This window comes from Dromiciops gliroides, chromosome 1 (assembly GCF_019393635.1).
Source record: "Dromiciops gliroides isolate mDroGli1 chromosome 1, mDroGli1.pri, whole genome shotgun sequence".
Lineage (NCBI taxonomy): Eukaryota > Metazoa > Chordata > Mammalia > Microbiotheria > Microbiotheriidae > Dromiciops > Dromiciops gliroides.
The window spans coordinates 547678797-547822975 of record NC_057861.1 but is presented as its reverse complement, the minus strand read 5'-3'; the positions used below and the strand labels follow the sequence as shown (position 1 = coordinate 547822975).

The window sequence follows — 144179 nt, the reverse complement described above, 5'->3', positions numbered from 1 at the left end:
TGTACAGAAACTATTTATCCATTACTATCAGGAAAACCTGGAAAGACCTACATGAACTGAAGCAGAGTGAAATGTACTGTATACAAAATAACAGCAATAGTGGGTGATGATCTGCTGGGAAGCATGTGGTTATTTTCAGCAAGGCAATGATCCAATAAAACCCTGAAAGACTTATGAAGATTGCAGCCCATCTGCAGAGAAAGAACTGATAGTATCTGAAAACAGATGGAAACACATTTAAAATTTTTTTTCATTTCTCTATATTTTAACCAATACCAAATGGTTTTGATGACTGCTGCTTTATAATATAGATTGAAATATGAAGTGCTATTTATTTCCCTTTCATCCCTACTTCATTTCATTATTTACCTTGATGTTCTAATTCTTTTGTTTTTCCAAATGAATTTTGTTATTATACCAAGTTCTATAAAGAGCCCCCTTGGTATCAATTGGTGTTGCATTAAAAGTATAAATTAACTTTGGAAGTATTGTCATTTTTATTATATTGGCATGGCCTAGCCATGAACACTAAATAATCCTTAAACTATTTAAGTTATTCTTTATATTTTTATTCTTTTTATTTTATTACTTTATTTTTTTTTTAGTGAGGCAATTGGGTCACACAGCTAGTAAGTGTTAAGTATCTGAGGCCGGATTTGAACTCAGGTACTCCTGACTCCAAGGCCGGTGCTCTATCCACTGCACCACCTAGCTGCCCCCATTACTTTATTTTTAAAGGAGCACTTTGTAATCTATACAAGTCTTTTGTGTGCTTTAGTAAGTAAATCCCCAGATATTTCATGCATTTTTTTTAGTTATTTGGAATGGAATTTTTCTTTCCATTTTTGCCTCTGGTTTTGTTATTATTTAGAAATGTTGTTGATTTTTGAGGGTTTATTTTATAGCTTGAAACACTGCTAAAGATATTAATTGCCTCAACTAGTAATTGGTAAATTTTTAGGATTCTCCAAGTTCATCATCAACAAATATAGTTCTAACTCCTCTTTACTTGTCTTTATAACTTTAATTTCTTTCATCTTTTTTTGCTAGCATTTCCAAAACTATATCAAAAAATAGTAAAGAGACTGGGCATCCTTGCTTCCTTCCTATATTTATTTAAAAGGGTTCTAATATATCACTGTTGTATTTGATTCTTGCTTTTGGTCTTAGATAGATGCTTTTTTATGATATTAAAAAGGTCCCTCTATACCTATATTTTATAGGGATTTTAGCAAGAAGGAGTACTATACTTTGTCAGAGGTTTTTTCTGAGTCTACTAAGATGATCATGTGGTTTGGGATGTTTGGGGTTTTAATATGATTAATTACATTAGTTGTTTTCCTAATATTGAACCATCCTTGCATGCCTGGTATAAAGACCACTTGATCATAATGAATGATTTCTTGGATAAATTCTGGTATTCTGCTTGATAAGATTGTCAGGGTGGGGAATATATGTATGTGTATGTGTGTATACACAATCTGGTGCCTACCAGGATCCATTTACTTAACCTCTCTAAGGATATATGTTGTTTATAGTAGGGATTCTTAACTTGGGTCCCATGCATTTGTTGTGTGTGTGTATGTGTATATATATGTATATAGATACAGTGTAAGTTGTTGGTCGTGTGTGTATATATGCATATATATGTAGAATAAATATATATGTGTGTGTGTGTGTATACCAAATATTCACTTTATTTGTATAATTCCAAATTGCATTCCAAAATGGTTATACCATTTCACAGCTCCACCAACATCGTATGAGTTTGCCCATTTTTCCACATCCTTCTGTGTGTGTATCATGATTACTGTATTTCAATATCATTTACTCCCTTTGTAATTCTATCTATTTATTTGTAATTATGTAATTGTAAAGCTTAAGAGCCCCTGTCAAGCAAATGCAGACCTTATACTAACTGCTTGTTTGGGCTTTATTTCCCAAGGGGGCTAGATTGTGAGTCTTTCTCATCTTCAAGAAAGAGGCTTAGCGGGAGGTAGGAAGATAAGCCTTAGATCAACTCTCTGGCCTCCCTGTGGATTCACATATCACCCCTTTGGCCAAGATGCCAAGTCTCTGTGTTTGTTTCTTGCCAAAGAACATTAGTCAATTAACAAACATTTATTTAACTACTACCTGTGGTTGGTCACATTAAAAGTGTCAGATGAGAAACTGCCTTTTTCTTTTCCTTTCCCTGGTTAGTTCTGTATATTGATACTGCTTTGGATATGTAATTCCTGCCAGCTCCAGAGTCATGGGCTCAGTAGTCTCTCAACCTATCAGGAGTCATGTCTCCCTCTGATTATGAAGCATGTAGAATCACTAGGCTGCACTTCAGGGAATCACCTGAACTGCACAGGAACAGGAGGAAGGGGGCAGTTAGTGATCCAGAGATGTGTATGTGAGTGTCTGTGTGCATGTGTGTGTATCAAACCATCCTATGGTAACATTTCAGCACCAAATATTCAAGCACCTAGCCAAGACATTGTGCCAAGCCTATTTTAGGATTTTGGAGATATAAGATCTTCGGGAACAAAGGTTTCATTTGCTTCCTAAAGCTCTCAATGTGGTACCATATGTGATGCCCAACGACACACTATACAAAAACTTGTAACTTACATGCTATATAATATATGATGGTTGTTGCTATCTCTCTAACATCTTTCACTTCCATCCCTTTCTCTACTCACATGGTTGTAGCCCTAATTCAAGCCCTCATCATCTCTCATCTAAGCTATTATAATGGCTCCTAACTGATCTCCCTGCCTAAGTCTCTCACCTCTTCAATTCATCCTCCAGATAGTGCCTAAAGTAACCTTCATAAAGCACAAGTCTCACTGTCATTCTCCTTTCAATAAACTAGCTTCCAATTACTTCTAGAATCAAAAATACGCTCATCTGTTTGTTATTTAAAGCTCCTCACAACCAAGCTCCAGCCTACCTTTCCAAACTTATTATGCATCATTTCCCCTTCCCACACTGCACAGCACAGTAAAACTGACCTTCTTGCCAATCCTAACATAGGACATTCCATTTCCCATCACTCTACCTTTTCAAAGCTTTTCCTCCAGTCCTGGAATACATTGGGTCCTCCCCTTTCCTACTGAGATTCCTTAGTTTCCAACTCTGACACTGAGGAACAAATCACTCCAGGAAACAAGGGACAAATTTACTTCTAGTTTAGTTTATGGCTTATATCTGGGTTTTAAAAGGAGAAATAGAAAGGTACTCATCATGAAATATGAACCAGGTATGGAACAAGTATTTTATTCTTACATGGAAAAGAAATGCCAAACATATGGCTCACAGTGCACATTAACAGAAAGACTTAAAACAGGGGTCAATAACAACTTATAACTACTTTGCAATCTTCAGGGAGGATGATATTTAACTTCACCAGAACATAAAAAAAATTTACAGACTGCTGCTGCAGCATTTTACATTTCACCTTAGTTCTGAAGCACTGTCCAAACAACTCCGCAGAATATGCCTGTGCTAGCTGCCATACAGCTGGGGTCACCATGATGTTGAAAAGGTAAGTCCTTCCACCCTGTCTTTTTTTCTTTTTAAGGAGGCAATCAGGGTTAAGTGACTTGCCCAGGGTCACACAGTAAGTGTCCGAAGCTAGGTTTGAACTCAAGTCCTCCTGACTCCAGGGCCTGTGCTCTTATCTAGCTATCTATGTGCCTGAAAGCTATTTCTTCTTTTTACTAACAAAGCACTTCATCCTCTTGCCTCTACAGGGCAGGGGAGGACCATTCAGAGTTTACTATATCATAATAAAATGCCAAATCCTTTGAGGGCTGGATCACCATGTGGCCGAAGGTAGGCCCCAAATCTTCTACATGATCAACTAGGACAAGGAAAGGCAAATGTGAGCATAATCTATGAGATGATCCCAGTTAATCTTCAAATGGTCTTCTCTACAGAAAGCCTTTCCTAATCCCCCTCCAAACTACTAATGCCTCCTTCCTCACACACAAATACCTTATATTAATTACATATATATATGTTTGTGTTATCTCTTCCAATAGACTGTATGCTCCTTGAAAGCAAGGATTATTTCAATTCCGTCTTTATATTCCCAGTATCTAATACAATGCCTGGGACATAGCAAGCTTGTTGATAAATCCTAATTGTTTGATTAATTATACATATGAAGTAAAGAAGGAAATTCAGGAAATCATCCATATAATTCAATCCTTTTGTCACCACAAACACCATGCATCAAAAAAATGACAACCCCTTTGCCTCAATTTCCTTTTTATTTTGGGTGAAAGTAAAAGTTCTTTTAGGCTTGAGTCATCTGCACAAGTGAATGTGAATATACAGACTCAATATTTGCATGGTTGAAGTCAAATATAGCACTTCCAAAATTGCTTAAAGTAGGAAATGAAAAGGAAGAAATTTAAAAGCAGTAACAGAAGACAGAGTTTTTAAAAAACACAATTAGGATCAGTTTTGTAGCTGAAATCTAGAATTCCCTAAGACAACTATATCTTCAAAATAGGTAAGTTAATTCTCACAAAATTCTAGTCAGAGAATTTTAGCCTTCAAAGGCAACTCTAAGGTCATCTAATTCAATCCATACCTGAATAGCATCCCCTCTAAAAGTTTCCTGACAAATTATTACCTAGCCTCAATTTGAAGAGGAGGTAAAGAAGAACTCACCTTTTCCCTCAGCAATTCATACCATGGTTGAATGGTTTTCATAGTTTAAAAGTGCTTCCTTATATTGTCTCTGCCTTTGGGACATTCATGTCTTCTCATGATTAGTTCTGCCTACTGGATCCAAACAGAACAAGGCTTCCATATGTTGCCTTCTAATTTTGGGGGATGGTTATTATATCCTACCACCCAAGTAGTCCTCGTTGACTTGTTTTGACCCATATCTAAAGATTTAGGCTAAAGACCACCAGTTTCTTCAATAAATCCTCTTAAAACAAAATTTCTGGTCCCCTCATTGCTCTGATTGGTCTCTTGGAAGGAATTCCAGCTTGTCAAAGACCTTCCTAAAATGTGTCACCCATTACTGATCACAGAATTCTTGGCATGATCTCACCAGGGCAGAGTATGTTAGGACTGTCACCTTCGTAGCCTCAGACATTACTCCTATTAAGGGCATTAATTGCCATTTTACATTGTAAACTCATATCAAGTTTGCAGTTCACTAAGATCCCTCCAGCTCTATTCCCACATAAACTACTCTCCTATACTTAAACAGCTTTGTTAATCCAAATGCAGATGATTCCATCTATCCCTGTTAAATTGTATCATATTCCTTTTAGCCTGTGTCCTAGACTGGCAAGATCTTTTTAGGTCTCAATTCTGTCATCCAGTGAATTATCTATCTCTCCTAGCTCCATGTCATTTTCAGGCTTAATAAACAGGCCCAATTTTTCCAAATCATTCAAAAAATATGGAACAGAACTGAGCCAAGGAGAGATCCCAGGAACACCCTCCCCCCCCATTAGACACCTCCCTCTAGGATGATATCAATCAATACTTTGGTCACTACCCTTTCACATCAGTTATTTAACCAGCTCCAAATTCACTTAGCTGTATCATCCATATCTCTTTATCTTCTCTTCATCAGACCACATCTCTTCATATTATATACAATTGTGAGATATTATGTCAAAAATTTTATTGAAATAAGGATATACCATGAGAAGGCACTTGGTATAGTACAGAGAACTGAATAGACACCCTGGGTTTGAATCCTGCTTCTTAATACAGGTACAACTTTAGGCAATTAACCTAACTTCCCTGAACCTCAGTTTCCTCATTTATAAAATAAGATTAGACCAGATAATCTCTAAAATTTTTGTCATCTCTAACCTCTAGTATAGTATATTCACAGTACTTCCCTCCTCCCTGCCAAAAAGGAATATTTGTCACGAACTCATGATGGTTCATAGTGATTACAATCCTCCTTTCTAAGAGCCAACAAGCTACTTCTTAAACCACACATTCTAGACTTGCCAAGAATCAAAATATATCATTTGAAGAATCTGTTTAAAAATCAGAATCTTGATCCATCTCTGGTTATGTGATACCACTCCTCTAAGATTTTTCAAAGATCACCAACAGTGGCTTAGCACAGTGCCTAGCACATAGATACTTAATAAATATTTATTAATTGATTGGTTGATTAATTAACTGATGTCTTAATTCTCTTAATACTTTGTGTTTACTTCATCAAGAGCTCAACAAGGGCAGCTAGGTGATCCTTTACCCCTTACTTGTATTTCAATTTCCTTTTTACCATTTTTGTTCTGTCCTTCCTGGTATGATCATCAAACATTGTAGAGAAACTAGAAATTTAAAAAGAATTGAGTAATTCTACTGTCTTTTCAGAGCCTTTTACCATTATCCAATCTACCCCATGAAGAGGCACTCTTTCTTCTTTTCTCACCCTACAACAAAGCTTTTTTAAAATGCCTTTATTGTCATTAAAATGCATAATAAGCCCAAGTTCACTTTGGGCTTTAGCTTTCCTGAAAAAATTCTTCCAGGACCTAGCCATTTTTAAAAATTCATCCTTAGTTACTTGCCCTTTTTCAAATCCAGTTTGGACCTTGTGTTTGCATGGCATCCACATTGATCTTTTCTGCAATTTTCCCATTTCTTCCTAATCAAAATGATTTGTATAGCTAGAATTTTAAGAAAGAGATAAAAGATGGATACATACATTAGATAGATGGATGGATGGATGGATGGATAGATGGATGATAGATGATAGTACATTTTTTTTTTGCAGGGCGATGAGGGTTAAGTAACTTGCCCAGGGTCACACAGCTAGTAAGTGTCAAGTGTCTGGAGCTGGATTTGAACTCAGGTCCTCCTGAATCCAGGGCCGGTGCTTTAACCACTGCACCACCTAGCTGCCCCCTGATAGAACATTTATTAAGTACTTACTATGTACCAATCATTCTACTAAGTACCAGTCATAAAAACCAAAGCAAACTCTCAAGGAGCTTACATTCTAATAGGGAAAGATAATGCATTAACAGAGCTGGAAGGGTAAGTGACATAGCTGAAGATATTTGAGAAGTGTTGTGTAGATATGGCACCAAGCAAGAAAAGGCCAAAGCTGGCCAATGAAAGCCCAGGGTGGGTTCAAGTGTAAAGTATAATTTTCCAGGAGGGAGGGAGTGGAGGCACTGCTCTGAATGAAGATGGCATAGCTGGAGGTGTCCAGAAAGTAAGAATATCCTATCCCTCTTCAGTGTACTTACCCTGGAGAACAGGGGATGTTCAATCTCCATTGCCTGTTATCCAAGTCCCTTCAAAATCTGGATCCATCGTTTTGCTCCTCTTCATCTCTTGTCACCGATCAACAAATATTCTATGCTCCAACCATACTGGACTATTCTTGGTCTTGTGATGGGCTCTGTGCAATCACTTTCCCCTTTCCTTTCTTCCATGAAATTCTACAAGCTTGGAATGTCCACCATCTCCTTTTCATTGATTTTCTGCCTATTCTTTAAAGTAGAATTCAATTAACTTCTCCAAAATAACCTCATTTATCCTGTTATGTGGCAATAACCTGCACTGTATGTGTCCCTCTCCAATGCCCTATGAACCTCAAATGGAAATATGTTTTGCCCCTTCCCTATGTATTCTATTTTATGTATAACAGTTATCAGTTTGTGTCTTTTCTTGTTTGTTTGGGGGTTTTTTTGTTTTGTTTTGTTTTTTAGTGAGGCAATTGGGGTTAAGTGACTTGCCCAGGGTCACACAACTGGTAAGTGTTAAGTGTCTGAGGTTCAAATTTGAACTCAGGTCCTCCTGAATCCAGGGCCGGTGTTCTATCCACTGCACCACCGAGCTGCCCCAGTTTGTGTCTTTTCTTAATCCCTACAAGATGATAAGCTCCATGAGGACTGAGATATAGCTGATCTCTGCTTTATACCTTCTTTAGAATCTAACAGCAGTGTTTCTTTCAACTGAAAGAATGAACTAATATATAGATGCTTGGTGTTTGTTGAATTGAAGCAGATTGAATTTACAGGAACATTTGGATACAATATATCAGAATGAATAATTATATGTTGTATTTAAGCACCTTGGAAGTTTTTTTTTTTTTAGTTATATGAGAAACAAGATCATTATTAGCAAAAAAAAAAAAACACAGTCGGGGTATGATCAAAGAGGTAGAAAAATAAAACCATAAAAATAGAGAATTGTCTTTCTGGTCTAGTCAGATGACAAATAAACAGCAAAATGAGGACATTGAACAACAAAGACTCAATATACAATTGTGTCCAACCCTTTGGGGGAGGAGGGGAGGGATTCTTTGATTTTAAAGATTTCCCTCTGAAATTTTCAGGGCCAATTATAATAGGGCAGAACTGAACAGGCCAGTCTGGTAGCTAATGAGACACTTGTAGCCCAAAGATTTAGGTTTCCCTAGTCATATCAGGGGAAAGGTATTTACAGCAGGGAAAGGATATTCATCAGGAATAAAGCATTGGTAACAGTTGTGCTTCCTGGTTGTGTCCACTGTTTTAATTAAATGATTGGGGGGGGCTAACTATTTCTAGCTAAATTATTGGGGGCCAGACTGGGTTTTTAGCTAAATTATTGTTACTTATAAATTAATGGCCATTGTACCAGTTAAGGCAGTAGGCATTTATTATTAAAGTATATTAAGAGGCAACTAGGTGGTGCAGTGGATAAAGCACCAGCCCTGGATTCAGGAGGACCTGAGTTCAAATTCAGCCTCAGACACCTGACACTTACTAGCTGTGTGACCCTGAGCAAGTCACTTAACCCTCATTGCCCCACCCCCCCAAAAAAGTCTATTAAATGTTAGTAAAGAATTGACTGTGTGGTATTTAACACAAGCAGAAAACCCTCCAGAGCCATATTGTCTCTGAGAAAGCACATGGCTTCAAGCAGAGTTCAGAAGCCCTACATTATCTACTCTGGCCTAAGAGGAGAGCGCTCACCAACTGACTGCGAGTTTAGACCAAAAGTGAATTCCAAGATGGTACTGGCTTGGAGCCACCTGTGTTCCTGACTTTTATCCTCTTTTGATAAAAGCATGTTGCTACACACTGATCAAAGCTAATTGGTCAGTGTCATTCAATTCCATTGACTGATGTGACTTGAGGGTGGTCCATATTAAAATGAGCTCCACTGAGATGACATGGAGATCTAATGGGAGAGACCCAGAGGAGTAAGGGCATTCAGATAGGTGTGGTTTTAATCCCCTGGCTTCACTGACCTAGACACAAAGAATCTTATCTCCATTCCTTGGACTCGCCTTGACCTCCCTCCTAACATTTACCTCTGAAGTGGGGAGAGTTAGAGAAACCCAACTAGAACTGGGTCCCTGGGTCCCCCCAAAAGATCCATTTTTTTTTTTTTGCAGGCAACGGGGGTTAAGTGACTTGCCCAGGATCACACAGCTAGTAAGTGTCAAGTGTCTGAGGCCGGATTTGAACTCAGGTACTCCTGAATCCAGGGCCGGTACTTAACCACTGTGCCATCTAGCTGCCCCTAAAAGATCCATTATTAATAATTATTTTCTCACACCATGGTGCTGGTCTGTGCTCAGAAGCCTGAGACAGGAGCTCCCGCTCCTTGTGTCTTAGCTATTTATGTATTCAGATGAACAGGAAGCTATATCAATAGCCTGAGCCATAGTCCCTTGAGCCAATTAAGCCTCAAGGGCAGTTTCAATAACTTTCAAGGGAAAATTAACCTAACTTCTATGTGACAAGTCTTATAATATTACTATCACACCAAATAGACACCCAATTGTATAGGGTTTTCTCTCACTCTATTATACAATGTATGTATATAGAGGACAGAGGGATTGAAAAATAAAAGTGATTTTTTATTTTTATTCATAGTTTTTGTTTCGTCATCTTTGTTTTTAAATAACAATAATAACTAACTTTATTGTATTCTTTATATAGCATTTACTACATGCTAGGCATTGTGCTACATACTTTATAATTATCTCATTTGATCCTCAAAGCAACTCTGGGAGGTAGGTGCTATTGTTATTCCCATTTTTACTGATGAGGAGACTGATTCAGACAAAGTTAAGTGATTTGTCCAGAGTCATTCAGTTAGTTATTGTATGAGGCAGGATTTGAACTCAGGTCTTCCTAACTCCAGGACTGGCACTCTATCCATTGAACCATCCAGCTGCTTTTCCCTCTCTCCTCCTAGAAAAGCATTCTTTATGGCAGAAAATAAAAAGAAAGCAAAAAGAAGCAATCTGGCAAAACCAAGCAACAAACTGACACTATATGCAATGTTCCACACTCATGGCCCCCTACCAGTGGAAAGGAGGAGGTGAAGTCCTTTTTAAAAAATCATCTCTTTGGAGCCAAGGTCAGTCTCTTTACTCACATAGCATTCATTTCTTTTTGTTTTCGGTTTGGTTTTGGTTTTGGTTTTTTGCAGGGCAATAGGAATAAAGTGACTTGCCAAGGGCCACACAGCTAGTAAGTGTCAAGTGTCTGAGGCCGGATTTGAACTCAGGTCCTCCTGAATCCAGGGCCGGTGCTTAATCCACTGTGCCACCTAGCTGCCCCTCATTCATTTCTTTTTGTTTTGTTTTGTCCTTTCCATTTGCATCATTGTAATCAGTGTGTATATTTGTTTTGTTGTTCAGTTGTTTTTCAGTCATGTCTAACTCTTCATGACCTCATTTGGAATTTTCTTGGCAAAAATGCTGGAATAGTTTAACATCTCCTTCTCCAGCTCATTATACAGATGAGAAAACTGAGGCAAACAGGGTTTAAATGATTTGCCCAGTATCACATGGCTAGTAAGTGTTTGAAGCCAGATGTGAACTCACAAAGATGAGCCTTCCTGCCTCCAAGCCCAGCATTCTATCCACTGTGTCATCTAGCTGCCCCAGTGTGTATAAACTTTCTCCTTTATCAATTCATATGTCTTCCATGTAAAAGTGAAAAAAATAGGATTGGGAAATGACCAACAGTTCTCTGTCTGGAGCACAGAATATATGAATAGGAGAAACACACAGGTCTGAAAAAGTAAGGAGTCAGATTGTGAAGAGCTGTAAAGACAACAAATGGGGAGCCACAGAAGATTTTTCACAATGGGGGTGATATGGTCAGACCAGTGCTTGAGAAAGATTGTTTTGTTAGCTGTATGAATAATGGATCAAAGGAGCACATATCTAGAGTTGGAAAGAACCTTAGCAGTCATCTAGTCTAATTCTCTCGTTTTATAGTGGAGGACATTTCTTTCCCAAGATCAGAGGGATGGCAAGTAACATAGTCAGGAATCAGAGCCTCTAACTCCAAATCCAGTATTCTTTCCACTTGACCATACTGCTAGATGGGATAGAGGAAATGCTGGAGACAGGAACACCAATTAAGGAGCTATTACAATAGTCTAGGTAAGTGATAATAATAACTACAATTAGACATGGTACTACTGGAATTACAAAGGTAAAAATTGATGAATGAATTACTATTATGCAGCCATGTAGGGGGCAGCTAGGTGGCGCAGTGGATAAAGCACTGGCCCTCAATTCAGGAGGACCCGAGTTCACATCCAGCCTCAGACACTTGACACGAGCTGTGTGACCCTGGGCAAGTCACTTAACCCTCATTGCCCCAACAAAAACAAACAAACAAAAAAAAACCCCTGTAGCTGTGTATGGGGTGTCCAGGAGGACTAGCACTTCTGGTGTGAGGGCTTGCCAAGTCCTCTTCAGGGCTGCTCATCCACCTTTGCTGTCCACCTGGCACTCACCTCTGACCTGTAGCTCTAAGAAGCAGATGCATCCTGCTAAACCATCTCAGCAGACAGGCCTTGAACTTTCCAGTGAGTTAGGGGAGCATCTACCTACGCCAAGCATGTGAAGACTTTTCCTGGCAGAATGGGTGGATAAGGACAATTTGAAGGCGGTTGAAGCAGGCACTGTGGAGAACTTAGAGCTTGGTCAGACATCGGAGATGCCAAAGTCATCCACTTCATCCCTGGTCACTTCTAGTCATCTTGACTTTCATCTTGTCTCTGGACTTTGTTGACTCTGGAAGAGAGTGAGGCTGGGGGCTTTGCACAGCTCATGTCTCACTTAAATCCAATTCACTTACAAGTCAAAACATCACCCCATGATGTCATTGGTCCTCTTTGAAAGCAAAGAACAAACAGCAACAATGTAGAACTGATAGGAAATGGCAATTGATTGGAGGTGAGAGATGACAAAGAAGAAAGAGGTAAAGAAGACCATGAATTTTTTTCACTTTTGTGAGTGGGGGAAGTAGGGAAATTCTATCACTAGAAATAGAGAATTTAAGAGGATTTGAAATGGTTTAAATTTAGAGAGAATATAATAGTGGTATTAGTGATAGCTAGCATTTCTATAGTGCTTTGAAGTATGAAAAACCCTTAATAAATATTATCTCATTTGACCCTCACAACAATCCTGTGAGGTATATGCTATTATTATCCCATTTTACACATGAGGAAACTAAGGGTAAGAAAGGGCAAGTTAGCTAGTAAATGTCTGAAGACATATCTGAACATAGGTCTTCCTGATTTCAGATCCAGCACTCTATCCTTTGTACCACCTAACCACCCATCTAAGTTTTGTATATGTTGGCTTAGAGTTGTTAGAAGGACATTCCCTTTGGAGATATGACAGAAACCTAGGGGAGAGATCAGGGAAGAAGAAAAAGATTTGAAAGTTATCTACATAGAGGTAGTAACTAAAGCTACAGAAGGAGATAATATCAGCCAAGTTGAGAGTCCAGAAAAGTAAGAATGTGTTCAAGACAGAGTCTGGGGATATATGTATGTGTGTATGTATGTATTTGCAATATGTATGTATGTATGTATATATGTGTGCACATATATAGAGAATTTTGTATACATGTATGTATGTGTGTATATGTGTATATACACAGATATATGTGTATATGTATATACAGATATTTGTATATATGTATTTGTGTACACACATATATGTTTGTGTGTTATTTCATTTATTTTACATTCTTTTCTCTTAAATTTTTAGTTCCAAATTCTCTCCCTCCCTCCCACCCCTCCCCCACCCACTGAGAAGGCAAGCAAAATGATATCAATTATACATGTGAAATCATGCAAAGCATATTGCCATATTAGTCATATCACAAAAATAAATAAATAAATAAATAAATAAATAAATAAATAAATAAATAAATAAATAAATAAAGCAAGAATATTATACTTCAATGTACACTCAAAGGTCATCAGTTCTCTCTCTGGAGGTAGATAGCATTTTTTTCATCATGAGCCCTTTGCAATTGTCTTGGATCATTGTATTGATCAGAGTAGCCAAGTCTTTCACAGCTGATCACCATTACAGCATTACCATTACAGTGTACTATGCTGCTATTTTCAAATCTAGTTCTGGGGAATCTACAAGTTTTCAGTGCTTCCAAGGTGGGGTGACCTAGGGAGAGGTATAGTCAACACTCTCCTGAGATATATTGTGGTCCTTACCCAGTAATGTTCCCTGTCCTCTCAGAGCCACAAGCACTAGCTATCCCCTTGGCCCTTGAACTGAGACCTGATCCCCTGTTCTCCAGTAGTCACAGGTGCCAGTGATCCTCTCTACCCTGGAACTGCAACCAGGGTCCATGCTCTCTTGTTACCAACAACAAGTTCTCTTCTCTGCCCTGGAACCATGACCTAGAACTGCTTATGAGCAATAGAGTTGCCAATCAGCACCAGCTGCATCTAGTGTCAGCAAAGTGTCCCCTGTAATCTCTTTCTGACCAGTTGTCTGACCCCCTTCCGGTCGCTGGGCTGAGAGCTCCTGAAGCTCCTTCTGCTGTTGCCACTGTCCAGTCACCTCCAAGGCAAACAGAAGTTAAGTGACTTGCCTAGGGTCACACAGCTAGTAAGTGTCTGAGTCCAGATTTGAACTCAGGTCTTCCAGACTCCAAGCCCAGTGTTCAATCAATTGAGCCACCTAGCTGCCTCCTTGAGGCAAAATAAAACAGATCTAGTCTCTTTTCTACATGCCAGTCTGTCAAGTATTTATAGATGATAGCTGTCATATCTCCCCACCCCCAGCTCATTTCTTTACCTGAGGTAAATATACCCCATCCCTTCAATCAGTCCTTATAATATAATGGATTTGTGGCCCTTTGCCACTCTAATTATTCTTCTCCACATGCTCTCCTGCTTATTAGCATCCTTTCTCCACCCCAGAGTCACAGACATCTCCTTCAGGCCCCCTAAGTTATCTTATCTGGAAAAATGTCTTACTCTGACCTTTTGTTGACTCTGCCACTCCAAAATTTGGTTTAAAGAGTTATTTTTTTTTACATTTTTATTTAAAGTTTTGAGTTCCAAATTCTATCTCTCCCTCCCTTCCCTCTTGTTCCTCCCTCCCTGAAAGGGTAAGCAATCAGATATATGTTATATATGTGCAATTATAAAAAAAAACATTTCCATATTAGTCATTTTGTACAAGAAGACTCAAATAAATGAAAGAAAGGAAGTGAAAATAGCACTCTTCAGTCTGTATTCAATCAATATCAGTTCTTTCTCTGGAGGTGGATGGTATGTTTCATCATTGGCACTTTGGGATTGCCTTGGATCGTTATATTGCTAAGAATAGCTAAGGCATTCACAGTTCTTCAAACAATATTGTTGTTACTGTGCACAGTGGTCTTCTGGTTCTGTTCACTTCACTGTGCATCAGTTCATGTAAGAATTTCCACGTTTTTCTGAAATCATCCTGCTTGTCATTTCTTATAGCACAATAATATTCCATTACAATCATATACCACAGCTTATTTAGCCACTTCTGAATTGATGGGCATCTTGAGGAATTATTTCAAAGTTGTTTGGAAGGGAATGTTGGGAGAGCTAATTTGTTTCCTATACTCTGCCATCTTTGAGATTACCGCATATAAAGTGAGGGAAGAGAAATAGGAACTTGTAAAGAGATGGAAAAGAAGTGATCAAAGAAATTGGAGGGAATGAGAGGTGCAGCATTATAAAATTCAAGGGATAAGAGGATAAAATTTTAAAAGCAGTCAATATTATCAAATGCTAAAGAAAGGTTAAGGAAAACATGGATTGAGAAAAGGTCATTGAATTTGGTTAGGGAAGTTAAGGTCTAGTAGTGAAGGTAGAAGTCAGATTGCTAAGGGCTTTAGGAGTATGTGGGTGGTGATGAAATGATAACAGTAAGTATAGACTACTTTCTAGAACTTAGGCATAGAAGGCATAGAGGGAGATATGACAATAACTTGGAAATGTAGCAAGATGAAAGCATTATCTGTTCTGGTTTTTAGCATAAGGAAGACCTGAACATGTTTTTAAGCAAAAGGAAAGGCACCAGTAGAAGAAGGACTAAAGGCAAAAGAAATATAGAGGGGATAATTGACAGATCAAGGTTCCAAAGGAGATGAGAAAGTATGCAGAGCTCAGTTTCATCAAGGAAGAAGGCTACTTTGTCCTTTTTTGACAGGAGGGAACCAGGATAGCATAAAGACAGAATTTCTGAGGTATGGGAGAGGAGAATTGAAGTAGTTCACATTGATGTCCTAAATCTTTTCAGTAAACAAGGAGGTTGGATTCAGTGGTCTCCAAAGTACTTTCTAACTCTAATTATATGACCCTATGACTAGGAAAAAAGGTCAACATCAAGGAAGCAGATGTCATGATGAAAGTGAAGCACAAGTTTCTGAGGAGTAGGTGAATAGGAGAGATAGAAGGGCAGAAAGTTCTTATCCTAGAAGGGAATTTCTTAGTTCAAGATACTGACTTAGAGGGGCAGCTAGGTGGCGCAGTGGATAGAGCACCAGCCCTGGATTCAGGGGGACCTGAGTTCAGATGTAGCCTCAGACATTTGATACTTACTAGCTGTGTGACCCTGGGCAAGTCACTTAACCCTCACTGCCCCGCATAAATAAATAAATAAATAAATGAATGAATGAATGAATGAATGAATGAATGAATGAATGAATGAATGAATAAATGAATGAATGAATGAATAAATAAATAAATAAATGAATGAATGAATGAATGAATGAATGAATGAATAAATGAATAAATAAATAAATAAAAGATACTGACTTAGAGCATTTGTGAATGAAGAGAAGGTCCCAAAATGTGAACATAAAGGTAGGTGAGAGAAATAGCCTGGAAATGAAGGCCAAAGGCCTGAGGAGGTTAAGAAACTCTAATGGCCAACAAAATGCAAACACACAGTATTTAGCTGAACATGGTGCACTTGTGGATCCAATTAACAACACTGCCTGTAGTCTGCATAATGCTATGCTCGCTTTTCCATGTCCTTACTGCTAAAATACCTGATGAAATGACATACACATTTATCATCGGTGTGAAACCCCAAACACTTTGCATGCAAAATGGGTAACTTAAAGTGCCTGCACCATAGAAACATTATTCTTCCTCCTGGTGTTGCCTAATTTCTCACCATTCTAAAGCATTGACAGTAGAGTAGATTAACCTTCCCTAGTGGAATGTTCTCTAGAAATTAAACTTGAGTATATAATTTGGAATCCAGAGTATGTGCACTTTTAACTATTTATCCTACTGTAAATTGCTCCATAAACTGTGCAAACAATGCCCAAAATAAGAGAACAATTATAGATCTGTAAATGTGAAGCCATTATTTTGTCTGGGCAAATCCCTCATTCAGCTTGAATTTTAATTGTTGTTTTCTGATATTGAAGTCACTAATGCTTTCCTCCCTCCTAATGACTATTCTTAGCATACAAATTTTGCGCCTTACAATTAGCAATTTTCTTTAGTAATTATGTTGGAGTTGTTGGGTGTTGTGTTTTTTTTCCACATCAGATGACAAAATTTTGTTTTCCCCAAGAACTAGTATATTAGTTAATGACTTTTACTTCAGTGGCAGTCTTTTTAATGCCGCTTCAAAATAAAAGGGGCATCCAACCTCCATTGTGTGACTGTTCTTATAAGCAACATGATGGTAGGGAAAGAACGCTGGATTTGGAGATAGGAATCACCAGCTCCAGGCCTTCCCCTGCCATCTGCCTATTGCACTGACCTATGATAAAGTGCTGGAATTTTTTTGCACTCAGTTTTCTTGTTTGTAAGAGGGGGAAAAATAATGCCTCACTCCTCCCTAATGCACAGGGCTTTTTGTGAAAGCTCTATAGAAATTGAAAAGGGAAAGGTTTGCAGAGATTGAAAAGCACTAGGAAAATGTGCAACATCACATTTTCCCAGCGTGTTTCTGTCTCTGCAAACCTTTCACAATAAGCCTTGTGAGTCTAGGTATGGGGTAGACATGATGTTAGCACTAAAAACTTGGAAACACAACACAATGCAGACCACAAACAGTGTTGTTAGCTAGATCCACAAATGCACCGTGTCAGGCTAGATAGTTTGGGTTTGCAGGGCTGGAGGTGTATTTTGTCAGCCATTAGAGTTGTTTGTCCTCCCCAGCTTGTTTAACCTCCCTTTCCACTCCAATTAAGAGATAGAAAGAAAAAAAAAAGAGATAGAGAGAGATTTACATATACACTTATGCATGTATATGTGCATATATGTATAGGTATATATATGTGTACATGTGTATGCGTAGGGGTGTATGTGTGTATATATATATACCCATACATATGTAGCATTTATACATGTATATACCTTGTATGGTAACATATTTATATAATATACATATATTTCAGAATCGTATTTTATATACAAAAATTGAGATGACATATAGTATATACACATATACAAATAAGTATATGTGTAAATATACATGTGCACGTGTGTCATATATAAAATTATATATAAGTACATATATTTATATATAAGTACATAACTACATACACACATATCTAGCTCTAGCTCTAGCTCTAATCATAGCTGAGGCACTTACCCTACTTCAAATCACATCCTATTCTTTTGTCCTTCACAGAGCTACCATAGTGATTTTCCTGAAGCACAGATCTGACCACATCACTCTCCTATTCAATAAACTTCTGTGGCTCCCAATTACCTCTAAGACCAAATATAGAAATGGAAACTTCCAAAAGCCAGCCAGATTCCATTCATAATAGGTTAACTTCAGGTTAAATTAATTTCCCTTTCTAAATTAGCAGATGAGGGAATTGTTGTGGGTGTAGTTTGTCTAGATTTTAGCAAAGCTTTTGATAAAGTATCTCGTTATTCCTTTGGAGAAGATGGAAAGATATCATATTGATGCAGAACTGGTCGGGTGGCCAGACTTGAAGAGTACTTATTAAGGATTCAATATCAAGGAGGCAAGAGGTGTCCAGTGGAGGGCCCCAGGGATCTGAGCTTGGCTCTGTACTATTTAATACTTTTAAAGAATGACTTGAATAAAAGCATCAGTGGTTTGCACAACCTAACTTGAAAACAACATAAAGTTGGGAAGGAGAACTAAGTCAGTATATGGCAATAAGGATCCAAAATGATCTTGACAGCTAGAACATTGGGTTGAATCTAATAAAATGAGATTAAATGGAGATAAACGTAAAGCCTTCTACCTAGGTGTATATAAAAAAATCTACTTCATAAGTATAAGGTAGAGGAGGGGGAAATGGGGAGGGGGTAGATGGACTGCAGCTGTTCTGAAAAAGATCTGGCTTAGAGTGGACTGCAAGTTCAATATGAGTCAGTAGTGTGATGTGCAGGGAAAAAAACTAATGGGATTTAGGTTGCATAAGAGGAGCAATTCTAAACTGTACTCCCAATCCTGGGGCAGTTATGTGGCACAGTAGATAGAGCACTGGGTCTGGAGTCAGGAAGACCTTATATTTAGTGTGATTGTACATATATAAACTATATCAGATTGCTTTCTGTCTTGGGGAGGAGGAAGGGAAGGGAGAGTGGGAGGAAAATTTGGAACTAAAAATGCTCTGAAAACAAATGTTGAAAACTATCCTTACATGTAACTGGAAAATAATAAAATACTTTTTTTTTTTAATGGAGTCAGGAAGACCTGAGTTCATATTCAGCCTCGGACACATATTAGCTGTGTGACCCTAGGCAAGTCACTTAACCCTGTTTGCCTCGGTTTCCTTATCTGTAAAATGAGCTGGAGGAGGAAATTTTAAACCATTATAGTACCTTTCCCAAGAAAACCTCATATGGGGGGGTCACTAAGAGTTGAACTCGGTGGAAAAGCCCCAATAAATGTTTGTTCCCTTCCCTTTTGGAACAATTTCCTTTAAGAGTCAGATCAGGGGGCAGCTAGGTGGCGCAGTGGATAGAGCACCGGCTCTGGATTCAGGAGTACCTGAGTTCAAATCTGGCCTCAGACACTTGACACTTACTAGCTGTGTGACCCTGGGCAAGTCACTTAACCCCCATTGCCCCCCCACCCAAAAAAAACAAAAAACAAAAAAAAAAAGAGTCAGATCAGGTACCGCCTTCTACATGACATCTTTCCTGATCCCTCCAGCTGTTCTTTTCCTCCCTCCCCAAATCATTTTTTATCTGTTGCATAAATATTGTTGTTGTTCAGTCATTTTAGTCTTGGCCGGCTCTTTGTGACCCCATTTGAGATTTCCTTGGCAAAGATACTGGAGTGGCTTGCTATTGCCTTCTCCAATGGATGCTTGCATATGTATGCATGTATGTATGTATGTATGCATGTGCATGTCTGCATGTCTCCCCATATAGAATATAAGGTCCCCAAAGTCAAGATCTGACTTTTGTCTTTGCGACCTAAGCATCTAGCACGGTGCCTGGCAGGCATTAAATACTTCATAGATGTTTCTTAATTGATTGCTGATTGATTAATAGTTTTCATGTTGTGTTCTCTCGTTAGACTACGATATCCTTGAGAACATGGAGTCATCTTTTACTTTACTTTGTATACCCGGATCTTGGCACAGTGCCTGGCATGCAGTATGTAATTAATAATTTGGCTACCTGACAGATTGACTTCCGATTGACTGAAAAATCAGAATCTTACAATCTTTGAACTGAAAGGACCCTTTGAGTTCTTACCGATCACAACTGGTGGGATTTTTTTTTTTAATCTATAAATCTCTCTTCTTGAATTCTCTGGTCTGGGGTTTATTTAGTTTTGTTGCTTTTGGTCTGTGCCTTCTATGGCACTGACATCTATCAATGTGTTTGAGAGCAGGGGAAAAGAGAAGAAGGATTGGTCTCTGGGGTGTGGATTGGCCATCTCCAAAGCACATGCCAAAATGATCAACTCTCAGAATACCTCATTTTTCCCCTGGAGTTGGGCTATTAAATTTCATTCTCAAACTTTTTTTTTCCTACTGAAGCATTTGGTATGCAACAATGCTTTGGCTGTCAAGGAGACACTGACCTGGGACAAATCTCCTATCTGTACTTGGGGTTTTGAACCATAAACACAGCATGCAGGGAATGGAATCTAATATTGTCTTCTAAACAAGCATCTCTATTCTCCCTGGTAGATGCAGTCTGGTTCACTTGGCTGCCTTTGTTAATAATATGGAGGTAAGGTGTACTTTATCAAAGGATGTGACTCATTGTGCTCTTCCAGTAAAATCCATAAAGATTTAGTTGAGACCCAAACAATTTACATTTTAAATATTCATACCCTCATCCAAGCCCTGAAGTGACATTTAAATTGTGTCTGGGGAATTTGTCGTGAATTGCTGAAGTGGTTTGGAGGATTTTTATTGAAAAGGAATCTTTGGATCAGTTTCTATTCCAGAGATTTATGATGGAGCAAATGAAATTTGATTCTGTGTTTATGAGTCCCCCTGGAATAGGTTACTGTCCAGCCCAAGTAAATAAGGACTCCATGTCAGCAAAGGCTGTGTTGTATGAAATTAATACCCTTGGACAAGGGAAACCAGAGGTCTCAGGATATTTGTTTAAAGTCAAAGAAATCTTGTCCTTCATTGCAAACAGTCCAAGGCCTGCCATCACTGAGTGAAGACTTGCAAATGGGATCCATCCAATTTTAATAAGGGGTCAATTCACTGGACAAAAGTGCCAGTAACTAAAAGGTACTAAGCCATATTGATCCAGTCTGGACTTGGTCCTCAATAAAACTGTGAAATAGGTCATGTTGAATTTTTGAGTTCAGAGTTTTGAGTTTCTGATTCAGCCTCACTCCTCTCTTCTACATGGCCTTCCTAACCACCCCCCCACCCCCATCTTCCTTTCTTCCTTCCTTCCTTCCTTCCTTCCTGCAAAGGGTCTCTGCTCACATTTCATGCTCTACATCTTCCATGCCCCTTAAATTATGCGATAAAGGCAACTCCATACTGTGCTTGCCACGGGCCCTGCCCTGACCAAGGCATAGCTTCCTATAGCTTCTCTATTGGAAAGATAAGGCCATGGCTTAAGAGGAGACAGTCTCCTCTAGCTTCCCTTTGGGAAGTAACACATGCTTGCTTTAAGGAAAAAGAATAAAATCTGTACTGTGGAACTGTATCAAGTCACAGAATTGTTTTTGCTATTTTTTATTGTTGACAACTTTTTTTTATTGTGAACTTAAATCCAAATAAAAGGACCACTTTCACATATACACAATAGAACTGGGGAAACACAGAACTATATCTCGAGTAAGCATACCTGACTTTTCTTTTAAAGTATATAATAAATTCAATAAGAAATTTTCTTTTTTTGAATTTAATATTTCATTTTCCCCAATTACATGTAAAAATAAATTCTAACATTTGGGATTTTTTTAAATTTTGAGTTCCAAATATTCTCCATCTCCTCAATTGAGAAGGCAAACAATTAGCTGGAAATCTTCAAAGCTATCCTGTTTGTCTGTGATTCCTTCTAGCCATCCTTTTGTCCTCTTCTGGCCATTTTTCAAAATATTTAGATGACCTTTGGAATCCCTTTTCTTTTATTTTCTTTTTTTATCTGTAGTCCTCATCTCATCTCCCTTCCATTGAAAAACCAAAAAAGAAAGAAAAACAAAACTCTTGTAATAAATATAAATAGCCAAACAAAATAAATTCTGACATGGACCCTGTCCAAAAAATGTGTGTCTTATTCTGCTCTTTGGTTCCGTCACTTCTTAGTGCTATAATTTTAAATCTGGAAAGACTTTAGAGAGTATCTACACTAATGCCCTTATTTATTTTCCAGAAGACAAAACCAAGTCCCAAAGAAACAAAGATAATAACTGTAAAGTGCTTTCCAAACCTTAAAATGTAAATGCTTGCTATTGTTATTATTGTTGTTGTTACAATCATCTTATATGCTCCTCCTAATCATGTGAGATAGGTATTTTTACCACCCCATTATTTCCCCACAACCTGGGTTAGTCCTACCCTTCCTCCTTCCCTTCTTGGACAGGAATTAGTTTTCCCTAAAAGGAGGCTAAGCAGTCCAGTGGTTGTTGTTTCCCTGACACAGCTTCCTGGGCACCTGAGGGCATAAAAGTCCTGCCCATGTGCAGTCAAGTCCCTCCAACCTGATGGATTTCTAAAGACCATTCAAGTGATAAAGTTAAAATTCTAGCTAGTCTGTCTAAAAGACCTAATGAGTGGTTGCCAATATATTATAAGCTTTAGCAAGAGTTAGACTTTTAAGCATTTATTAAGGAGAATAAGAATTTGGTAAAGATAGAGAGAAAGGCCTAGATTCCTATCTATTAAAGGGAGAGCACATTTCTAGCTCCCTTCTCCACCAGCGTCCTCAGGAAGAGAAAGAGACAGAGCGCCTGGCTCCCCCTTCCTCCTCCCACCAGCAAACGTCACTTCCTGACGCCAAAGAAAAGCCGCATGGCCTTGCCCTCAAAGACCTTCCTTTCATGGCAGAGCTTTTCTACAGTAAGTCTCCAGCAGGTGGTGTCGTTCCAATCGTTACAGTCCCCCCTTTGTTTCCTCAAGAAACGGGGCATTTCCTTGATGAAACAGTCAAAAATAACAGAATATAATAACCTATGCTAACCAACAATATGTTAGTAACAATATAGAAAAGGAAGAGAGGAAAGTTTTGTCCAGAGGGGCAATTTTTTGTCCTCATGAACCGATGCTTTGACATTGGTCTTGAAAAGGGAGGGCCTCTGCAGAGAGTACATGTTAACAGATGGTGTATATTATAACAGAAAGAGAAAAAGAAAAAAAACCAACAACAACAAAACAAAACTGTTCATTTAAAGTCTCTGAAAGTCTTTTCTCAGATGTCCTCTAGGTGTAGTCGTGGAATGGAAGTCTTTTCAGAGGTTGATGTGTGGATGCTGGTAATCAGCCAGGAAAATTTCCTACAAAATTGAGCTTAACACAACTTTAAAATAGCTTTGTCAATAATCAAATCAAACAATGAAAGTTCTCAAAAACATGTCTAAGGGAATTCAGAATCTTAGTTGTTACACATGAAACATATAATAAAACAAAAATTGAAACATTCTTTAAAATTACTATTACTATAGTCCCCCCTTATGGAGGGTAATTGAGAAGACAATTGCTGAAATATTAATTTTTTAAAATAATTTTTATCTTTGTTTCATCACTTTTTTCATCATCTGCCTAATTATCCTCATGCCATTCTGAGAAATTTTAAAATCTAATATAATTGGTAACAGATGTCAAGGCCAAATCCAACATTGTATTTATCATGACACCTGAGATAATTATGGGGGTTACCATAAAAGAACAGAGAAATGACGGGATATGAGCATTCCCACACTTGAGCTATTTCTCAAGCCCTGCAGTATGCCAGGCTTAAAATAGGTGGATGGAATATATGTCCATGCCACCGAACATATTGGAGGAAATTGAGTCAGACTTAATCAGATGCATGGGATTGAGATGTCCATGGCATCAGGCATATAGGAGGGGGCATAGAAGCCAGGTGTAGAAGTGAGATGGGTGGGATCAAAACTTCCAGCCATCTATACAGTATTGTGGGGAAAAAGAAAATAAGATATTAAACCAAGAGAATCCAACCTCAACATTTGTCAAAAGCCGTTCCCTCGGCCATACCTTGACTTCATGCATGTCTCCCCTCATGTGACAGTTCAATGTCTGCTCTTGCATGTATTCCTCTTGTGTTTGGATGGCATCTTGGCCAACTGGCATTTGATAACTCAGAATAAAAGCAATTAATGTCTTAAATGATAAGTTCCCATAATCCAAGTCTCATATGGATTTAAAAATTGAGGATAATAAATGATCGCAAAAAATGTGAATACAACTTGGTTCAGAATATAATATATAATTATGCAACAATTTCAAATAATACCCCCTCTTTTTTTTTAATAGGATTATCAAAAATAATACTTCTAGAATCAATTTACACTTGCCATGACAAACAATTTGCCTGGGAAATGCTCTATAGAGTTTGATCAAATAATCACACGAGAAAAAATAGCAAAAACAAACAACTCAGAATATGGGAGCACAATACTCCCAGAATTAACATTGTATTATGAAATCAAAACCATCTTGCAATGTTTCTAAATTAGAAAGATGAATGAATAGAAGAAAATACACATGGAACAATAAAAGACAATGAAATTCAAACTAGGGAAATCTAAATGAATATGAACTTAATATTAATAAGAGTATTATAAAATATAAACTTGATCACATGACTATAAAAGCTTTTACCAATATTCTCTCTTTTTTTTAAACTAAGTATAAAACACAATCTCAAAAGCATGAAAATCTCTGAAAATAAACCCATACCATTAATTTCAAAATGTAGATGTAATAGCATAGAAATCCTATGTAACCTCTGAACTAACATTAATACTCAGAGTAAAGTTAGAACACTTTAGATTCTGATATCTAAAATCCCAATACTCATATCAATACCTTGCTGCTTACTTCTACACATCTGTAAAATATGTACCCTTCCATGGCAAAAGAAGCAGAGTCTTGAACTATTCAGCTTACATTTTTCTTCTTTAACCCCTCTATATTGTCTGTCGGTCCTTTCATAATACAAATGCTTTAGAAGGTTACTAATTAAAGACAAAAGCAGATTAGCAAAATTATGAACAAAACGAGCATATCTGGAATTTAAAGGTTTTTCTATGGTTGTCTCAGAAGCACAGCCAGGCTGGTGAAGGGCTGAGCCTGAAGCTGCAAATGTAGTTAGAGAAAGCTGTGCATGCGCATTACATCTCTGGACTTCCCTGGCAGGGGAATCCATGGGCTTGGCCATGGGAGTTGTGGAAGGTGGAGTCTGGAGAGGAGGGGAGGGACCAGGGCAATTTGAATCAGACTTGATTTTGAACTCAGACCCTACCCCCACTGCTAGGGGATTAAAAGCTTCTAGAGGTTGGGTCATTGCCCCCAGGCATGCAAAATTAGAGAATCTCTCAGCATTAGAATTTGAAAAAAATACAGGAGTGCAAGGCTTCTCTGAAAAAGCATGGCTGGGAGAGGGGGGGATATTTATATTCCCTTGTGTAAGCACCTTGCTGGCTCCTCCAACAAAAATAAAAAGAAAAATAGAAAATTCACAAAAACAAAGCATTAACATGATCTTATCTCCCATTTGTCTGGTTAAACAGACTAAAATCAAAAATAGGGTAATTAGGGAGTTTAAAAGGTCCATTTGAAAAAATTTAAAGGGAAAACACCCAGCAATTCAGCAGTACTTGGGATTTAAAGGGACAGGGTAGGGGAAATTTCTTACCCTACCAGAAGATCAGAAGAGTGGGGTTCAGCTTTCCTCTTCATGGTCAAGCCATCTGAAAAAGCTAAAATTCGAGCTAGTCTGTCTAAAAGACCTAATGAGTGGTCGCCAATAAATTATAAGCTTTATCAAGAGTTAGACTTTTAGGCATTTATTAAGGAGAATAAGAATTTGGTAAAGAGAGTGAGAAAGGCCTAGATTCCTATCTATTAAAGGGAGAGCACATTTCTAGCTCCCTTCTCCACCAGCGTCCTCAGGAAGAGAGAGAAAAAGAGCGCCCGGCTCCCCCTTCCTCCTCCCACCAGCAAACGTCACTTCCTGACACCAAAGAAAAGTCACATGGCCTTGTCCTCAAAGGCCTTCCTTTCATGGCAGAGCTTTTCTACAGTAAGTCTCCAGCAGGTGGTGTCACTCCAATTGTTATACAAGTCACCATGACCTTCACCATATCCTGACCCAATGACCAGGGATGTTTCCATATAAAGACTAGGGAAGAAGGGCACATCCAGAGAAATTAAGTGCCACTGTTGCCTTGTTATATATCCTTGCTGTTTTAAGGCCAAGTAAACCTCCTTTTGTTAATATTCAATGATTTGCGAGTCAATGATATATGAGTGCTTCCTTTAGTTCCAACATCTTACCAGAACTAAGAGAGCGTTGAAGGTTGAGAGACCTCCAATGCTCTTCCCTCTACACCATGTTGACTATTTTATGGTAGAGGGGATTACTAATGAGACACACACTGGACTAAATCATCTCTGAAGAACCTTTCAGCTCAGGGCTTCCATGCTTCTACGAAGTACCAAACAAACAGTATAGACAAGAAATATTCAAGGAATTCTGAAGAAGAAGAGCTCTCTATGAGTTGGAGTAGCCTGTAAAAGTCTTCGGGAAGGGGGAAGCTAGGTGGCTTGGTGGATAAAGCCCCGGCCTTGGATTCAGGAAGACCTGAGTTCAAATACAGCCTAAGACACTTGACACTTACTAGCTATGTGACCTTGGGCAAGTCACTTAACCCTCATTGCCCCACCAAAAAAAAAAAAAAAAAGAAAGAAAGAAAAAAAGAAAAGTCTTCAGAAAGAAGAAGGAAGTTGACCTGGACATTAAATGGTGAATAACATTTGGAAAAACAGAGAGCTTATTTGGCATTCTGGGCCAAAAGAATAGCATGAGCTATAAGGTGCAGAGATGGAAATGCATGTAGTATGTTTGGGTGAACAATCAGTTAATAAGCATTTGTTTAGCATAGTATATGCAAGATGATGGGCTAAGCACTGGAGCATACAAAGAAAAGCAAAAACATGGTCCCAGTTCTCAAGGAGTTCACATTCTAATGGGAAGAGACAACATGCAAACAACTATGTACCTACAAAATCTATACAGTGTAAGTAGGAGGGAATCTCAGAGGGAAGGCACCAGAATTAAGTAGAACCAAGAAAGACCTCTTGCAGAAGGTGAGATTTTAGCTGAGACTTGAAGGAAGTCAGGAGGTAAAGAGGAAGAGGGAAAGCACTCGAGGTGTGGGGTCAACTTTTGAAAAGGCACAGAGTTAAGAGATGGAGCATCATGTATGAGGAAGAGCAAGAAAGCCCGTGTTATTGGGTCATAAAGTATGCGCAGGGCATGTAAGAAAATTGAAAAGGTATTAAAAGGTCAGGTTCTGTTTGTTTGTTTGCTTTGGGGGGTTTTGGGGTTTTTTTAGTGAGGCAATGGGGGTTAAGTGACTTGCCCAGGGTCACACAGCTAGTAAGCGTTAAGTGTCTGAGGCCAGATTTGAACTCAGGTACTCCTGAATTCAGGGCCGGTGCTTTAACCACTGCGCCATCTAGCTGCCCCGGAACCTGACCTTTTGGGGCAGCTAGATGGCGCAGTGGATAGAGCACCGGCCCTGGAGTCAGGAATACCTGAGTTCAAATCCGACCTCAGACACTTAACGCTTACTAGCTGTGTGACCCTGGGCAAGTCACTTAACCCCCATTGCCTGCAAAAAACAAAACAAAACAAAAGGTCAGGTTCTGAAATACTTTAAAAGCGAAACAAATGATTTTTATATTTGATTCTAGAAGTGATAGGAAATTTATTGGCAGGCAGGAGGTGGGGTAGTGCTGCACTTTACGAAGGTCACTTTGACAGCTGAGAAGAGAATGGACTAGAGTAGAAAAAAGACTTGAATCATAAAAAAGTGAAAAGGACCCACATGTGCAAAAATATTTGTAGCTCTTCTTTTTGTGGTGGCAAAGAATTGGAAATTGAAGGGATGCCCATCAATTGGGGAATGGCTGAACAAGTTGTGGTATATGAATGTAACGGAATAGTATTGTGCTATAATAAATGATAAACAGGCAGATTTCAGGGGCAGCTAGGTGGCGCAGTGGATAGAGCACCAGCCCTGGATTCAAGAGGACCTGAGTTCAAATCCAGCCTCAGACACTTAACACTTACTAGCTGTGTGACCCTGGGCAAATCACTTAACTCCAATTGCCCCACACAAAAAAAAAATTTTTAAATAACAGGCAGATTTCAGAAAAACTTGGAAAAAGTTACATGAACTGATGCTGAGTGAAGTGAGCAAAACCAGGAGAACATTGTACACAGTATCAACAGCATTGTGTGATGATCAACTGTGATAGACTTGGCTCTTCTCAGCAATAGTCATCCAAGATCATTCCAAAGGTCTCAAGATGTAAAATGCTCTCCACATCCAGAAAAAAAAAGAACTATGGAATCTGGATGCAGATTGAACCATACTGTTTCTACTTTTTTTGGTTTTTGTTTTTCTTTTTTGAGGTTTTCTTTCCCCTTTTGTTCTGATTCTTCTTCTACAACATGACTAATGCTGAAAAATCTTTAATGTGATTATATATATATAAACTATATCAGATTGCTTTCTGTCTTGGGAAGGGGGGAGGGAAGGGAGGAAGGGAGAAAAATTTGGAACTAGAAATCTTATAAAAACAAATGTTTGGGGTCAGCTAGGTGGCATAGTGGATAAAGCACTGGCCCTGGATTCAGAAGGACCTCAGTTCAAATCTGGCCTCAGACACTTGACACTTACTAGCTGTGTGACCCTGGGCAAGTCACTTAACCCTCATTGCCCTGCAAAACAAACAAACAAACAAACAAAAACAAATGTTCAAAACTATTTCTACATGTAACTAGAAAATAATAAAATACTTTTATGGGAAAAAAGAGAGGAGACTTGAAGCAGGCAGATTATTGCAACCACAATAGTCCAGTGATAAAGTGATGAGGGCCTGCACCAGCATGGCAGTAATGTCAAAGGAGAGAAGGGGCCACCTACAAGAAGCAGGAATGACAAGACTTGGCAACAGATTGGATATGGGAGGAGTTGAAGATGACACTGAAGTTGCAAGCCCAAATGACTGGGAGGAGGACTTTCCCTCAACAGGGAATTCACTCATCTGACTCAAATTTATCATTTGATTCTTACTATCTGACAATACTGGACCACTACAGAAAAGCATTTTTTAAATTGTTATAGTCCTTAGGGGGCAGCTAGGTGGCGCAGTGGATAAAGCACTGGCCTTGGATTCAGGAGGACCTGAGTTCAAATCCAGCCTCAGACACTTGACACTTACTAGCTGTGTGACCCTGGGCAAGTCACTTAACCCTCATTGCCCTGCAAAAATAAATAAATAAATGAATGAATGAATGAATAAATAAACAAACTAATTAATTAATTAAATTGTTATAGTCCCTATCCTTATAGAATCAGTCCTATACCACCTTAATTCAACCAAATCAACTCTGAAAATTCAAAATAAAAGTTGCAACTTAAATTCTCTAAATTATCTTGACCACAACAGGGTACTAGGCTCTAGATAGTAGTCATCCACACACTGGAAGGCTATGATTATTTTGGCTGCTGCTTCTTCCTCTTTGGGATAAATAATACCAATACCTTTTTAAGTTTTCTTCACATCTCCTGTCTTCTGTCTCTGAATGTTAAATTCTTACCCTTCAAATTCATCTTCCATTATGCCTTTTATTACAATTGCATACAAACTAGTGTATTGATTTTCTTCTGGCAGAATGTCTAAACAGAGTGATTTGGTTTTTCCCACTGCACCACAATGACAAATCATCTTGTCTTTTTTTCAATTAATTGTCAACTCGGAAAATGCCAAGAACACACAATTCAAACACATACAATGTAAGTGTGAGTCCCCATGGCACCACGCATGTTTGGAATAGAATGACATTAGATACTCAGGTTATTTTTTGAACTTAGAAATTAACTCCACTCCCAGCCCAGCACAGGAACCCCCTCCCGCTGAATTTCTAAGCTGTCTTTGGCTGGAAAATAATCTCAGTCTGTCTTTTTGTGGGTTCTGCTGCTCCAGGAATGGTGTTATGACTATGTTTGGAGTTTTTTGGAGGGGTATAATTGTGTCAGGAGCTCTAAGCGCTTAATGCCTTTCCTCTGTTATCTTGGCTCCTGAACTTAGAAATTAACAAACTGAATGTGATATTTGTTGATGTCATATGCCCCCTTTCCACCCACTTCAGGTATTCTTAGTATACCTTTTCAAATGCCTTCTCTGAGCTCCTATGGATTTATTATCTTGCATTAAAAGCAGCTAGCAGGTGCAATGGATAGAGGATATAGGGAGAATAGAGTTTGCAGCCTGCCTATCTGACCCTGAGTGAGTCAATCATGACTGCCTCAGTTTCTCAGATAATGACAGCACCTATTTCCAGGGTTTTTATGAGGACAAAATGAAATGATATTTATAAAACATTTCGTAAACCTTCAAAAACACTATATAGGGGGCAGCTAGGTGGTGCAGTGGATAAAGCACTGGCCCTGGATTCAGGAGGACGTGAGTTCAAATCTGACCTCAGACACTTGACACTTACTAGCTGTGTGATCCTGGGCAAATCACTTAACCCTCATTGCCCCGAAAAAAACACTATATAAATATTATCCATTATAATATTATTATATGATTTTATTATCATTATATAAATACTTGCTTTATCTGTATCTTTGATGACACTTGACACTCGTCATATGTTGCCTTCAACAATTTGACAGACATTTACTAAACACCTACTCAGTGCAGAACACTATGCTAAGCCTTTAATATATAAAGAAAACATGAAATAATCCCTGCCCTCAAGTAGCTTACATTATCCTGGAGAGATCTGACATACACGAGTGAGTTAAAACAAAACATACGCCAAGTTCATACAAAGTAATTTCAAGAAGAAGGGAATACAAACAAATGGAGGAGATAGGGAAAGAGCTCATGTAGCAGGTAGGATCTAAACACTTCTTTGAAGGCAGCTAAAGATTTTTCAAATCAGAGGGGAGGAGAAAGTGCATTCTAGATATGTAGGGACCACCTGGGCAAGGGCACAGAATGAAGAGATGGAAAGCCATATACAGGCAACAGGCAACAGAAAAGTATGGCCATACTTGAAAACATGTCAAGAGGAAAAATAATAAATGGGACAAGAAAACTGGGTGAAGGGCTTCAAGTGCCAAACTAGGGGGCTCTGTTTTATGTTCTAGAGGCAATATAGAGCAAGTGAAGATCATTGATTTTTAAGATGCTGCTTCTCCCCAGTGCAACTATCAACTCCTTAAGGACAGAGGCTATGTCCTTACCATTTTGATATTCCAAGTGCTTAGCACAGTGGCTTGAATGCAGTAGGTACCCAAACAACATTTGTCAATGATGTATAGAACAGTAAAAAGAAAGGTAGATTTGGAGTCAGAGGATGTGGGTTCAATCCTTACTTTGCTGTGTCTTACCTTTATGGCCTGCTACATGACGCAGTGGATAGAATGCCAGGCCTGAAGTCTGAAGACTCATCTCCCTGAATTCAAATCTGACCTCAGACACTTCCTAGCTGTATAACCCTGGGCAAGTCACTTAACCCTGTCTGTCTCATTTTCTCATCTGTAAAATGGCAGAAGGAGAAGGAAATAGCAAACTACTCTAGTATCTTTGCCAAGAAAATCCCAAATAGGGTCACAAAGAGTCAGAAATGACTGAAACAACTGAACAATAACAACACCTTTGTGACCTTAGATAAGTCACCTAACCTCTGTAAAATGAGGCAAGTAGACTACATTGTCGCAAGGTTCCTTCCAACTCCAAATCTATGATCCTAAGAAATATTCAGAGCTCCCAAAACACAGTTGTTCCATGAAGTCTATTGTTGACTCATCTGATACGTTGTGGAAAATTTTTATGATTTGAGGAAGAAAAAAAAATAAACTTTAAATATATAATTCACATGGTGAACATGTATGATTCCTCCTTGGCACATCCTCCTAGCAAAGCTGGGTTGGGGGCTTATGTGGATGGTCCTGAATAGTTAATATTCATCAACTAAAGACTAATATCATGAAGAAAGGCAGGCAGAGTCACAGCTCCACTTTGTAAATGGTTGGTACTTGAGTTCTGATTACCCTATTCATTTGCTCTCTGGAACATTGGAGTATTTGAAACATTAAGCTGAAAACATTTAACTTCCTGAGTAAATGTTGTATCTGCAATGGATTTTCAAGCCTCTTGTATGTCTGTGATGACAGGACACACTAATTAAGCTTCTTTGGACTCTATCAATTGACTGAATTCCATAAAATAACTTTATTGGGAGTGGTTTAGGGTGTTTTGGGGTTGTTGTTGTTGTTGTTGTTGTTTCAAAAAAGGCCAGACAGCTTGATCTCAAAAAAAAAAAAACTCAAAGGGGTTTTTCCCTACCAAACTTCCCCCAAAATATATAATAGGTCTAGAAAAAAATAACAAAATTCATAAGGAGGAACAAAAGGTCAAGAACCTCAAGGGTAACAAGTAGGTACTCTATCTGTACTATATCTGCTACTACATTACAAAGCAGAAATCATTAAAAAATCATTTGGTACTGGTTTAAAAAAGGGAATGAGAGGTTGGTCGGGGAACAGATTAGGGACACAGCATATAGAAAAAAATATAAACAAACAGTAACATAGTTTTGAATAAACTTAAAGATCCCAGTTATAAGGGAAAGGACTACACTAGTTGACAAAACTACTGACAAAACTAGACAGCAGCCTGGAAGAAATTAGATTTAGACCAACATCTCATACCATACATTAAGATATTCTCCAAATAGATATATGACCTAGATATTTTAAAAATCACATTATACACAAATTAGAGAAGGAAAAAAATCCTTTCAGCTATATGGATAGAGGAAGAGTAAACAAGTTGTATGGAGGATCAAACAACATAAAAAGTTTTGTCCAAACAAATTTAATGTAGTAAAAATTAGAAGGAAAACAAATAACTTAAAAAAATCTTTGCAACAAATTTCTGATAAAGGTATTATATCCAAGATATATAAGGAACTGATTCAAATGGGTAAAGCTAACAGTCATTCCTGAATAGATATATGATTCCCATTTTACAGATAAGGAAACTGAGGTTAAGAGAAGTGAGGCGATTTACCCAGAGTTGAACAGCTAATGTCTAAGGCAATATTTGAATTCAGGCCTTCCTGATTCCAAGTCCAACATTTTATCCAATGGGTCTTGGGCCACAGCTTAGATACGTGCCCCAAGAACACAGCAGGCCTCTTTACAGTTATTATCAGTTCACTGAATAGCTGGCTCAGTAGTCCTTCATAAGGGCTCTGAGTTCCCTAACAATCAATAATCATCACAACCTATCTCTTCTCCCTCTGAGACATGCTCAGTGATTGCTCCCCAGGCAGTACCTGTGAGTCCATGGCCTCATTCCTTGAAGGACAAGCAACTGCTTCTTCATCAAAGTGCTCAGCTCCCTCCACTTTGGAAAGAGCCTTGTATTTGCTACTGAGTCTCATCTTGGGAGCCAGGATTAAACCTAATTTATTGCACTATGAATCTATTTGGAGGGAGAAGAGTGTTAGACCTGTGATTTAATTAGAATAGAAAACTCTTGGTATGAAAACTCCCTCTACCAATATAGGTCAGCAGCTGTTCTGCAATATATAGTCCCAAGAGAGTTGCTTGGGACCCTGAGAGGTTGTGACTTGCCCAAGATCCCACAGCTAGTTTATATCAAAGGCAGAATTTGAACCCTAAGCTTGATCTCCACCATACCCACCACAGTGCCTCTCCTGAAGTCTGAATGTGAAGACGAAAATAAGATTAAATATTTTTGCTGAAATGCCTTAGAAGAAGACCATGTCCCAACGTAGAAGAGCCCTAGCTTTTGCTGCAAACAACTGCAGAAAGGGTTACTGTTTTAGGATGTGTTCCATTCCCCTTTCTTCTCACCTGTGTTTGGTTTCCATGGCTACAATGCTTCCACCACCAGGGCATCACCTTACATCCCAAAACAGAGCTCTTATTCTAGTCAGGTTAGTCTCCTTGGTGTCCCATAAACAAGCCGTTCTCATTTCCATATCTGTACCATTAGTCATGTTGTTGTTCTCTTTGCTTAGAAATTCACTCCTTGGAGCAGCTAGGTGGCACAATAGATAAAGAGCTGGCCCTGGATTCAGGAGGACCTGAGTTCAAATCTGGCCTCAGACACTTGACACTTACTAGCTGTGTGACCCTGGACAAGTCACTTAACTCTCCGTGCCCCGCAAAAAATGAAAGGAATAAAGAAATTTACTCCTCTCCCCATCTGCATCCTAGGCACTTTTCAAGGCTTAGCCCAAGTCCTACCTTCCCCTGATGGCCACTCCAAAGCTCCTTCTATTTTCTGAATTCCTACAGAATGATTGCTCTGGCCTTATTCTCCCAGAGCCAAGGCCTCTGTATCTCTCCTCATGATTCTAGGGGCACTCCCAAAGAGTTGGGGTGTCTTCTTTTTTCTTTCTTTCTTTTTTTCTTTTTCTTTTTCTTTTTTTTTTTTTGAGGCAGTTGGGGTTAAGTGACATGCCCAGGGTCACACAGCTAGTAAGTGTCAAGTGTCTGAGGCCAGATTTGAACTCAGGTCCTCCTGAATCCAGGGCCAGTGCTTTATCCACTGTGCCACCTAGCTGTCCTGGGTGTCTTCTTCTAAAGCTATCAGTTTGAAGCCACATTCTGTCCTGGTTTTCCCACTGTTAGCCACCAGTGATTAACTCCCTAACTCCATGTAACCAATTAACATCAACTACTTTTTACAAATGTTAAGGCTAAAATTCTAGCTAGTCTGTCTAAAATATTTAATGAGTGGTCGCCAATAAATTATAAGCTTTAGCAAGAGTTAGACTTTTAAGCATTTATTAAGGAGAATAAGAATTTGGTAAAGAGAGAGAGAAAGGTCTAGATTCCTATCTATTAAAGGGAGAGCGCATTTCTAGCTCCCTTCTCCGCCAGAGTCCAGAGGAAAGAGAGTGAGACTGAGCGCCAGTCTCTTCCTTCCTCCTCCCACTAGTCCGCGTCACTTCCTGACTCCTGGTCTTGCCCTCAAAGACCTTCCCTTCATGGGCAGAACTCTTCTACAGTAAGTATCCAGCAGGTGGCGTTATTCCAATCGTTACAGTCCCCCCTGTTGTTCCTCAAGAAACAAAATGTTTCCTTGACGGAACAGTAAAAAGAATATAATAACTATTGCTAACTAATAATATGTGAACAACAATATAGAAAAGGAAGAGAGGAAAGTTTTGTCCAGAGGGGCGATTTTTTTTTTGTCCTCATGAACCGACGCTTTGACATTAGTCTTGCAAAGGGAGGGCCTCTGCAGAGAATACATGTTACAGATGGTGTATATTATAACAGAAAGAGAAAAAAAACAACAAAAACAACAAATCAAAACTGTTCATTTAAAGTCTCTGAAAGTCTTTTCTCAGATGTCCTCTAGGTGTAGTCGTGGAATGGAAGTCTTTTCAGGGGTTGATGTGTGGATGCTGGTAATCAGCCAGGAAAATTTCCTATAAAATTGAGCTTAACACAACTTTAAAATAGCTTTGTCAATAATCAAATCAAACAATGAAAGTTCTCAAAAACATGTCTAAGGGAATTCAGAATCTTAGTTGTTACACATGAAACATATAATAAAACAAAAATTGAAACATTCTTTAAAATTATAATCTTACTATAGTCCCCCCCTTATGGAGGGTAATTGAGAAGACAATTGCTGCGATATTAATTTTTAAAAATAATTTTTATCTTTGTTTCATCACTTTTTGCATCATCTGCCTAATTATCCTCATGCCATTATGAGAAATTAGAAAATCTAATATAATTGGTAACAGGTGTCAAGGCCAAATTCAACACTGTTATTTATCATGACACCTGAGATAATTATGGGGGTTACCATAAAAGAACAGAGAAATGATGGGATATGAGCATTCCCACACTTGAGCAATATGTACTGCCCATACAGTATGCCAGGCTTAAAATAGGTGGATGGAATATATGTCCATGCCACCGAACATATTGGAAGAAACTGAGTCAGACTTAATCAGATGCATGGGATTGAGATGTCCATGGCATCAGGCATATAGGAGGGAGCATAGAAGCCAGGTGTAGAAGTGAGATGGGTGGGATGAATACTTCCAGCCATCTGTACAATATTGTGGGGAAAAATAAAATAAAATATTAAACCAAGAGAATCCAACCTCAACATTTGTCAAAAGCCGTTCCCTCGGCCATACCTTAACTTCGTGCATGTCTCCCCTCATGTAACAGTTCAATGTCTGCTCTTTGCATGTATTCCTCTTGTGATTGGATGGCATCTTGGCCAACTGGCATCTGATAACTCAGAATAAAGGCAATTAATGTCTTAAATGATAAGTTCCCATAATCCAAGTCTCATATGGATTTAAAAATTGAGGATAATAAATGATTGCAAAAAATGTGAATACATCTTGACTCAGAACACAATATATAATTATGCAACAATTTCAAATAATACCCCTTTTTTGCACTTAGTATACAATTACTTTTGTGAAAAATCAGAACATATTTAAATACAAGTTAAAGCACAACAGAATATCAAAGAAAACTTTTTTCTGAAAAAAGAAAACTTTTACAAATGTTCCCCTCTTTTTTTTTTTTTTGGAATATGCTTATCAAAAATAATACTTCTAGAATCAATTTACACTTGCCATGGCAAACAATTTGCCAGGGAAATGCTTTAAAGAGTTTGATCAAATAATCAGTTGAGAAAAAATAACAAAAACAAATAACTCAGAATATGGGAGCACAATACTCCTAGAATTAACATTGTATTATGAAATCAAAACCATGTTTCAAAATTAGATAGATGAATGAATAGAAGAAGATACACGTGGAACAATAAAAGACAATGAAATTCAAACTAAGGAAATCTAAATGAATATGAACTTAATATCAATAAGAGTATTATAAAATATAAACTTGATCACATGACTATAAAAAGCTTTTACAAATATTCTCCTTGTTTTAAAAACTAAGTATAAAACACAATCTCAAAAGCATGAAAATCTCTATGAAAATAAACCCATACCATTAATTTCAAAATGTAGATGTAATAGCATAGAAATCCTATGTAACCTCTGAACTGACATTAATACTCTGAGTGAATTCAGAACACTTCTGATTTCGGTATCTAAAATCCCCAATACTCATATCAATACCTTGCTGCTTACTTCTACATTTCTGTACAATATATACCCTTCCATGGCAAAAGAAGCGGAGTCTTGAACTATGGTGATGATTGTCATTCTTATTCAGCTTAAGTTTTTCTTCTTTAACCCCTCTATATTGTCTGTCATTCTTTTCACCATACAAATGCTTTATAAGATTACTAATTAAAGACAAAAGCAGGTTAGCAAAATTATGAACAAAACGAGCATAACTGGAATTTAAAGAGTTTTCTAAGATTGTCTCAAAAGCACAGCCAGGCCAGGGAAGGGCTGAGCCTGAAGCTGCAAATGCAGGTAGAAAAAGTTGAGCATGCGCATCAGATCTCTGGACTTCCCAGGCAGGGGAAGCTATGGGCTTGGCCATAGGAGGAGTAGAGGGTGGGGTCTGGAGAGGAGGGGAGGGACCAGAGCAATTTGAATCAGACTTGATTTTGAACTCAGGCCTGGATTCCTCTTCCCCCACTTTGCCTCCAGGTGCTAGGGGATTAAAAGCTTCTAGAGGGTGGGTCATTGCCTCCAGGCATGCAAAATTAAAGCAACAATTAGTGTTAGAACTGGGAAAAACTGTAGGAATCTCTTCAGGTTTCTCTGAAAAAGCATGGTTGGGAGAGGGGGAGATATTTCCTTGTGTGAGTAAGTTGCTGGCTCTTTTAACAAAAATAAAAAGAAAAATAGAAAATCCACAAAAACAAAGCATTAACATGATCTTATCTCCCATTTGTCTGGTTAAACAGACTAAAATCAAAAATAGGATAATTAGGGAGTTTAAAAGGTCCATTCGAAAAAATTTAAAGGAAAACACAGCCAGTACGCCAGTACTTAGCAGTTAAAGGGAGAGGGAGGGGAAATTTCTTACCCAACCAGAAGATCAGAAGTAAGGTTCAGCTTTCCTCTTCGTGGTCAGCCATCTGTTAAGGGTTAAAATTCTAGCTAAACTGTCTAAAATATCTAATGAGTGGTCGCCAATAAATTATAAGCTTTAGCAAGAGTTAGACTTTTAAGCATTTATTAAGGAGAATAAGAATTTGGTAAAGAGAGAGAGAAAGGTCTAGATTCCTATCTATTAAAGGGAGAGCGCATTTCTAGCTCCCTTCTCCGCCAGAGTCCAGAGGAAAGAGAGCGAGACTGAGCTCCAGTCTCTTCCTTCCTCCTCCCACTAGTCCGCGTCACTTCCTGACTCCTGGTCTTGCCCTCAAAGACCTTCCCTTCATGGGCAGAACTCTTCTACAGTAAGTATCCAGCAGGTGGCGGTATTCCAATCGTTACACAAAGGAATATATACCATAAAGTTTCACACAATTATATGCTATCTTCCATGGTTATTATTCTGTGGGTCAATGAGGGTTAAGTGACTTGCCCAGGGTCACACAGCTAGTAAGTATCAAGTGTCTGAGGTTGGATTTGAATTCAGGTCCCCCTGAATTCAGGGCTGGTGCTTTATCCACTTCGCCATCTAGCTGCCCCCAGTTGTTATTCTAAAACAAAGGACAACAACCTTTGTTCCATAAGTAAAAGTTGTTTCTCTTTAATTAAATTATAAACCTGTATTGGGGGTAAGGAAGAGAGAGACTATCCCTTATATTCCTTTTTATGCCCAGGATCCCAGCACCATGACAGGCACAGAATAATTAATTATTAGGGAAATGTTTGTGAATTTATTAAATCTAGCATCTCTCTAAGCCTTGCTTCTTGCCTTTCCCCAACATGAAAAAGTCATTATTAGTTTTTTTAATCATTTAAAATTTTTCCCCAATTATATATAAAGACAATTGTTTTCATTCATATTTATAAAATTTTGAATTCCACATTTTTCTCCCTCCCCTTTCCTCTTCCTAAAATGGTAAGCAATCTGATATAGGTTATAAATGCACAATCATGTAAAACATATTTCCACATTAGTCATAGTTGTGAAAGAAAAACCAGAAAGTCATGATTAGTTTAAAGATCCTAAATCTAAAGTTTTCCTAAACTCAGAAGTCTCTCAACAGTCCCTTGATCAGACGGCATTCACCACCATTCTCTCCCCTCCTTCCAAAAGCAGTCATTCACATTTGCAGCCAAAATACTGCAAGAGGGAGTACGGATTTATATCCCCTGCACAGGTCCCACAGACAGTTACAAGGAAAAGCTTTTTTACAGTGGTAGGGGAGTAGGGACTCGGCATGTGTCTCTCCCTGCTGTGAAAAGCTAGGCTTTCAACTGCACAATTCAGGTCAGGAATAAATGTCTTAAAAGTAGAAGGAGGTCAAGTGGCCTTCATCAGGGAGAACAAAATATACTGTGAAGTGCAAATCTGTCCCTCAAAAGAAAAGAGGACAGAAAGAACAGTGTGGAGAAAAGGAAAGTCCAGGCTCCCGGGGGGAATGATCTCATCAGGAGACAGTGCAGTTCCGTGATTAACTGTGATAACTGGACCACCTGATGGACGGTTGACAAAGTAAGACTTCTGGGTCACATTGGACACCATTTTGCACTTAAGCCTTCTTGGTGTAAAACAGCGTGATGTATTTGGATGGAAAAAAAAATAAACACCAAAGTGCCTTTGATTGTAGTTATGGTGCCTTGACTCTGGGGAGTTTTTAAAGGTTTCTCTAGGGGGCTTACAGATGCAGCTCCTTGCCCTCTCAATTAGTTTTATAAGGTTTTTAGGGAAGTGAAGAGAATTTGGGTCAAGAGGTAACATATAGACTACCATAAAGAGTCCTTCCTTGGAGTCAGAAGACCTGGGTTCAAATCCCAACTGTGATGCTTTCTAGCTGTGTGATCCTAGGTGAGGCACTGAAACATGCTGTGCTTCAGTTTCCTCATCTATAAAATAGAGATGATAGTAACTGTCCTATGTATGTGCATTTGGAGTTGGGAAAATATGGTTATTGTTCCTATTAAAAATACACCAGGGGGAGGCTAGGTGGCACAGTGGATAAAGCACTGGTCCTGGATTCAGGAGTACTTGAGTTCAGATCCGGCCTCAGACACTTAACACTTACTAGCTGTGTGACCCTGGGCAAGTCACTTAACCCCAATTGCCTCACTAAAAAAAATTTTTTTTTTAAATACACCAGGGGGCAGCTAGGTGGCACAGTGGATAAAGCACCAGCCCTGGATTCAGGAGGACCTGGGTTCAAATTTGGCCCCAGACACTTGACACTTACTAGCTGGGTGACCCTGGGCAAGTCACTTAACTCTCACTGCTCCACCAAAAAAAAAAAAAGAAAGAAAGAAATACACCAAACATAGTTCTAGACTTTGTAAATTGTGAAGCATGATAGAAATGTGATCTCTTTTTGTCATCATTGGGTTGAAGGTCATGTTTCCCAATCCCCCAGTGTAATTGAAAATTCCAGTGACTCCCTTTCACTTACTCCTATAAAATAAAAATAGTAGTAATAATAAGAGTTAACATTTATCTAGCATTTACTCCATGCTAGGCATTGTGCTAAGCACTGTACAATTATTATCTGATTTGATCCTCACAACAACCCTGGGAGGTAAGTGCTATCACTATCCCTGTTTTACAAATGAGGAAACTAAAGCAACCAGAGGTTAAATGACTTGTCCAGTCATACAGCTAGTAAGTATCTGAGACTGGATTTGAATTCAAATCTTTCTGACTCCAGGTCTAGAACTCTATCAATTGCACCACCTTGCTGCCTCTATATATAAAGAAATAGCATGGTATATAGAAAGGGGGGGGGATATTGGGCTGAGAGTCAGAACACTTGGGTTCTAATCCCACCTCTACCACCTGTGACCTTGGAGAAGTCAGTTGCCTTCTATGAGTCTCAGTTTCCTTATCTGTAAAATAAGGGTGTTGAAGTAGATGACCTCTGATACTTTATGAGTCTCTTCTTACTCTCCATAGGGCACAAAAGAGGATACATGCTCACCAAAAGTATATGCCACACCCATGGAAGACAGGCAACAACAGAGTCTAAGTTGAAGAGGAACTCCCCCCACCACCACCATACACAGAGATGGTAAGGTCCTTTGTCTGTGAGCTCCTGTCTACAAATGATATTGTGCCAGTTGCCACGAGCACTATAATGCTGCAAAGTTTTTCGGATGACATCCGTACCACCCTAAAAGAGGACAACAACACAGGAAAAAAACAAAGAGATAAAGAATGCCTTTCTGTACAAATTATGGCATGCGATTCAGTAGATAAACTATAGAACTTTCTCATCAGAATAGATGAGAGGGGGCAGGTAGGTGGTGCAGTGGATAGAGCACTGGCCCTGGATTCAGGAGGACTTGAGTTCAAATCTGGCCTCAGAAACTTGACACCCACTAGCTGTGTGACTCTGGGCAAGTCACTTAACCCCAATTGCCTCACCAAAAATAAATAAATAAAGGAATAGATGAGAGATTGAGAGAAAAATGCTTCAGCATCAACAGAGAGAAATACAAAGAGGCAGAGACAGAAAGAGACAGAGAAAAAGGGATGAGATGAGAGACGTGGGACAGACACTACATATGGACAATTGATAGAACCCAGAAGGAGAAATGTGGGCTTCATTCCCTTTGGGAAAAGGCAAAGCTCATCTTATGACCTCAAACTTCTCCCTGAAACAGAAGCTCATTGTCTTTCTACCAATATTCTATCAGTTCCATACCACAGCAGAGAATTATAGAACACCAAAGCTAGGGTTCTTAACTTTTGTATGTGTCATGGACCCCTGTGGCAGTCTGATGAAGCCCATGGATCCCTTCTCAGAAAAATGTTTTTAAATGCATAAAATAAAACCCATAGCACAAACCAATTATATTGAAAATTAACCATCAAAATCTTTTTGAAAAGATTCACAGACCCCATCTAAAGAACTACTGTACTCAAGTCCCCAAAGAATGCAAAATAATACAAGTCTAAAGCTCCAAAAAGAGGATGGGGAAGAATGTAGAAGAGAGAAAGGGAAGAAGATAATGAAAGATGACTGAAGTAATTGAGGATACTAAGAAACAGCAAAAGAAAGAAGAAAAAAGCATGATGGAAATATAGGAAGCCAATCCAAACACGAGCTGAAAAAAACAGTCCTACATCACCTCTCCCTTTTGCCTCTAATCTCTAGGTATGGCAGTGACTGTACATCCCAGATTTTCTAGGAGAGTCTTAATTTCAAGAGAAATAATAATGACTGACTAGGTTCAGAGAGGAGGGTCTAGACCTGAAGTTTCATCAGTTTGGGGAATTCTTATATGGAAAATCTTTTCTCAAATGCAAATATCTGTAAGCAAATACTTTTAGATAGTTGCCTGGGGCACTGAGTCATGGTCACAAAACTAGACCATACTAGAAGGAAGGCTTAAGGTTAAGTGGCAGGAATACCCTTTGGGTCCTTTTGTGAGTGTTTTGTATGTGTCATCCAAGAAACTGCAGCATCGTGGCGCTCACTGCAACTGGCACAGTCTTGTTCATAGACAGGTGTTCATGGAGCCAGGGTCCTGATGTGGAGTCAGGAAAATATGACCATTATGCCTATTAGAAATACACTGGGGGCAGCTAGGTGGCGCAGTGGATAGAGCACTGGCCCTGGAGTCAGGAGTACCTGAGTTCAAATCTGGCTTCAGACACTTGACACTTACCAGCTGTATGACCCTGGGCAAGTCACTTAACCTCCATTGCCCCGCCAAAAAAAGAAAGAAAGAAAGAAAGAAAGAAAGAAAGAAAGAAAGAAAGAAAGAAAGAAAGAAAGAAAGAAAGAAAGAAAGAAAGAAAGAAAGAAAGAAAGAAAGAAAGAAAGAAAGAAAGAAAGAAAGAAAGAAAGAAAGAAAGAAAGAAAGAAAGAAAGAAAGAAAGAAATACACTGACAAATGGACCTAGTAATACCATGACTAGGCTGCTAGCCAAAAAGAGATAAAAAACAAAAAGTTAAAAAAAATATCTATGGCAGCCCTTTACTGGTGCAAAGAACTTGACATTGAAGAGATGCCCATCAATTGGGGAATGGCTGAACAAATTGTAGGCTGAGATTATGATGGAACACTATTGTGCTATAAGAAAGCAGGATGCTTCAGAAAAACCTGGAATGGTTTACATGAGCTGATGCAAAGTGAAATGTACTGTGTACAAAGCAACAGCAATGTTGTAAGATGATCATCTGTGAATGACTTAGCTATTCTCAGCAACACAATGACCCAGGACAACTCTGAAAGATTTATGAACAATATGATCCATCTCCAGAGAAAGAACTGATGGAATCTGAATACAGATTGAAGCATAACTTTTTTTAGTTTCTTTTTTCTTAAGTTTTTTTGTCTGTTTTCTTTCACAACCTAATTAATATGAAATGTTTGCATGACTATACATGTATAACTTGAATTGATTGAGTTCTTAAGGAGGGGTTGGGGAGGGAGGGAGGAAGAGAATTTGGAACACAAAGTTTTTAAATAGATGTTAAAATTGTTTTTACATATAATTGGGGGGATTTTTTTTTTTTTAGTGAGGCAATTGGGGTTAAGTGACTTGCCCAGGGTCACACAGCTAGTAAGTGTTAAGTGTCTGAGGCCGGATTTGAACTCAGGTACTCCTGACTCCAGGGCCGGTGCTCTATCCACTGCGCCACCTAGCTGCCCCAAAAATAAAATTCTTAATAAATGGGGGGAAGAAATATGCTGAACATAATTCTAGATTTATTAGGCACTGCTCCCCGTACGGCTCTCTACAATCCAACTAACTTGGACCTCTTCCTATTCATTACATACTACATTCCATCTCTCATTTCTGTGGCTTTGCCCAGGCTGACATGCATTTCCTCTTTACCTCCAACACCTTGGTTTTTTTGAGAGTTCATCTTAAATGAACCTTCTACATGTGGTCTTTCCTAATGCTTCCCAAAAGATGACCTCATATTCATTTAATTTTCATATATAATTTTAATAATTATAAATACATTGCCTATTCCAACAGAATATAGGGCAGGGAATATTTCATTTTGTCTCTGTATACTCAGCACCTGGCACATAGTAGGTGCTTAAGAAATGCCTCTTAATTGATTAATAAGTTAATAGTGAATTCATTTCAATTTACTAATCAATAAGCATTTATTAATCATCTACTATGTACCAGAAGGTGGTAGGGATAGAACTACAAAGAATGAAATGATTTTTGTTGTTATTGTTCAGTCATTTCATTCATGTCCAGCTCTTCATTGAGCCCATGTGGGATTTTCTTGGCAAAGAGTGGTTTGCCATTTCTTTCTCCTTCTGCCATTTTACAGATGAGGGACTGAGACAAACAGGGTTAAGTGGCTTGTCCAGGGTCACACAGCTAGAAAGTATCTGAGGCTAGATTTAACTGAGGAAGATGAGTCTTCCTGACTCCAGTTCTGGCACTCTTTCTACTACATCACCTAGGTGCCCAGATATCCCCATGTTACAACTAAGGAAAATAAAGCATATGGGGGTTAAGTGACTTGTCCAAGGTTACACAGCTAATACGTCTCTGGGGCTGGATTTTAACTCAGATCTTCCTGACTCTGGCTCCAGGGCTCTATCCACTGTACTACCTAGCTTAATGAAATGATACCTACTTACAATGAGCTTATATTCTAATGAGTAAGACAATAAGTACATATGTATATATATGCGTGTATAGCATAAATATAAGTAAATATAAATATATACAAAGTGTTTTTTTAAAAGGCAGTTTGGGTGGGAGGACATTATCAATGTGAGGAATCAGGAAAATCTTCATGCAAAACATGGTGCATCAGGTGTGTCTTAAAGAAAGAGGGAGATTCTTTGAGCCAGAAGAAAGGACAAAGTGCATTCCAGACATATGGGATACCCAGTGAAAATCACAGAGATGGGGGCAGCTAGGTGGCACAGTGGATAGAGCACCAGCCCTGGAGTCAGGAGTACCTGAGTTCAAATCCGGCCTCAGACACTTAACACTTACTAGCTGTGTGACCTTGGGCAAGTCACTTAACCCCAATTGCCTCACTTTAAAAAAAAAAAAGAATAGAAAATCACAGAGATGGGAGATAGAATTCTGTGTGGGAGGAACAGAGAGAAGGCCAGCTTGAATGGATTGCAGAATTCAGGAGGTGGGGTAATGTCCAGTGAGTTTAGAAAATAGGTTGGGACCAGGATGTGAAAGGTTTTTAAAAGGTTTTAACAGATGACTTTATATTTTATTCTAGAGGCAATAGGGAGCCAATGGAATTTATTGAGTAGGGGAGTGACATGGTCAGATCTAAACTTACCTTAGCAATATTATCTAGGATTGACTGGAATAGTGAGACACAAGGCAAACAGCTCAGTTAGAGCCCTGCTACAATAAGCAACAGATAATGAGAACCTGAACTAAGTTGATAGCTGAGTGCGTAGAGAGAAAAAATTGGATGTAAGACCTGTTATAGAACATATATATGTGTGTGTGTGATATTATATATACATATATTACATTGTGTGTATCTATTGCATATACATATATGTATACAAATATATGTCTTAATGTAGTATATGTGTATATATTACATCCTAGACATCTATATATATCCATGTATAGACATATAGACATATATAGACATCTACAGAGAGAGAGAGAGAACGAGAACAAACCCTGAACAGGTCATTTAGTTTCCCAGAATCCCCAGGTAACACTCTAAGACCATAAGTTGCAATCTGGACTGGTAGAGGGAGTTTCTTCCTCACTGGGAGTCCCTTATATGAGTAAAATCATAGATCCAGTGTATTATACTATAAAAATGTATCTATGTGTGTATACATATATACATGTATGTGTGAATGTGTATCAATGTACATCTTCACCAGTAAAAGCTTCATTTTCCTCCTCTAGGGGAAGAGAAGGGTTTGGGTTTTTTTTTTAATATTATGCAGTTGGTTTTGACAATGAAATCCTTTCCCCCCTTTATCATTTGAAATGATCAGACATTATTTTGCATAGTGCTTTTGATAAAAAGGCAAATGTAAACATGGAGTCTTTCAAGGGCTCAATTCACACAAATTACATAGTAGATGGTTCAGACCTGAGGAAAGCATTGTGTGTAGAAGCCCTGGGAATCTCTAAGAGTCAGGAAACAGCACACGCGCAGCCCAGAAAGCTTTAAATATAAACAGCAAGGGGAAAAAAATCCTCAGCCTGCAAAACCTTCTGCGTCTCTTCTGCAAGATTACCATCTCCTGGTTTAATTAGAATCAGATAGTGTGCAATCTCAGCTCTACCTGATAACATAATACCATCAAACAGGGAAGAGTAATATTCAAGTGACTGAAGCATGAATATAATTCACCTCAAGCTAGAGAGGGAACTGATATTAACAAAATGCTGCAGGATTCTCTAATTAATTTGCTAGATTATGCATGACAGGAAACAGCATTGTACAGGAGGAAAAGCATGATTTTCTGACTTGGGGATGGGGTGATAGACGAATTCTCAGTGACTCAATAATTTATCCCTGCAACAGGTCCATTATTTGATCAAGGATTGGTTTAAAGGAGTTTGTAGGAAGAAAAGCAGGAATATGCCATGCGCTGAGGGTATATGTGCAGTTAAGGGATGTCAGAATCATAATGCTTCACTCCTTACAATATTCATTTAAAGGATTCCTTTCTCCATCAAAGCATGCATCTGTACTCCGCTTCTGCCTGAACCCCAGAACTAGGAAATTAGCATACACATCCTTCAGCAAGTTCATCTGTATGGGTTGATAGAGTCTTCAATTCCATTTGATCTCTTCTAATGGTGTAAATTGTCATGTTTCTAATGAAGACAGACAAGGAACATTAAAGAGTCATGATACATCTTGGAAAGCCTTAAAGGGACAGACCCTAACAAGTAGAACTTAAAACTGAATACATGTTTATCCACATTACTGAGGATTACAGAAGAACAGGCTGGGATATCCTTTGAGACATCACATCTTTTTGACAAAGTTATTCTTCTGACTGTGGTATAGTACCATTCAGTAGTTTCAGCCATGTCCAACATTTTGTGGCCCCATTTGGGGTTTTCTTTGCAAAGATACTGGAATGGTTTGCCATTTCCTTCTCCAGCTCATTTTACAGATGAGGAAACTGAGGCAAACAGGGTTAAGTGAGTTGCCAAGGGTCTTTCTGAGGCCAGATTTGAACTCATCGAGATGAGTCTTTCTGACTCCAGGCCTGGCACTCTATCCACTGAGCCACCTAGTTACCTTTGTGGTATAGTACAGTAGTGGCAAAGTCAAATAGAAATAGATTCCTGCCATGACATACTGCCTTAGAAAAGCACAAATCAACATTATCTGTGTTGTATTATGTTTTATTTATTTTATTGTGCATTTTCCGATGGAATTTTAATCTGGTTCCCTGTCACACTTTTGAGCAACTGACCTCCCCCACCCCACCCCTTTCCACCTCAAGTTTGATATCTCTGGTTAGTGGATACAGAGATGGCCTAAGTCAGGATGACATGAATTCAAGTCCCATCTCTGACACATACTGTGTGACCCTGGACAAGTCATTTAACCTCTTAATGCCCCAGAAAATTCTATGAGACACAATTCCATCACATATCACTCTCCTAGACTGATTTCTTCCTGGCTAACTGCAGGGAAAGAGAAACATGCCATTCCATCACATGCTGACCTCTTCTTGCCTCTAAGTGATGAGAGAGGGGTGGGGGAGAGGAAGAAGGAGAGGAAGGGAGGAGAGGAGAAGAGGAAAGAGGAGGAAGAGAAGATGGGTAGTGAGAAGAGGGAAAGGGGAGGGAAGGAAAGAAAGAGAGAGCATTCCAATGAGTCTCAGTCTTCTAGGCTGGCCTCTCCCCCCTTGCAAGAGACCCTACCTGCCTGCAGGGGAGAGAGAGAGATGTCATTCTATCCTGCTCATTCTACCAGTCTCCTGGCCTAGCCTGGCCTATGGGCAGGGAAAGAAGGAAGAGAAGTGACATTCCACCAGCTTCCTACATTGGGCCCTCTGAGCTACTACCTAACATTCTGTCTGATAGGGCTCCACCCTCTAGCCAAACCCACTGGAATCATTGATCCATGATTAACAGAGTCCTACCTGGTCATATCCTCCCTGTCTCAGTGATCTTGAACCTCTGGTTGTTATTATTCAAACCCCATTCTCCACCCCTACTCACCTCAAGCACACACCCCAATATCCTGCTTTTTGTTGTTGTTGCTATTGTTTTTGTGGGGTAATGAGGGTCAAGTGACTTGCCCAGGGTCACACAGCTAGTAAGTGTCAAGTATCTGAGGCCAGATTTGACCTCAGGTACTCCTGAATCCAGGGCTGGTGCTTTATCCACTGCGCCACCTAGCTGCCCTCCCAATATCCTACTTTAAAGTCACCCACTCCTTCCACCGGACTCTCTTAAAACCTTCCTCCATAGGGAGCAACCTTGCTTTCATCTTAAGTCTTTTTCTTCCCCACTCTTCATCTTCTGCGTCTCCTGCTGACGTGGCTTCCTTAGACACCTTTTCTAGAATGGTTTGCCTTTTCCTTCAATCCCCCTGACTCACTGATTAAGAGGGAGGGAGGAGTTGGAAAACTTCTCGTTCCCCATTGCCACATTCAAACTCACCCTCCTTTACTATCATTCAGTAACTTCTCCTCCCTTGATGTTCACTCAATCTATATGTACCACCTAATCAAAATTCTAGTAACTGTTTTCTAAGACAGGATTTCTTAAACTTTTTCCATTCACAACTCCTTTTCACCTGAGAAATTTTTATGCATCCCTGGCAACCTTTTACTGTTGTCAAATTTTTATGATCCCTACATCCAGTTACTTGATCCCATATGGGGTCATGACCCACAGTTTAAGAAGCTAGGATCTAACAGCAAACAGCATGATTTAACAGGAAAACCGGTTCACCTAGAGTTGGGAGAGCCAACCTTGGTTTGAATGTTGCTTGTGACATCCATAAGTTGAGGCTAATAGAACCTACAGTGCTCATCTGAGTCCAGAGCTGTTGTGAGGAACAAATGAGATAATGTTCAAAAGGCACTTTGCAAACATTAAAGTACTAAATAAATGTTGGTTTGGAAAAATTTTTTAAAAAGAAGAAGAAACTAGGATCTAGGACACTCTCCTTCCTTCATCAATGAATTCAGTGCCTGGCTCTTAGTCTCTCTCTCTCATCCCTACCTCCTGTCCTCATAGTAGGGGACATTATCACAGATATTGATGCTCTATCAAACACTCTAACTGCCCATTTCCCCAATTTACTCATTTCCCATGGCCTCCCTCCATCACACTTCAGCTACACTCAGAGCTGGTCATACCCTTGATCTTATAATCACTGACACATGCACCACTCCTGTGTTTGTGAATTCTAAAGTTTCTTTATCCAATCACAATCAGTTGACATCCCGCTTTTCCCTCTGCCTTGCAACTCCAAACCCTGTTCTCATCCTCACTCGGACCTCCAAGCCCCTGACCCTCAGTTCTTTCCCAGGCCATCATCCCTGTGCTGGCTACACTCACCTCCTTTCTCCATCTCAACTCCTTGGTAGACTGGTTCAACTCTGCACTGTTCTCTTCTCTTGAGTCTGTAACCCCCTCATCTTGGTGCCCTGCCATGCCTCTTCTGCCTTGTATGACTCCAACCAACTTCTACCTTTTCTCCTACTCACGCGCTGTTGAATGAAGCGGGAGAAAACCATGAAATATGCTGATGGGTTTCACTACAAATTTATGTAATGTAATCTGAACCAAGCTCTCACACAAGCAAGGCAATCTTTTTATACCTCCCTAATTGATTCACCAGTCCATTCACCACTGCAATTTTCCAAGCTTTTTCATCCTTCTTCAGATTTCCCATAGTTCCCCCTTTCCCAACTCTCTCAGCTGAGAACCTTGCCTCATATTTCACTGAAAAAATTGAGACCCTTAAGTAAGAGCTCCTTCTCCCTGGTTCCTCATCTCATGCCACCAGATGCCTTCTGCCAATCTCTCTGTCTTCACCTGCCTCACACAAAGAGGCAAACCCCTCTCCATGCATGAGTGATCCCATCCCATCTTCTGCAACAGACTGTCGCCTCTAATCAACCCTACTCTCATTTCTCTTTAGTCTCTCCCTGAGTATCCGCTGCTTTCCTACTGCCTACAAACATGTCTATGTCTTCCCCATCCTCAAAAAAAAAAAAAAAACCTCTCACTTCATCCATCCAATTCCCACTAACACTCAATCAATTTCTGTCCCCCTTTTTGTGGCTACAATTGATGTCCTTCTCCACCTCCTTTTCTCTCGCTGTCTCCTTAACTCCACAGTCTGGTTTCTAACCTTATCATTGAACCAAAACTATTATTTACAAAGTTATCAATGATCTGATTGCCTATTCTAATGTCATTTTCTCAATCCTCAGCCTTTCTGACATCTCTGTAATCCTTGGCACTGTCAATCTTTGATCCTCTTCTCCTTAATACTCTCTTCTATCTAGACTTTAGTGACACAGTTCTATCCTGGCTCTTCTCCAACCCATCTAACAACTCCTTAGGTTGGTGGAACAATGGATAGAGCACTGGGCCTGGGGTTAGGAGGACCTAAGTTCAAATCTAGTTTTGAAAAGTTACCAGGAGGCAGCTAGGTGGCACAGTGGAAAGAGCACTGGCCCTGGATTCAGGAAGACCTGAGTTCAAATCCAGCCTCAGACACTTAACACTTTCTAGCTGTGTGAACCTGGGCAAGTCACTTGACTCTCATTGCCCTGCCAAAAATAAAAGTTACTAACTGTGTGATCCTAGATGAGTCACTTAACCAATTATTGCCTCAGTTTCCTCAACTGTAAAATGGGGATGATCATTTTAACCTACCTCCCAGGGTTGTTTAGAAGATTAAAAGAGACAATATTTGTTAAGTGCTTAGCAGAGTACCCGGCACATAATAACTGTTTGTTTCCTTCCTTCTAATTCATGTCTACTCACTGTAGGTGTCCTATAGGACTCTGTTTTCTTCTTCTATACTATTTTACTTGGGGATAAAGTTTCTATGGATTCAGTCATCCCCCCTATACTGATGATTCCCAAATCCAACCCTAATCTCTCTACTGAGCTCCATTGTCCCATCTCCAAATGCCTATTAGACATCTCCAAGTCACCCAGGCTCACAACAGAGGTATCATCCTTGACTCCTCACTTGTGATTTCACTTTGCAACATCTCTCCCATACGCCCCCTTCTCTTTTCTGACACTGCTTACCACCCTGAGGCAGGCCCTTATCACCTTGAACCTGGACTATTGCAATAGACTCCTAGTGAGTTTCCCTGCCACAAACCTCTCCTCACTCCAGTCCGTGTCCCTGTCAACTATTTAAGTGATATCCCTAAAGCACAAGTGTAACAGGTCATGACCCTGTTACACACCCCCTCCTGCTCAACAAACTCTAGTGGCTTCCTATCATCTCCAAGAACAAATAAATACTCTGATATCCATAGCCCTTTAAGACCTGCCCCACCCCAAACCTTCCTTTTACCTTACACTCCAACCACATACCCTGTGATCTAGGGGTATTAGCCTCCTTATCCCTCACACAAGGCATTCCATCTCCCAGTTCTGGCCATTCTCACTGGCTGTCCTCCATGGTTGGAATTCTCTCTGTCCTCATCCATTCTGCAAGAAGCCTTTCCCAATTCCCTTTGATCCTTGTGGCTTCCATCTGACACTACCTCCAATTCTTCACTTGTATTGTTTGTATATAGTTGTTTTCATGTTGTTTCCTTCACTAGGTTGTGAATACCCTGGGAGTATTTTGTCTTTCTTTGTATCCTCAGCACCTCATATAGTGCCCAGTACCACACAGTAGGCTTTTCATAAATGTTTATTGACTGAATGAGAAGCTGTCAGTCTGAATGGGAGAGAAAGTTTCTCCCCAGGGACCTTTGAACTTCTTTGTCTGCTCTGACAACACTTATTTTGGGTTTCTTTGATGTTTCCATCATGCCCCAGGTATAATCATCCTAGGGAAATCTCCTCATCTTGCAAGGTCCAGCCTGCCTTGTTACTCCCATCATCAGTACCCTCTGCTCTCTGAATGAAGGGTGCAGCCAAAAATTCCTCTGTTTAAGGAGAAGGGATGAAGCAGACGTCTCCTCATGCATCTCATTTCCCACAGGGCTGCATGCATTTTGAACTGCTCTGACTTCTCCACCATACCCTCATGCCAGGTACCATCCTCTTCCTTCTCTTTCAGCTTTCTTTTATGTATTATCTTCTCCTCACTAGATTGTAGGCCCCTGAAGGGCAGGGGCTCTCTTCCCTTTTCATAATCAAATCCCCAGCACTTAGCACAGTGCCCGGCACATAGTAGGTGTTTAATAAATGCTTATTGACTATTGATTTACCAAGAACTTCCTATGCTAATGAAATTACAGGTCGCATTAGTGATCCTTTCAATGATGATGTGTGGCTTCAAATAATGAAATGCCATAGTCTTCAAAGAACTGAGGTTGAATTTCACACAAAGGACAATGGAGAGGTACACATTAGGGCTGGATAGGACCCATGAAATGCATTACCAATGAACAGTGAATAAATTATCAGGAGAAAAGGGAGTGAAGTATGTTATCAAAGACTTAACTGGAAAAGATTGAGGGCTAGACATGTGGCAAAAGGAATGAACAATGGAAAGTGCTAGTATTCCATTTGTATCTGCACAATCCCAAAAGATCTAGAAGAGGGTTCTTAATTTGGGGCCCATGAATTTGATTATATATGTGTGTGTTTATATATGTGTGGGGGGATGAGGATGGGGGGTGTATATACACACACAAACATACATATACACACACACATATATAAATATATAACTATTTCAGTGTAGTTGGTTTGTTTCCTTTATATTTCTATGAATTTTATTTTATGAATTTAAAGCAATTATTTTGAGAAGGGGTCCGTAGGTTTTACCAGACTGCCAAAGGGATCTAAACACACACCAAAAAAAAATATTAAGACTCTCTGATCTAGAAAAAGACCACCATTATATTAAGTAGGTCTTCTACCACGACCACCCACCACCCCATAGGGGATTGTCAAGATGACAATATGGCTTATATGGGTTAATCAGCTATGCAAATCATATTCTAAATCCCTACCAGACACTCTATACATATGCACAAGTCAAAAAATCCAATAACAAAACATTTAAGACATTATTTTAATAATGAAAACAAGAGAGAAATAAGCAACAGTATCATTTTGGTTTCGTATACAAAAATAGGCACAATTGTCTATATATCCTATGCTGTAGATAAGGGAGAAAACCCCCAGGGGAATATCTTATGTGGTGGGGGAGAAACTATCCCACCTGTACACTGGTGAACAGAGGGAGGAAAAAAGTCATTTCCCAATATCCTCTTAACATGCTCTCCATGGTTGGCACAGACATCTATAGCAGCAACTGAGGGCTTGATTTGCAACCATTTTGACATCTCCCTTCTCATGGAGATAATCTTCTAGCTTTCTGTCCTCCATTCTCCAGATCCTAAATGCATTGAGTATAGGTTGCAGTGCCAATATATCCTACTCAGCATACCATATCCCACAACCACTTAGGAACAATCCAGGACTCCCCTTTCTATGTCACTTCCCATCTGCTTAATTCCACACTTTTTATGGAATCATGTCTTTTGACATCATTCTTAATTCCAGGTACAAATCTCATGGGATTCAGACATCCTAAAACTCCTTCCAATGAATAAGTCCTCTGCCTTTCCATTATAGATATTCAAAGTCATGCTGGAGTGCTCATATTATTGATGGATGAGATGGAATTCATTCCGTAAAAGACTTTTAGTTTAGGTGATAAATAGAAATACAAGGCTTTAAAAGATATTACAAAGAATTATGTGACTAAAGGCTAACTAAGAGATATAAACAATAAATGCCACAGGAGTAAAGAGGAGGAGTCAAGTTATATTATTTGGACATATCAGGAAAACTTCATGATGTTTAACTTGAACAGGACCAAATTGCAGAAACTTGAAAAATTATGATCTGATAAGATTATTGTAGCACCTAAGATATATGGCTTACATGCAAGGAGAAATTTATTCTCTCCTTTATTCCTTCCTTCCTATAGCTATTTATTTATTAAGTACCTACTATATGGGGTCTGTGAGGTGTTCAAGGAGGACTAGCACCTTTGATGTAGGCACTGCTGGTGTGGGCACTCAACTCTCACCTATGGCTCCCAGAAGCTATAGCATGTAGAGTATTCACATCCTGGTAAAACCACCTTGGCAGACAAGCTAAATCAGGTTGAGGGTAACTGATAGGCCTCAAATCCATCAGTGAGTTAAGGGAATGTCTACCCTAAGCATGCCTACCCCTGAAAGAATGGGCAGATGAAAATAATTTGTTCCAAAGGCCATGAAGGAGGTTGAAGCAGGTGCCATGGAGGGCTTAGAACTTGGTCAGACATTAAAGATGCCAAGATCATCCACTGCATCCTGAACCATCGCTGCTTATCCTGACTTTTGTCTTGTCATTGGATTTCAATGACTGGAAAAGAGTGAGGCTGATGACTTTGTGCAACTCTTCCTCACTTAAATCTATTTCACCCAAAATCAGGACATCACCCCATGATGTCCTTGGTCCTCTTCACAAACAAAGGACAAAAAACACCTACTATATGCAAAGGCGAGTCAGGATGGTGTAGGCTTAAAGGGTCAGAGACAGAGTTCATAAACATTTTATAAGGACCTTCTGTGTATCAGGCACTGAGAATTCAAAAAAAAGACATAAGATAGTCTCTGCCCTAAAGGAGCTCACAACATAATGGAGGCAAGGCGGGCCTGCCTGCCAAGGCACTTGCATGATGAAGTCCTTCATCTGACCTTGGGAAGTGACCTGAGGAGCTTTGAGTTAGAGTTGACTTCATCTTGCAGAATAATGAGTCTCTGAAGATTATGAAATCCAGGAAAGCAGCTGGTGGGAAACGATGAAATGAATGTCCTGGACTAGGGGTGGGGGACCAGCCACAAATGGAGAATCTGGGAGAAGCTCCCAGATGTCCACCTTCTCCAACCAGAGAGAGGGGATGCTAAGGAGGTGTGCATTTCAGAGTTGATTTCATCTTGAAGAATGATGGGTTTCTGGGGATCACAAAGCACAGGAGAGCAGCCAATTGGGAAATTGGTCTTCATTCAAGCCCTACTTCTCATATCCCAGCTTTGGGACCATGAGGAACTAAGTCATTTGACCTCTCAGGCACTTAGGCAATGACATCCATGGAAGGAATTTCAACACCGGAAGTTCCAAATGCCAATAAAGTCAGAGCTCTAGACTCCCACCCTTCCTCCCAAAATGAAAAGCACTGTACTGTGCCCTTTGCTAAGAGAGAAACAAAGGCAATTAAGCCAGTAGCCCATATCTCCATGGGAGTATATTCACTGAAAGAAGATAGCTAATCATTAAACGCTGTAATAAGCAGTTGAGAAAAAGAGATTTTGCAAATCATTCAAGGAGAAACCTGAACTTTGAGCCTGGCTTAAAGATTTCAGAGTTATCCCCAAACTTACCCTCCTTGTTCATTTACTCAATGCACATAAATGTGTTTGGGTTTGCCTGCATTGTTTACAGAATCACAACAACCTCTCTTTAAAACACACTCCTGTCTAAAAGTACAGGAGTTCCTTGTGAAAAAATAGAGACATCCCATGTTAACATCTTAATAGTGATGTTCATATCGGCCCACAATGGGAAACTGACATGAACAGGGCAGCACTAAGGTTTATTAAGCCACCAGTGTTGCATCCTTCTTGCCAATACCGGCAGCTATCAAAATACAAGAGGAGCCAAAAGAATATTGTACTGAGCCTCCGCGGCATAGTAACTGCTTCACATCTGGGTTTTAACACCTGAATCCAGCTCTTATATAACAGCAATAATAACAAATGTCACCAAGCCAGTGGGGACTCTTGCCATATTTTAATTTTATTTTTATAGAATGTCTGTCAGGACAAAGGCCCTCCCTTTGGGGGAACTGAAGGGAAGATAAAATTATTGCCCCGCCATTGAATTGATCCATCAGTGTGTCGCTGGCCCACTAGGAAGTACTCTGTCACTGCTCTCTCTCCTCATCCCCACAAAGGCAGGAACTGAAGAAGTGCCTAGTGAGGCCACTTGACCAGCAATACAGTCTTCTTTTGTTTTGTCTTGCTTCCTTTCTGAACCAATAACTTCCCAAGATTCTGGGTCATACAACTATGAGCTGTATTTAGAATGCAATATTTGAGAGAGAAGGAACTCAAGAACAATGGTGGCCTAGAATACTGGGCTTCAAATCCAATAAGTTCCTGAAAGATTATTTATTTACTGCCATTACCATGGGGTCAACACCAGAGAATGAGGGAGAAGTGATCAAATATCTCCAACTGAACAAGATTTCCTTTCAAGTATCCCTGAAAATTCTTCTGGAAGAAATCCAGGAGGCCTGTGGAGTATAGTTTTGTCCTGTAAAGGAAGGAGGGAGGGAAGGAAGGAATAGAGGGATGGAGAGAGAGAGGAAAAAAGGAAGGGAGGGAGGAAAGAAGGAAGGGAGGAAGGGAGGGAAGAATGGAGGAAGGGAGAGAGGAAGGAAGGAAGGGAAGAAGGAAGGAAGGGAGGGAGGAATCGAGGAAGGGAGGGAGGAAGGAAGGAAGGAAGGAAGGAAGGAAGGAAGGAAGGAAGGAAGGGAGGGAGGGAGGAATGGAGGAAGGGAGGGAGGAAGGAAGGAAGTGAGGGAGGGAGGGAGGAAAGGAGGAAGGAAGGAAGGAAGGAGGGGAAGAAGGAAGAAAGAAGGAAGGAAGAGAGGGAGGGAGAAAGAGAGGAAAGAAGGAAGGGAAGGAAGAAGGAAGGAAGGGAGGGAGGGAGAGGAAGTAGAGGAAGAGAGGAAAGGAGTAAGGAAGGGAGGGAAAGAGGAAGGGAGGGAGGAAGGAAGAAAAAGGGAAGGAAGAGAGGGAGGGAGGAAGAGAGAAAGGGAAGAAAGGAGGAAGGAAGGGAGGAAATATGCATTAATTAAGTGCCTCCTATGCTCTGGCTCTTTACAAATATCTTTTTTGATCTTCACAATAACTCTAACTGATAGGTACTATCATTATCCCCATTTTAAAGTTGAGGAAAATGAAACAGACAGAGGTTAAATGACTTGCCCAGGTTCACATAGCTACTAAATGTCTGAGGCTGAACTTGAACTCAGATCTCCCTGATTCCAGGCCCAACACTCTATCTGCTGCACCAAATCCAAGAAACACTACATTGCATGTAGAGACAGAAGGCCTGAGTTTGAATCCCAGCTCTGTAACTCCCTTCCCATGATGACCTCTCAAACCTCTCCAAAACTAAAATTATGAACCAGAGATAAAAACAACTTCAGCTGTCTCCACGATCAAGGACACCCAGAATCCAAAAGAAAGTTTAAAATAAACATCAAAATCCAATGAATTGTCACTTCCTGGCATAATGTTTTCTGAGCTGACCCTTACACTCCCACATATATTCATTCATAGGCTCAGCTGCCATGCCATTAAAATCAACAAAGGCCTCTGGATAACTACCAGAAGTCATCAGCTCCTGCTTCATGGGTTCAGTGCTGTGGAAGCAGCAGTATCCTAACCTCTCCCCCCATGCAAGTTAGTCTAGATGTTCCTTAAAAGGTATTGAGGGGCAGCTAGATGGCGCAGTGGATAGAGCACTGGCCCTGGAGTCAGGAGGACCTGAGTTCAAATCCAGCCTCAGACACTTAACACTTACTAGCTGTGTGACCCTGGGCAAGTCACTTAACCCCAATTGCCTCACTAAAAAAAAAAAAAAAGGTATTGAGCTCTTCCTCTAAATTTGGTTGGTTCAGGAGACCAAAGATAGAATATTGATGTCACTTCCTCATAACCCAAGTTCAAAGCAACTATGAGGAATGCTAGGGATGCTCTGATGTTCGCCTGATAAATCACAATGGGTATCTCAGGCAAGGCAACTTCCATCAGCTGAATCAACTTAAAGTGTCTTTAATGCCTGCCCTTGTGAATATTCTTCTCTTTCTATTGCTAAGTAAATCTTTTTTTTTATTTTTTTAACTGTTGAAAAGCTTGTGAGTGTCTCATTTTGTTCCAATATCAAGCCTACATAACCAAGGAACTGGTCTGAATTAGGCCCAGTCCAGAATAATGCCTTAACCCAAAAGACTAAATTTCAAATGCAGAAAATTCAAACAGCACCATGGAAAGATTTTTGTACCCAAGCTTAGATATAAGGCTATCCCATGTTCCAAAGACTCCAACACAAGTAAAAGCTGCCTGGGAGAGAAACAAATACTTATATTAACCCTCTACATGTGAGTATCTTAGAGCTATGCTTTTAACAAAGAGCTTTTATGGGGCAGCTAGGTGGCACAGTGGATAGAGCACCGGCCCTGGAGTCAGGAGTACCTGAGTTCAAATCCGGCCTCAGACACTTAACACTTACTAGCTGTGTGACCCTGGGCAAGTCACTTAATCCCAATTGCCTCACTAAAACAAAAACAAGAAAAAAACCAAAGAGCTTTTATAAGCATTATCTTATTTAATCTTCATAATAGTCCTATGAAGTGAGTGGCACTTATTTCTATCCCATTTTACAAATGGAACAACTGAGATTTAGAGAAGTTTCATTATTTGGATCATGGTAATATAGTGAATAAGTGATGGACCCTAGACTTAAATCCAGGTATTTGAGCAGAAATCAAGGGTTCTCTCCATTATACCATACTGTCCTACTTTATTAACAGATAGAATTTTGTTTCTGGAGATTGATAGAACACACAAACACACTTTCTATGTCTTGGTCATTAAAATGTATGCTGACCTCATAAACTACATCATAATTACTCACAAAAGAAAAGAGAAGATAGAAGTAGGAAAGAGGATTCTAAGGCTTTCCATTCTGATCCACAATTCAAAACTTTTTCTTTTTAAAAAAATTTATTTTGGGGGCAGCTAGGTGGCACAGTGGATAAAGCACTGGCCTTGGATTCGGGAGGACCTGAATTCAAATCCAGCTTCAGACACTTGACACTAGCTGTGTGACCCTAGGCAAGTCACTTAACCCTCACTGCCCTGCAAAACAAAAATAACTTTAAAAAAATTACTTTATTGTTACATTCTAAGTTACAAACTATCTCCCTCCTTCCCTCTCCACCCCAAACTAGAGGAGGGAAGGAGGGAGAAAGGAAAAGAGGAAGAGAGAGAGAGAGAAAGAGAGAGAGAGGAGTGTGTGTGTGTAAAAGCCATACCATCTATACTTCTATCAATTCTTCCTCTGGAAGTGAATAGCATCTTCCTTCATAGGTCTTTTCTAGTTGGTTTGAATATTTATAATACTCAGAATAGATTAGTCATTCAGAGTTATTCTTTGAACAATATTGTTGTTACCATAGCCAATGTTCTCTTGGTTCTTCTCATTTCACTCTTCATTATTTCATGAAGGTCTTTCCACGTTTTTTCTAAAATTAATCTACTCATTGTTTCTTACAACACAGTAGTATTCCACCACAACCACATACCACAACTTTTTTAGCCATTCCCCAATTGATGGGTGTGAGAAACAGGTGCAGACCACCTCAAAATAAGTTCTTTCAGAGGCAACTTTGATATAACAAAAAGCCTTTATTGCATTCTCATAAGAATGGGCACTCACAGAAAGAAATGCAGTTAGTGAGTACAAATGCTGAAAGCAAGCACCTTGTATATATCCTACATCCTGCCACAATCAATCCCTCCCCTGAGCCACCATAGGTTGCTAGGCACAGGTTCACAATCTTCCCAGAAGAGTTCTAGCTAAATCTTCTTTGATAGGTTACCCCTACCATACATGATTAAAAATGGGGTGGAGATTTTAGACAGGGGAGGAGAAAGTAATATTAAGAGGTCTATTAAGCAAGAGCAGTAGAGACTGCTCTTCTCTAAGACAGACACCAGCAAGAGCCAGCTCAAACTGGTTTTTATCTCTAGCCCTGAAAAACTTATTTTTTTCTTTCCTGGTTTGACGTATTTCACTAGATAATATTGTCTGTTGTTCTCTATACGGGCATGCTTTCTTTGAGAAGATTTCCTCATGTATCAAGTTATTCTGAGAAGATTTCATCATGTATCAAACCATCACTGTTTCTCACAATGGGCATCCCCTCAATTTCTGGTTCTTTGCTACCACAAAGAGAACTGCTATAAGCATTTTAGAACATATAGGCTCTTTTCCTTTTTCCCTCATCACTTTGGGAAACACATCTAATAATGGTATTTCTGGGTCAAAGGGTATACACACTTATGATATCTCCCTTTATATATAGATCATGTATCCATTTTGACCTTATCTTGGTAAATGGTATAAGGTAATAGTCTATATCTAGTTTCTGCCAGACTCCTTTCCAATTTTCCCTATGGTTTTTTTGGTTTTTTACCAAATAGTGCATTCTTCTTCTTTTTTTTTTTTCTTTTTTTTAGTGAGGCAATTGGGGTTAAGTGACTTGCCCAGGGTCATACAGCTAGTCAGTGTTAAGTGTCTGAGGCCACATTTGAACTCGGGTCCTCCTGACTCCAGGGCTGGTGCTCTATCCAGTGCGCCACCTAGCTGCCCCCAAATAGTGTATTCTTATCCTAAGAGCTTAAATCTTTTTCATTTGTCAAATACAAGGTTCATCTCATCATTTGCTACTGTGTATCATATGTCTACCCTGTTCCTCTGATCTCCCTTTCTATTTCTTTGTCAGTACCAGATAGATAGTTTTGATAATATGGTTTAAGGTCTGATACCACTAAACCTCCTTCCTTTACATTTTTTTTAATTAGAAGCTTTTTCATCCAAGTTTATAAAAGACCTAGAAGTACAGACATTGCAAATATGGTTGTAGACTCTGAAAGGGTTTGATACAACCTTAGGATTGAATAGGCTGTATGGTATTAGTGGAAAGAGCCCTGGACTTTGGGTCGGAGGTTACCTGGAATTCTATCCCACCTGAATAGTTATTCAATAAACATTTATTAAGTGCCTACTATGTATCATGTCTAGCACTTTAGAGTAGTATGACTTCAATTTCCTTACCTGCAAAATGGGGATCGTTGAGCCATAGATTGTAGAACTGGAAAGCATTAAAAGAGGTCATCTAATCCAGTCCTCTCGTTTTACAGGTCAAGAATTGAGTCCCAGAGACCTCATACTCAAGGTCACAAAGGTACCTACCTCTCAAGGTGACTCTGAAAACCAAATGATCATACATGTAAAATATTTTCATAAACATTAAAGCATTATAGGGACAGCTAGGTGGCTAAGTGGTTAAAGCACCGGCCCTGGATTCAGGAGGATCTGAGTTTAAATCCAGCCTCAGACACTTGCCACTGACTAGCTATGTGACCCTGAGCAAGTCACCTAACCCTCATTGACTCACAAAAACAAACAAAAAACATTAAAGAATTATAGAAACATCAAGTATTATTGTTATCCTTGAGATATGAGGTTAAAACTGCTTTCCTTCTGAGGATCTTCAAGATTTTTTTTGAAGATCTTTCACAAGATACAAACAACTGCTCATATTCTGGTGTATTATCACATCTAAGTGACTTCCAATTTAAAAAAAAACCACACAATTTAACTGCCTTGATGGTGTACTTTGTTAATTTCCAATATGACCAAACAGCCAGAGCTCCATGGCACTAAAAATTATGCTAACTAGTCAGATTATGCCGAATCTAATTTACATAATAATAGCTCTGATTTAAATAAAGAAACTTTTAAATTTGCAAAGTTCTTTAATAATAGCTAGCATTTACATAGTGTTTTTTTAAATAAACATTTTTATTTAAAGTTTTGAGTTCCAAATTCTATCCCTCCCTGCCTCCCTTCCCTCCTCCCTCTCTGAGGCAGTAAGCAATCAGATATAGATTATACATGTGCAATTATTTCCATATTAGTCACTTTGCATAAGAAGACTCAAATAAAAGAAAAAATGAAAGTGAAAAATAGCATGCTTCAGTCTGTGTTCAATCAATATCAGTTCTTTCTCTGGAGATGAATAGTATGCTTCATCATTAGTCCTTTGAGATTGTCTCAGATCATTGTATTGCTGAGAATAAGTCATTCACAGTTCATCTAACAATATTGCTGTTACTGTATACAACATCCTCCTGCTTCTATTCACTTCACTTATATAGTGCTTTTAATATTTGCAAAGCACTTTACGATTATTTTATTTGATCCTTACAACAACCCTACTGGGCCATTGCCAGTCATCTTGACTTTTGTCTTGCCCCTGGAATCTAATGACTGGAGCAGAAAGTGAGGCTGATGACTTTGCACAGCTCTGCCTCACTTAAATCCAATTCATGTGCAAGTCAAGACTTCACCCTTGTGATTTCATTGGTCCTCTTTGAGAATGAAGGATGAAAAACAACCAATATTGCTATTTCTCCTCCTCCTCCTCCTTCTTCCATCACATGTGGTCCCTCTGTCCAAAAGGAAAGTCATACCCTCACATGTGGGCGCTCTGTCTAAAGAAATTCAATTTTTGGTTGCTTATATTTTGTAAGATATCTTGGGGTTTGAGGGCTAGATTTTTTAAATTTTTTTTAATCTGGAACAATTATCTCTTTATCTTATGCAATTTTCATTTATAATTTCTTGAAATAAAGCTCAGAAAAAATTGGCTTTGAAAAAAACATTGTGATTCAAAAGGAGCTACTTTTTTATGCCCTTAAACCCAAATCACTCTGGCTTTCATTGTATGGAGAACAATAGGCCCCATCTCAAGCCTCTGTTGTTCATTGTTTAGGTTTTGATGCCTTAGAATGAGTGTAAATAGCAATTGTTTTCTATTCTGGCCAGAAACTCTGAGGGTCTTCACCTTCCAGATTGAGTCTTTAGAGTTGGTAAAGTAGGTCATCTTTGGTCTCAATTCTCATCTATCTCTTAATCACTGAATGGGCATTGCCTCAAATAAACTGAGCCCTGGGAAAGACCTTCAATTTTAAAAGGCCAAGGTCACCCACTGCATCCTGGGCCATCCCCAATCATTTTTACTTTTGTCTTGCCACTGGACTTTGATGACTGGAGGAAAGATTGAGGCTGATTACTTTGGATAGTTCCACCTCACTGAAATCCAATTTACTTGCAAGTCAAGTCATCACTCTCTTGACATCATGGGTCCTCTTTGAGAACAAAAGACCAGCAACAACAACCCTAGGAGATAGATGCTATTATTATTCCCATTTTATGGTTGAGGAAACTAAGTCAGACAAGAGTTAAGTGACTTGCTCAGGATAACACAGATAGTATGTATCTGAGGCTAAATTTGAATTCAGGTCTTCCTGACTCCTGATCCAGTGCCTTACCTCTTTATTTATCATATAAAATCTTCAACAAATTTGTGAAATATGTACTGTTATTATCCTGACATCTTATATGAGAAAACTAAGACTCAAAAAAGTTAAATGACTTGCCCACAGTCATATAGATATTATATATCTGAGGTTGGATTCAAACCCAGCTCTTGTTTGGTCCAAGTCAGCTGCATCTACATGTCAAATGCAAATTGCTTACAGATTAATTTGCCATACTACCTCTCAAATACTTCCTATAACTACTTTTGTTTAATTCTTTCCCTTGTATCTAGAAGAATCCAGTGCTAACTTTTTAGTCAGATGATACTGAATCTGATTCACTTATTAATAATAGCTCTAATTTCTATAGAGTAATTTTAAAATTTGCAAGGCTTTTTAATAATAAGTCACATTTATAGAACAGATCTGCCACCATACTGAAGTGGGTACTCCCTCCAAAGCTGTAACTCCTCCATGACTTCTCATGCTGGCAATTCTTATTCATGGTCTTCCATAAATCCTCCATAGTGGACACAGATCCTGGCTAGCAATATTCCTATGCTTTCTTCTGTGATATCTCCAACCTTATCTTGGTAAATGGCATAAGATATTAATCTATAACTAGTTTCTGCCAGACTTTTTCCCAGTTTTCCCAAACAATTTTTAACAAATAGTGAATTCTTATCCCAAAATCTTAAATCTTTACATTTGTCAAACACAAGGTTACTATAATCACGTTATTTAAAGAGTCTCAACAATTGCCATAGTCAACTGATGCTGAGTGAAGTGAGCAGAACCAGGAGAACACTGTCCACAGTAACAGCAACATTGTGTGATGATCAACTGTGATAGACTTGGCTCTTCTCAGAAGAGCAACGACTCAATACAATTCCAAAGAATTCATGATGGAAAATGTTCTCCAAATCCAGAAAAAAGCAGATTGAACCATACCGTTTCTACTTTTTTTGTTTTTCTTTTTCTTTTTTGAGGTTTTTCCCTTTTGTTCTGCTTCTCCTTTCACAACATGACTAATGCAGAAATGTGTTTAATGTGATTGTACATACATAACCTATATCAGATTGCTTTCTGTCTTGGGTGGGGGGAGAGAATGGAGGGTGGAAGAAAAGTTTGGAACTAAAAATCTTATGAAAGCAAATGTTGAAAACTATTTTTATATGTAACTAGAAAATAATAAAATGCTTTTATGATTAAAAAATAGTTGCCAGGGGCCAGCTAGGTGGCGCAGTGGATAAAGCACCGGCCCTGGATTCAGGAATAACTGAGTTCAAATCCGGCCTCAGACACTTGACACTTACTAGCTGTGTGACCCTGGGCAAGTCACTTAACCCCCATTGCCCTGCAAAAAGAACAAAACAAAAACAAAAAAAAAACAAAAAAATAGTTGCCATTGATTATTCTTCACACTTGCTACATGATGAGCCATCCTCCTTTTCTGCATTTCCCTGATATCTAGTATATGACTTTTTGCACACAGGTTATTGCTGAAAATATGCTACAGCATGGAATACTACTGTGCTATAAGAAATGATGAGCAGGGGCAGCTCAGTGGCACAGTGGATAGAGCACCGGCCCTGGAGTCAGGAGGACCTGAGTTCAAATCTGGCCTCAGATACTTACCAGCTGTGTGACCCTGGGCAAGTCACTTAACCCCAATTGCCTCACTTTAAAAAAAAAAAGAAAGAAAAGAAAGAAATGATGAGCAGGTAGATCTCAGAAAAACCTGGAAAGACTTAGGTGGACTGATGCTGAGTGAAGTGAGCAAAACCAGGAGAACATTGTATATAGTAACAGCAACATTGTGTGATGATCAGCTGTGATAGACTTAACTCTTCTCAGCCATACAATGATCCAAGACAATTCCAAAGAACTCAGGATGGAAAATGTTCTCCACATCCAGAAAAAAGAACTGTGGATACTGTTTTTGCTTTTGTTTTTGTTTTTTCCACATTAGTCATGCTGTGAAAGAAGAATCAGAACAAAAGGGGAAAAACTCAAAAAACATAATACTAAGTTTAAAAAAAAAAACAAGAAAGAAAATATGCTACAGCCTACTTACACCCACCATGCATCTTTCCATTGACCTTTGAGTCACCTGAAATTTCGATTCTTCTAAGGTCAAGGTGCCAAATGGCTTGCAGTCAAATAGTATCAATGGGAAAAATCTATTGTTGTTATTGTTTTCCATTGTGTCCTACTCTTCATGTCCCCATTTGGGGTTGGGTTTTTTTGGCAAAAGATATTTGAGTGAGGACAGTCACCAAGGTGTTCTGTTCCTCTGACATATATTACTCTCCTAATAAATCTCTTTTTATTTTACAAGATTCGGGGGCAGCTACGTGGTGCAGTGGATAAAGCACTCGCCTTGGATTCAGGAAGACCTGAGTTCAAATCTGGCCTCAGACACTTGACACTTAACTAGCTGTGTGACCCTGGGCAAGTCACTTAATCCCCATTGCCCTGAAAAAAAAAAATTAAAGTTATTTTACAAGATTCATTTTGAACCTCCAATTCTTTGGAACTCCCCTCTTCCCCATATGGAGAAGCCAGAACATGAAGACATCTGTGAAGACCATCCATACTCCTGTCCTTATCCTGGTGCCTCTTGTAAATGGCAGGGCTCACTGGAAGCCATTCCGTCCCACCTCATGCATACATCACTAAGGAGTGACATCGAAAGAGAAGGAGAAGACATCATGTTCTTTGCCACAGACATTAATTTGCCCCAGGGTTATCAATTGGTGATGATGCAGTACTGCTTTGGCCATTACTTCATGGTGGTGCTGAAGAAACAAGAGAAGTATGATGGCCACCAACAATTCTTTGCCATTCTTTGCTCATTGGGACCCAGAAGCAAGCAGAGAACTTTGCTTATAACCTGGAACTGAATGGCAACCAGCAGAGACTGACCTGTGAACCCAAGCCCTATTCCATCCATGATGGGGTGGCTGCTGCCATCCTGAGCAGCAACTGCCTTGTTTTTGATACAGCCACAGCACATCTCTTTGCTGATAATGGGAACCTCGGAATTCAGGGCCAGTGTTCTATCCACTGTGCCACCTAGCTGCCCCTTGAACACCTTTTTGACAAGTCTTTGATTCTCTTCTGCCTCTTGTCATGGGGTGCAGAGCACTCCAGAAGTTCTCTGGGGCACATCAAGGAATCTTCTCCTTGAGAAACTAAACCAGAGGACAGATGCACCTAGAGAGATAAACGGAACCAAATTGGACTGAGCTAGCTTTGGATTCCCACCCTTCATTCTGGTCTCCCTTGGGTGTGGCTGTGGCCTTTGTGTCCTGAAGAGAGAGCCACCCCTCACTGAATTCCTCTAGTCACTACCAGTGGGGGATGGTCCTCCACTCCTTACCCAATTCCCCCAGCTACCACCAGTGGGGAATGGTCCTCCCTCACTAAAGGAACTTTCCACAGTCAAATGGTCACCCCTCCCCCCATCAGTCCTCTATAAAAGTACCTGCCATTCTCCTGCTCAAGGAGATTGGTACCTCTGAGCCACGTGCTTTGTACCTATCTCCCCATGAGAAGTCTAAGGATTTCTTTCATGGTTTCCTTCCCCCGCCTTCCCTTCCCTTGCCCCTAAATAAACTACCATTTTATTCTAACTGCTTTTGTGTGCAAGAGGGTGCAATTCTTTTTTGTTTGTTTTTGTTTTTGTTTTGCAGGGCAATGGGGGTTAAGTGACTTGCCCAGGGTCACACAGCTAGTAAGTGTCAAGTGTCTGAGGCCGGATTTGAACTCAGGTACTCCTGAATTCAGGGCCGGTGCTTTATCCACTGTGCCACCTAGCTGCCCAAGAGGGTGTAATTCTTTAAAGAGGAATTCCTAAGAACCCCAAACCCGTACCCCATTGTCCCCCATTACACTCTGCTTATCCCTCTCTCTCTCTCTTCCCCTCCTTTCTTCTCTCCCTCTCTTTCCTCTCTTATCTCTTCTCCCTTGTTCTTCTCTCCTCTTTTTCTTCTCCCCTCTTTCCTCTCTCTTCCTTCCCTCTCTTCTTACCCTCTTTGTCCTCCTATTCCCTTTTTCCTCTCCTGTTCTTTCTTCCTTTTTCTTTTCTCCTCTTGCATCCTTTCTCTTTTTCCCCTTTCTCTTTCTTCTCCCTTCCTTCTTTCTCTTCTCCTTTCCTTTCCTCTTTTCTTTCTCTTCTCTCATCCTCTCTTTTCCCTTTCTCCTCCCTTTCTTTTCTCACTTTTCTTTCTTCTCCTCCTCTCCTCCCTCCCCCTCTCTCATCCTCTTCCCTTCTCCCTCCCCCTTCTCTATTCTCACTGGCTCCCTTTTCTCTTCCTCTTACTGTCCATCACCCTCTCCCCTAGGGACAGGAAAATCCCTTGCCTCTTTTCTTACTTAGAGTGTTTGTCAGTTTTAACAAGAGCCCAGTGCTATTCTCTGGAGATTCCCTCCAATTTGCTCTCCATTTGTCCTTTAAGTAAGGAGGGGAAATAATTTCAGGTTTTAATCATGGAAAGTGATCAGTTTTTTAACCTGCTTCAAATTGACCTTTGGCTGAGTTGTTTTAACCCTAGGTTTAAAAAAAAAGAAAAAAGAAAAAATGCACAATGAAGCCTTGAACCCCTTGTCGCTTTGAGAGAGGAATCCTAGGAAGCAGAAAGGCCTAGCACTAGTCTTCCTTGGCCCAGAATTGGCTGTTGATCACAACCTATTCTTCACAATTCCCATGTGGCTTCCTTCCCTTGGAGACATACTCGATTTGGTATTATAATCCTTTCTTGCTATTTAAGTTTCATTGCAATCTTCACTTTAAGTTTCCAATATATGTTTTGCAGGAAAAAAAAAAAAGATACTTGAGTGGTTTGCCATTTCCTTTTCCAGCTCAGTTTACAAATGAGGAAACTGGGGCAAACAGGGTTAAGTGACTTGTCCAGGGTCACATAGGTAGGTAGTAAGTGTCTGAGGCCAGATTCCAGCCTGGCAGTCTATTCACTGTGCCACCTAGTTGCTCAAGATCAATAACTAAAAGATAGACTTTGGTAACAACCAGCAATTTAGGGTTTTTGATCATTGAAAACACTGAACCATTTCCCAAATGAGATCCAGCCTATATTCCTCCTCCTCCTCCTCTTCAATTTTGAATCAAATTTATTGTCCATCTATAATATCCATTTAAGATACATACAATATCCTGATGAACTAACCCAATGAGCTGCCCATCCAATTGCTCATTTTAGTCTGAGAAAGGTGCACTTTCAACCACTTAATTTTTCCAACAATGGATAGTCAGGCCACTTTATTTTGAATGACTAGGTTTCATGAATAGGCTTTGTAATGCTTCAGAGATTAGAAGTGGTGTTTAGCACAATTAACAGTGTCACCTATGAAAAAGAGCATCCAGTGGACCTTGCCATCAGTAGGGAAATCTCCCTTCTGTTTGGCCTCTGCTCAGGACTACCTCTATGACACAAGCAAATATGAATGAACATGTCTCTCTGCTTTATGTTTCACTCAGTACTGATGCTTGCCAAATTACTGAACAAAAGTTACCTCCATGGTGACATCTTTACTAGAATCCTATATGATCTTAACACTAAGCATGAATGGCATCCATTTTTGACCTTTGTTCTAATCAGTGGAAGGTCTGATTACACATAGATAGCTGATTCTAAAATGATGGCTCCATTAGAAACCAGTCATTTCTGTTTATTAAAATATAGTTGGTTGGGGCAGCTAGGTGGACAGAGGATAGAACACTGGCCCTGGATTCAGGAGGACCTGAGTTCAAATTCGGCCTCAGACACTTAACACTAGCTGTGTGACCCTGGGCAAGTCACTTAACCCCAACTGCCTCACCAAAGCCCCCCCCCCAAAACCAAAAAACAAACAAACAAACAAATATATAGTCGGTTTCATCTTTGATAATGTTGTCCAGTGTTTCCTACATTTGGCACCTTCTAATCCTTTCCTTGAATAAAGTATTCATGATTTGCTCTATATGCATGAAGTATCCAAGAAAGCTAGAGGTATTAGGCCCCTTGCTTCTTTATCCAAATTTATGTTTTCAATCCTCCCTTATGTTCATATTTCTTTTGAACTCATTAAATATCAAAGTGGGTGTTGATTTAGTTTGCAGGATCTTCTTAAGTTTGGGGTTTTTTTTAATAAAATTTTTCTATTTCCTCATCCTCTGCAAGAGATATTGGGATATATACCTTAAGTATCTACAGGTTGGCTAATTTGTTTATGCTGATTATTAATTAAATAATGTATATTATTGCCATTGAATCATACAGTGATACTGAATCCACCAAAACCTTCCCTTACCTCTTAGAAGAGAACCTATGAGACATCTCTCCATTTGGTGGTAACTTCTTTACAGTTGTCTTCTGGATCATTAATCCATACAATATCAAGATGGATGCAATTTCCTTTCTTCTAGCAGTGTATCAATTTGTTGGTCATTGGAGCAGGGATCATTTATCAAGGGAATAAACAGTAAAAATTAATATTGTAGGTGGCCCACTTCCTCCTTTCCACTACCCTATGTGATTGATATGCCTGATGCACAGATTTGGCTACATTGCTGTCTACTAAGAGGGGTGTTGTAGTGTAGTAAATAGGGGCAGCTGGGTGGCGCTGCAGTGGATAGAGTGCTGGACTTGGAATTAGGAAGGAGTAATCTTTATGAGTTCAAATCCAGCCTCAGATACTGACTAGCTAGTGACCTTGGGCAAGTCACTTGGCCCTGTTTGCCTCAGTATCCTCACCTGTAAAATGAGCTGAAAAAGGAAATGGCAAACCACTCCAGTATCTCTGCCAAGAAAACCCCAAATGGGGGGCAGCTAAGTGGCATAGTGGATAAAGCACCAGCCTTGGATTCAGGAGGACCTGAATTCAAATCTGGCCTCAGACACTTGACACTTACCAGCTGTGTGACCCTGGGCAAGTCACTTAACCCTCATAGTCCTGCCAAAAAGAAAAAAAGAAAAGAAAACCCCAAATGGAGTCGTGAAGAGCCAGACATGACTGAAACAATTGAACAACAACAACAAATAGAGAGCCAACCCTGATACTAGGAAGATCTCAGTTCAAGCCCTGCCTCTCACCCATATTGACTATGTGACCCTAAGCAAGTCACTTAACTTTCAGTACTCTACACAAACTCTGAGTTATAGGGAACATTCCAACCCCCTTTGGGAGAAAGGGTTTCCTCACCTAGGAGTTCCCTATACCAATAAAATCACAGGTGCAATCCCTAGTAACAGTTCACATTTATATATTGCTGTATAATTTGACTCTTAGAAAGACCTTCTAAGGTTAGTATTGCAAGTACTATTATCCCCATTTTTTAGATAGAGAAACTGAGACTGAAAGGTAAAGTGATTCACAGTTAGTAAGTGGGTGAATGTGAATGGAGCCCAGGTCTTCCAATTCCAAGCCTAGGCCTCTTTCTATAATGTCATTCTTAATCTGGAAGAAAAAGCATAGAAAAATTTTACCCACTTTCATAAAAGGTCTCATCCTTCTTCTTTGTAAGATTCTTCTTAATAAAGACTTCTGCTTAAGTTAAAGCAGATAGGAAATAATTAATAAAGTCCAGTACATTCACATACATCATCTTGCCAACCCCCAAATTTCCCTAAGATTTAACGACTTTAGTAGTCCAGCCTTATTTATAGTTTCCTAGCAATACCTGACCCAGCCAAAAAGTAAAACTGATTTAAGCTCAATAGTTTCTCATAACTTCTAATGAAAAGGGAGGCACACAGCACTATTTGCTCCTTGTTGCCTCTCTTTTTTACATGAGGCAGCAACTTGTGCCATAGTCCATCTTTTCCCAGATATGTTGCGTGAGGTTTTCATTGCCAGCTGAGCAGCTATGGAAAGGTAACAATCTATATAAACTCAATGTAATACTGTGCTTTACCTCAACAAAAACCTCAACACTTGAATTAGCTACTAAATCATGATAGGCCAGAAAAAAATTGCAGTTTCTCTAGGGCAGAGGTTCTTAACTCTTTTTATGTCATGTACACTTTTGGCAGTGTTATGAAATCTATGCGCCTCTTCTCAGAATAATACTTTTAAATGCATAAAATAAAATACAGAGGATTATTCATTTTTTCCCATTCGATTTTGCAGACCCTCTGAAATCTATCCATGGACCTCTTGGGGTCTGTGGTGGTTGTTTGGTCATTTTTCAGTTGTGTCCAACTTTTTGTGACTCCATTTGTGGTTTTCTTGGCAAAGATACTAAAGTAGTTTGCCATTTCCTTCTCCAATTCCTTTTATAAATGAAGAATTAAGGCAAACAGGGTTAAGTGACTTGCCCAGGGTCACTCCAGTGTGAGGCTAAATTTCAACTCAGGAAGATGAGTCTCTATCTACTCTATCTGTACCACTGTACCACCATAGACCCAAGGTTAAGAACCTCTGCTTTAGTAGATCTCAGAGGTCTAAATTATGGGAGAACTTATGGTTGAGTTATAGTAACTCTCCATTTTCCATCAAAAGCTCTGTTTAGTTTAGACAGCATGGGACATTATGCCTCCCCCATGTAGAAATATTTTTGATGACTAGGGCTAATTTGGGGGGACTGATGCTATGGATGACTAATCTGGGGACTTTTGACTATTTGTCTATCTGATTTCGTTAATTTAATGTGGGCAGTTTATAAAGTTCCACCACACTGCTCCACTCCCAAATTGATAAGCACAGGATTAAGAAGCCTCTTAACTAAATAATCCAAGCAGAGTGTATTTATGAGATACTATTTCAAATTAGGAATACAGGGAAATAAAGTACAACCTGTCTGCTTTCCTGCGGTCTCTTTCCACTGCATCTCTTTCCCACCTGCTGAACTTCTTGAATACAATAAGGGCCTTAGCTGCCTCCTGCCTCAGGATATGATACACTTTCCCTGGTCAGCTATTTTCTTCTAACTCCTCTTAATCTTCACTTTCTCCAACTTGTACCCTGTGCTGACCTGCTTCTGTGCTCTCCGCTGCCTCCTGGTCAGTCTGTCTTCTGCTCCGTCCTTGTCCATGCTCCCCTCTAGTTACCCCTGGAGTCCGTCCTCGAGTCCGTCTCCAAGTCCGTCTCTGAGTCTGTCTCCCCCTCCTCTCTCACTCCCAGGTCTATATATACCTTTTCTTCTCTCCACTCAAATCTCGGGGCTTCCTTCGCCCCCACAGACCAAGCTAATCCACCAGCCAGAGCTGCAGCTGGGGGGTGGGGGGGGCACTGCCTCTTGCCTCAGCACAGGCTTTCAGATAGCTCCTCTCAGGTCAGAGGGAGCTGGGGGCTTCCCCCCTGCCCCCCAGCTGTCTGACCTGGTGTCTTATATAGCCCACGGGGCTTTTTCCACTCATTTGAAGCTGAGGAGGAGGGGGAGAGACCCTGAGGGCCTAAGGCTTTCTAATCTCAGCCTAAAGTAGGGTCCCCAAATCAAAATAAATTTCCACACCCAGGATAAGATCATCATCTGCAACTCAGAAGGGAATAGCATCTCCCTTCTGAATGGAAGGTAGAGCAATGAACTCCTCCCAAAGCCTTCCTGTAATGAGAACTTTCCAGGTAACTCTCCATTTTCCATAAGCAGCTCTGCTTGGTTTGGACTCCATGGAACATCATGCCTATGTAGGGGGGACCCCATGGAAACCCTCCCTACATGCAGTTTTCAGCTTCCTCTTGTGTCCTATCTTCCCCCATTTGACTGTAAGCTTCTTGAGGGCAGGAACTGGGTTGTTGTTTTTCTTATTTGTTCCCCCAGAGCTTAGTACATATATGTGCTAAATAAATGTTAATTGAATTGAATTGAATACAATTTCCTTTGGCTTAGTAGCTTCTCCTTTTCTTGTGAGAGAGTGACTTGAATACTACCTTATATAGGCCAGGAATATTTGAGAATGTCGTGAACCACAGAAATATCCATGAACAATTAAATTAGGATTTCCCCTAAATATTCAGATAAATTGTCAGCCTCACAAGGACTGGCAAAAATAAAACAAAATAAAGGCAAGTTCCCCAGAAAGTGAGCTCTTGTGTTACCTCACATAAAAAATAAAAACACCTAAAATTCCCAAGGGCCAAGAAGACTCTAGAAATTTCTATCAATCTTTACCTCTATCTGTTATCTAGCAATGATGTGGGAAGAAATGATGAGAAATGTCATCATTAGCTAAACAGAACGGCAACACTTTCAAGTAGGAAAGGCAACTGCAGTCCTTAGTCCTAAGCTCCATATTCATGACCTGATAAATGGCTTCCCTGGATTCACCCTTTTGGCTGAACTTAGTCCGGCTGATGAGATTTCAGACTCCTCTGGCATCCTTTCTTCTCTCCATTCTTGTCATTGCCTTACTTTCTCTTCTATGTGGACTTAGACCATCCATGGGCAGAATCATCAGAATCCTGAACTCTACTTGCCCATAATACAGACAGAGACTCCAGATCGGGAACTATAATTTTAAAGGTACAACTCAGGCTTCTAAAACAATGATTTCAATAGAGATTATTTCTCTCCGTCCCCTCCCCCCCCAAAAAAACCTCTGATTACTCCTAAATTTAACTGCACTAGATGGGGACATCCTAAAAGTCTTAGTTCAATTTAAAGCCTTAGTAATTTAAAATAGCAATAAGACTTTTGAGACACCCGGTATTTTGGTGCAGATAAAACTTTCATGAAAAATAAAAGCAAGAAAGGTCCACACTGGTTTCTTCATGGCTACCTAGATTAATTTGGCCTGGACTAGAGTCAGAAAGACCTGAGTTCAAATATGGCCTCAGACACTAGCTATATGAGTTCAAGTCATTTAACCCCCAGTTTGCCTCAGTTTCCTCTTCTGTAAAATGGGGATAATAATAGGACGTACTACCCAGAACTGTTTTGAGGATCACAACTGTTATGAGATAATGGTTGTAAAGTACACATAGCAGGCACTCTATAAATATTGGTCATTATTACACTCCCATAGTGATCTCATCTGTGCCTATGTGGATTCAATTATCATCTCTGGGTGGATAAAACCCAAATCTCTGAATCTAGCTCTAATCTCTATCCTGAAATCCAGTCCTACAACTCCAACTACCCCTTCAACATGTCCACCTGGATGGCTCCCAGCACCTCAAACTCAAAATATTCCTCCCTCCTCTTCTCTCAGCTTTCCCAACTTCACCGCCAACCTCCGAGGTTTGAAAAGGAGAGAGTCCTCTCTGACTCTTTTCTCTCCCTTATTGTCCATAGCCCAGCAGTTGCTGAGCCATTTCTAACTCCTCATCATTTTTTTTCAAATCCAGTTTTTGACATTGTTGACTAACTCTCTCCTCCTGAAGACTCTTTTTTCCTTTTGCTTCTGAAACACTGCTCTCTCTTGCTTTTCCTTCCCCACCTCCTAAAGCCTTCGAGTCAGCTCAGACAGGTTCCAGAGAAATTATTGAAAATTTTTCAGTGCAAGTCTTTACAACTCATAAATCAACAAATGTTTCAAATCAGAGCTGGATTTGTTGTTTTGTTATGTTTTGAGTCTCTAGACCGAAGAAAGTAATGAAGAAAATGTCATTAATGTAAATTAACCTTAAAAGGGGGGGGGCAGCTAGGTAGCACAGTGGATAAAGCACCAGCCCTGGATTCAGGAGTACCTAAGTTCAAATCCAGCCTCGGACACTTGACACTTACTAGCTGTGTGACCCTGGGCAAGTCACTTAACCCTCATTGCCCAGCAAAAAAAAAAAAAGTGTGTCCTGCATTTTTTTTCCTGGAGAGTCATATATGAAGCATTTACCAGCATTCTTTTGTCTCCCAAGGTTCTGTCTTAGGCTTTTTGTTTACTCTCCCTATATTTTCTCATTTGGGAATCACATTAGTTCCCAAGGGTCCTGCTCCCAGATTTACATTGGCAGCTAGGTGGTATAGTGAATAGAGAACTGGACTTGGAGTCAAGACTTCAGTTCTAATTCTAGCTCAGATGCTTAATAGTTATGTGATCCTAGGCAAGTCAATTAATATGTCTGCCTCAGTTTCTTCATCTGTAAAATGAAGATGATGATGACACCTAACTTATAGGGTTATTATAAGGATTAAATGAAACAGCATTTGTAACATGCTTTGCAAACCTTAAAGCACTATGTAAATGGTAGCTATTATCAGCTATTATCTACGTTGTTGCATTGTTTAGTCCTTTTCAATCACATCTGACTATTGGTGACCCCATGTGGGGTTTTCTTGGCAAAGATATTGGAGTGGGTTGTCATTTCTTTCTCCAGATCATTTTACAGATGAGGAAAATGAGGCAAAAAGGGTTAAATGATTTGCCCAGGGTCACACAGCTGTTGTTGTTCATCCTTCATTCTCAAAGAAGACCAATGACATCATGAGACTGATGTTTTGACTTGCAAGCCAATTGGATATATGTGAGGCAGGGCTGTCCATAGTCATCAGCCTCACTCTCTCCTCCAGAATCATCAAAGTCCAGTGGCAAGACAAAGGTCAAGATGTCTGGTTCAGGATACAGTGGGTGACCTTGGCCTTTCTAAATTGAGCTCTCTCCCAGTTTGTCTTAGTTTGTCAGAGTTGTTCAATGACTAAGGACTAGGTAAGAGTTAAGACAAAAGATAGCTCAATTTACCATCACAAAGCTATCAGTCTGAGGGGGAAAGACCCTCAGAGTTTCTGGGCAGAACAGAAAACAGTTGCTATCACACTCATTCTAAGGCATCAAAACCTAAACAATAAGTCACAGAGGCTTGAGTTGGGGCTATTATCGGTCATTCAATGAAAGCCAGGGTGATTTGGTTTTAAAGTCAAGTAGCTCCATTTAAAACACAATGAGCTTTTTAAAAGCTTGTCTTTTTCAGAGCTATATTTCAAGAAATCAAAAATCAAAACTGTGCAGAAGAAAAAGTAAATTGTCCCAGCTTTTTGAAAAGAAGACAGAGGAAGAAGAAGAGGACAAAGAGAAGGAGGAGGAGGAGGAGGAGAAGAAGGAGAATGAGGAGGAAGAACAAGAACAAGAGCAAGAAATAATAGCTAGCATTCCCAACTTCTACTCAAATTGGCAGGTTGGGTACCCAAAAGGTAGCTACTACTACCCTCAGATAACATGTTATCATGTCACACAGCTAGTAAGTATCTGAGGCCAGATTTGAACTCAGGTCTTCTTGACTCCAGTCCTCTATACCACTAGTTGTCCCATTATCTACATATCCAGTCCTAACTTTTCTCCAGTCCCATTGGCATCTCAAACTCGACATTCCAAAAAAAACCAACAACAACAAAAACCACTCATCACCTTTAAAAGTTGTCCGTCTTCTAAATTTCCCAATTTCTTCTTTACTTCACCATTCAGATTTAAAACCTCAGTCATTCTCAACTCTTCCCTTTCCCTCACTCACCCTATCTAATTAAGTGCCCCGTCTCATCAATTCTGCCTCCCCATGTCTCACATATGCTTCCTCTTCTCACACAGTTACCACCCCAGGTTAGACTCCCATCACCCTCTTGAGCTAGACTATGGTGATAGACTCTTGATGAGTTTCCTTGCTTTCAGTCTCTACTTTCTTGCACATATGTAGATAATCTATGTAAATAATCTTCCTAATGCACAGGTCTGAACATATAACTCCCCTGCTTCAAAACCCTCTGTGACTATTGCCACAAGAGTAAAATACAAACTCCTCAGCCTGGCATTTAATGCCTGCTACAATTTCTCCAACCTTATTTTGCATAATCTATGTTCCAGCTGAACTAGAATACTGGCTAGCTGCTCTTCAAACTTGATATCCCATAGACTATCTCCATACACTCATGGAATCCACACCTACTGCCCTGAATTCAATTCTCCATCATCTCTACCTTTCAGAATCCTTATCTTCTTTCAAGATTAATGTTAGATGCAATCTCCATTTAGCTTTGCTTGATTCTTCCATCTGATGGTCTACTTTTCCTCTTCATTTAGTCCTACAATTCTATGTTTGATTTCTCCTTTGCCTACCATTCCCCCTTACCTTGAAAATTATGATGAGTGACCTATGGGTATATAGGTCATGTCCCTTCCAGTAGTAGTAGTAGTAGTAGTGGTGGTGGTGGTGGTGCTGGTGGTGGTAGTAGTGGTAGAGGTAGTAATCATAATAACTTACAATTATATAGAACCTACTAAGTGCCAGACACTATGCTAAGTACTTTACAATTATTATCTCACTTGATCCTCATAACAACCCTGGGAAGTAAATGTTATTACTAACCCCATTTTACAGGTGAGGAAACTGAAGCAAACAGAGATTAAGTGAATTGCTCAAGGTTCACACAGTTAATAGGTGTCTGAGGCTGGATTTGAACTCAGGTCTTGACTCCAAGACCAGCGCTCTACCCACCATGCAACCCAGCTTCCAGTGGAACATAAACTCTCTGAGAGCAAGGGTTTTTCATTTTTTTCTTTCCATGCCCAGCACCTAGTATGGTTTCTGGCACAGTTGAAATGAATGTAAAAATGCCACTTACTGGTCTCTCCCTTCCAAAGCTCATCTCACCTATTTCTGTAGCATCTTTCTCAACCACAGGCCCTTGATCATCTGCATTTGACTATAACCAAGCTCAAATTCACATCCCTTCAGTTCTTTGAAGCAATACAATCAGATTTTTAATATAGAAAGGGAGAAAATGGGAGAAACAAGGAATTTGTCACTATGATGAGAAGAAGGTCCAGAGAGTTATGAAAGCAAAAAAAGGCTACGAGTCCTGGAGAATGCCTCTAAATCAGGAGCTCCCAACCTTTTTCAGTCCCCATAGCCCTTTGCTTTCAGTAAATCTCCTCATAACCCCCTCCATTCAGTGTGAAAGGATATAAATTCTAAAGGTTATCAGGCATATATGCACATAAGAAATGAGATTAATTTCAATAGGATAATATATTTACCAAATATTTCCCATCCCTCTTCAAAAGCTTCTCAAAACTCCCAGTGTGGACCTCAGGATGGGGAGCCCTGCTCTAGAGGCTTCTGTTTGTGCAGGTCTATGGACAATAGCTAAGGTGAGGTGGGGTCTCATTACATCAGTACCACCATCCTGCAAGGTCAACCTGCAGTTACCCAGATTACTTAGCAAATAAGACAAATGGAATGCTGCTGGCATATTTCTGGAGAAGCTGGTTGTGATTTCTGTGGGTTTCAGAGGAATTGAGGATGAGGATATAATGAGGGAGGACCCAGATAAAGTTTGTCAGGGTGGCTAAGCAGCTTGGACCTGGCAGACTGGACTTTGGGATGCAGTCCTTGTATGTGCTGTTTATATACTCCCCTGATTGTCCTTCCTTGGGGATCTGTCCAGGGAGTCATAGTGTCTACCTGTTTGGATTTCCATGCTGCCTCTTCTTTTGCACTTGGGGGTCTACATTGCCTGGGAATCTTTTCTTCTGCCCTTGTGATTGGCAATGAGAAGATAAGAGCTGTGATAAGAAGGTCAACAGATGGGTCCAACATCCCTTTCTGAACCACTTCCCCAGCCAAGGGTTGGTTTAGTGGTAGTAGTACAGGACCCTGGATATCAGTAGTTGACAGAATCAGGCATGGCATTTGGGAGCTGCCATCAAGTTGGTACAATGAAGGATCATCATAGAGATGGACCAGTGAAAAAAATCCAAAAAATAAAAAAGCATATTTGGGTGACTGCACTTTCCAATCACCTAACTAGCAAGCAAATATTAACTGCCTACTGTATGCCAGGCACTGCACTTGGCACTGGGCATACAGACAGTGAAATAGCTCCTGCAATTGAGGAACATACATTCTAGCCAGGGGAGACAAGATGCACTTATGGGCATCTACAGACTGGATCCAAGATAATTTTATGAGGGAGAAGTACTAGCATATGGAAAATTAGGAAAGACTTCATGGTGAAGATGAACATGAACTATGCCTCAAAGGAAACTAAGGATTCTAAGAGTTCATAGCCTCCTAAATCTAAAGAGGGAAGGGAGCTTAGAAGTCTTCTAGTCCAATTCCCTCACTTTACAGATGAGGGAACTGAGTCTGGAGTGGGAGTGACTTCCCCAAGATCACAGAAGTAGAATTTGAACCCAAACCCTCTGACTCTAAAGCAGAGATTCTTAATTTTTGTTTGTGTCATGCAGCCCTTTGACAACCTAGTAAAGCCTATAGACTCCTTCTTGGAATCCTATTTTTAGATGCATAAAATGAAATTCATAGGAAAATAATAATAATCACTAATATTTATATAACTCTTACCATGTGTTAGGCATTTTGCTAAGCACTTTAGAATTAGGATTACAGAGGAAACTAGTTAAACCTAAATGCAGTTATTGAAATATTTTTTAAATATATTTAAAAGGAATAGCAAATTGTATATAGCAGGTTTATGTGCAATCATTTTTTTTTATTTCACTGTTATAGAAATGCTTGTTTTCTCTCATAAATTAAAAACAAATAAGTAAACAAGGTCATGGATCCTAGAACCCTTGTTCTAGAGCAAACACTTTTTGCATTGAACCACAAGAGTGGAGATGTGAGCATGGATTGAGTTGACCCTGAAGTTCAGTCATTTCTGGGCAAATACTAATATGAATCTATCAAAAAGAAGGAAATAGAGAGATGTCAGTCTAATCCAATATAGTAAGTGTTCTTAAAGCACCTACTGTTTGCAAGACGCCATGATAAGCACTGGGGATAGGAAAGCAAAATGAAAACTGCTACTCACAGTCAATGAACTCCCATTGTCCATACCCTCATGCTGATCATCTGAGCCCATGGACTCCTCAAATCAACAAGCACTCGGGACTCCAATGGATTCAGTTAAGAAAGGAGTGAAACAGAACTGGGAATGCCATCCATAAAGGCCCTGACTGATCCTTTATCATATTTAACTTCAAGAATGGCAGCTTCCAAATTCCTCCATGAAAATGGAACCGAGGCTCCAGTAACCAGCAGGTACCACTGTGGTTTACAAAATGAAAAAAGTAAACAAGAAACACAATTTCATATGATTTAATAAAAGATTTGTTCCTACCATTTCTCTCAGGAAGATCCACATATTTTTTCTTTGCTGACAGTTATTATCTCCACCTTTATTGAACAAAGGGACCCAAAACACAGCTGCTCAGGATCAGTAAAGAAAATCATTCTTTTATTAATAAGACTGTTATTAGTTGAAAAAAAATCCATGTTTGGGGGTTTGCACTGAAGGAACAGGCCATTTCTAAGAAATATGGTTGACTAGTGCCAACATTATTTCAGGCAATTTCATGATCAAATGTCCTATTATATTGTTTAAAAGTTTTATAGGGATTGTAAATCAGAGCTATTTTCTATTTGCTCTAAATATTTAGGTACTACAGGGAAAGCAGATCAAATTAAAGGGTATTGTGCACATTTTTTACTGGAATCTCACTGGGGCATAAATCATCCTGCTTGTAACACGGAGTTCTTCAGTAGTGGTGTTTGTGAAAACAATATTATAGGACTTTCTCCGGCATTTCAGAAAACAAGAAACTTTCAAAGGATGATTTGGATTACAATAGCATGTCTGAGTCTTTCCCAATCTTCATCCTGGGAGTCAGGGTGTCAGCTTTCAAAGACATTAGCTAAAAATGTCTTCCTGGAAATCCCACTAGAATAAGCCTCCCAAAAGCAATTATCCTGTTGTTACCACTCCTAGTGGCCGGCCCAAAAAAATAAATAAAAATAAAATGGAAACAAAGGTTGGAAGTAGCTCTCTCTTTTCTTTTTTTGGAATTAAGAGGACTATAATGACTCTGCTTTCGAAGTAATGACCAGTGAAAAATGTTTCCCTGGGTCTCCATTTTCTCATCTGTATAATAGGGATAATAATACCTCTGGTGGTTGCTGTGATGTTCAAACAGGAAGTGAAATGAATATCAGTTTGGACTTGGAGTCAGGAAAACATGGGTTCAAATCCTATCTCTGACACTTATTGGTAGTAAGTCACTTAAAATGATGGGGTTAGACTTAATGACCTCTACGGTCTGTTCCAGCCCTAAATCTATGATCCTAATTAGGATCCTTTCCTCTGATACTTGCTAACTACATGACTTTGGGCAAGTCATTTAACCTCCTGTTATCACAGTTTCTTCCTTGGCAAAATGAGAATGATAATACCTGTAAGACCTATTTCATAGGGGAGTCCCATGGTTCATATGGGATGATGGTTTGAATACCTTTTGTTTTATCCCCAAATCTGTTGTGTTTTCTCCACAATTTGACTGTGAGCTCCTTGATAGGGAAGGAACTTTTGCCCTTTTTTTATGTCCCCAATATTTAGTACAATGTCTGGCACATAGTAGGTGACTCTTCTGTTCAGTCATTTTCAGTTGTGTCCGATTCTTAGTGATTCCATTTGTTTTTGTTTGTTTGTTTGTTTGTTTGTTTGTTGGCAGAGGTACTAGCATGGTTTGCCATTTCCTTCTCCAGCACATTTTTTTATTTAAATTTAAATTTTTTAATCATAAAAGTATCTTATTATTTTCTAGTTACACGTGGAGATAGTTTTCAACATTTGTTTTTATAAGATTTCTAGTTCCAAATTTTTCTCCTTCCCTCCCTTCCCTCCCCCCTCCCCTAGACAGCAAGCAATCTGATATAGGTTAATACATGTACAATCACATTAAACATATTTCTGCATTAGTCAGGTTGTGAAAGTAGAATCAGAAAAAAAAAGGGGGGGAACCTCAAAAAAGAACAAACAAAAAAGTAGAAGCAGTATGGTTCAATCTGAATCTAGATTCTACAATTCTTTTTTCTGGATTTGGAAAGCATTTTCCATCATGAGTCCTTTGGAACTATCTTGGACCATTGTATTGCTGAGAAGAGTTAAATCTATTACAGTTGATCATCACACAATATCATTGATACTGTGTACAAAGTTCTTCTGATTCTGCTCATCTCACTCAGCATCAGTTCATGTAAGTCCTTTCAGGTTTCTCTGAAATCTTCCCGCTCATCGTTTCTTACAGCACAATAGCATTCCATTACATTCATATACCACAACTTGTTTATCCATTCCCCAATTGATGGGCATCCCCTCAATTTCCAATTCTTTGCCCCCACAAAAAGAACAGTCATAAATATTTTTGTACATGTGGGTCCTTTTCCCTTCTCTATGATCTCTTTGGGATACAGACCTAGCAGTGGTACCACTGGGTCAAAGAGTATGAACAGTCTCATAGCCCTTTGGACATAGTTCCAAATTGCTCTCCAGAATGGTTGGATCAGTTCACATCTCCAGCTCATTTTACAGATAAAGAAACTGAGGCAAACAGGGTTAAGTGACTTGCCCAGAGTCACTAATAAGAATTTTAACTCGGAAAGATGAGTTTTCCTGATTCCAGGCCCAGCACTCTATCCACTACACCATCTAGCTGCCTTTAATAGGTGCTTAATAAATGCTTATTGACTGACTGACATGTAAGTGCTTAATAAATTCTTTACCGATGATGATGATGATGATGATCCTTAGCACAAAAGCTGACATATAGTAGTCACTTAAGTGTGTATTGACTGACTTATATTTAAATGCTTTAAAAGTACTTGATGATGATGATATATTTAAAAGAATTTCCAAATTTTATGGTACTACATGTTAATGTAGGGTTATTCTTGTTATTAATGCATGTAAAGAGCTTCACACCTTAAAAGTGCCATATAAATGTTAGTTATTGCTATCCTTATCATCATTAGAGTTAGAGGAGACCCCAAGGATGAAATAGTTCAACCCCCTCATTTTGCAGATAAGAAAATTGAAACTTAGGGATATTTGAATGGTCTACTCACTGCTCTCAGGCACCCATTTGTGCTTCTGTCTCTAAGCCTTACTCACACTATTCTCTCTATCAAGAAACCCTCATTAAGCCTCTCTGCCTACCCATCCTGTAAGACACAAATGAAATCTCCATGAATCCTTCCTAGTACACTCTAGCCTACCATAACGCATCCTTTTTCTGAACAACCTCACTGCCTCTGTGCTATTGGCATGGCAATTAAGGACATCACTTAGATTCTAGTACTGTACTTATTATATAGCTATTTAATTCTTCACATGTTCAGAGATTATTTTTTCAATGATATTTCAAAAGCTCCCAAAAGGCATGGTCTGTGACTCCTACTCCTTTGTAATGCCTACAGATTTTTTATATATAATTGTTGGTTGACTGATGAGTTAAGTGACTCAACCAAGGTCATACAGGTAGTTAGCATTAGTTCTATCCAATGACTTTCCCAATCCTAAAAGATCAGAATCCATCCCTCCTCTGTGGATGTCATCACCATCTTCCCAATCACCCAGGTTCACATTCATTCTTCGTTCTTTGCTCTTCCCTCTACATCACTCCCTGTATCCAAGAAGTTGCCAAGTCTTGTTATTTCTAACTCCACATGTCTTGCATCCAAACCCTTTTCGTCACTCGTGCAGCTTCTACCCTGGTTCAGACCATTATCACCTCTCACCTGGACTATTCCAATAACCTCGTAATTGATCTCCCTATCCCCAGTCTCTTCCCTCTCCAATCCAGCTTTCACACAGCTGCCAAATTGATATTCTAAAAACACAGATCTAATTTTAATCTCTCACACTCAAAATTCTTCAGTGACTACTTATTGCCACTAGAATAAAAATAAAATATCCTTAGCCTGGGTGGTTAAAGCCCTCCACAACCTGAGTACCTCCTACCTTGCCAGTATTAATTCATAATATCCCCCTTCACACACCTTATATTACAGTTAAACTGGCCTGTTAGCTATTTCCTACTCATAATATCCTATCTCCCACCTCCTTGCCTTTACATAAGTGATCCCCCAAGTCTAGAATACACTCATCTCTGCCTCTTAAAACTCCTAGCTCCCTTCTAAGTACAGTTCAGGTGCCCTCCTCCATGAGAACTTTTCTGATCTCCCCCAGTCATTAACATTCTCTCCTTGAAATTACTTTGTACATACTTCCTATTTACTTATATAATAGCTGGTTGAGGCAGCCCTTTGTACCCCGTGTTTACCCTTTCATTTTTCTACTAGACAAGGAAATCTGGAAGTGAGGAAAGTGTTCAGATCATGAAAAGGCCCAATTTGGAGTCTGGTCACAAATTTAGAAGGAAAAAGCACCTTTGTATCTTTCTCTTACCCTAAGGGGACTCTTCAACTCTTAGGAGCTGACAGTTCTCTTCAACCACAGCAAACTGGTTGGCAGACTCCCCAGAGAAGTATAAGGGAGTCCTGTAGGCAGAGACTTGAGAAGGCACCCAACCATGATCCCTGAGGAGTGCCTGAGATGTCCAGCAGCAGACTATGTGCCTGATTGGCACAGTTACTATAACAACTGAATGCAGAGAATTTTCACCTGGCTTGCTCACCAAGAGTATGATCATAATAAAATGGTTGGCTCCTTTCCCTATGAGACTTTGAAAATAAGTTGCTGGAGAGTACCTCCTTTAAAAGACATTTGGGTATACCTGGGAAACACCATGCCAAAAGACTGGGGGGAGGGGGAGGGGGTCGAGATTTCAGGTCTGGAAAACTGCTGGAGAATTTTAAAGCTGGCGTTGTTCATTTTAGTTTTAGTGTAGTGACCTGGGGGAGCCGAGATTCCAGATTCTGACCAAGTGTCCCTACTATCAATCAATCAATAAACATGTATTAAGTACCTACTATGTGCCAGGCACTGGGCTAAGTGCTAGGTATAGAAAAAAGAGGGGAAAGGCAGTCCCTACCCTCAAGGAATGTACAATCTTAATGGGGGAGACAACATATAAACAAATATACAAAGCAACCTATGTTCAGGTAAATAAGAATTAACAGAGGGAAAGTACTGGAATCAATGGGGATTGGGAAGGCTTACAGTAAAAGTTAAGATTTTAGTTGGGACTTAAAGGAGATCAGTAGTCAAAGAGAGGAGGGAGAGCATTCCAAGCATAGGAGACAGCCAGAGAAAATGCCCAAATAACTAAGACATGGAAGGTCTTGCTGTTGAACACCCAGGAAACCAGTGTCACTGGATTGAAGAGTACATGCCGGGGAAGCTAGGTGGCGCAGTGGATAAAGCACCGGCCTTGGATTCAGGAGGACCTGAGTTCAAATCCGACCTCAGACACTTGACACTTACTAGCTGTGTGACCCTGGGCAAGTCACTTAGCCCTCATTGCCCTGAAAAACAAACAAACAAAAATAACAAAACAAAAAGAAGAGTACATGCCAGGGAGGAAGGTGGAAGAAGTCTAAAAAAGTAAGAGGGGACTAAGTTATGAAGGGCTTTGAATGCCAAGCAAAGCATTGTGTATTTGAATCTGGAAGCCATGAGGAGTCACCAGAGTTCATTGAGTGGGGGAAGTGACATGGTCAAACCTGTGCTTTAGGAAAAGCATTTATCGCCTAAATGGTGGAAAGATTGAAATAGGGAGAGAGCTGAGGCAGACAGGCCCACCAGGAGGCTATTACAATAATTCATACATGAAGTGTTAAGGGCCTTCTCACCCTATACCTTGTTAATTAGTTCCTCCATCTGTAAAATGAGGACCTTAGACTAAATGGTGCCTTCTATAAATCTATGATCCTAATTTTGACTCTTCAATAAAATGCACTCTAATCCATAAATGATGAATAATCTTTTTCAGGTTACACAAAGTTAGGAAGGTGATTAAAAAAATCTCAGTTGTACTGAGAAAATACAAGCCAAACAAGTTATGGATTATTGTTGGGAATATTCATGAATTAGATAAGAGTATTAGAAGGCACTTCGGAAAGCCAAGTCTAGGGCAGGGAGACTGGGATTTTGCCTTGGACAAAATACACCACCAAAGAAATTGGGTCTTGCAGTTAACAGATATGCATAACCAAAACCAAAACACTGACCTTGGGTTACCTTTCTCCAGGCTGAAATTAATTTGCAGCTAAATCTTGGGGTAAGTCTCTTGGGGGTATAAAAGACTATAAGCAAGGTGCTTATGTGCAGCTAAAGACTTTGATCCTTAGGTAAGATATTGAATTGGAAAAAGAGAGACCTAATCTTAACCTGCAGTTATTCTAGCTTTCTTTAGTTGCAAATGGTGGCTATGACTAAACAGCTGTCAACCTCTCATTGTCAGAGAGTACTCTAGCTACCATACCTTGGCAGACTGAGAGTCCCACAAGGCAGAAAGCACAGGGTCCAACAGAGATACTGTCATTTCTGACAAGAAACAGTCCTAATGAGCCCAGTGGAGCAAAATGCCCAGCCCAGAAGTCATGTTCATTGAGGACCTGGCCTTTGGAGATCCACACACTAGCATCCTAAGAGACATCATGTTGCATCATTGAAGGTGTAAGTGCCCCACCCCTCCTCATATATTCCCCACCATCCATGTTGAATCTCTATGTTTGCTGACTCTCCCCACTGATGAGTTTTATCCTTGGGGGAGAGTGTGCCCTATGTTTTAAGGGGGAAATGTTTTACTACAAATCTTAGTCTGCCATTTCATCAAATGTGTTTACTTTTAACTAACTCTCTGACTAAAGAAAAATATAAACTTCAGTGGGAGCTTGTGGGCTATCATTTTTAGTGGATATAAACCTAGTGAACCTTGAACTTGAAGGCACTATTTTTGGAGATCCCATGTATTAAAAGGGTGTCATGGGGGCAGCTAGGTGGCGCAGTGGATAGAGCACTGGCCCTGGATTCAGAAGGACCTGAGTTCAAAACCAGCCTCAGACACTTGACACTTACTGTGTGACCCTGGGCAAGTCACTTAACCCTCACTGCCCTGCAAAAAAAAAAAAAGGGGGTGTCCCAGTGAGACATTGATAAAAACTGGTGTTTCAGACAATCACTAGGAATTAGGGGATATAGTTCAAGCTTAATCAGATTTTAAAAAAAAAACCATGGGGAGGGGAGTACTTTCTTTATACATGGCTAAACAGTGAACTGGTACAAGTTGAATACCCACATATACCCTTCTGCCCTCCCTCTTGATTTCTGCCATTTTGGCAAAGATGACTTCCTTTAGGATCTTTCCTCCTCCATAGTGGGTATTCAACTCTAGGTCTAAAAATTCAAAGATCCTAGCACTCTGTACACAAGAGCGGCTCAAAAAGTATTGGCTAAAAGGAACGAGTGTACCATTAACCAGTATATCAAATTTCTAAAGGCTCCATTAACATCAGTCCACATTTTACTGATTCCTATTTCTGACATAGAAAGTTCCTTCCTATCACACCCCATAGCTTATTATTGCTTTATCTATGATGAGATACCCAAGTCTATGTGGTTTCCTCTTTACATCTCTACCAATTTTCCTCATCCATTCCCTTCCCTATTCCATTCTACTTCTTTTTTTTTTTTTTGGTGGGGCAATGAGGGTTAAGTGACTTGCCCAGGGTCACACAGCTAGTAAGTGTCAAGTGTCTGAGGCCGGATTTGAACTCAGGTACTCCTGAATCCAGGGCCGGTGCTTTACCACTGCGCCATCTAGCTGCCCCCTCCATTCTACTTCTTTACTAGCATCAGACATTCCACAGGACTAGTCATTGACTGTCAGAGCTAGGCAAGACCTTGGATATCATCCACTATAACCCTGTTATTTTTTAAGGAACTGGAACCCAAATTGGGCAAAAATTCTCTATGACTCAGTCTTTACATAATACTGCCTTTTTATTTATTTCCATCCTGAATCTTAGTCAATGTAATGAAATTGACCATTAATTAGAACTGCAGAATTTTGTAAAGATAGGGACTATTATTTCTCCTTTCTTTATCCTACATAAGATCCCGAACTGGAAAGGACCTTAGATGTGACACCAAGTAAAAGATCAGACACTCAGTGGTTCCCCAATTCATATTCATTGGTTGTCAGCTGGACTACAAACCCTCCTTAGAGGAGCCAAACCCCTTCCATGGGTAAGTTGGGTTTCATTCTTTTTTTAAGAACTCGGTATGATTGGAATTTAAATCAGTAGCTCAGAGCAATTCTGGTTAACAAGGTTCTTGTTTGGGAGGTTGCAGCCTAGGAAGCTATTAAAAAAGGGGGTGGGGGAGAAGCATTCCCTGCCAACCGTGGATAGTGACATTTAGAGGAGGCATCAGGCTGACAGGACAGAAGAGAAGTAAAGGAAGAAAATCTGAAAAGGGCAAAATCCTTAGTGCAAAATCCTGAGGTAGAGAAAGGGCATGAAATGAGTAGAAAACCAAATTATTGAAAGGAAATCACAGAAAGATAGAAAAGATCCATAAACTAATCAAAAGAATAATGCTGATCAAAGTAAGAAAGAGAGGAAAGTAGCCTATAGATTGCAACTAATGGCTTAAGATAATGAACTTGGCTTCGGAAAAAGCAAATGGCAACTGTGAGATTACCCAGCCTGAGATCCTCCACTCCCTGGGTACCAGAAATATCAAACCCAAAAATGTCCCAAGGGTACACCATCTCAGGTGCTGAATCCATCTCTAAAGTCTCTGACACCTGGGTTCAAGGCTCAAGTTCTAATGTTTCCCTTTCCTATGACTGTCACCTTACTCTTTCTTCCTCCTTCCTTTTTGTTTCCTACCAATACACTTCAGAGACTAGATTCATCCCTTTTCAGAGCTATAGAGGAAAAAGCAATAAAATACTAGAGTTTCTGAAAAATTTAGAATCACTCAAAGGGAGAGGTGCATGATGGGAACAAGAAGGCTGCTATGCATTATAAATGAGAAGCTATTCAGGAAAAGGTATACAATGTATGACATCAGAGAAATGTGTTATCAGGGGAAAAAAATGATGGGCCAGTCATGTGATGAGAATGGGGGATAATTTAATTATAGCTCACTTTGTTCCATTGACATGTACACAATCTTAAGAAAAAAGAGTCCCTCTGTACATTGGTAAATTTATGGGAGGACAAGGATAGGAGTTTCACAGGAAGGGTAGGAATAGAGAGGCTATGATCTGCACCACTCAAGGGAAATTCTACATTGGTGAAATCACAGACCTACTGGAATATTGGATTATTTGTAAAGATGTTGATGATACAAGGAATTGTAGATAAGAATAAAAAAGCAAAGAATTCTAATGGGGACATAAAGAGAAAGACAAAAAATGTTATGACGCTTTATCCTTTGAAATTGATAGTGAGGGGGCAGCTAGGTGGCACAGTGGATAAAGCACTGGCCCTGGATTCAGGAGGACCTGAGTTCAAATCTGGCCTCAGACACTTGATACTTATTAGCTGTGTGATCCTGGGCAAGTCACTTAACCCTCATCGCCCTGCAAAAAAAACCAAACAAACACACACACACACACACACACACACACACACACACAATTGACAGTGAGGTAGTATAGTGGAATGAGTGCTGGGGCTGGTGTCCAGCTAGAGAAAGGGCAGGAGTGCGAACCCCCCTAAGTAGTATTTCTGGCAGAGGATCAGCTTCTCCTCATTGGACACCCACTCCAGGTTCATCCTGGGTCCTGGGCAAAGGAGACAGCCGGGATCTCCAAGCGTCCCCTGCTACTGTACAGGAACCCCGGTCCGTACAGGTCACTCCTGTTGCCACCACTTCTCCTTCCTCCTTTCTCAATGCACTTGCGCCTCTACATATATTTCTAATAAGTGAACCCTTTAATTTCACTATACAACAATTATTTCTGGAAATATCAGAGAGCAAAAGATAGCAATTAAGAAAGGTAATAATAATAAAAGGCAAAGAAACATAAAAACATTTCAGGATCTGGACAGAGCAGTATATGTTATGTCCACTAACATGGAAAGAGCCATCGGAAGATTTTTCCAGCAAAAGACAACTTAGAAGGTGAGCAGGAAAGGTCTGTTATACTAGGGTGAGAGTGGAGCTCAGTTCAGCACAGACCCAGCCCCAACAAAACAGGAGCAAGCCTTAGGAGCCACTGAATTGTCAGTGGCAGCAAATACTTCTGGAACTCTCAGCCCACAGATGGTAAAGGGGTCAGAAGGAGATTACAGGGGTCTCTTTGCTAGCACTGATGCAGTACTCTGCTGCTTTGCCCATACTCAAATTCAGGTTGGATGGCAGTACCAGGGTGGGGAGGAACACCAGTACACCAGAGCTTGCAGCCACAGTGGAGTAGGACTCTCCTTACACTTCCAGGGCAGAAAAGTGGGCTTGTGATCACTTACAAACCAGAGCACAAGCCAGGAGAGTAGTAAACACACCTCTTCTTACATCATACCACCTTGGAAGAACTGAAAACCCATAGGTCCCTAGAAGTATGTCTGAAAACAGCTGCACACACCCCCTGAAGCTTGGGACAGTGTTACCTCCACTGGGAAGCAGAGCCATACTTTAACAAAGAGTTAAAAGTCAAGAAACAGTCTGGAGAAATGAACAAACAGGAAAAAATTCTAAGCATAGACAGTTACTCTGGTGACAAGGTAGATCAAAACACACCCTCAGAAGAAGATAACAGAGTCAAAAATCCTGTATCCAAAGCCTCCAAGAAATATATGAATTGTTCTTAGGCCATGGAAGGGCTCAAAAAAAGGACTTAGAAAATAACGTAAGAGAGTTAGAGGTGGAAATGGGAAGGGCAATGAGAGTGATACAAAAAAAATCATGAAAAAAAGTCAGCAGCTTGGTAAAAGAGACACAAAAATATACTGAAGAAAATAAGACTTTAAAAAACCAAACTATGCCAAGTGGTAAAAGGTACAAAAAAATGAGGAAAAGAATGCCCCGAAAAGCTGAATTGGCCAAAAGGAAAAGGAGGTACAAAAGCTCACTGAAAATAACTCCTTAAAAATTAGAATTGAGCAAATGTAAGTTAGTGACTTATGAGAAATGAGAAACAATAAAACAAAACCAAAAGAATGAAAAAATAGAAGAAAATGTAAAATATCTCATTGGAAAAACAACTAACCTGGAAAGAGATCCAGGAGAGATAATTTGAAAATTATCGAACTACCTGAAAGCCATGACCAAAAAAGAGCCTACACATCATCTTTCAAGAAATTATCAAGGAAAACTGCCCTAATATTCTAGAACCAGAGGGCAAAATAGAAATTAAAAGAATTCACTGAGGAGCAGCTAGGTGGTACAGTGGATAAAGCACCATCCCTGGATTCAGGAAGACCTGAGTCCAAATCCGGCCTCAGATACTTGACACTTACTACCTGTGTGACCTTGGGCAAGTCACTTAACCCTCATTGCCCTGCAAAAAAAAAAAAAAAAAAAAAGAATTCATGGATCACCTCTTGAAAGAGATCCCAAAATGAAAATTCCCAGGACTATTATAGCCAAATTCCAGAGCACCCAGGTCAAGGAGAAAATATTGTAAGCAGACAGAAAGAAACAATTCAAGTACTGTGGAGCCACAGTCAGGATAACACAAGATTTAGCAGCTTTTACATTAAAGTACCAGGGGACATGGAATATGATATTCCAGAGGGCAAAGGAACTGGGATTGCAACCAAGAATCACCTATCCAGCAAAACTGAGTATAATATTTCAGGGGGAAATGGGCATTCAATGAAGCAGAGGATTTTCAGGCATTCTTGATGGAAAGACCTGAACTGAATAGAAAATTTGATTTTCAAATACAAGTCTCAAGAGAAACATAAAAAGATAAAGAGGAAGAGGAAATCATAAGGGATTTTAAAAGGTCAAACTGTTTACATTCCTACATGGGAAGATGATACTCATAATTCCTAAGAACTTTCTCATAGTTAGAACAATTAGGAGTATACATTGACAGAGGGCACAGGTGTGAGTTGAATATGAAGGGATAATATCTTTAAAAAAATAACCGGGGCAGCTAGATGGCGCAGTGGATAGAGCACCAGCCCTGGAGTCAGGAGTACCTGAGTTCAAATTCAGCCTCAGACACTTAACACTTACTAGCTGTGTGACCCTGGGCAAGTCACTTAACCCCAATTGCCTCACTAAAAAAACAAAAAAAACAAAAAATAACCAATGAGAAAGAGGAATGCACTGGGAGAAGAGAAAAGGGAGAGGAGCAATGGGGTAAATTATCTCACATAAAAGAAGCAAGAAAAAGTTTATTCAGTGGAAGGGAAGATGAGGGAGGTTCTGGGGAGTGAGTGAACCCTACCCTCATCAGAATTGGCTCAAAGAGGGAATAATGTACACATTCAATTGGGTATAGAAATCTATCTTACCCTGCAGGAAAATAGGAGAGGAGGGGGATTAGGGGAGAGGGAGGGGGATAGGAGGGAGGACAGATATGGGGAGAGGGTAGTCAGAAGCAAAACACTTGAGGAGGGACAGGGTGAAAAGAGAAAGAGAATAGAATAAACAACATGGGGAGGAAATATGATGGAGGAAAATACAGTTAGCAATAATAACTATGAAAAAATTTTGAAGCAAGTTTGTCTGATAAAGGCTTCATTTCTCAAACAAATAGAGATCTGAGTCAAATGTATTAAAACAAGAACCATCCACCAATTGATAAATAATCAAAAGATATGAACATTATAGATGAAGTAATCAAAGCCATCTATAGTCATATTTTAAAATATACTATTGATTGGAAAGATGCAAATCAAAACAATTATGGGGTACTACCTCATATCTATTGAATTGGATAATAGGAGAGCAGAGGAAAATGACAAATATTATAGGGGATGTGGGGAAAATGAGACATTAAAGCACTGTTGATAGAGTTGTAAACTGATTCAACCATTCTGAAGAGCAATTCGAAACTACAGCCAAAGAGCTAAAAAAATGCATACACTTTAACCTAGTAATACCACTACTAGATCTGTATCAAAAAAGAAATAAAAAACAAAAATGAAAAGAACCTATATGTACAAAAATATTTATGGCATCTCTTTTCTGGTGTTAAAGAACTAGAAATTGAGGGGATGCCCATCAATTGGAGAATGACTGATCAAATTGCAATATGTGAGTATGATGGAATACTATTGTTCTATAAGAAATTATGTATGTGACCTTGGGCAAGTCACTTAACCCTCATTGCCCTACCAAAAATAAAATTAATTAATTAAAATTAATTTTTTTAAATGGGAGCAGCTAGGCAGTACAGTGGATAAAGCACTGGCCCTGGATTCAGGAGGACCTGAGTTCAAATCTGGCCTCAGACACTTGACACTTACTAGCTGTGTGACCCTGGCCAAGTCACTTAACCCTTATTGCCCTGCAAAAAAAAAAAAGAAATTAAAAAAAAGAAATGATGAGCAGGATGGTCTCAGAAAAACCTGGAAAGACTTGTATGAGCTGATACAAAGTGAAACGTACTGTGTACAAAATAACAGCAATATTGTAAGATGATCAGCCATGAATGACTTAGCTATTCTCAGCAATACAATGATCCAAGACAACTCTGAAGGACTTATGATGAAAAATGCTATCCATCCCCAGAGAAAGAAATGATTGTGCCTGAACACAGATTGAAACATTTTTACTTTATTTTCCTTGAGTTTTTTTAATGTTTTCTTTCACAATCTTACTAATAAAGAAATGTTTTATATGACTAAACATGTATAACTTATATTGAATTGCCTTCTCAAAGCAGGGTGGGGAGAGAGGAAAGAAGAGAATTTGAAACACAGAGTTTTAAAAATTGATGTTAAAAATTGTTTTTACATGTAATTGGGTAAAAACAAAATGTTAAATTAAAATTTTAAGAACCATTTTTTTGTACAAATAGTTACTTTTTAAAAATCTCTTTGGGATACAGATGTAGTAGTGGCATTGCTGGGCCAAGTGTCAAAGCATAGTTTCATAGCCCTTTCCAAATTGTTCTCCAGAATAGTTGTATCTGTTCACAACTCCACCAACAATGCATTAATGTCTCAATCTTCCCATATAACTATCATATTAGTTAATATGATGTGTAGGGTGATGCCATAGAATTATTTTAATGTTCATTTCTCTAATAAATAGTGATTTAGAACATATTTTCATGTAACTATAGATAGCTTGGATCACTTCATCTGAAAACTCACTGTTCATATCCTTTGATCATCTATCAACTGAGGAATGGCTCTTGGTTTTTTTGGGTGTTTTTTTGTTTTTTGTTTTTTGCAGGCAATGGGGGTTAAGTGACTTGCCCGGGGTCACACAAGCTAGTAAGTGTCAAGTGTCTGAGGCCGGATTTGAACTCAGGTACGCCTGAATCCAGGGCCAGTGCTTTAACCACTGTGCCATCTAGCTGCCCCCAGGCTCTTGTTTTTATTTTTATAAATTTGATTCAGTTGTCTATAGATTTGATAAATGAGGCATTTATCAGAGAAACTGACTATATAAGTTTTTTCACAGTTTTATTTTCTGTGTATTTCCCTCCAATCTATTTTCCCCCATTTCTTACTCTCACAGTGAACATCCTCAAAAATGTTTGGCTTCTGAATACCACATCCTTGAAACCATTCTCCATCCTATCAGCACTACCCCCTTTTTCATATCCTCTTTCCCCTCCTACTTTCCTGTAGGGTAAAGTAGATTTCTATACCCAACTAAATGTGTATGTTATTCCCTCTTTGAGCCAGTTCTGATGAAAGTAAGGTTCACATGCTCCCCTCCATTACCCCATCATTCCATCTACTGGAAAAGCTCTTTCATGTCTCCTTTATGTTGGATAATTTACCCCCATTCTACCTCTCCCTTTCCCTTTCTTCCAGTGCATTCCTCTTTCTCATAGGTTATTTTATTTTTTTTAGATATCATCTCACTGTATTCAACTCATACCTGTGAATTCTGTCAATATTTACTCCTTCTAACTGCTCTAAAAATGAGAATGTTCTTAGGAGTTACAAGCATCTTCCCATGTAGGAATATAAATAGTTCAATCTTATTGAATCTCTTATGATTTTTTTCCTGTTTATTTTTTTATGCTTCTCTTGAGTCTTATATCTGAAAGTCAAATTTTCTATTCAGCTCTGGTCTTTTCATCAAGAATGCCTGAAAGTCCTCTGTTTCACTGACTATCCAATTTTTCCCCTGAAGTATTATACAGTTTTCTGGGTAGGTGATTCTTGGTTGTAATCCTAGCTCCTTTGCCCCCTGGAATATCATATTGTAAGCCCTCTGGTCCTTTAACATAAAAGCTGATAAATCTTGCGTTATCCTGACTATGGCTCTACGATATTTGAATTGTTTTTTTTTTTTCTGGCTCTTACGATATTCTCTCCTTGATGTGGTTGTTCTGGAATTTGGCTATAATATTCCTGGGAGTTTTTGTTTGGGGATCTCTTTCAAGAAGTGATCAGTGAATTCTTCTAATTTCTATTTTGCCCTCTGGTTCTAGAATATCAGAGTCGTTTTCCTTGATAATTGAAAGATGATGTATAGGTTCTTTTCTGTTCGTGACTTTCAGGTAGTTCAATAATTTTCAAATCAACTCTCCTGTATCTATTTTCCAGGTCAGTTGTTTTTTCACTAAGATATTTCACATTTTCTTCCTTTTGTTAATTCTGTGTTATTGATTCTTGGCACCTCATGTAGTCATTAGCTTCCACTTGCCCAATTCTAATTTTTGAGGGATGATTTTCTTCATTGAGCTATTATACCTTTTTCCATTTGGCCCATTCTGCTTTTTAAGGAATTCATCTCTTCAGTGAACTTTTTATATCTTTGCCCACTTGACCAATTCTGCTTTTTAAGACATTTTTCTCTTCATTTGATTTTTGTGCCTGTTTTACCATTTTGCCTGTTTTTTAAGATTTTTTTCCTTCAATATATTTTTGTGCTTCCTTCACCAAGGTATTGATTCCTTTTTCATGTTTTTCTTGTATAACTCCCATTTCTTTTCCCCATTTTTCCTGCATCTCTCTTATTTTATTTTAAAAATCCATTTTGAGTTCTTCCATAAGTTATTTTTGTGCCTAAGATCAATTCCTATTTTTCTTTGAGGTTCTGGATATGGTAGTTTTGACTTTGTTGTCTTCTTCTGAGTTGGCGTTTTGAACTTCCCTGTCACCATAGTAACTTTCTATGGTCACGATTTTTTTTTGGCTCATTTTTCCAGCATATTTCTAGATTTTTAACTTTATGTTAAAGTTGTACTCTGCTCCTGGGATGGAGAGGACACTGTCCCATGCTTCAGGGTTTTTTGTGCAGTTGTTTTCAGAGCTAGCTCTGGAAGTCTGTAAGTTTTCAGTTCTTCTAAGGTGGCATGATCTAAGGAGACGTGTGTTTACTACTCTCCTGGCCTGTGCTCTGGTCTGTGAGAACCACAAGCACTCCTTTCCACCCTGGAACTGACCAGGTTCTCCACTCTTCTGTGGCCACAAGCTCTGGTGTGCTAGTGCGCCTCCTTTCCCTGAGACTATGAGCCAAGAGTGGGAACCAGATGCAAGTATGGGCAATGCAACAGAGTCTTGCTTCCAGTACCAGAAAAAGGACCTCTGTAATATCCTTCTGACCAGCTATCTGATCCCTCTTAGTGTCTGTGGGCTGAGAGCTCTAGAAGAAGCTGCTGTTGCTGCTGCCCTGATTCAGTTGTCCCCAGACCCTGCTGCTGATTTTCTGGAGTGCAGCCTGTGCTGGACTACATTCCATTCTCACTCTGGTGTGACAGATCTTTCCTTCTGATCTTTTAAGTTGTTTTGAGCTAGAAAATTGTTTCACCCCATCATTTTTGTGGGTTCTGCCACTAGAATTTTTGAGGCATTATTTAAAGTTGTTTGGAGGGATTTTTAGTGAGAGTTCAGCTGAGCCACTACCTTTTCTCTGCCATCTTCTGAACTAATCTTTAGAAACTAATATGTAGGGGGCAGCTAGGTGGCACAGTGGATAAAGCACTGGCCCTGGATTCAGGAGGACCTGAGTTCAAATCCGGCCTCAGACACTTGACACTTACTGGCTGTGTGACCTTGGGCAAGCCACTTAACCCTCATTGCCCCACAAATAAAAAAATAAATAAATAAGAAACTAATATGTATACAAAGTGAGGCAATTCTGAAAGTCTATATCCTAGCTTGGGCCTGGAGAATGCCACCCTCCTCCCTCACTTCAGAATTTCTTCCTATTTTCTCACTGGTACTAGAGTTTGAGTTAAGGAGGGGGTGGCAGGGGAAAAAGAATTTAAAATTGATTTTTGAGGGGTTAAAGAACATTTTTATAACATGGATTTCCTATTTGTTGCACATTATTTATATGGTTCAAGTAAATGTTTTGTTTTTAAGTGGTACTTGAATAGAGTCTTAAAGGAAATAAAGGAATCTCTGAGGGGGAGATAAGAAGAAGACACATTCTAGGCTACTGAAAATACATAGAAATGCAAATGGAGACACAGAGACATGGCCACTTTGGCTCTACCATAAAGTGTATGAAAGGAAGTCTTACATAATGGGGCATTAATATTAGGTAAGGCTAGGTTGAGAAGGGGACTAAAAGCTAAACAAAGGAGTTTATATTTTTCCCAAAAGACAATAAATAGGGAACTCCTGGAATTTATTTAGTAAAGGACTAAAGCAATCAGATCTATACTTTAGGAAAATCATCTGTGTGGAGACGGAGTAAGGAAGATATTAATCCAGGAAAACAATTAGGAAGCCATTACAATAATCCAGGAAAGAGGTAATAATGTTCTAAAATAAGGTGGCAGCTGTATCATTACTGACAAGGGGACAGATAGAAGAGCTCTTATAGAAGCTGCAATGGGAAATATTTGGCAACTGATTAGATATAGTGAATGAAAAACACTGCAGAGTCAAAGAAAAGTCAAGTTTACAAAGCTGGGGGAACTGGTATGATGGTACCCTTCACTGAAATAGGGAAGTTTGGGATTGGGAGATGAGAAACAAGATGCCTGTGTTTGAGACACCTGTGGGATATGCGATTTTATTGTTTTGGGGGGTTTTTTGCGGGGCAGTGGGGGTTAAGTGACTTGCCCAGGGTCACACAGCTAGTAAGTGTTAAGTGTCTGAGGCCGGATTTGGACTCAGGTACTCCTGAATCCAAGGCCGGTGCTTTATCCACTGCGCCACCTAGCTGCCCCGGGATATGGGATTTTAAATGTCTAAGAGGCCATTGGTAATGCTGGCCCCACTTTCAAAAGAAAGCTTGGGGCTGGCTATGCAAATCTGTGAGCTATTGGCATGGAGGCAGTAATTAAGCTTATTCCACCATTACCCTAGGATAGCTGGGTAGCTGGGTAAATCATTTCACCTCTCTGGGCCTCATTATTCTCATCTACACAAAGATAAAGTTGGATTAGATGACCTCTATTCCCTCCTTGTCTTACAATACTTTTATTTGTCAGTTTGGACAAGAAGAGAGACTTCATGCTGCCAGAAAGATGTAGCTCTCCATTAGGGATGCCCCCTGACAATCATCTCCCAGATAGGTGACATCATTATCACCTCCAATTATTTTTCCCCTCATCAACATATGCCGACTTTACCCGAGAGTTCCTATGAGATAGCTATAATTAAAGTTTCTTTCCCTGGATGCCACAGATATAGAAGCATGTTTCCTGACAAGCAACAGGCAAGGTGCCTGACACCAGCAACAAACTCCAGAAAAGAAAAGCACTGCTAGCAATCTCAGAAGGTTGAGAAAAGAGAAATAACTCTTGAGCTGTTATTAACACCTGATAAGTCATTAAAACTACCCTAATTGTCGGGGGCGGCTAGGTGGTGCAGTGGATAAAGCACCGGCCCTGGATTCAGGAGTACCTGAGTTCAAATCTGGCCTCAGACACTTGACACTTACTAGCTGTGTGACCCTGGGCAAGTCACTTAACCCCCATTGCCCCGCAAAAAAAAAACCAAAAAAAAATAAAAAACCTACCCTAATTGTCAACAACCAAGAAGTTCTTGCTTTCATTATGAATGTGTCAACTTTGTCCTGAAAATTATGGCTAAATTAACCCTAGAAATTCATGTGGACACGTGAAAAATGTTCCTTTTTTTAGCCTGATTTATCTTTTTGGCTTGCTGGTTGACATTTTTCCATCAGTTCCCCTGGATGATAGGCTTCCTTGTTTTCTTTTTTTTACTAGTTTTTAAGCTTTTCTGAGTATTATCTGTTTTAAAAGCATGCCATTGAGACCTATTTTGGAATTTATAGGTATCAGGAAATAACTGAATGTTTACCCTCAAGTAGATGAAACATCTGGATGGTGGTCTGTATTTATCACTTTGGGATGTCATATAAACAGCCAACACCTTGATCCTCAACCCTATGAAATTCATGAAAAAAAAATCACAATTTGGGGGGGGGGGGTGTTTTCTCATCTGCAAAATGAAAGACTTGGACTAGATGTCCTTTCAGGTCCCTTCCAGCTTCAGGTCTATGATTCTTTGTAGTATATTCAACCCTGTTACCTAAGCAATTAAAAAAAATCACCTCATACCAAACAATGCCCCACAACTACTTAGAAATGAAACAGAATAGGGGGCAGCTAGGTGGAGCAGTGGATAAAGCACCAGCCCTGGATTCAGGAGTACCTGAGTTCAAATGTGGCCTCAGACACTTAACACTTACTAGCTGTGTGACCCTAGGCAAGTCATTTAACCCCCATTGCCCTGCAAAAAAAAAACAAACAAAAAAAAGAAATGAAACAGAATAGACTGCAATGATGCCTCACTATTTTTTTAAATTGTGATCATTTGGACAAGAGGTGGGCTAAAGATGACCTTTGACTAGAAAGAGCTTGCTAAATAAATTAAGTGAGGGAACAGTCTGACATGTCCTGCATTGGCAAGGACTAGGTGGGAGACACTTCATCTCAAAACCAGGAAGGAGGGACAGCAATACACCGCTGACAATATGGAAAAGGCCAAAAGAACAGAAATGGAATTGGGCTCATGGCACAGCCAGTTATGGGAACTTGGCCAAGAAACCTATTTAAAATCTAGCCTCTACTCTCCCCTTAGAGCTAGAAAAAAGAGGCTAGGAACTATGCCACAAGACAATGGAAATGAGAGTCTCATGATAAAGAATACTTGTCCTTGATTTTTTTTTTGGCGGGGGGGGGGGGGGGAGAGACAATGAGGGCTAAGTGACTTGCCCAGGGTCACACAGTGCTACCTAGCCGCCCCCTTCCACTCTCTCTTAAACTGGGTTTGTCTGGCATCATGAGACCCAACCAACTGCAGCCCTTGCCTATCCTCATTCCAAGAGAGAATGCATATTTAGGCCTTTTTATTTCTAAGTTCACAGATCCATTGTACAGCCTAGATGCTTCCTAGTAAATCCTGAAGTAAATCCCTCTCCAACATCATTTCTCTCTCCTCTCCTTCACAATCATGGCTACATTCCTGTCGATGTGTTTCCTAATTTCACCCAAAACTCCTATTCACAGTCTATCCGTGACTTCTGAAATGTACTCTCTCTTCAGCTCAGTCTCTTGAAATTGTTCTTTTCATATAAGTTCCAACTCAAATACAACATCCTTCATAAAGTCATCTCTGATCCCTCTGACTGAAAGTGATCTCTCTCTCCCTCCTGAAATCTTCCTAGAACACTTTATGTGGTCTTCTCCTTTATTCCCATCATAGTCTACTTTACGTAATAATAACAAAGCTCATATATAGCATTTACTATGTTCCAGGAACCATATTAGACACTTTATTATCTCATTTGATCCTCTCAACAGCCCTAGAAAGACAATGCTATTATTATCCCTATTTATGGTTGAGGAAACTAAAGGAAACAGGTTAAAGAGACTCATGCAGGGTCATGCAGCAAGTAGGTATCTGGGGCCACATTTGAACTCAAGCCTTCCTGACTTCTCTATCCATTGTACCACCTAGTTGCCTAGTAGAGGGAGTTGTTCCAGAAACCCTGATGAGCTGAGTTCCTCCCAGCCTACCTGATAAAGTTACAGGATGCAATGTGCAGGTAACAGAGACAATAAAGTGTAAAGACAATCATATTTACTCCTTATAAAAGGCATGTGATCTTGAATGGCTCATGCCCTGAATGATCAATTCACAAGTTATAACTAAACTGGGGATGACCCCTTCACAGCTTAAACTTATTAGGAAAATATAAAGTGTTTGAACTTTAAAGAAGATAGCTTCCATTGCTAAGCTGAGCCAATGCACACCCTGCTTAACTAACACCTTCTTAGACATAAACCAACTTATTCCCTGAATGACCTCTTGGATTCTCTATTTCCCAGATGTTCCTCTGTTCTTCTGGACCAGTTCCTCAGTAGTATCTGTAGTATCTAGATTTAAGCTTAGCTGATACTGTTCTGAAATCTTTCCTTTCCCTTCTGACCATTTTGGCTTCAAACTGAATCATCTCTGTGAATGACCCCATGTTAGTCTATGGATAGTACCCGAATTCTCATTTTCTGTCTATGATCAGATAAATGACATTGATTCCATGACCAAAGAACAGTTCTGGTATCTAGATTTTCCCAGTTATTAGCCTAAAAGTTCTCCCATTCTTCATTTCTTCATATCAAAATCACTGAAGCATGTCATGTACTCCATTTGCTCCCACATACTAAAGCTTTTCACATTCAAAATGAGCAACCACTGTCTCAGAAACCTGAGTTTTAATAACTGCTTCAGCAACTATTTCTCTTAGAATTCTGTGCAAATTTGGGCTCTCAAACCAGTGAACTGTTAAGGCAGATCTTACTCAGAAACTACTTTTTCTCAAAAGCCGACATTCTCCAGACAAGGGAACTGTAACTACCTTACACAATGAACACAAGCAAAAGACTACAGACCTAAATGCAGGCTAAATAATGACATCCTGAATGAGTGGGTCAAAAGATAAATCACTGAAACAATAAATCACTATGTTAAACAGAGTGACCACAAACCAGGATTTGGGGGATGCAATTCAAAAAGTTATCAAAGGGGGGGGGAAATTCTGAAATTTTATATCAACATATAGAAAAATAAAGATAAAGTGCAATAAGTATGATTTTATTAAAATTTTCCTTATTTAGCATTTTATTTCCCTCAATTACATGAAAAAAACTATTTTTAATTCATTTTTAAAACTTTGTGTTCCAAATTATTTCTCTTCCTCCCTCCCCACCCCCCCTTTGAGAAGGCAAGCAATTGTATGTGTTATACGTGTGTAGTCATGCAAAACATTTCTATATTAATCAAGCAGGATTTTTTAAACTAAAAAATGAACAAACCGAAAACAAGCAAAAAAAGTTTAACATCTGGCAAAACTACAGTATAATCCTGTGAGGAGGGAAATGGACTTTTAAATGGAATAGAAGATTTCTAAGCATTCCTGATGAAAAGACCAAAACTGAATAGACATTGGAAATGGAAACACAGGTACCAAGAATAACATAAAAAAAGTATAAAAGAGGGGGCAGCTAGGTGGTGCAGTGGATAGAGCACTGGCCCTGGAGTCAGGAGGACCTGAGTTCAAATCCAGTCTCAGACACTTGACACTTACTAGCTGTGTGACCCCAGACAAGTCACTTAACCCCCATTACCCTGCCAAAAAAAAAAAAAAAAGAGAGATCCAAGTTCAGGACCTAGCACCATGCAATGGGAAGTGTGGAGGCCTAGAACTGGTCTTGACCCTTCAATTGGCCTTTTCTTCTATGTCAGTTCTGATGATATATTTCCAGATACTTCGTCATTGACTAACAAAGACTGAAGTCTATTCAATATTTTTTCAACCTCTGTCAGAGGCCTAATAACCCATTTGCAATTACTTTTTCAAACTCCCATCATGCCAAGAATTTTAGGAAGCTCCATCACTTCAAGTAACTTCCTGAAGACCAACAGGAGTTTCTCTTCTTCTTAATCTATCACTCGGTAAGGACTTTGCATCTTTCTTTTTTTCTTTTTTTTTTTATTTTTTTGCGGGGCAATGGGGGTTAAGTGACTTGCCCAGGGTCACACAGCTAGTAAGTGTCAAGTGTCTGAGGCCGGATTTGAACTCAGGTACTCCTGAATCCAGGGCCAGCGCTTTAACCACTGCGCCATCTAGCTGCCCCAACTTTGCATCTTTCCAAAGTACCTATACACCTCCAAAATGCTCCTAATGTCCTTGTCTCTTAAGTCATACAGTGTTCCTTACCTGAGGGTCCATTATGTCTCTCTAGCTGCATATCTAGTCTCATATTCTAGAAATGCCACACCCATAGTGCTCATGTCATCATCCATACTCAAAACAGACATAATATACAACAATGCTTAGGCATTCAGCCATAAAAATTTCTCTTAAGCAACTAGTCAGATTTGTAAAAGAAACGTATTTGAAAACTGTCTAATTACACCCTGAAAACAAAAGAAAATAAATACTGATTTTTCTCAATAGATTCCTCAAGTACTAGTATATCCAATATGGAGGCCTTGGATACTCTTCGACAGTAGAGAGTCCCTATTGGGTTAACTCACTTGGGCTCACAAGCTGGGTTTCTGAGGTGATTACCACTCCAGTTTGCAGGTACTTCATGAATTAGCCTTCTAAAGCTCTCCCAATGTGTTAGACTTTCAATATAGTAGCAAGCCAGAGGATGCAATTCGCTCACAACAAAGATATTTAGTGAAATAGCACAAAAAGCAACAACATCTCCTTTATAAGCCTGAGGTGCACTTTCAAACCCAGCAGGGTGAGTAAAGATTCATAGAGAACACAAGAGACACCCACTTACAGAAAGTATACAGCCAGAGCCCATGGAAGAAGAAGCCACTCACACCTCTACTAGTTGCAGATGTCTTTGTGCTATTCACATTGAATTTTCTCTAAAGTGCTGTGAGATTCTGCTCACCCAAGGTGCTTAGATGCTGCACACCCTGAGCAGTGTTGGGGGCTCTTCTACTAGACAGCTGCCAGTCACTGATCTGCGGAAGTCTTTGATCCTCAGTCCCCTATGCCAAGTCCTTTAGAACTAAGAGCTAGCTAATATCTCTAAGCTTAGCCTTTTTTCCCACACCCCCTTCTAGTATAGGGCTAGGAGTCTATGTCAGACCTCATCCTAGCTTACAGTAACTAACCACTACTTTTTTTAAATTTATCTCTACAGGCCAGGCCATAATCCAGTAGCGGTCATTTTCCTGAATACCCACAAAATAATTCCAGTTTTTGCTTCTGAGTTTCTCCCACTCATTCATATAAATGAGTGGACGGAGAAAAGGTACAGAAGCAATCTAAACCCAGCAGGCAAAGTTATTGTCTCTGCTAAATGCTCAGAGAATTCCCCGCCTTTTACTGCTGATGTTGCCACTTAAGGTCTAAAATGGGGAAAGTCTGCAAAGAATTTTGTGCAAACCTTCACACTGGTCGTGTCAGGGTTGTGTAAACTGCATCTTCTTACAATACCAACCCTGCTAACAATGCACCCCCTTGGACATTTGCCAAACTTTGGGGGGGGGTCTCCCTTTCTCTGCTATGGCAGGTATTTTGTATGTCTTTAACTCAATGCTGCCATTTAACTTTAATGAAAGCCAAGGAGCAGTTATCACATCTTCCCACTAGTCCAAAGCACTTCCTCCAGTTTTAAATAACTATGAAAGTTGATCCATCCAAGCAATCGAGTAACAGAAATCCTGATTTCATAAAAAGCTTCAAAGCCACAGGAAACTTTCCAGGATGTTAAGGCCTGGGCCCTAAAGCTATTCCTATCAGTAAGAGAAAGCAGGCTGGGTGGTTTTCTGAGTATGGTATTTTGAAGTCACACCGAGCCATTGGTTTGGATTCCCAATATAGAATACTGAAACATGGGAGGAAAGGTAGAAAATGGTTGTAGATCCACCAACCAAACTCCTCTCCCTTCTCTTAACACAGTCACAATATCCAATCCCTAAGAGTAATTGGCTTGCCTTAAACAAGTAAACTGAGGATAAGGGATGTTAAAAATTCTCTCTATCCTACAGCATTCTCTTTTTCAAAATACCATTCTTTAATGTCTTTCTTCATAAGGCCTATTTCATGGAATTTTGAACTTTAAGGGATCATAGATTAGAACTGGAGGGGCAGCTAGGTGGTGCAGTGGATAGACACCGGCCCTGGAGTCAGGAGTACCTGAGTTCAGATCCGACCTCAGACACTTGACACTTACTAGCTGTGTGACCCTGGGCAAGTCACTTAACCCCCATTGCCTCACTAAAAAAAAAAAAAAAAAGAACTGGATTCAAATTTAGAGGTCAATAAATCCAACCTCTTCATTTCACAGATGAGGTAATTGATGAGCACAAAGAGCTTAGAGACTTGCCATGGGTCACATAGCTAGTAAGTGTCTGAGGCAGGATTAGAACTAAGCTCTTTCTGATTCCAAGTCTGACACTCTGGCTAATAAAAGTTCAACCTCTTCATGTTATATATGAGGAAAATTAGGTCCACAAAGGTTAAGTGGTTATTTCCCAAACCCTTACCATTTAACTTTTATCTGGGTATCATTTGGCTCCAACTCACATTTGCAACACTGAATTCTCCGCTCCAGTCAAATTATTCCCAAAATAAAGTATCTACATGCCCACCTCCAAATCTATGTCCATCATATTCCCCTTGCCTGGTTGTCCTTCTCTTCCTTTCTACCTCTGCAAATCATATAAATCCTTCAAGTCCCAGCTAAAATCCCACATTCTCCACAAAGCCTTCCCTGACTTCCCAGCCTCCAGTGTTCTCCTTCCTACCTCTGAACTAACTCGTAACAAATTTTCTACATTTGGCATATATCACATACTGATTGGTGACAGCTTGTATTGATTGCTTGTATATTTTATAAACTTTTTGGTGAGGATGTCTTATATGATCATCTAAACTGTATGCTTCTTGAGGACAAACTGATTATGTCCCACATTAAGCTCACATCATGCCCAGCACATAGAAAGTATGTTAGACCCCTCTCATTCTGAATGACCTATAACACATTCCAGATTTAAAGTACCCTGGGTACTATACCTCCACAAGGGGAATAAACTCAGAGTTGTTAGAAAACCAATATAAAGGACTTCCCCCTAGGGACCTATACTCTCCATTTATACTACCACCCTGGGTTTAAGCCTCATACCCTACTAAATGGGAAAACACCTTGAGCTAACCAAAGAGTTGATCCCTTTCCCTTGGACCAACGCAATCTACAACTCACTGCGCCAGTAAATATCAAGGACCAAATTTGTTCTTCCATATAACTTGGTTGCTCCTAGGTTCCACCTCCCTCAAATCCCTATTTGAAACTATTCAGTTTGGTTAAGGAACTCCTCCACTTGGTCCAGGATCTCTTCAACCACTGCTACAACAATCATATTTCCAGCTTGGCCCAGAAATTTCTTACTCTGAGCCAAAGACCCTTCACCACATCATCCATTGTCTAGACCTCCTGTCATCTACTTATTCTTCCTCAGGAAAGCATTACAGCTCTCAGAGTAAAATAGCTGGGTCAACATGGCTCTCAGTTAATTAACATCTCTCTACCTTTTTCATCAGCCTCACTAAGATCACAAAACCTCATTAGGCAGCTGTGAAGAACTGCTGACTCATCCTTCTTGGTAACAGCTTCCCAGCCCTCAATTCTAACAGAATTCCATTTTCCTGTTCTTTTGCATCAGTGTGCTCCACCACAAGCAACGAGCACCACCCCAATGCGCTTTTTGGAGGATAGGAGTGTGAAGCCTAAAATTCTATCTGTGATATTTAAAATCTAATGTGTGGTCACCTGACCTGACCCCAGTGTGGGGGAGAAACTAGCTAAGATTTAGTGATCAATTCAGCAAGAGTTTAGGTTTTAAGTATTTATTAAAGTGTATTAGAAGTTAGTGAAAAAGGGCAGCTAGGTGGCGCAGTAGATAGAGTACCAGCCCTGGATTCAGGAGGGCCTGAGTTCAAATCTGGCCTCAGACACTTGACACTTAACTTGGCTCTGAATGCTGTCACTTGGTGCAGGCTCTTAGATATATAGGCCTGAAGGCCTGAAACTATGAACGAGTTAGGAACACACGCAGTCAATTCTTTACTGGTATATATGATGTTAATTAATATTAAATGCTTATTGCCAAAATGGGCACAATAGCCATTAATATATAAGTAGCAATTAATTTTTGAAGTCCAATTTAGCACAATTCTAAAAACACAGAAAGAAGACAAGATATACCTTTAGTTATCGCCCTTTTCAGGCTCTGGATTTTCTAATTCTGTATTTTTCATGCCTTCTCTAGCTATGGGGGATGAGGGAGTTAAAAACACTCTCAATGAGGATTCTGTAATACATATGAAACACTTTAGAATTGACAGTATTGAGCCCCAACAAAGAGACAGCAGATTTGAAGCATGACAGGTGTCTTGTCTGAAGGGGTAGATAACATCTATTGTAGATAAATACATTGTCTGATGTGGGTTAATAGGTTTCATTGAATTAACTATGACAGGATAATTGCATAGACAGCCATCAGCAGCAGGAGGCTAGAGCTTTTAATTGAGGATAATTCAAACACAAGGCTAAATCCTAAGTTTTGACTTCAAGACTATTGGAAATTTCTCTTGTCATAGACAAAGACCTTTTTCTTATTTTCTGCTTGGCTTGGCTTTTAAGTCAACAGCTTCCAAATTTTCATAGAGTCACATTTCATGTGACTAACACCTGCATTCTCTGTGGGGGAAATTAAAAATCATAAAGGAAACAGAGTGGAGGGAGGGGTTGAACACTGGAGAGGTTGAAGGGATGCACAGCAGAGACTGGTATCTTGCCAGTGTTTCTTGAAGCAGATCTGACATTGCCTGACATACCAAAGGCCAGAATAACTGGCCGAGGGATATGGGAAGGACAATTAAAAACAAACCTGTGAGAAGGGCAATAGAAGGAGGGAAGGGCAGAAAAAAGTGAAGCATTTCCAGAGTTTTCTACACTGTCATTCCTTGAATTGCAGTAACTCCTTTTCTTTCAACAAATATTTGAGACACGAGATGTATAAAAGGCAGACAGTGCCCTCCAGACTGGTTGCAGTCTAGTTTCTAGGAAAACAAGACATATTCATAAAGTAACTGGAGGAAAGTCTGGGCAGCTGGGTGGCACAGTGGCCCTGAAGTTGGGAGGACCTGAGTTCAGACTGACCTCAGACACTTACTAGCTGGGCAAGTCACCTAAACCCATTTGTCTTAAACATCCAGGTCATCTCCAGTTGTCCTGATGTATATCTTGCCACTGGACCCAGATGTCTCGGAAAGAGAGGGTGAGGTTGGTGACTGTGTACAGCCCTCCTTCATTTAAATACAATTCAGTGCAAGTCATGACATCACCCAAAAGTCATGGTCCTTTTTGAGAATGACAGACAAAAAACAATTACAACAATTAGAACTGGATAGTCTATAAGACACTCCATGATTTTTATACAAATGATTGGTGGTGATATTATGATTATGGTAACATATGCTGATGCCCCAATTCATCTGAACTAAAGTTGTTAGAAGATGCTGAGGTAGAAGTCTGGGATTGGCTGACCACTAGGGCTAATATAAGGCTGAGGACGTAAACTTAATTCCATTGTTTTAACGCTGACAAGCTTGGCTCTGTTCCAGAACTGTGGATGTGGACAGCAAGCCATAACTCAGCAAGGCTAAACCCAGCCAAGCATCTTGCAGAAGTGTATCATCACTCTTCCAAAGCAAAATCCTTCATAGTTTTTCTGTTAGAAGAAGCGGCCATCAGAGTCAGTACTTATTTCCTTGATAGCTTTTTAAAAATTTCTCGGGATTAAACTGTTCTCCAACTGCATAAATTAGGTGTACCTGTAATCCCCAAAGGAAACAGTATGGAAAAATTCAATTGAATAGACTTTTATTAAGCACTCCCTGTATGGAAGGAGATCTGTATGCTAGAGATAGAAAGACAAAAACAAAATTAGCTTTGCCCTCATAGAGGTTATACTCCACTTCCTAATATGTCTGAAAAATAAAAGAACTTGAGGTCAAAACTATGGTTGGATAATACTATTATTGGCTTTAATGACAAGTCCCTTTTGTACCAGAGGAAATCAGTGAGTTAACAAACATTTAAGTGTCCATATGCCAGTAACTGTCCTAACTTTTGGGAATATAAAGAAAGATGAAAGATAGCCCTTACTCTCAAGGAGTTCGTCTAATAAGAGTGACAGGGGGCAGCTAGGTGGTGCAGGGGCAGCTAGGTGGCACAGTGGATAGAGCACTGGTCCTGGAGTCAGGAGTACCTGAGTTCAAATCTGACCTCAGACACTTAACACTTACTAGCTGTGTGACCCTGGGCAAGTCACTTAATCCCAATTGCCTCACTAAAAAAAAAAAAAGAGTGGGGGCAGCTAGATGGCGCAGTGGATAGAGCACCAGCCCTGGATTCGAGACTACCTGAGTTCAAATCCGGCCTCAGACACTTGACACTTACTAGCTGTGTGACCCTGGGCAAGTCACTTAACCCCAATTGCCTCACTAAAAAAAAAAAAAAGAGTGACAGCATGTAAACAGCAATGTACAAAGATAGATAAAGGATAAACAGAAAATAATCAATAAAGGGGAGGCACAAACATTACGGGGAATCGGGTGAAAATTCCTGCAGAAGGTGAGATTTTAGCTGAGCCTTCAAGGAAACCAGGAGGTATAGGTGAGAAGGGAGCGAATTCCAGGCATGGGGGACTGCAAGTGAAAATAGCCAGTTGGGAGATGGAATGTCTAGAAGTGAAATGCATACTCTGTCAGATCTGTGTGCTACCAGCCAAACATTCTGTCACTGATTGTGGCCTGAAGTTTTTCATTTGTTTGTTTTTAAATGTGGAAGAGGGTAGTATTTACTCTATAATGTCAACCTGGAAGGGGAAAAAACTGAAAGAAGTATCCCAAAATTCCTAACTTGCCATCAACCTTCCATTGGGAATTTATAACCCTGGGGTTTATCTAAAGCCCCTGAAACTATTTCAATTTTTCTTATATAGCCCTTTTGGAGGGAATGAGTCTGACTGGGTGACTGTGCACCCAGTAAAGAAGAGCTACCTTTTATCTGTTCTGTTTTTCTTTTTTTCTTTTTTTTTTATTTTTAGTGAGGCAATTGGGGTTAAGTGACTTGCCCAAGGTCACACAGCTAGTAAGTGTTAAGTGTCTGAGGCCGGATTTGAACTCAGGTACTCCTGACTCTATCCACTGCACCACCTAGCTGCCCCTATCTGTTCTGTTTTTGAAACGTCAAAGGGTGGCACTTAGTTTTCCATGATGCCCACCTCTTTCTGAACAATCGCTATGAAATCCAGCTGGGTGACTTGAGGGTTTCTGCTCTCCTTTCAAGGAAGACACATTGTATTCTTCACCAGGTGAAATTTTCTCATTATATAAAGACTAGGGGAGGCTGGCAAGCATGCCATCATGCTCTCCTGATAAAATCCCTGTGAGACTTGGGCATGTGTAGGTATTGTTTCTGGACTATTTACTACTTGATGAAGAGGCTGTTTTGAATGGTTTCTAAGTCAGAAACAGGCATAAATTCCAAAGGCACCAACTAACACTCTTGACTTATATTCAAATGAGGAGGCAATGACTGGTGTAAGCCAGGGTGAGCAAAGACACTTTAGGTCAGGGTAACCTCAGGTACCTGTACTTGTTTTTTAATGGGTTTTTTTATATTTTATATTTATATTAAAACATTTTTGGGTGGAGAAATGGGTGTTAAGTGACTTGCCCAGGGTCACACAGTTAGTAAGTGTCAAATGTCTGAGGCCAGATTTGAACTCAGGTTCTCCTGAATCCAGGGCCAGTGCTTTATCCACTGTGTCACCTAGCTGCCTCCTATATGAAAACATTTTAATGGGGTTTTTTTATATTTTGATCTGTATTTCAATGTAGTTTCCTTTGTAATCCTATGCATTTTGCATTTAAGCATTTTAAAAATATTATTCTGAAGAATCCACTGGCTTCACCAAACTGCTAACGAAGTCCTTGATACCAAAAAAAAAAAAAAGATTAATTTGTTTTGGGTCTCTATATTCCCACCAAATTCATTACTCTGTGGGCCATGAGGTATGGCCCATTATTGTTTCTATCTCATTTTTCCTCCTTCCAGGTGGAGTGTTATAGACAGGTACGACCTTGTGAGTTTTCAAAGGTTAAGATCGTTTTATAACTCTTTTTTTGTGTGTGGTGGCAAAGAATTGGAAATTGAGGGGTTGCCCATCAACTGGGGAATGCCTGCACAATACTATTGTACTTTAAGAAATGATGAGGGGGCGACTAGATGGTGCAGTGGATAAAGCACTGGCCCTGGATTCAAGAGGACCTGAGTTCAAATCTGGTCTCAGATATTTGACACTTACTAGCTGTGCGACCCTGGGCAAGTCACTTAACCCTCATTGCCCTGCCCAAAAAAAAAGAAAAGAAAAGAAATGAGCAGGACACTTTCAGAAAGACCTTGAAAAACCTACATAAATTGAAGCAAAGTGAAGTGAACAAAACCAGAAGAACATTGTACACAGTAGCAGCAATATTGAACGATGATCAACTATTGATGAGTTAGCTGTTCCCGGCACTACAAAGATGCAAGACCATTCCAAAGGACTTATGATAAAAATGCTATCCACATCCAGAGAAAAGATCGATGGAATCTAAATGCAAATTGAAGCATGCTGTTATTTTACTTTCTTTATTTTTCTTGGGGTTTTTTGTCAGTGTTTTCTTTCACAATGTGACTAATATGGAAATATTTTTACATGACTGCACAAGTATAACCTTTATCAAATTATTTGCCTTCTCAATGATGGGGGAGGGAAGAGGGGTGGGAGAGAATATGAAACTCTGTAAAAAAACGAAGGTTAAAAATTGTTTTTACAGGCAATTGGGAAAAAATAAAATATTTTTTAAAGCTAGTTGGGTTTTTTGTGCGGTTTTTTGGGGGGGTTTTGTTTTGTTTTTTTTTTTTTGGTGAGGCAATTGGAATTAAGCGACTTGCCCAGGGTCACACAGCTAGTATGTGTTAAGTGTCTGAGGCTGGATTTGAACTCACGTCTTCCTGAATCCAGGACCAGTGCTCTATCCACTGTGCCACATATTAAATACCCTTAAAGATAGTTTTAATTACAACACAGTTCCAGATCAGCGGCCAATCAACAGTTGGCCTCTTTACCATAGAATTAGCAAATGGCAACCAGTTACAAACTGTCTTCCTGTGCTCTAAACTGGGGAGGAGGACCCTTCTATGACATATTAACATGCTTTTCAAGAAGCAAGCTTCAAAACCACTGGTACATGAGGATTATATCACCCAAGCACACTGTGCATGTTCACCAGCCCCACCCCATTTCACCTACATAAGGGAAAGTGGGGGAGGAAATGAAATGCAACTGAGGATTTCCATCGCTATGTAGCAGAGGTATGTAAAATTGAAATGACAGCATGGGGACCTTGGATCCCACCTGATGAGGGTATTTCTAGATGGCTACACACATTTCCGAGAATCATGCAATGTTTCTCCGGTCATCAAACTCTTTTTAGGTAATGTAATAAGTGTTCACAGCCCACAAAACATATATGCTAACAGATGTTATATGTGTTTATAGGCAGTTCCTTAACTACTGAAAATAAGATCTAGAAAGATTCAACTACAAAAGAAAGGAAAGTGAGCATTGAATGATGACATTTTACCTACCAGGAAAATTAGGAGCATTAATCCACAAGGAACTCATTGCTCCATTTTAAAAGGAGAGGAATAAGCAGTTTGTTTGGGGTTTTTTAAGTATCTACTATGGGCCAGGCACTGTGCCTTATATATATTCCCTCACTTGATCTTCACAACAACCCTGGGAGGTAGGAGCTGTTATTATCTCCATTTTATAGTTAAGAAAATTAAGGAACATAGAGAGTGACTTGCCCAGGGTCACACAGCTAGTAAGTGTCTGAAGTTAGATTTGAACCCAGGTTTTCCTCTCTTCAGGTCCTGTGCTCTATCCCTTGTGCCACTTAGCTGCCTTTTATCAACAGGTCTCCCTCGATGCTTGTAATCAAGGAGATATTAGGGATGAAGAAAGAGTTGGGGGTTGGGAGGGAGAAGGTTGACAATTTATTCATTAGGAAGAATTTGATAACTACCACTTTAAGGGTTTGTGTACATTATAAAGGACTCTAAATAAAAGACAAATGGACCTCTCCAAGTATATGAAAGATAACTCAAGAGACAAGCTGGAGGTAATGATAATTGATGTTTATGTAGCAGTACTTTATATGTTTTATCTCATTTTATACTTACAACAACCTAGTAAGGTGGGTGATATTATTATCTCAGTTTTGTAAATAAGGAAACTGAGTCTGAAAGAGAGTAAGTGATTTGTTCAGGACCATACAATTAGTAATAGCAATAACAGGGGCAGCTAGGTAGCACAGTGGATAGAGCACCGGCCCTGGAGTCAAGAGGACCTGAGTTCAAATCCGACCTCAGACACTCGACACTAGCTGTGTGACCCTGAACCCCAACTGCCTCACACACAAAAATAAATAAATACATGAATGAATAAATAAATAAATAGAAGAGGAGAGAGAGAGAGAGAAGATAGCAAAAACAATAATAATACCTAGCATTTAAGGTCTGCAAAGATCATCTGATTTCAGCTTCACAACAACCCTGTGGATAGATGCTATTATTTTCCTCATTTTACAGTTGAGGAAATTGAGTCAGAAAGTGATTAAGTGATTTGCCCAGAGTTATATAACTGGAAAGTGTTTGAGGTTGCCTCCAGTTCCAATGCTCTGTCCATTGAACCACTTAGCAGCTTTATCTAATAGGCATCTATAAAATTTGAAATCAAGTCTTCCTGACTCTAACTACAGCATTAACATATACTACCCAGATGTCTCAAACATTAGATGGATGGTCAAACGCAAATATTCAATTCAGCAAAATCTCTGGGGAAGTTGGATTTATAACAGAATGCTTCCCTGAAAAAACTCTAACTTTTCCATCATATAATAAAATACCTCTTCAAAGACATGAATGCCTGGAATAGGAGATGGGATGGTCACATAATGGAAGTGAGGGAAACAGATGGATGGCCAAGCACTACATCTCTATGCACAAAACAGCAAAAGGACAAGAGGAAAGGTCTCTGACACACCACTGAGTGAATACACTGCTAGGTTTGGGGGAAGATGTGAGTGAGGATCACACAAGATGAGAAGAGAGTGGATGGGTTGCTATCTGTATCCACAGAGGAAGAACAAACCCTCATAGATAAGAAGAAAATAAACCTGCTAGGGTGGGAGGGAGTGTAGTTCAGTGGAATAAGCACTGGACTTGGACTTGGGGGACCCAGGTTCAAATCCTGGATCTACAACTGACTGCCTAATATACTTTGAAAATATCACTTAACTGCTCTGGGTATCAGATTCCTCATTTGGGAGGTCATGAAATAGATGATGTCTCAGGTCTCTTCCAGCTCTAAAAATATGATCCTTTGACCTGAGTTTTAATTCCATCTCTCTGATCTACCATCTATGTGACCTTGGACAATTCAACAAGGCATTTATTTAGCAATACATTGGATGCTGGGTGAGTCACTTTACAAAATGAATGGAAGCAGGAGATTGAACTAGATGATTTCTAAGGTTCTTTCCAGTTTGAAATATGTTTTATCAGGAAAAAGTCATTGCCCTCAGAATATATTTTGTGTTTTGTGTTATTTCACACATATAATTAATTGACATAATTTTGCTTACCTTCTCAGTGGGTGAGGGAGGGGTAAAAGGGAGGGAGAGAATTTGGAATGCAACATTTAAAAACAGAAGAATGTTAAAAATGAATAAATAATTTTTTAAAAAATTTAAATTTCGGGGGCAGCTAGGTGGCGCAGTGGATAAAGCACCGGCCAGGGATTCAGGAGTACCTGAGTTCAAATCCAGCCTCAGACATTTGACACTTACTAGCTGCGTGACCCTGGGCAAGTCACTTAACCCCCATTGCCCTGCAAAGAAAAAAAAATTAAAATTTTGTATGACTAAAATGGAAATGTTTCACATGATTGCACATGTGTAACCTACTGCTTACTGTCTCAGGGACAGGAGAAGCGAGGGAAGGAGGGATAGAATTTAAAATTCAAAACTTCTTTTTAAATGGTTGAAATTGTTTTAACAGGTAATTGGAAGGAAAATAAAATATTATTTTTTTTAATTAGAAAAATATAAAGCTTTTATTCATTACATACACAGACAGCTATGGTGGCTCAGTGGATAGAATGCTCGGCCTGTAGTCAGGATGATCTGAGTCTAAATCTGGCCTCGGACACTCACTAGCTGTGTGACCCTGGGCAAGTCACTCAACACTTTTTTGCCTCAGTTTCCTCATCTATAAAATGGACTGAAAAAGGAAATGGCAAACCACTCTAGTATCTCTGCCAAGAAAACCCTATATGAGGTCACACAACTGAATAACAATTGGATGAGAGAGTACTAATATGGAAGGAGGGGGCAGATAAGGGAGAGTGTCAGAAGACAATACAGATTTAAGGATTAACAAAACATAAATAGCAATAGGACAAGAGGGACAAGGGATTTAACTTTGCCAAGAGTCAGTTTCCTCATCTAATCCCTAAGAGCCTTTATCGCTCTAGGCCTTATGAAGCATTATTATCCTATAGCAGTTGTATAGTAACTTTTCACAGTTCCAGCCTGGAAGATAGGACTCACTGGATTTGGAATCAGGACCTGCATTTGAATCGTGGCTCTGCCGTGTTAGCCACATGTTAGTCACATGGCTACTTCTGGGACCCCGGACAAATCACTTCACCTTTGGGTCTGTTTTCTCATTTGTGAAATAAAGGCATTGGACCAGATGACCTCAAAGGTCCCTTCCTTCCACCACTAACTCCTATGATCGCATTTGATCCTTACAACCATATCCCTGTAAAGTTGAAATGACAAATATTATTATCCCCATTTGACAGATGAGAATACCGAGGCTCAGAGAGTGACTTGCCAAAGGTCTTAGAACCAATTCAAAATAGACCGAGGCTAGAAGTCAGATCATCTTACTCCATAGGCACCCTGTTCCTACCAAAAGATAAAATAGCCTCTTAGAAATGTCTTCCCTTAGGGCAGCTAGGTGGCACAGTGTATAAAGCAGCAGCCCTGGATTCAGGAGGATCTGAGTTCAAATCCGACCTCAGACACTTAACACTAGCTGTGTGACCCTGGGCAAGTCACTTAACCCTCATTGCCCTGAAAAAAAAAAAAAGAAAGAAAGAAATGCCCTCCCATTCAAAATCTTCTTTAACATAAATCAGTTGCCTGAAAGGGGCATACATCTAGTCATAGCTTAATTACCACTTAGTAACTTGGCAGTAATAACTATTATAATTTTAGGATACATTCTAGTCCCACCACCCATACACCAGGACTACTAACAAATTAAAGGTTGCATTGGACTTCCTTTGACAGTTGGACAAAGCTAGTGAGCATCAAGGGAATAAGGATTTACCCTGAAAGATACACTGGAATTTTATCTCCCAGACTATATGGTATTAGCTTATCACTGAACTAGCAAATCACATTCACATTGTCATCCATCTATTGGGAAATAAAATAAGTGACCAATGCATCTTTTCACACTGTCTGTACTGAGAGAGGAAAGGGTTGTGATGGAATAATTGTAATTGGGAAGAAAGGAGGTGGATTCTTTCCTGGCTTTTTTAATGATGCCTTTCAAATTAACTGCTAATCACTGCCCCAGCATACCACCAGTTTGTGCTTTTTTCCTAAATACAAAGGCTGCTATTCATTTGGAAGGGAAAAGATGCTTTGTCCTCCATGAAGCCTCCTCTCCCTAGTCAATAATTATCCTTTCTGCCTCAGACCTTGTGTCATACTTTGCTCATATCACTCTTTTTTTTTCTTTTTTGGGGGGTAATGAGGGTTAAGTGACTTGCCCAGGGTCACACAGCTAGTAAGTGTCAAGTGTCTGAGGCTGGATTTGAACTCAGGTCCTCCTGACTCCAGGGCCGGTGCTTTATCCACTTTGCCACCTAGCCGCCCCCCATACCACTCTTAATGAACTTTACACCCATTGTTTGATAGTATAATTATGTACACACAAAATTATCTCATGTTTATTTTGTACACTTACATCATATACATGTTTTCTGTGCCAATACAATGTATGCCTCTTGAAGGCAAGGAATAATTTGTTTTTGTTTTTCTATCCCCAGAATACTTCCACCTAGTGCCTGACAAAGAGTAGCTACTTGGTAAATGCTTATTAATTGATTGTGTATTTTTCATATTCCTGTTACACTGTCAGCTCCCTGCAAACAGAAATCATGTCAGTCTTTTCAGCCTCCTTCTGCTGTGTGTTAGCACAATTTTCTACACATAGTAAGCACTTTAAAATGTTTGCTGAAGTTGAAGTGTTGGAGACAAGTGGGTTCTTTTCCAAAAAGAAAGATGTGGGGGCAGCTAGGTGGTGCAGTGGATAGAGCACCAGCCCTGGATTCAGGAGGACCTGAGTTCAAATCCAGCCTCAGGCACTTGACACTTACTAGCTGTGTGACCCTGGGCAAGTCACTTAACCCCGATTGCCTCACCAAAAAAAAAAAAGAAAGAAAGAAAGAAAGATGTGGCTGCTATATAAGAAGCCCATAGAATCACAGCCTTTTTTTTTTTTTTTTTTTTTGCGGGGCAATGGGGGTTAAGTGACTTGCCCAGGGTCACACAGCTAGTAAGTGTCTGAGGCCGGATTTGAACTCAGGTACTCCTGAATCCAGGGCCGGTGCTTTATCCACTGTGCCACCTAGCCGCCCCCGAATCACAGCCTTTTAAAACTAGAGAGAACCTTGGACATTGATGGAGTTCCATCACTTTCATTTGACAGATAAGGAAAGGAAGGCCCACAGAGAGTTAAGTCCAAGGTCACAATTGGACTTTTCACTAAACCACACCTCTCCTTTCTCTGCTCCCTGCCAATGGCTCACCCCTATCTCTCTGTCTCAGTCTCTCTATCTCTATCTCTTTCTTTCTCTGTATATGAGTGTCTCTGTGTGTGTGTGTGTGTGTGTGTGTGTGTATCTCCACCCACCCCCTCACTATTCTGTAGTACAGAGTAGTAGTTTGGAGGACAATTTTGTATGGGATGGTTTAGTTTGAGGAGTTTGAATTTGGGGGGAGTGTCACTGCTTTTCCTCATTCCTAACCTCTTGATTGGTTTTGAGGCAGCTCAAATATACTGTTTGATTTTTGCCACCTAAGGCAGATGCAATTTAAAAGATTCATGAATGGTCCTGCCACCCGAGCAGTAGCAGGGCTTCCAGATCTCAAAAGGTGTCCCTTTGGCCTTGGACTGTTTGACATTTTTATCAATTACTTGGAGAAGAGAATGTCAAGTTTATCAGATTTGTGGATACCATGAAGCTAAGTAGGGTAGCTCACACACTGGATGATTAATTCTGGATCTAAAAAAGATCTCAACAGACTAGAACAATGGGATGGATTTTATAAGATTAAATTTAATAGGGCTAAATGTAAATGTCTATACTTGGGTTCAAAAAAAATTTTTAATCAGCCTTATAAGTACAGGCATGGGAGACACAGGTAACCAACCATTTTCATGAAAAGGATATGTCCTTAGTCCAGACAGCCAGTTAAAAAGATGATATTTGAGAATGAGATTTAGATTATATTACCGTGAGTTAAAACTTTAAAGAACAATGAGGTGCTGGCCAGGTACTGAATGAACCCAACATAACCCTGGATTTAAGCCATCATTTTCTCTACCAATAATGAGAATCATAAGTTTAAAAGAGCCAAGTAAGAATACATCTGCCTAGAGTGTTGCAAATTGAATCAAAAGGGCTTTGAACTAAAAAGAAAAGAGATAAAAGGAAACTTCCTGTTTAAAGCCACTTGGTTAGATACTATAAAAAAATAGCTGTGATGTAAGATGACTAGTAGTAAAGACACGGAAACCCACAGAAGATAAAATGCAGAAATCAAGAGTAAAACCCATGACTTTAGATGCTTACATGAAAAAAGTATGGGGCAGCTATGTGGCACCATGGATACTCATCTTCCTGAGTTCAAATCCAGCCTCAGACATTTACTACCTCTATGACCCTAGGTAAGTCATTAAACCCTGCTTGCCTCAGTTTCCTCATCTGTAAAATGAGTTGGAGAAGAAAATGGAAAACCATTTTGGTGAGTATAAAAGTAGTATTTTTTAATGTACAAAGTTTGGCTTACAAGTAAGCTGAGCTAAAGTTTCTAATGCAAAGAGGAAAATTTAACTTCCTAAGGATCACTAGGAGGGGCAACATGAAGTAAGTGTTAGAGAACTGGCATTAGAGCCAGGAAAATCTGAGTTCAAGTCTTGCCTCTGACACATACTGGTTGTGTGACCATGGGGCAGTAACTTAACCTCTCAGTATTCTAAGCAATTCTCTAAGACTACAAGATGCAGAGAAAGTACCAACCTGCATTGGCTGAGGTAGTTTTTCACCAAGAGGTCCCAATACCAATGAAATTTCAGGTCCAGTCCATGGTACCATTCCTAAGTACCACTGAAGCATGACAAGATAAGACTCAAGAATTAAATATGTCTCTGGAATGGTATACTTTACTTAAAGGAAACAAGATACTCAGAAAAGGAGCAAGGTATCATTTTATACTGAGTATATCTATTCAGGAGAAGAAATCAAGGAACCAGGGTTTGAGGAGAGGGACACATTGTGGAGAGCATTTGAGTGAAAGTCAACAGAAATATAAATAGAATTAATATCATCAAAAGACATTTTAAAAGCAGATCACAAGCCAGACATAGAGGTATGATATAATAGTGATGGGGCAGGAGTAGGGAATGAGATTTCTATTATTCAGACAATTCAAGCTGGAATTTTCTCTATATCCAAAGTATAACAACAATTAGTTCCTTAGCTTGCCTTACTGATCATTTCATTATTAAAAAAAATGGGCAAACCTACAAAGGGAAATTTAATTCTGGATCTAATTCTCATAAACATAGAGGAACTGGTTCACGTATTGAAATTAGCAGAAATTATGGGAACCTTGAAAGGCAGTGACCTGGTGATCACTATCTTAGAAATTGTGACAAAGTAGAAAAAGAAAACTAGGCATCATCTGATAAATACCCTAGATTTTAGAAAAATAGATTTCAAAGTATTCAGATAAAGTATAGGAAAGATTCAGTGGCCTAAAATTATGCAGGGGAAATTAACCCAGAAAGGATAGGAAGGTCTCAAGAATAAAATTATTAAATGATACAAAGAGAAACAATTCCAGTGAAAAGGAAAAGGAAGTAGTTTGTCTAAAGTGACCAATGTGGACATAGTAATCAACTTGGTTTATTTTTTTTTAAGATGTATACAGAAGATGGAAACAAAGGCAGGTCATAGAAGAGGTATTTTTGGTTTGGGGGTTGGGGGGAAACAATTGGTGTTAAGTGACTTGCCCAGGGTCACACAGCTAGTAAGTGTCAAGTGTCTGGGGTCAGATTTGAACTCAGGTCCTCCTGAATTGAGGGCCAGTGCTTTATCCACTGCACCACCTAGCTACCCCAAAGAGGTATTTTTAAAAGTGTATCACAGTCCAGTCAGAAAGTTGAACTTAAAACCAGTTGAAGTTGGCAAGAAAAATTAAAGAGGGTTTTAAGCTATAAGAGCAATGCCAAGGAAAGAGTAGAACCAACACTTGGGTTGGATAGAACAATGAGAGCAAAAGAGAAAATGGAGAACTGCTCAATTTTTATCTTCTTTTCCAAGGAGAATGATTCCTGGGCTGGATAGAACAAAACAAGAATAATTAATAGAGTTAAGATCCAAGGGAAGCCAACATAAGGGAACACATAGCCATCCTTGATAAGTTCAAGTCACCAGGGCCTGATGAATTATATCCTTGAGTAATGAATGAACTGGCAGATGTGATGGCAGTCAGTTATCTATAAAAGATCATGGAAAACTGGAGATAGATCAAAGGACTGAAGAAAATCAAAATTACCAATTTTCAAAAAAGGGAAGCAAAATGTCTAGAAATTATAGACCAGTGATCTTGGCTTCAATTTCTGACAAATTTCTAGTATATATTATTTAAAGGTTAATTAGAAATTCACATTTGAGAAAATGGAAAAAATGAGTTTTTCTGCTAACCCCCTGAGAAGAAATCAATTGGGAAGGAGAAGTAGAGCAATAGGATTTGATTTGATTTGTATCCTGCCTCCCCAACTTGGCCAGAGGTGAACTTTGCAAGCTTTAAAGGTTCAAAAAGATTTTAGATTTCCCATCTTCCCATCAACATTCTAATAGCGTGTTCTCAGGAACAGCTGACATCAGTTTCCATATTGGGAACCAAGGACAGGCTGAAAGTAGATTCATGGTTATACAAGGAGTCCAACAAAGAAACTACACAATACTTAAAGGTCACTTCTTGGTCACCCTAGTAATAAGAGGATAGGACTTTAAAAAAACAGGAGCCGTGAGTTACTTCTTTGCCCTATATGTTCTTTAAGAATGACTCCATTTGGGGGCAGCTAGGTGGCACAGTGGATAGAGCACCAGTCCTGGATTCAGGAGGACCTGAGTTCAAATCTGGCCTCAGAAACTTAACACTTACTAACTGTGTGACCCTGGGCAAGTCACTTAACCCTTATTGCCCCACAAAAGAAAAGAAAAAGAACAAATCCACTTTCTCCTAGATTCTGTGTCTAAATGAGAGAGTGTCACAGCATTCTAAGGGGATATTTTGCACTAACTGTACCACTGTAGTAAATAAAACACTTCTCAAAAGTTAATTAAATGCCCAAAGGGCTATAAAACTGTGCATACCCTTTGACCCAGCAATACCACTACTAGGTCTGTATCTCAAAATGATCATAAAAAAGGGGAAAGGACCTACATGTACAAAAATATCTATAGCTGCTTTTTTGTGGTGGCAAGGAATTGGAAATTGAGGAGATGCCTATCAATTGGGAAATGGCTGAACAAGTTTTGGTATATGAATGTGATGGAATACTATTGTTGCCATAAGAAACGATAAGCAGGGGGCGGCTAGGTGGCACAGTGGATAGAGCACTGGCCCTGGATTCAGGAGGACCCGAGTTCAAAGCCAGCCTCAGACACTTAACACTTACAAGCTGTGTGACCCTGGGCAAGTCACTTAACCCCCATTGCCTCTCAAAAAAAAAAAAAAAAGAAGAAGAAGAAGAAATGATAAGCAGGCAAATTTCAGAAAAACCTGGAAAGACTTATGTGAGCTAATGCTGGGTGAAATGAGCAGAACCAGGAGAATACTGTCCACAGTAACAGCAACATTGTGCAATGAACAACTATGAAAGAGTTAGCTCTTCTTAGCAATACAATGATCCAAGACAATTCCAAAAGACATGATGTAAAATGTTCTCCACATCCAGAAAAAGAACTATGGAATCTGAATGCACGTAAAGTATTCTATTTTCACTTTAAATTAAGCTGGCTGACTAAATTAACATCAACTGATAATCATGGTAAGAAAACTGGTGGGGGGGGAGGGGCTCATAGTTATATAACCTTAGAAAGACATCCTTCCCCAAAAGTCCCTATAATCCTAAGGGATACATAGTAGTCAATTTCTAAAGACCTAACTCTTCTGTGAGAATGAGAGTTGAAATAATAGCTCCAGAGCATGTGCTACACTGATTTAGTTTTTCTATATTTTGGTTGTCAGATCTTTATCAGAAAAACTTCCTGTAAAATGTTTTCCCAGTTAACTGTTTCCCTTCCAATTTTTTATACTCTCCAAATAAAGAGCACTTCCACATACACAGCAAAACACAAGAAAATTATCGTATGTGAAGTGATGAATTTCCATTTCTAATAAGTTTCTTTTTTAATTATATAATACATTTCATATTTTTTAAATTGATTAGTGAACATCTAGAAATGGAAGTAATGATCACAAAAGACCAGCATAGCTTCAACAAGTCATGCCAGGTTAACCTCAATTTCCCTTTTTTCTTTCTTTTTTTTTCTACAAAACTATTTGTCACAGATCTAGTGACTGTTTTAGGGATATTTTTTCTAGATTTTACAAAACATTTGACAATATCTCTCTCATGTTATTCTTGTGAAAGAAGATGGAAAAATGTAGGCTAAACAATAATATAGTCAAGTGGAATTATAATTACTTGAATGGCCAGTTCCAAAAAGTAGTCATTACTGCTCCAGTGTCAACTTGCATGGAAGTCTTTTGTAGAGTTTGCCGAGAACCTGCGCACGGCAGTGTGTTGCTTATTATATTTTATCAAGTGACTTGAATAAAGGCATAGATGATGACAACATTCTTGTCAGATTTGCAAGTGATAGAAAGCTAGCCACACTAGCTAATATATTGAATGACAAGATAGAATCCAAAAGTATTTGGGTAGGCAAGAATACTGGATTGAATCTGATGTAATAAGATGAATCTAATAGAGATAAGTTTCAAGTTTTACACTTGAGTTCACAAATTCACTTTCACAGGGACAAGATGTGAGTGGAAAGTGGCAAGACAGTAGGTCAGCTGAATGGCTTTCTAGTGGTTTTAGTGTACTATGAGCTGAATATGGGTCAAGTATGTGATTTTCAATTATCAGCATAGGGAAGTGAAGTACTTAGATGGTGGAGTCCATGGAGGACAAGTGATTTCCCCAAGAAATACATAGCTCTTAAATACCAGAGGTACAATTTAAAACTAGGCCTTTCCAGCTGCAGAACTAAAAACCATACTCCAGAAGTGTCTGACATGGGAGGAATACAACGGTAATAAGCTCCCCAGACCTGGATAGTAGAACTCTCTCAATTCAGCCTAAGATGACCACAGTTTTTTGTTTGCCATGTTACACTAATAGAAATAGCATAGTGGAGTGACTAGAAAACTGGCCTCAAAGCCAGGAAGACTGGGGTTCAAGTCCTGTCTCTGACACTTACTGGCTATGGGAGCCTAAGCAAGTCAGTTACCATCTTGCTGAGCCAGGCAGCTCTCCAAATTGTAGAAAAGATGCTAATCTACATTGGTAGAGTGTGTTTCCTCACTTGGGATTTCCCTGTATCAGTGAAATCAAAGGTCTAGGCCCTATCCCCCATCCTTCACAACAACAACAACAACAACAACAACAAACAACTAGCATTTATCTAACACATTAAGGTTTGCAAAGCACTTGACAAATATTATGTTATCCTTACAACAACACTGGAAGGTAGGTGCTATTATTAACCCCATTTTACAGATGAGGAAACTGAAGCAATCGATTAAATACTTATTAAGGACCTACTATATGCTAGGCACTGTGCTAAGCACTGAGAATACAAAAAAAAAGAGGCAAAAGACAGTCCCCACCCTCAAGGAGCTTACAACCTAATGTCTGAGAAAGGTTAAGTGACTTGCCTGGAGTCACAAAATTAAGAAATGTCAGGGCAGCTAGGTAGTGCAGTGAATAAAGCACCAGCCCTGAATTCAGGAGTACCTGAGTTCAAATCCGGCCTCAGACACTTAACACTTAATTAATTAGCTGTGTGACCCTGGGCAAGTCACTTAACCCCAATTGCCTCACTAAAAACAAAAAACAAAAACAAAAACAAATCCAGCCTCAGACACTTGACACTTACTAGCTGTGTGATCCTGGGCAAGTCACTTAACCCTCATTGCCCCACAAAAAAAAAAAAAAAAGAAAGAAATGTCTAAAGCCACATTTGAACTCAGTTCTTCCTAATGAAAAGCCTGGGGTTCTATCCACTTTTCCACCCAGCTGCTTCTATCTACTATGCCTTTAACAATGTGACCTATCAGCAAAAAACCTACTGAAATCTTAGGCTGAACTAAGAGAGCCATGCTGTCCAGGGTAATGGGTTGTCATTGTTGTACTCTTGCCTTTGTCGGACCACAGCTGAAGTATGGCATTTGGTTCTGGGCACCTCATTTTGAGAATTAAATGGACACACACAAAGCACCCGGGAGAGGAGAATCAGGGCAGTGAAGGCCCTCCAGACCTCAGCATGATAGAATCCCGTTCAATAAGTATTGAGTGCTTCCCATGTGTCAGGCACTGTGCTAGGTGCAGGGAATATGAAATTGAAAACAATCCCCCAAAGCAAACTCCTCTAGGAAGTGACATCTTATTGAAGTTAGATTAGAAGGGTTCATTTGTAACTCAGAAATGCATTTTCCCAAAGGCAAAATAGCACGATCTAGATCTTGAAGGGGTCTCGGGGCCATCTGATCTACCCACCATCTCTGTGCACATGACTAAGTTCTATGTAACCAAACCCGACCTGCCTCCTGAGCTGTGGCCAGTTTCTTAATCACCACTGTCCATTGGATACTTCCAACTGATGTCTCTTGGGCATCACAAACTCCTGTTTAAAAAAGAACACATTATCTTTTCTCTAAAACCCTTGTCTCTTCCTAACATCCGTATATCTGTTGAGGGCACCACTATTCTTCCAGTCACCCAGATTCCCAGCCTCCCAGAAACCCTTTGAATCTTCCCACTCCCACCCTGCTCTTGCCCAATCAGTTGCTAGATCTCATCAAATACATCTGTCACATCTGTCCCCTTCTCGCTATTTTCCTAGTCACATCCTAGTTTGGGCCCTGCCACCTTTCGCCTGGTCTGTTGAAAAAAAAAAATCTACCTAATTGTTCTTTGATTGAGTCTATTCTGTCTCTAATCCATCTTCCACACAAATGCCAAATTGATATATTTAAAGCACAGAGTTAACCAAGTCCTTCTTCTGCTCAGGAAGGCTCCTTCACTTTTGAATAAAATAAAAGGTTCCTTTGGCTTTTAAAGCCCTTTGCAGCTAGATTGCACATGAAGTAGGTAGGTGGTAGAGTGGCTAAAGGGCTGGACCTAGAGTCAGGAAAACTTGAGTTCAGATCTGACCTCAGATACTTACGAGCTATCTGATCTTGGGCAAGTTGCCTAACCTCTGATTGCCTCATTTTTCCCATCCATAAAATGGGATAAACATAACCTACCTCCCAGGGTTGTTGTGAAGATAAAATGAGATAACATGTAAAGTGTTTTGCAAACCTTTATAAATCCTAGCCACTGCAACCTCCACCCTCATCATCATCACCATCGCCACCATCACTGCCGCCACCACCATCTTGAGGCAGGTAGGTAGCCCACAGTAGATTTGCATTGGACTCAAGTAAGACCTGAGTTCAAATTCTGATCTCCCCCAACATTTACAGTTGTGTGATCCTAGGCAGGTTGTATAATCTCTGTGCCTCAGTTTCTTAATCTGTTAACACAATAGATTTCTAAACTCCTTAGTATCCCTAAACCTATAATCCTATCATACTTTTCCAAGATTGCCATGTCTTTCCATTGCAAATCACTGACCTTCCTATCTTCTAAATTGCAGCCAAACTGGTTTACTTTCTGTTCCCTAAATATAGCATTCATCTCCTGTCTCTGGGCTTTATACAGGCTGTCCTCAATGCCTACAGAGCACTCCACCTCATAGAATTCCTGGCTTCCTTCAAGGCCCATCTCAGGTGTCACTTCCTACAGGACATCTTTTCTTATACCCCTAGTAGTTAACAACCTCTCCCTAGAAATTACTTTGTATTTTTTTTTCTATTTAATTTTCAGCTTTCATGATGTTTCTGTTCTTCCCCTTCCCCAGTAGAATTTTAGCTCCTTAGGGGTAAGCACTGTTACATTTTTTGTCTTTCTATTCCCAGCACACAGTGTAGTGATGGGCACATAGTAGGCACTTAATAAATGCTTATTGAATGAATGGGTCCTGTCATTTTACATTATAGTAAACTAAGGGCCAGGTTGGTTCATCAACTTGCCAAAGGTTTGACCCCAGGTCCTCTGACTTCAAAGCTGATGTACCAAGTTGCTTCCTAACTTATTCACAGAAACCTATTTAACCCATGTTTAGCTCAACCATACTATTAATAATACTATAGGGTTTTTAAATTTTATTGGTGCCTTCTGTTTTCATGCCACAGTCATTTACTGAGATTCCACCGTACTCTGCATTGAATCCTCCTTTGTCACAAAGAAAAGCATTTTCAAAAAACAACTGCCACAGACAGCTACCACATCTGACCTTGTGAGCCGAGTCCCATCTCCCCGACAAAAGAAAGGAGGTTCATTTCATCATTCTAGACCAAAGATTGCTCATTACAATCAATAATCCATTTGGTGATCTTTTAGTGTTGTTTCATTTACATTACTGTTAATATGTCTGTTCTGTATCTGCTAACTTCACTCTAAAAGTTCATACAAATTTTCTCATGTCTCTCTGAAATCCTCATATTCATTATTTTTAGGGCACAAAGAATTTGGAGTAGTTTAGTCCCCAGAGAAGAGGTAAGGAGAACGTGATAGCCATCTCTAAGTCTCTGACGAGCTATTTTATGGAAGAGAGACTAGATGTTCTCCTTGGCTCCAGGAGGAGAGCTTAGGAGCAAAAAAGAAACTTAGGCTTGATCAAAGGAGAAAACTTCCTGACAATTAGAAATGCCCAAATGTGGAATGGGTTACCTCGGGAAGTAGTGAATGTCTTCCCTGTCACTACAGGTCTTCGGAGGGAGACAAGATGGGCAATTGGTGGCAATGTCGTAGAGGGCATTCTTGGTCTCAGGCCTCTGTGATGCTGTGATTCTGCCTTATTAAAGGTTTCATTGAATCCCAATGAAACCAAGGCCATCAACCTACCTGGGGCCCATCTGGCCTCAAATAGTGAGTGGTCTATTTCATGGTCACACACTGTACTCTTAATCATATCCAGTCATCCCACAGATGTATACCATCGATCACAAGGGAAATCTGGTTGAAAGAGTGTGGATGGTATAGTGTCAACCCATCACTACTTCTAGAAAAAAGAAAAAAAATATTTTCTATTTAAACTTGGCTCTTAGTAACTTTCATGAGCCCATGCAAATTCCCTAGCTTGTCAGCCACAATACCAGCAGGACTCTGCTTAGAAGCATCCATACGATACACAGAGACCCCCACCCACCCACCCCCAAACACACACACCCTGTTCCTTCCATCAAAGCCCAGATACATTATGGAAGCTAGGTAGCTAAACTTAGTTAGGGTCAGATAGCCCTAAGCTCAAATCCCACCTCAGATGGTGTGACCCTGGACAAGTTACTAACCTCTCAGCCTCAGTTTCTTGTAAATTTGTAGAATGGGGTTAATAACAGCACATCACGGGGCAGCTAGATGGCACAGTGGATAAAGCACTGGCCCTGGATTCAGGAGGACCTGAGTTCAAATACAGCCTCAGACACTTGACACTTACTAGCTATGTGACCCTGGGCAAATCATTTAACCCTCATTGCCCCGCAAAAAAATAATAAAATAATAATAAAATAATAGCACATCACAGAATTGGTGAGGGTAAAATGAAAGAGTATGTGTAAGGTGCTTCACAATGCTATATAAGTAAATACATAAATGACTGCTAGTATCACCACTGACACTAGTAGCCATAGAGCCTCAGCCTATTTTCAAGAGCTTCAAATCATACTGAAGCCTCGTTTCTATGGGAAGTCAATTGACCTACTTGGTTGAGAGGGGATGTTCCCATTCACCCAGAGGGTAACCCAGTCACCCTTGGAGCTCAGCAAGAGACACTCCCCCCCCCCGCCCGCCCCCAGAGCCTTCCACCACCTTGGAATCCACTCTATCTGAGGCCCCAGGAACCCAGCTGCTCTGGTGCCCAATTACCCGGTTATCTCCAGAGCCCAATTCGTGTGCACTGAGCTACCTCTCAAAATAAACTTGCAATGTGGTTTTTTTTTCTTTGCACCTGAGGCAATTATTACTTGTCATAAACAAGAACAACCAGCTGTGAAAAGCATTCAGCTTGCTGTTCTTAAAATGCTTTATAATTGTTTCTCTCTACAGAGAAGAATTTTCCCGACTCTACCATGGTTCTGCCCAGCCAATCACAGTGTGGAAACCGGAGGAACTTCAGATAAGCCTATCTATCACTGTCAATCAGAAGGATTCAGGACTCCTGAATACGGTTGCCAAAAAGGCAGGAGAAAAGCACATACATTCACCCAGATGCGTTTACACCCAATGAGTCTGGAGCACCACTGACTGCCAAGCCTTCCCAGAGCATTCTATGGAGGAGCAGGCCTTGACAAATGTCACTGTGGAGAATGAAAGCCTCATCTTCTCAAACACCTGGAAGTCGCTCCCCTCCTCCACCCCAGCCGTTCACCCCGCCACTGATTCCCACGCATCTCCTTCTTGTTTGTCTCTCAAACTGTCACTTCAGTGAGAATGAAGATGTCTTTATGGGCTGAATACAAACAGAAAGAAGACAAGAGGAGTGAATTTGGGGGACGGGAGGGCGAGCAGTCTTAGCTATGTCCGATCAAGCAATTAACATGTTTTCCATTAGGTATTTACTATCTGTAAGGTATCATTGAGATGCTTTGGGGAGAGTACAAAAGTGAGTAAGATGTGACCCCCTACCCTATTATAATCTATTAGTTGATGAACTTCAACATATATACATTAAAAAGATAACTAAAAATATGACAGATGGTGCAGTGGATAGAGTGCTGAGCCTGAAGTCAGGAGGACCTGAGTTCAAATCCAGCATTAGACATTTACTAGCTGTGTGACTCTAGGCAAGTCACTTAACTCTGTTTGCCTCAGTTTCTTCATCTGTAAAATAAGCTGGAGAAGGAAATGACAAAGTACTCCAGTACCTTTGCCAAGAAAACCCCAAATGGGGTTACGAAGAGTCAAACAACTAAAACAACTAAACAACAACAAACATGAATCATTAAAGCCTGTTTACCTCAGTTTCCTCACCTGTAAAATGATCTGGAAAAGGAAATAGCAAACCACTCTAGTATCTTTCTCAAGAAAACCCCAAAATGGGGTCACAAAGAGTCAGGACTAAAATGACTGAAGAACATTTATGTATGTATGTACGTATGTATGTATGTATGTATGTATGTATGTATGTATGTATGTATACATAAATATGCATACACATATGTGTGTATAATGTATATATGAAACAATATTTATTCAGTGATTGGTAATAACAATCCCTTATTTTTGTCCTTGACAAAGCCCTTTCACATCCTTTATTTCATTTGCTTCACATAAAAACCCTACCAGGAAGACAAGGTAGATATTATTATTAAATCTCCATTTGACAGATGACAAAACAGGCTCAGAGAAATTAAGTGACTTACTTAGGGTTACACGGCCAGGACTGGAACCAACATATTCTGACTTCATGTCCAGGGGTCTTCTCACTACATCTACTATAGAGCTCAGAGGAAGGGCAGATCATTATGAGCAGGGTTAGTGAGCAAGTTTCGTGGAAGAAATAGTATTTGAAATGGCATTGAAGGACAGGTTGAATTTGAATCTTCATTCAAATCTCAGATCTACTATGTCCTACCTCAGGTGACCTTGGACAATTCACTTGATCTGTCTGAGCCTCACTTCCCTTGACTGTAAAATACAAGACTTGGACTAGATCAGGGGTTCTTAACCTAGGAGCCATAGACTCCCAAGCAGTCCATGGATAGATTTTAGCAGGTCCATGAACTTGAATGGAAAAAAAAATTAAAAATCTTTATTTCAATATAATTGGTTTCCTTTGTAGTGCTTTGGTATTGGGTTTGTTTTTTTCATTCATTTAAAAACATTCTTCTGAGAAGGAATAGGCTTCCATTGGCTTAACCAGACTGACAAAGGGGTCTGTGTCACACAGAAAAAAAAAAGATAAGAATCCCTGGACTAGGGCAGCTAGGTGGTGCAGTGGATAAAGCACCAGCCCTGGATTCAGGAGGACCTGAGTTCAAATCCAGCCTCAGCCACTTGAAACTTGCTAGCTGTGTGACCCTGAGCAAGTCAATTAACCCCAATTGCCCCACAAAACAAAAAGAATCCCTGGACTAGATGGACTCAGCTCTCTACTAGCTCTAAAACTCTGGTCCTGTGATTCGGTCACTGAAGAGGACATCCTAGGTTGGGGTAAGCTATGATGTGAATAAAGGCTCATCATGAGGGAAAGACAACACACATATGGGAAATAAATTCCTCAACACTGACTCAAGATGTATGTTTTGTTAGGTGCTTCTGCCATGCTTGGCCATCCTTGGCAATATAATTAACTGTTGACATCCAGTTACTTTCTACATTTTGGAATGATGAAGAGATCATAGGATTAGATTTGGGGCCAGAAAAGACATTAGTGGGCATCTAGTCCAAACCCCTCATTTTCCAGATAATAAAAATGAAACCTAAAAAAGTAGTTTTCTCATGGTCGCCCAATAGTAAGTGGTAGAACTGGACTTTGAACTGTGTTCTCTCATTCTAAATCCAGCACTCCTTACCCTCTTCCCTAGCTTTAGTCCAAATACTAGATCTCAGAAAAATGGTACCCAATATTTCAATCTGATTAGACTGAGGGGAGCAGCTTTCTGTTTATGAACAAGGAAGAACCCTTTAATTGAAAAATATGGGGGCAGCTAGGTGGCACAATGGATAAAGCACCAGCCCTGGATTCAGGAGGACCTGAGTTCAAATCCAGCCTCAGACACTTGACACTGGCTGTGTGACCCTAGGCAAGTCACTTAACCCTCATTGCCCCAGAAAAAAAGAAAGAAAAAGAAATGAGGTGGAGGAATAGGCCTTTGGTTATAAATAGGGTAGCATCTCCTTGATTTAAAACAGAATCCTTTCTTGAAGAAAAGGAACACCACCTCCCCTGACCTTCAGAGCTGAAAGAGTTTAGAATGAGTCCACACATCAACAAGGAAAAGTTAAGTAGAGCTAGGGACCAGCAAGAAGGGACATGCCTGGGAGCATGTTGCTGTTGTCATTACCATTGTTGTTCATCCTCCATTTTCGCAGAGGACCAATGACATTAAGAGGTGATGCTTTGATTTGTGCATGAACTGGATTTAAGTTAAGCAGAGTTGTACAAAGTCCTCAGCCTCACTCTCTCTTGCAGAGTCATTGAAGTCCAATGGGAAACAAAAGTCAGAACCACTGATAATGGCCTGGAATACAATAGAGGACCATGGCATCTTTGATGTCTGATCAAGTTCTAAGAGCTCCACAGTACCCACTTAAGCTGCCTTCCTAGTTGTTGGAACAAATTCTCACCCACCCCTTTTTCTGGGGGAAGTCTTTCCATGCTTGGGATAGACATCCCCTTACCTCACCGACTGGTCTGAAGCCTGTTGGTTACCCTCAACCTGGTTTAGCCCATCTGACAAGATGGTTTTACCAAGATATGTCCATTATGCAAGCTACAGCTTCTTGGAGCCACAGGTGCATGTATAGATGGAGTTTAAAAACTTTTTAAAGGGGGCAGCTAGGTGGTGCAGTGGATAAAGCACCAGCCCTGGATTCAGGAGGACCTGAGTTTAAATCTGGCTTCAGACACTTGACACTTAACTAACTAGCTGTGTGACCCTAGGCAAGTCACTTGACCCTCATTGCCCCACCAAGGAAGAAAAAAAAACGCTTTTAAAAAAATTAATTTTGGGGGCAGCTAGATGGTGCAGTGGATAGAGTACCAGCCCTGGATTCAAGAGTACCTGCGTTCAAATCCGGCCTCAGACACTTGACACTTACTAGCTGTGTGACCCTGGGCAAATCGCTTAACCCCAATTGCCTCACTAAAAATAAATAAATAAATAGATAGATAGATAAATAAATAAATTTTTATTGATGTTTTCTGTTTTTATATGACCTGCATTTCTCCCCATATTCTTGTCGTCCCTCTCCTTCTAGCTAAGCAGGAGAGGCTTTAGTTTGTTCTCTCTTCCCTTCTCATAGGCCTGAAAAAATAGAGATCTCTATTTTTTCTTTTTTTCCATCTAGTAGGTATAATAGCAGATCTCAAGTGTGGTTCTTTTACTCTTATGCCTAGGATGGCTATCCATCAATAATCCATTTCCATCTTCTTCTAAAGAATAATTGTGCCTCACATTTTTAGAATTATTTTTATGAATTCTATTTTCAAGCAAATCAAAACAACCCTCGGGATTCACATCATACTCAGAAAATTGACAAATATGACAAAAAGTGGGAATAAATCAATGGCAGAAGAGTAGAGGAAAGACCAGCAAACAGATACATTGTTGGTGGAGCTGTGAACTAGTAAAAAGCATTTGGGAAAGCAATTTGTTATTTAAAAATTAAAGTGGCTAAAATGTCCATATCCTTTGCCCTTTAGAGTCCACTGCTAGGCATATACACCAAAAAGGTAATTGACTTTTTTAAAGGTTCTAAATACACCAAAATATCTATAACAGCACTTTTGTGGTAGCAAAAAGCTGGACACAAAGTAGTTACCTATGGCTAAACAAATTGTGGTATGCAACGAATATGATGAATACAGAAAAGAATAGAAATACATGCAAGAACCCATTGCAAAATGAAGGAAGCTGAGTCAAGAAAACAGTATACACAATGACTACAACAATATAAATTTAAAGAACAATAACCACAAAACAATCAAAAATTAATATTGCAGAATTCCAAAGAACAAACTTGGACCTGAAAAAGAAATTCAAGAAACATGTTTCCTGACTCCTTTGCAGAGCTGGAGGGAAGAGTGGGCCACAGGTGTTGAACATCACATCTATTGTCAGATTTTTTTCCATATACTGATTGATTTGCTAGGGTTTGTTTTTTTTCTTTTTTTTCTTCTTAAAAAAATTGTTTTAAGGCATGATGCCCTGGGAAAGGGAAAAGGGAGGGATATGGGAAGAAATTCAGGTCATATAAAAACAGAAAATATCAATAAAATTATGTTTTTTAAAAAGTATTCTATTTTCTTTGTATAGAAGTCTTTTTATACATTTGTATGCCTGTGCTGAGGTAGGGCTGTCCCTGATTGTCCACATAGACCCCATTAAATCTCTCTCTCTCTCTCTCTCTCTCTCTCTCTCTCTCTCTCTCTCTCTCTCTCTCTCTTTTTTTCTCTGTATCTGTCTGTCTGTCTGTTTCTTTCTCTGCCTGACTCCCTGTGCCCCCACCCCTATCTGTCTGTCTCTGTGAGTGTATCTGTGCAGCTCTGTCTCTCTGTCTCTGTCTCTGTCTTTCTGTTTCTCTCTATCTCTCTCTCTCTTTCTCCCTTTCAAGATTATCAAGTGTTCTATTATTGGTGTCTAGGAAGATGATAGGATCATAGATTTAGAGCTGAAAAGGACCTTAGAGGTAGGCTCTATAATTTTACAAATTAGGAAACTGAGTCACTAAGGGATTGAGGTTTTTCATTTGTTTTTTACTACTCCATCCTTTGTAAACAGAGATGCTGACAATCCACTGTCGGGGGGAATTTACTTTTATGTTGTTCTTCTCTACTAGTGGAGATGGGTTTTCAATGAAGTATCCACACTCTCTTTATGGCAAATGGTATTAATCTGTAAAGTAACTGAATGGGATTAAGAACATAGTATGTTAGGGGCAGCTAGGTGGCGCAGTGGATAAAGCACTGGCCTTGGATTCAGGAGTACCTGAGTTCAAATCTGGCCTCAGACACTTGACACTTACTAGCTGTGTGACCCTGGGCAAGTCACTTAACCCCCATAGTCCCCCACACACACACAAAAAAATGTCTTTTTCCTGTCAGTGCCCTCTGAATTTCAGCACCCTCAAAATGTTGTCAAGTGGGAACAAAATTCCAGTTGCTCTACCCTAGTTATGGGTCTGTTACAAATAGATCACAGATAACTGCAAAGAGCAGATTATTTTTGCGAACAAATGGTTGTCTTGTAAGAGGTTTATAATATTTGCCTTCTTTCTAACCAATGGTTCAGCGTTAGCTTTGAAGCAGTCATTAAGCAGCTTACCACCTAAATAGAATTGTACCAGAAGTTCCCCTTGAATGAAGGCTATGTGCCTCCATCTCTCATTTAGTGAATAGACTTTCATCTCCATCCTACTACTGGTGCTGGGACTCAGATACAAAGAAGGCATTTAATCATGTCCAAATCATGCCATAGGCCTTTGAGTAGCAATAGATATAACCCCATCTATCCTACTTTGAGTTGGCTTCTTAATGGTTTTGTAGAGGACTACAGCTGATATATTTTTTTTATATATAAGGTATTTTATTTTTTCCATTACATGTAAAGATAGTTCTCAACTTTTGTTTATACATGCTTTACAATTTCAGATTTTTCTCCCTCCCTCCCCTCCCTCCCCCCTCCCCTAGACAGCAGGTAATCTGATATAGGTTATATCTATATATCTATATACATATACATATATATACACATACATATATATATCCATAATAACATTAATCCTATTTCTGCATTAATCCTGTTATAAGAGAAAAAATCAGGGCAGTAATGCAAAACCTCAAAATAGAAAAAAAAAAAACAACAGCACCCAAAACAAAAGAAATAGTATGGTTCAATCAGCATCTATACTCCACAGTTCTTTTTTTTTTTTCTTGGATTTGGAGATCCTCTTCTGTACCATTGAATTGGTGAGAAGAATATAGTCCATCACAGTAGGTCAACACTCAATGTTGATGATACTGTGTAAAATGTTCTTCTGGTTCTGCTCATCTCACTCATCATCATACAGCTGATATTTTTAAGCAGCTAGGTGATGCAGTGGATGGAGTGCTGGCCCTAGAGTCAGGAGGACCTGAATTCAAATATGGCCTCACTTACTAACTATATGACTCCTGGGTACATCACTTAACCCTGTTTGCCTCCATTTTCTCATCTGTAAAATGAGCTGGAGAGGGAAACAACAAACCACTCCAGTATCTTTGCCATCATGGCATCCAGTATCTTTGGCATCATGAAGAGTCAGACATGACTAATCAACTAAACAACAGATCAACAACCAACTGATATTTATCAGGCTCAAGGTCATTGGGATCTCCCTGGGATTGTATGGATAGAACTTACTGAATCCCATTCCTTGTAAGAATCTTGGCAAGAATATTTCTGCTTGCCACTCTGGAAGAAGAGGTTAAAGATGACCACGATGGAAAGACCACCTTTCCTTTGTAGCAGTTCATGCAACAATTTGACCTCTCTTATCTATCTATGCCCTGGGGGCATAGAACTTTTTTTCCATGAAATTAAAGCACAAAAAATCATTACCATCATTACTATTGTAATTCATATTAGCTTGGACTATTAGTCAACAAGTATATATCTGTAAAATGGGTTAATAATAGCACCTCCCTCCCAGAGTTGTTGTGAGGATAAATGAAATAATATTAGTCAAGCTTTTTGCAAAACTTTAAGTGCTAGATAAAGGCTACCTACTTATTATTAAGTGCTTACTATGTGCTAGGCACTGTGCTAAACCATGGAGATGCAAAGAAAAGCAAAAACAGGGTCCCTGTTCTCAAGGAGCTACATTCTAATGGTGGAGAAAATATACAAATAAGTACATCGCACAAGATATATTAAATGGAAGAAGGTAGGAAGAAGGCCTGAAATATTCATCTGGAAAGGTCCTGTTGTATTTGCTGCTTGTATTTGCCATAGGCTGCCTGACATTACTAATTAATATTCTTTTCCTAAATAAATAAGCATAGAGAGGGTGGATGAACTGCAGAAATACAGCTTATCATAGAAAATAGTAGAGAACAAACAGAATAAATAAGGCTTTGAAATAGGGAACTTGGGTCACACTTGCGATTACTATCATCATAAAATGCTTCTGAAGAAAGACTTGGCAAAATGTACCTGTGCTATAATTCTTGAGCAGATTAACGGCTTAGAGACAATGGCAAAATTGAAACAAATCTCACGTTTAGTCACTGAATTTAAACATTGGAGAAATACTTATTTTTCCATGACCTGGAATTACCAGCATTTTTTGAATGCAGACACCACCACCCCCCATAACCTGTTCTCTCCTTTTGTTTTTGTTCACAATTTAATTCAGGTATACCAAAAGACTTATTTTATTCCCAAAAGCTTCACCTGGAAAGAGCACCCACCAGATCTGAGCCAAAGGAGCTGGGTTTTAATCCTGCCTCCATTTCTTCATCTGCCAAATGAGGGTGATACTGCTCATAGGGTTATTGTGAAGTGGCACAATGAATAGAGCACTGGGCCTGGAGTCAGGAAGATTCAGCTTCCTGAGTTCAAATCTGGCTTCAGACATTTACTAGCTGTGTGACCCTGGGCAAGTCACTTCACTCTGTTTGCCTCAGTTTCCTCATCTGTAAAATGAGCTGGAAGGGCAGCTAGGTGGCACAGTGGATAGAGCACTGGCCCTGGAGTCAGGAGTACCTGAGTTCAAATCTAGCCTCAGACACTTAACACTTACTAGCTGTGTGACCCTGGGCAAGTCACTTAACCCCAATTGCCTCACAAAAAAAAAAAAAAAAGAGCTGGAGAAGGAAATGGCAAACCATCCTCGTATCTTTGTCAAGAAAATCCCAAATGGGGCCACAAAGAGTTGGACACAACTGGACACCGTAAGTGTTTTGTAAACCTTAAGTATCCAAAAAAAAAAAAGTATTATCACTTTTCCATTGCTACTCATAAATTCAGACGAGTCTTCTCTAATTGTAAGGTTAAACATTATAATGGGTTTTTCTTCCATTCCTGGAATGCTTTTACTTCTCACTTCTAACTTCTGGCATCCTTGGCTTCCTTCAAGATTCACCTCATACTGAAATGAGCAGAACCAAGAGAACACTGTACACAGTATCAACAACATTGTGCGATGATTATCTTTGATAGACTTAGCTCTTCTCAGCAAGCAATACAATGATCCAAGACAATTAATTCCAAAAGGACTCGTGATGGGAAATGTTCTCCACATCCAGAAAAATGGAGTCTGAATGAAGATTGAATCATGCTGTTTTCACTTTTGTTGTTTCTTTCTTGTGGGTTTTTTTTTCCTTTTGTTCTGACTCTTCTCTTACAACATAACTAATGTGGAAATATGTTTATCATGATTGAATATATAACCTATATCAGATTGCTACCTGGCCTCAGGAACAGGGATGGAAGGGAAGGTGGGAGAAAAATTTGGAACTCAAAATCTTACGAAAGTGAATGTTGGGAAAATACATTAGAGATTGGCTAAGTGGCAGCTAGGTGGCACAGTGGATAGAGCACTGGCCCTGGAGTCAGGTGTACCTGAGTTCAAATCCAGCCTCAGACACTTAACACTTACTAGCTGTGTGACCTTGGGCAAGTCACTTAACCCCAATTGCCTCACTAAAAAAAAAAAAAAAAAAAGAGAAAGTGAATGTTGAAAACCATCTTTACATGTAATTGAGGGGGGGTGAACTAGGGGACTGGGAGGGTAGAGGGGGAGTCCTCTCTGTGCCTTAAACAAAATCAAATTAAATTTTTAAAAAAAGATTCAACTTGGGGGCAGCTAGATGGCGCAGTGGTTAAAGCACCGGCCCGGGATTCAGGAGTACCTGGGTTCAGATCCAGCCTCAGACACTTGACACTTACTAGCTGTGTGACCCTGGGCAAGTCACTTAACCCCCATTGCCTTGCCAAAAAAAAAAAAAGATTCAACTCATTTATTCTGTAAGAGGTCTTTCCCTGTCCCCCTACCCAAACCTTCATCTTGCACCAGTGTCTTCCATCTGAGATTACCATCTATTCATTATGTTTGTATGTGCATGTGTGTATGTATATATGTACATAGGTATAGTTATATGTACATAATCATTTGCTAATTGTCTCTCCTAATAGAATATCAGATCCCTAAGAGCAGGGACCATGTTGTTTTTGCCTTTCTTTGCATCCCCAACTCTTAGCACAGTGACTAACATATAGCAAGCATTTATTAGAATTTGAAAGCAACCTGGGAGGAGCAACTAGGGAGTTGGACTTGGCGTGTGGAAGACACGAGTTCAAGTCCAGCCTCTGACACTTATTGGCTGTGTGACCCTGTAAAAGCTACTGAACCTCTCAATGCCACCATGCAGCTCTCTACCAGATGATGATCTGCCCCGGTAGAGAGAACTTCCTCACTGGAGATTACCTAAAACAACAAAATTCTATGTCTAGTCACAACCACTCCCCCAATAAAAATCCCCGTTTGACAGATTTTTTTTTTAATGAGCCAGTGAAAATGGAAGGGTTTTCTCTCATAAATTGCCAAAGGGATGGAATAAAGCCCAACATCTCTAGTCGTGAGCCTGAAAGAGGAAAACAATTATGATTAATAGCTACACATTTATAGAGAACACAGAAAGTTCTGGGTAATTCCCATAACAATGAATCCTGTCAATATTTAGGCAAATAGCCCAGGCAGTTCCACCAATACTGTTGTTTTCTCTCAACGTTATACTCCACAACAACTGCAAATTTCTAGCAGAATTAAGTGGTCTGAGGGGTACGTGCAGAAATATTTTCACCTCATGTCACTTTCCCCAATAAAGTCCTTCACAAATTGGCCCTTTTCTAACTTTCCAATCATCATACACTTTAGTACCTTCCATGTTCAATACAATCCAGCTGCCATCTATTTGCTTTTCCTCACACAAGACATTCCATTTCCTGATGTGGTGGTGGCAGTGGCAGTGGCAATGGTGGTGGTGGTTGACATGGTGGTGGTGGTGGTTTTCTGAATTTGTTCCAACTCTCCCCCATACCTGGAATGTTCTTCTACCTCACTTCAGACTTTCAGCTTCCCTAGATTTCTCCAAGATTCATCTCAATTTCTGCAAAAGAATTTTCTGTCTTTCATTGTCTCCCTCTCCAACCTTTCCCTTTGCTAATGCCTTCCCTCTTGACATTATCTTTCATTTATACAGTATGCATATTATATATACGTAATTACTCACTTGTCTCCCCTATTAGAATGTCAGCTCCTTGTGAGCTGATCCAACCATTCTGGAGAGCAATTTGGAATTATGCCCAAAGGGCGATAAAGCTGTGCATACCCTTTGACCCAGCAATCCCACTTTTAGGTCTTTTGCCCAAAGAAATCATGGAAGGGGGAAAGGGACCCACATGTACAAAAATATTTATAGCTGCTCTTTACGTGGTAGCAAGGAATTGGAAGTTGAGGGGGTGCCCATCAATTGGGGAATGGCTGGACAAGTTGTGGTATATGAATACAATGGAATACTATTGTGCTGTAAGAAATGATGAGCAGGAAGAGTTCAGAGAAACCTGGAGGGTCTTATGTGAGCTGATAATGAGTGAGATGAGCAGAACCAGAAGAACATTGTACACAGTATCATCAACATTGAGTGTTGACCTACTGTGATGGACTATATTCTTCTCACCAATGCAATGGCACAGAAGAGTTCCAGGGAACTCATGATAGAAGAGGATCTCCAAATCCAAGAAAAAAAAAAAGAAAGAAAGAACTGTGGAGTATAGATGCTGATTGAACCATATTATTTCTTTTGTTTTGGGTGCTGTTGTGTTTTTTTTCTATTCTGAGGTTTTGCATCACTGCTCTGATTCTTTCTCTTGTAACAGGATTAATGCAGAAATAGGATTAATGTTATTATGTGTATATATATATGTGTGTGTATATATATATCTATATGTATATGTATAGAGATATATAGATATAACCTATATCAGATTACCTGCTGTCTAGGGGAGGGGGGAGGGAGGGGAGGGAGGGAGAAAAATCTGAAATTGTAAAGCATGTATAAACAAAAGTTGAGAACTATCTTTACATGTAACGGAAAAAATAAAATATCTCATAAAAAAAAAAAAAAAGAATGTCAGCTCTTTCAGGGGAGGGACCACGTTTTTGCCTTTCTCTGCATTCCCCAGCTCTAAGAACAGTGAGTAGCAAGCACTTAACAAATGCTTACAGACTAACCACTTGTTCCCTCATCCCCCAGCCACAGACAATTTTAAGTCCTAATAAGACAATCTAGAGAAACAGCTCATTATTCATTGGAAAATAGTATCAAAAAGAGAAAATAGTAAGAAATGTCAATCTAGAAATAAATACTTCTTTTGAGTATAAGGTATAGAGATATAAATTGTGATGTTAAGAAAGAAGGCAAGGCAGGAAAGCAGGGAATGAATGAAGGAACAAAAGAACGAAGCTGAATACTAAAGACTGAAATTTGAGAAACAGTGATAAACCCTTAAGCCAATACCCAGTTCTTCTAATGTGGAAGAATTATAAATATAGCTGCTACTATGGCTTTCAAAGCCTTTTCAAAGGCCCATGGGCAGTGAATTGTTTGTAAGGTCAAGTGCTTCCTTCCAACCCAAGGGAAAGAGGTAAGCAGATAAGAAATAATAATGGGTGGAGATTTGTGAGCTAATAAACTCTGAGAGAGGTCTTTCCATATGTTCCGATCTGTTAAAGCAGTAGCCCAAATGGAACTGACAACTAAGGTAGTGGGTTCAGAAAAACCAGCAACAATTCTGTCTCATAGACACAAGCTCACACTGCCCCCAGAGGAGGAGGAATAATGGGAAATGAGAAACAGACTTCTTTGCCTAAAGACAGACAAAAGTAAATGAACAGGAATCAAAATGCATTGAAAAGGATTTACATCTGTTGCCCTGAGAAATGGGGTTTGCTAGCCTTTGAATAATAGGTCCAGAAGGGACCTACAGAGATCATCTTATCCAATTCCATGCCTCACCTAGAACCCTAAAGCACCAAGACAAGACAGATAAGTATCTATCCTGGTATTAAAGATATCCAGGAAAGGGAATTCACCTACTTCCTATTGCGTTTGTCTTAAAGTTCTTCCTCTAGTTACCATCTAAATGCATTACCCTTTATTCTTTTCTCTGAAGAGATAGAATGTGTGGTACAAAGTCAGAGGCTCTGAGGACCAATCCTGGCTCTGTTACTACTTGAAAACACTTAAAGGAGCCTTTTTGGGCCTCAGTTTCCAAATCTGTAAAATGAGAGCACTGGGCTAGTTGACCACTAAAGTTCCTTCCATCTCTAAATCTTTATACCCAGCAATATGAAGCTTATTCGTGTACAGAATTATAGAATGGCTTTTCATGGCTTCTTCAGAACTAAATAATCTCAACTCCCTCACTCTCCTCCTCATGTATCTTCACTGACTGTCCCCCCATTGTCTAGATTGTTTTTCCCTCCTCATCTTCATCTTCTGACTTCCCTGGCCTCTTTCAAGTCTCTGCCAAAATCCCATCTTCTAAAAAAATCCTTTCCCAGTTCCCCTTAATGCTAATGCTAATGCTTTCCCTCTGAGATCACCTCCAATTTACCCTGTATAGATCTCCTAATACTCGTACTAGTTTCCATTTCTTTCCATTAGATTGTAAACTCCTCGAAGGTTTCTTGAAACCTCCTTTCCTTTTATCACCAGCACTTAGCACAGTGCCTGACACTTAGCAAGGGCTAAATAAATGTTTATTAGGACTAACCACCGTCCAAATCATTCCACAGAAACTTAAGCATGACAAATAAGTGAGACATCTTTCTTGTTTAAGCTGGTTCTTAGAAGCTTTGCAAAGAGAAGACCTTTCATCCCAAGCGTTTACTATGTATAGTACCAGATATTATTAGGCTCTGGTCAAACAGAGACCAAAACTAAACACTCTCTGCCTTCAAGGAGAGTATTTTCTACTAGGTCTAAGAAGGATTTAAATTAAAGGATTCTTTAAATCCCTTTAATAAGCAACAATTAGTCATAAGGATCTGGATGGTTTCCTTTCCATGGTCAAAGGGACGGGTGTGTATGTGTGTGTGTGTGTGTGTGTGTGTGTGTGTGTGTGTGTGTGTATGTGTGTGTGTGTGAGTCAATTCATTGAGTCTCAATGGGACTGTATGATGACACTGGGTACCTGTGCTGCTAGAAAGCCACAATAGCATATTTTATACAAGTTAAAATGTACCACTGCAGGGCAGCTAGGTGGTGCAGTGGATAGAGCACCGGCCCTGGAGTCAGGAGGACCTGAGTTCAAATCCAGCCTCAGATACTTGACACTTACTAGCTGTGTGACCCTGGGCAAGTCACTTAACCCCAATTGCCTCACCAAAAAAATAATAATAAAATGTACCACTGAGCAATCATACTGATTAAGCTTGACCCTGAAATAAAAGGTATGAAAATGTACCTCCCTTCCTTCTTTGTAGAAATGGAAAGACTGCAGCAATAGATCACTGCCAATGCTGTCAGAATTGGGTGATGGGTTGGCTAATTTCACTGAAATGATGCTTTCCTCTTTTTTTATTCCTTGTTAAAGGAATGGTTCTCTAGGCAGGGGAAGGGAAGAAAGAGAGAGAAACAAAAGCTATATAAAAACAAAATATATAGATACAATTTTTATATATGCCAATAATTATGTTACTGCCCCACCCTCCAACCTCCCACTCCACTTTTTTATCTGAACCCATAAAGACTTTAGACCACAGAAACAGTGTGAACTAAACAGAAACAGTCAGTACTAACAAGTCACCATGGGGAGGAGAGGAAATATTGCTCCTTCTTTTCATTTTTGTATCTCTTCTAAAAGAACTAAGTCATTTTTACTAGGCATATTTAAATAATTCTCATAGGGTCTTTGTTAGAGTTCAGTATTAGTATGTATAATTCTTCTTACATTATAATAGTATTATATCATACATTATAATAATTATTATAATATATTATTATATCATGTACTGTAATAATTATATTATTTTTCATCTATTGTAATTATTATATAATAAAGGCTGCCTCCATTTCTTTCTCTGTAGAATGGGGAAAATACTAGCACCTACCTCCCAGGGCTGTTATGAAGATAAAGTGATATAATATTTATGAAGAGTTTTGCACTCCTTAATCTGCTATAGAAATGCTGGTTGTTTTTAGCAAAATCACTGTATAAATGCTAGCCATTGTTAATCATATACATTTTAAAACTTTCATTTATTTAGAATTGATAGTCCTTGGGTGCCCCTCTTCCCAGCTTCCAGAGAGCACAGGATAACATCTGTTGTGATCTTTCACGGTTGGGATGCATTCTGTCACTAGGGCAACTTTCCTCACTCACTACAGCATCAGCTCTGGTCACAAATTAAAAGAAAATTACCATAACC

General features: G+C 39.6%; 1 protein-coding gene across 1 annotated transcript; it reads left to right on the top strand.

The window, feature by feature from the left end:
• Positions 1–65966: 65966 nt before the first annotated feature.
• Positions 65967–129160, top strand: LOC122751534 (E3 ubiquitin-protein ligase Siah2-like; the record flags this gene model as incomplete). The annotated part of the gene is given in 6 exon segments (XM_043998613.1): positions 65967–66264; positions 66267–66467; positions 96585–96887; positions 126255–126325; positions 127847–127910; positions 129087–129160. Coding segments are annotated over 6 exon segments (1011 nt in total), but the record flags the coding sequence as incomplete, so codon positions are not given.
• Between the last annotated feature and the right edge of the window lie 15019 nt (positions 129161–144179).